The sequence below is a fragment of the Mastigoproctus giganteus genome, chromosome 14 (assembly GCF_048544385.1).
Source record: "Mastigoproctus giganteus isolate SK-2022 chromosome 14, ASM4854438v1, whole genome shotgun sequence".
In the NCBI taxonomy this organism is placed as follows: Eukaryota; Metazoa; Arthropoda; class Arachnida; order Uropygi; family Thelyphonidae; genus Mastigoproctus; species Mastigoproctus giganteus.
The window spans coordinates 120,932,731-121,076,909 of NC_143588.1; the positions used below are offsets into that span (position 1 = coordinate 120,932,731).

Sequence of the window (144,179 nt, forward strand, 5' to 3'; positions counted from 1 at the left end):
TACAGTACTCTAGGTGTGGCCTGACCATCGCCTTATACAATGGAATAATCACCTCCTTATCCCTGCTGGAAAAATTCCTGTATATCATTGACAATACTCCATGAGCTACTCTTGCAGCCCGTCTGCACTGCTCAGAGAACTTCATATCTGCCTGCACAACCACCCCCAAGTCCCTTTCATTCTCTACCACTGTCAGTGTAGTACCACAGAGTTGATACGTTGCTCTGGGGTTGCTGTTTCCCATGTGTAGTACTTTACATTTGTCAATGTTAAACTTCATTTGCCACCTCTCAGCCCATCTGCTCAACCTTTCCAGATCCTGTTGCAGCAGCATAGTGTCAGTAGTGTCCTTGACAACCCTGCCAACCTTTGTATCGTCTGCAAACTTGGACATTAAGCCCGATATACCATCATCAATATCATTTATAAATACAGAAAACAATAATGGACCCAACACTGAGCCCTGAGGGACTCCACTAATAACATCAGTCCACGATGAGCAGTGTCCATTGATTACCACTCTCTGTCTTCTCCCCCTCAACCACCCCTTTATCCATAGCAGCAATTTGCCTCCAATGTCACACTGCTCCAATTTGTGTAGCAGTCTTCCATGTGCAACAGTATCAAAAGCCTTTCTAAGATCCAAGTATATAATATCAAAGTTATTCCCTGCATCCAGTTCTTTTGTGACTGCATCATAGTATCCAATCAAGTTGGTCAGGCAAGACTTCCCCTTAACAAAACCATGCTGTGTCTGAGCTATAACTGAAGTCTTGTCTAAATGATCCTGCAGTGCTTCTTTAACCAGTGCCTCCATTAATTTTCCTGGAACAGAAGTTAAGCTCACAGTTCTATAATTACTTGTGTCAGCCTTTGATCCTCATTTGTGAATTGGGGTCACATTTGCACATTTCCAGTCTATGGGTACCTCCCCTGAGTCCAAGGAAGCTCTCATAATTATGGCTAAGGGTTTGCTTACTTCCTTTGCTGCCTCCTTTAATATAACTGGATAGATCCCATCCACCCTAGGTGCCTTTCTTGTGTTTATCTTCAACAGTTTCTCCTCCACTTTACTCCCAGTTATTTCAAGATTCTGTAGCTTACTGCTAGAGTTGAATACACCTCTGGCATTCCCCTCGCTGAATAACTCCTCATGTGTGAATGGAATTTAATAATTATTGAGGATTGAGGAAGCTCAAAGCTGACTGATGGCAATCTTCCTCTTCCTCAGACTGTACACATTAGGAGACATAAATTCAAACTGAGGAAGGATGGTGATGTAGAGGTAGCCAGTTTGAATAAATTCAAGGACAAATTATTGGAGGGTAGCAGCGATGTGGGAGTGTTTTTGTCTTGATTGATGCATTAGAAGCTTGCTTCCTTTATGGCTGAACAAAAATTCCACATTCTTATTTTTAGATGGTGGATTTTTTCTTGCATTATAATTATTAAATTTATTAATAGTACATCTCTTTTATACCTAACATGTCAGGTAAGGAACAGGTATTTCAGTTCACTATTTAAAGATATATAAAGCTTTGGGTATGCTACTAGTTTGATAAGCTCACTTCTTAAAATATTTATTTATAATAATGATCAAAATGCAACTTCTATCAGAGAATAAAACACACTTTGATTTTATGTTTTATAAACATTTGTGAAAGCAGTGGCATATCCGGATATCATCGTAAGGGGGAGGGATGGCAACCAGGCTTTTGAGTTTTTTTTTTTAGAATGCCACCTGCATTCTCTTTCTTTAATTTCAATTCAAATAATAATTTCAATTCAAATAATAATATATCCAGGCCCTCTTGTAAGGAGCATTCTGGATTTAAGTTCTGCACAAGATAATCTCAGGAAAAATCTCCATCATACAATTGCTGTAGCTGCCCTTTTTCCATATACAGTTACAGCACCTACTAGGCAAAAAACAAACATTTCACACAGAAAAGGCAAAATGAGACCGTGTCATGCACAACATAGCCCTGCAATGCTTATGCTCTTTAACAAAAATGCTGACTGAACCTGGAAGGTGCCCAACTTTCTTTTATTTCTCAAAACTTTTTGTCTGTTTACTGAATTCTGCTTGGAGGATGCCAATACTTAACATGGATTTATTTATTATATACACTTTTAATTTTTTTAATCAAAAATTTGAAAATTTAATATGCTGTATTTACACCTGTAAATGAAACAAAAATTTCACTAATTCTGGTGAAAATAAAAAAAAAACATTGTGCGCATAAAAATTAAACATTATACAATTAGTCTCTTCAATCTTCTAGTTTTTAAAACGTGGAATTTAAAAGAAATGAATGAAAAGGGCACTACACATTCGCATATCGGATATAATTGTATTCTGTTTGCAGTCGTGTTAACGGGAAAAAAATCAGTCACTTTCAGATGTATTATTTTATTTTGTCAGTCAGAACTTAAATAAAATAAAGTTACATTTAGAAATTTTAGATGCAAGAAATACGTTCGTTTCGTATTCGCACAACCCTCCATACCAGCCACGGCCTTTTGTACAGAGGGTCGTGGTGTTTTGAGCAGAACGCCCATTTCGATGATACAGACAGTAATTTGAAACGATTAGGTCGCTTACAAGGTAACATTATCGATTTCTGTATTGGCAAAATGATGCACGAAAGGTTGATAAAATCCTTATTTTATGAAACGTAAATATAAAAGGACATAGAACTCTTTAGTGTTGGGGGGGAAGGAGAGTTATACGGTGTATTTCCCCTTGTTTGCTGTAACCCGTAAATCTGAACATAGAATTAGTGGAACACCAATAAATGATTGTAATATGAATTATATTTCTACCCTCCTGCACATTTCACATCCAGTTGCTGCCCCTCTTAAAATTTTAAGAGCTTAACTAATAGCAGGCAACGTTCGTGGCTACCTCGTTGACAGCGAAACTGTGGCCATTTCTCTGTGATATAGAGAAATACGAGATCCCTCTGGTGTTAAAACTGGAAAGTGCTGTAGAGTGAGCTCGTGGTTACGAACTTTGGATCTTGAAAGCAAAAGTTTTTAATGCCGGACATTTGATTTACGAGCTCGTATTTCGATCTAATTTTACCGCAACTTCATAAAAGCAAATTACCTTTTGAAAGTAAAATTGTTAACAATGAAATATTTTTGGCGTGTGTGTACAATATTTTAATCTATATATTGTACAAATGGGGAATTCATCGGATGCGGCGCATCGGGGGACCCCCAATTCGGAGGGTGATTGCTTGCATTTTCCCCTGGCGTCAACGTTCAAAGGGCGCCTGAAAACCTGAAACTTTCATACACATATGAAGAAAATTTTAATGGGGGAGCCAAATTTCAATTGGCCCTGGATGCCAAATTGTGATGGGCACCCAGGCACCACATATATCCAGGGAACTGTCAAAGTCTCAACATAAATAAACGAGGCCCCTTAACCCCATTTACATCCAGGGCCCCCAAGTACCTTTGCACAGTTGTGCATGGAGTTAAAGGTCAAGGAAGAAAAGGTAACTTTTTTTTTTGCGATAATTTCACTGTGGCTGTGGATACATTATTCAAACTCATTAAAGGGGAGAAAAAAGGGTAAACTACAGCATTACAATCCACTGCAGGATGGAAACCTCAACAATTCATATTGAGGGAAATGGACCACAATCTGCCACTCTGGTCCCCACCGGGTTGGCAGATCGACTGTATTTTGCAGTCAGGGGTTTGAACCTGGTCTACTCAGAGCATGTGCTACTGCGCTGCATCTCTAACCACTGGATAGAAGTGTATTATGGCGGTTTATAAACGGTTTTTAATGTGGCTTTGATTATTATTATTATTAGCTACATGGTGCAAGGAAGCCTGAGGCTTATTCTGCACCAGCAAAAAAAAAAAAAAAAATCCCAAGTTACCATGAAAGAGAGTATCAAAAGTAGAACTGGAATCGCCAAGAAAGAAGAATGATGGTATTGAGTTTATGGTCCATTATTGTTGCCAATAGCAAAATTTGATCCATGATGCTTTTTCTGAATTTTTTTTTTTCTTTAATGAAAATAATAGTAATCAAATATAGGCCACTTGATTTTTTTTTTTTTATCTGAGTGTCTTTCAACGTCTAACCATTCGTTCACATACATCATACAAGTGGTTCCATTTTACTTAAAAACTTCTTTTTTTTGTTGTATTTTAATTAAAAACTAATTGTGCAGTGGTTATTTGGGTTAATTTGATAAAATTCTCACCTGGGCTCCAAAATTACTGAATAACTAGACTTTGAGTAAGAGGGAATTCTGCAGCTATTGTAAGTAAATAATTGCATTAGTTATCTCTTAGTTTAATATTATCAAATTAAAACACATTTCCATTTAAATTAAATTTAAATGGAAATGCCTCAGACCAGAGCAGCAGAACAAAATAGTAAGAGTTCTGTGGCTCTGGGGAGAACTGCAAGGGGCAGTTCCCCTACAGCCGACCGGGCTAGCCGGGTGGGTAAAGTGCCTGCCTGGCAACCCAAAGGTCGCGGGTTCGAATCCCGCCTCGGGCTTGGATCAAAGTACTGCAAAAACCTTGGGAGGTGCATTATGGCCACAGAAGCCGATGCGCCAACAACTACCAAAAAAAAAAAAAAAAAAAAAAAGTTCCCCTACAAATTAAGGCCTTAAAATATGTGCTACTTGTTCAGGGATTGTGGCTCATCTGAAATGTTTTTTTTTTTTTTTTTATGAAAACCCCAAGCACGAGAGGTATTAGAACCTATAGTACTTCGTACAGTGCTTGGGTTGGAGGTTGAGAAGATGAAAAAGATATTTGTTGACAGTAGACTTGAACTTCTGTAAATTTTAATTTTCAGGAAATACGTATGAAGGAAGGAAGGTTGTTACAGAAAACGGCAGTTGAATGAATAAACGAGGAAGATGAAAAGTTGGTTCTGTGAGTTTGAAGTTGGACAGTAAATAGACGTTGGCTGATGGCGGTACATGTTCGGACTGTTTTGAAAGAAAGAGTGAGAATTATAGAAGCCAATTCAGAAGAACGGTGCATATGGAAGTATCTGCAGAAAAAGCATGCAGCAGAAACAGTACGTCTATAAGACAGAGTGGAGAGACTGTTAGAGAGCAGTCATTAATTAACCTAACTGCTCTCTTCTGAATGGAATCTAGAAGCCTGAGACAGGTTTTGGGGGCACTGCCCCAGATGTGGGAACAATATTCCATGGTAGGGCAGATTTGCAATTTGTACAGAGTGAACAGCTGTTTGGAAGAAAACTAACGCCGAGAGCAAAAGAGAAAACCAAGTTTTCTCTTTTGCATGAAAAAGGGTTTCCATTTTCATTGCTCCTCGAAGCAATGAAAATGGGACCCCATCAAACTCACACTGCCCACCTCAATGCCAAAGCTTACGCACACTTAAGACAACACAGTGGCAATCTCAAAGACAGAATGCACTGGTCCCACAGGAGGTAGTTATTATCGGTGATTCTACTGTCAGGGAAATAAGAAGTGTGGTAATAAAGATCCCAGACTTGTACTGTTGCGGTAATGTTCAATTAGTTTGAAAATTACAGAAGTGGCATGTTGTGGTTCATACTTCCTCTAAGAGTGGTGGTATAGTGATTGTCCAGTAGGGTGACACGTTGCAAGTAATGAGTTTCATTAGTAGCATTAAAGTTCCATGTCATGATTTTGAAAGTGAGCAATTAATGAATATCAAATTTTGCTTTCAGCTGGGAAAATCTGCAACAGAAACGTGTGAAATGTTAAAAACTCTTTATGGCGATGAAACATTAAGTTGTATGTGTTTTAATGGTATAAGCGGTTCAGAGATGAACATATTTGCAATGATCGAAGAAGTGGGGGTCTCTGTTAACCTCTTGAAATGGAAACAGTGGAAAAGTTCAGGAAATTATGGCAAGAAATCATTGTTCGACCCAATGACAGCTGACGAGTTGGATATTGATAAGTAGAAGATTTGTTAAATTCTGCATGAAGTTTTAGGGAAAAGGAAGGTTTGTGCAAAATCTGTGGTACCTAACCTCACAGAGGAGCAGAAGCAACAAAGAGTGTCATCATGCAAAAACTTCAACCAGATTTTTGTCAAGACAATCCTAATTTCCTTGACTGTATTGTCACTGGAGATGAGTATTGGGTTTCAGTACCACCCAGAAATGACACATCAGAGCATGCAGTGGACTTCAAAGTCATCACCAAGACCCAAAAAGTTAAGTTTAAGGTTAAAAGTATGTTAAGAAATCTATGATTAAGACAATGCTGATAATATTTTTTGACAAACAGGTATAATTCACAAGGAATTTATGCCTGAAGGGGGGAGTGTCAATGCATTCTAATAAATACAGCCTCTGTAGTCAAGTGATCAGAAGCAGGAGTGCAGCAGTACACGCTCTTTAAGTAGATCAGGGTTCAAGCCCCTGACTGCTAATACGGCCAATCTGCCAACCTACACTGGACCTGCATGGCAGATTATGGTCCATTTCCCTCAGCATGAATTGCCGAAGAGGCTTCCATCCTGCAGTGGGTTGATAATGGCTGCAGTTTGCTTTTTTTTTTTTTTCTACATAATAAATTTAAATTTTCTGTTTATACTCCGGGACGACCAAACGGTCAGAGGAGTTCACAAGATAGACAGAACACAAGAAACAGCACATATTTAGCTGTCATGGGCTTGACCTCCAGTCACTCATGTCATGTGTATTTATGCACCCGTGTGCCTGTCTGACCACTCAGCTATGGCAACCATACAGGTGTGTTTCAAAGATTATTGAAGCACATTTCCAAGGTGAGGCTGGAATTTTGAGAGAAAGGCAGCTGGTTCTTGTATGACAATGTGCCACCCATTCTGCACTTGTGAAAACATTTCTGACAAACCATGGCATCGGGCATAATACTGATCAACCATCCAGACTCCTTTCTCTTTCCACCTTTCATCATTCAGGATGAAATCTCTTTCAGCGTTTTGAGGACATAAAGAAAAACTTAACTGTTCAACTGAACATTTTACAATTAAAAACATATAAATTCAATTTGTATACATTTAAAAATATATACATATATACACAACTGTTTATGATTCAAAACCATTTAAAACCAAAGTAATGCAAATAGGATTTCAAGCAGGCATTTGACTCTGTAAACAGAGAAAATTTAATGAAGCAACTACAAAAAATCCCACTTGATCATGAAAGAATCATGTTTGCAAACAATTTCTACAAAAACACAAGAGCAATAGTAAAATTCAACAACCTCAAAACAGAGAAATTTGAAATAGAGAAAGGAGTCAAGCAAGGATAGTATATAATATTATCAATTAATCAGTAAAATTTATTAATCTTGTTAAACTTCATTGTCAATTAAATTGTGCTTTTTTAACTAAATACATATAACGACTTAGATTTTACAAACGTAACATTATTAATTAATACATAACGAAACTCAGAGATAATACTCGATACTGAAAAAATATATATAGATATATAGTGTTATAACTGCATTGGGATATAAGTTTTGTTTTGTACTGAAATTGAAATTGAATCGAAATCATGACTCAGACCAGAGCAGCAAAGCTAGGTTTTTCTTAGCATATTTTGCCAAGGATTTCTCGTAATCTGCCTTTGCCTGCCTAACTTCCTTTCTGACCTGATTACAGACTAGCTTATATCTGCCATAGACTTCTGAATCGCTTGATAATTTATATGCATCCCATGCATTTTTCTTCTCTGTTACAAGTCTCATTAGTTAATTTGATAACCATTTAGGCCTAAACCTTGAACAATATTTCTTAATAGGTATGAAACTTTTAGTAGCATCCACGATTAATTCCTTGAATGCTTCCCACTTAGAATTTACTGTTGGTAACATCGTCAGTTGATCCCACTGTACAGAATTGTTGAGTAGGTTAGTACAGTGCAGTCTCTCAGATTGCAAGACATTTACATTTTCCACCATGTTGCATTTGCCACATTTCATTTGCGATGTTGCATTTTAAAAGAATTGAATTGCTGAAAGTGAAACTCAGCTAAAACTAAGTGAATTAACAAATATACATTTGAGGTAAGGGAGCAGATCATTACCATGAGTTATAGAAAAGAGGAAGGGCCAATCCAGTGAGGCTATTTTTCCTAAGGCTCCTACTGCCTCCTGACACATCTGGAACCAAATAATTCCGAAGACAGAGATGACAGATGTTTTGAAACTGACAGTATTTGGGTAGTGATCATGATTCTGCTACAGCCAGATAATGCTGGAAAAGTATTTTCCCCATTTATTCTGATGATGTGTATGCAAACCATTCAAACGGTTACAATAAAATCAAACTTCTTATATCTTTGATGGTGAAAAAAAAAATTCAATCAAAAGATCCTTACCATTTGATAGATAAATTATTTTGTAAACCTTTACTTTCAAGAACATGGTTTGTAATAATAATAGTATTTTTTTTTTTTTTTTTTTTGTGCCTGGAGTAACACAAACTGTGTTTAAATCTCACATGAATCTCACTTCTCTATAAACATGCCAGGCATGTTTATAGAGAAGTGACTGTCTTAGGTTGGTCGACTACAGTGGAAAAAAACTAGAATCATCTTAACAAAACTGAAAATGTTGTTTACCAGACAATAAGACACCAATAGCTTTAATGAAATAGGATATTTGGGATAAAATAATAAAGTATTATACAATATTAGGAAGAAATATATTTCTAAATTAATTCCACCTCTTCTAACCAAAATTCCATTAATTGGGTTGGTGATGTCACTCAATAAAAAAAATGAATAGGCAATATTAAAAGTAAACAGAAATTGTGTTATATACAAACACTATTATTAGTATTAGTATTAGTAATGGCTGCATGGTGCAAGAAAGCCTATGGCTTATGCTGCACCAGCCAAAAAAAAAAAAAAAAAAACGAATAAAACAATGATAAAAAATAAATAAAAAATAAATAATAATAATTAATAAAAAAATAATAATAAATAAATAAAAAAAAGGAAATTAAACCTATCATCCTATGCGCTTCCCTTACCCGAAAGTACTATCCAGATGACCTTTGAATTTCCCCAAACTGTCGGCCTCTACCACCCATGAAGGCCACTTATTCCAGTAATTTATAACTCGCTGGCTAAAATAAAACTTCCTGCAGTCCAATCTAAACATTTCTCCCCATAACTTGAATTTATGTCCCCTAGTTCTAGCATCATTTATAATCTTGAAAATTTCGTCCTCATTCATTTTACTGATGCCTCTCAGAGCCTTAAACACCTCAATCAAATCTCCTCTAAGGTGTCTAGTTTCCAAACTCTGCAACCCACATATTCGAAGTCTTTCTTCATAAGGACGCCCTTTTGCCGATCTCACCAGGCGAGTTACCCTTCTTTGCACCCTTTCAAGAAGCTCGATGTCTTTCTTTAGGTGCGGTCTCCATACTTGAACACAGTATTCCAAGTGTGGTCTAACATAAGCCTTATATAATGGGATTATCACGTCCCTATCTCTACTTGCAAAAGTTTGATAGATCATCGATAGGACACTATGGGCCTTCCTTGCAACCTGTTTACAATGCTCAGAGAATTTCATGTCTGACCGTATCGTAACACCCAAGTCCCTTTCCTCCAGTACTGGGTTTAGTTGAACTCCACCAAATGAATAAGTTTTTTTGGGATTACTGTTTCCCAGGTGTAATACCTTACACTTTGTTGGATTAAAGCATAGCTGCCATTTTTCTGACCATTCCTGAAGTCTATCTAGGTCTCTCTGAAGAAGCTCAGCTTGACAGTGATCATTAACTACTCTACCAATTTTAACATCATCTGCAAATTTTGACATCACGCCCTCTATCCCTTCATCAATGTCGTTTATGAAAATTAAAAACAACAGTGGCCCTAATACTGATCCTTGGGGAACCCCACTTCTTACATCAACCCAATCTGAGGAATAGCCATTTATCACAACCCTCTGCCTCCTGCCCTGAAGCCATCCTTCTATCCATCTAAGGATTTTCCCAGTGATTCCAACCTGTTCCAGCTTATAAAGCAACCGCTCATGTGGGACTGAGTCAAAAGCTTTGCTGAAATCTAAATAAACAATATCGAAATTATTCTCTAAATCCAGCTCGTGAGTGACCCTTTCGAAATAGCGAACCAGATTTGTTAAACATGATTTTCCCTTTACAAAACCATGCTGAGTATCCTTGAGAATTTCAGTTCGATCCAAATGATCCTGAATTCCACCCTTGATCATTGCCTCCATGATTTTCCCTACTATTGAAGTCAGACCGACAGGTCTATAATTTCCAACTTCACTTTTAGAGCCACCCTTATGTATGGGAGATACATTTGCACTTTTCCAATCCAAGGGAATCTCTCCAGAGTCTAGTGATGCTCGCATAATTAGCTTCAACGGTTCAATGCACTCGCTTGCCGCCTCCCTTAAGATTATAGGGTATATTCCATCAACTCCAGGAGCCTTACTGGTCTGTAGGTTCGAAAGTTTTTTCATTAAATAATCTTGCGAAATTTCAATATCATTAATTACATATATTTTAACTTCGCTCCCACAGTTTCCCATTGCCACAAAAGGCTTTTCGTTTGTAAATATCGATGCAAAATAACTGTTGAGTTCATCTGCAACGGCAGCTGGTGTATTTATTACTATCCCCTTTCCCTTACATAAAGGTCCGATCTAGTTTGTCCTGCTCTTCTTGGCATTTATATATGTGAAGAATTCTTTATCCCTCCTCTTTGCTCTGTTTGCTAGTGATTTCTCATAAACTGCCTTTGCCTGTCAAACATTTTCTGTGGCTCTATTACACATCACCTTGTAGCTGTTATAGGCTTCAGTACTTTTTATTGCTCTGTAACCTTTCCATGCTACCTTTTTCTGCTCAAGTAATGTGGCAACTTCACTAGCCCAGTAGTTTTCGACCATTTTTTTTTAATGATGGCACCCTTAAGTAATTTATTTTATTTTGTGGCCACCCTACTCAATTTTCTGGCTAATCCGATTCTGTGTGTGTGTGTGTGTGTGTGTGTGTGTGTGTGTGTATATTATATATCAACCCTAGGGGGCTCATATCTGGTGAGTATGGGCTTGGCACACCCTTGGCACACACATGAACTCCTGAGCTGGATATCATCATTCTTCTCTTTCTTGGTAATTCCCTTCTACTTCTCTCTCTCTATCTCTCTGGGTAACTCAGGAGCCCCCCCCCAACTGGTGCAGCAAAAGCCTCAGGCTTCCTTGCACCATATAGCTAATAATAATAATAATATTAATAATACAATACAATACAATTTTATTTATCAAGAGAATTCGTTTACAATAAATGAACTTGTTAAGAAAAGTAAATTTCTTGACAACAAGTTGTAATTCTTCCTTTACAACAGTTTTGTACAAATTTGTTATAATAATAATAATAATAGATGTGCAGAAGTTTGCTTTCCGCCAATGAGTGGTTGATTGTTGTGATTCTAGTTTTGGAAGTGGATAGTTTGAATTTCAAGAAAGAACTAGACAAATTCTTTGAGGGTATGGATGGGTGAAGTCTGTGGGTTTTTTTTTTTTTTTTTTTGTTGATCTCCCATTTTATATCATGTTCAGCAAACTGATATGATCTATTCGATGCCGGCCGGTCCCATATCTGACACATGATAAAGTGGTGGTTACTCATCCATCATTCTCTTACCTGCCAATCCATAACCTTTGCAACAATTGACTGTGTAGCTAATGTTACATCAATAAAAAATTCCCCCAGTATCGTAAAATATATGGCTAATTGCCCTAACTCATTTATGACATATAGTCTATTACTCTCTATTGTACTGTCAAGTAAATCTCCTCATATGTCAGTTTCTGGAATGCCCCACATAAGATTTTGCATTTGTATCTATCACTATAATTACTCGCTGACCCAAGAATGCAACAGGCTTGATCTATATACTGTAAATAGGGCTCGACTTCTTCACTAAATTGACAGTATACTTATTAAATAAATTTTTCCCAATTACTCTTGTTATTTCTACACTACACCATATGTGTAGTGTATAATTCTATAATTTGTGTCACTGCCAAATCTCAATTTTTAACTACAGTGGCAGTACATTGGGTCTGGCCTGAACACTATATTTTGAAGGGAATCCTTTAATGAAGTCCTTACTTACATATGGCTGCTGCGTAATATGGGATATATAAATACATACAGAAAGGACAGCAGGATGGGAGGGTATGCTCTTGTTTAAGGTGCATATTAAATGTGAGATGGTACATCCAGTTGGCCAATGCAATGTTAAGTCAGATTGGTGTGACAAAACTAAGTTAGGAAACTAAGTTAGTTTATTGCTGGGAAAAACTAAGTTAGGAGTGTAGTATAGGCCTAATGACTGTGATGAGTATAACAAACAACTCTACATATTGAAATAGTGGGCCATTAAATCAGAATGTCTTATAATGGAGAATTTAAATTTGTGGATATTAGCATTAGCATTAGTAGAGGCATTTGATGCAAGAAAGCAAGCTTATGCAGCATCAGCCAAAAAAAAAAAAAAAAAAAAAAACCCACTTCCACTTCACCCCTCTGTTCGTTCAAAATACCTCTCCAACTGAGCCTTAAACTTATTTAGGCTATCAACCTCCACCATAAGGGATGGCAGTCTGTTCCACCAACCAACCACCCGCTGGCTAAAGGCAAATTTCCGCACGTCTATCCTACATCTGTCTTTCCTCAATTTGAATTTATGCCCTCTCAGGTGATTTTTCTGAGCTAGAGGAAGAATCCCATCAGCATTGAGCATGCTTAAACCATTCAAGGCTTTATACACCTCTATCAGATCACCTCGCTGGTGCCTAGTCTCCAGACACTGTAATTTGCAAAACTTAAGCCTTTCTTCGTAAGAGCACCCCTTTGTTCCATTCACTAATCTTGTTGCCCTTCTCTGTACTCGTTCCAGCAGCTCTACATCCTTCTTGAAATGAGGCCTCCAGACCTGTATACAGTACTCTAGGTGTGGCCTGACCATTGCCTTATACAATGAAATAATCACCTCCTTATCCCTGCTGGAAAAATTCCTGTATATCATTGACAATACTCCATGAGCTACTCTTGCAGCCCGTCTGCACTGCTCAGAGAACTTCATATCTGCCTGCACAATCACCCCCAAGTCCCTTTTATTCTCTACCACTGTCAGTGTAGTACCACAGAGTTGATACGTTGCTCTGGGGTTGCTTTTTCCCATGTGTAGTACTTTACATTTGTCAATGTTAAACTTCATTTGCCACCTCTCAGCCCATCTGCTCAACCTTTCCAGATCCTGTTGCAGCAGCATAGTGTCAGTAGTGTCCTTGACAACCCTGCCAACCTTTGTATCATCTGCAAACTTGGACATTAAGCTTGATATACCATCATCAATATCATTTATAAATACAGAAAACAATAATGGACCCAACACTGAGCCCTGAGGGACCCACTAATAACATTAGTCCACGATGAGCAGTGTCCATTGATTACCACTCTCTGTCTTCTCCCCCTCAACCACCCCTTTATCCATAGCAGCAATTTGCCTCCAATGTCACACTGCTCCAATTTGTGTAGCAGTCTTCCATGTGCAACAGTATCAAAAGCCTTTCTAAGATCCAAGTATATAATATCAAAGTTATTCCCTGCATCCAGTTCTTTTGTGACTGCATCATAGTATCCAATCAAGTTGGTCAGGCAAGACTTCCCCTTAACAAAACCATGCTGTGTCTGAGCTATAACTGAAGTCTTGTCTAAATGATCCTGCAGTGCTTCTTTAACCAGTGCCTCCATTAATTTTCCTGGAACAGAAGTTAAGCTCAAAGGTCTATAATTACTTGTGTCAGCCTTTGATCCTCCTTTGTGAATTGGGGTCACATTTGCACATTTCCAGTCTATGGGTACCTCCCCTGAGTCCAAGGAAGCTCTCATAATTATGGCTAAGGGTTTGCTTACTTCCTTTGCTGCCTCCTTTAATATAACTGGATAGATCCCATCCACCCCGGGTGCCTTTCTTGTGTTTATCTTCAACAGTTTCTCCTCCACTTTACTCCCAGTTATTTCAAGATTCTGTAGCTTACTGCTAGAGTTGAATACACCTCTGGCATTCCCCTTGCTGAATAACTCCTCATGTGTGAATGTCGATGCAAAATATTCATTTAGTTTGTTAGCTACCTGAGCAGGATCATCAACAGTTGACCCATCAATATCAAGTGGACCAATCTGATTCATCCCCTTCCTTCTAGAGTTTACATAAGTAAAGAACTCTTTGCTGTTTTTCTTTGCATCCCTTTCCAAGGATTTCTCGTAATCTGCCTTCGCCTGCCTAACCTCCTTTGTAACTTGGTTGCATATCAACTTGTATCTATCATAGGCTTCTGTGTCATGTGTTAATTTGTAAGTATCCCATGCATTTTTCTTCTCTGCCATATGCCTCATTAGTTCATCTGACATCCATTTTGGCCTAAACCTTGAACAATATTTCTTAGTTGGTATGTAAAGCCTAGTAGCTTCCAAGATAAGTTCTTTTTGAATGCTTCCCATTTTGAATTTGCTGTTGGTAACATCATCAGTTGGTCCCACTGTATAGAATTTAAATACTGTCTCAGTCCATCGTAGTCGCCTTTACGGAAACAATAACCCTTCCCTTTACCCCTAATGGTAGTTACCTCTTTCAGTAAATCCCACTTCAGCACACTGTGATCACTGCCACCTAGTGATTCATTTATCTGCAGATTCTGAATGCATGAAGAATCACTGCTGATAATCAAATCAAGAGTATTACTCCCTCTAGTTGCCTCCCGAACATGCTGATGTAGAAAACAATCATCCAATAAATCCACAAAAGCCCTGCTAGTGTGTGAGTAACCAGCCCCCAAATTCCAGTCAATATCTGGGAAATTAAAATCTCCCATTATAAGACTCTCTGATTTACTGGCCCACTCTATTTCCCTGTACAGTTCCTTATTATACTCATCAGAGTCATTAGGCCTATAGCACACTCCTACTCTCAATTTTGATCTCCCAATGCTTATGTCACACCAAACTGACTCAACACTGCACTGTCCAGCGATGTCGACTGGCTTCACTTCCTTGGTTTTTATGTGTTTCTTAACTAATAGCATAACCCCTCCCCCCCTTCCACTGTCTATCCTTTCTGTAGACGTTGTACTCCCCAAATTGCATTTCTGCATCCCTTATATCTGTGTGACACCACGTCTCTGATATCCCAACAATATCTGCCTTTGATGTTTTGAGCAATACCTCAAATTCATCAAATTTATTTACTAAACTCCTAGCATTGGTGTACACGCAAGTATACCTGCACCTGTTTCTATTCTTAGCTACCCTAACAGGATTATTCTATTCTTAGCTACCCTAATATTGACTGGAGCTTGTGGGTTGGTGGCTTGCACAATAGTGGGATTTTGTATAATTATTGATAACCGTTTGCTACATCAAAATGTTAGCCAATTAGAGAAAGAAATACTCTTGATCTGAATGAGCAGCAATTCTTCATGCATTGAGAATCTGCAGATAAAAGACTGATCGCTGGGCACAGTCTGCTGATATGGTATTTAGTTAAAGATATAATTACTGTTAGGGGTAACAAAAGTGCCTTTTCTTTTATAAAAGTGACAGTAGTTGTCTCAGATAGTTTTTAAATTCTATACTGTGGGACAACTGATGATGTTACCAGCACAAATTATAATTGAAGCATTTAGGGATGTTATCATAGAAGCTACCAGGCTTTTCATACCAACTAAGAAATACTGTTCAAGGCTTAGACCTAAATGGATGTCAAATGAAATAATGAGACTTATGGAAAAGAAGAAAAATGTGTGGGATGCATACAAGTTTATTAAGTGATACAGAAGCACATGGTAGATATATAAACTAGTCTGCAATCAAGTCACAAAGGAGATTAGGCAAGCTAAGGCAGATTATTAGAAGTCTTTGCCACAAGATGCAAAGAAAAACAGCAAAGACTTCTTTGATAAAGCAGCTTGATCATCTTGATATCAATGGTTTAACTGCTGACGAACCTGCTCAAGTTGCTGACAAAATGAATATGTATTTTGCTCTACATTCACACATGAGGAGTTCTTTAGTTAAGGGGATGCCAAAAGTTTTTCAAACTTTAAGAAGGAGCTAATGATTTTGTGATAACTGAAATGAAACCGGAGGAGGAACTGTTGAAGCTAAATATATAAACAAGGACTGGGAATTATCCAATTATATTAAGGGAAACAGCAAAGTAGGCATACAAACCCTCAGTCACAATTATGATTTGGATTCTGGGGAGGTCCCTGTGGACTGGAGATATGTGAAATTATATCCAATTCACAAAGGGTAACGTGAGTAATTACAGAACTGTTAGCTTAACTTCTGTTCCAGGGAATATAATAGTCACTAGTTAAAGAAGTAATGCAGTACCATCCTGACAGGACCATAGTTATACTGCAGTTCACAGCATAGATTTGTTAATGGGCAAACCAATTTGATTGGATACTATAATGCAGTAACAAAGGAGCTGGATTCAAAAAATCATATACTTGGATTTCAGGAAAGCTTTTGATACTGTTGCACATAAGACTGCTATACAATTGGGAGCTGTGTGGCATTAACGGCAAATTACTCCTGTGGTTTAAGTAATGGTTCAGTGGGAATAGAAGAGAGTTGTTATTAATGGACATTGCTTTTCATGTATTAATGTTTTTGGTAGTGTCCCCAAGGGTTCAGTTCTGCGCCCATTTTATTTTCCATATTTATTAATGAAACTTATGAAGACTTAATATCTAAATCTGTAGATGACACAAAGGTTGGCAGGGTGGTTAATGACAATAGTCAAGGTATGGCACTGCAATAAGATCTAGAAAAATTACTGCAAGGTACTGCATGTGGGTAGCAAAAATCCCAGATTAAATTACCAATTGTGTGGTATTACACTCAGGGTAGTACAAAATTAAAAGAGACTGGGTGTGGGAGGGTAATTTTGCAGTGATATGAAGTTATTATTAGCTATATGGTGCAAGGAAGCCTGAGGCTTATGCTGCACTAGCCAAAAAAAAAACTCCCCAGTTACCCTGAGAGAGAGAGAGAGAGAGAAGTAAAAGGGAATCACCAAGAAAGAGAAGAATGATGATATCCAGCTCGGGACACCCTGGGTGTGCCAATTTCATACTCACCAGATGTGAGCCCCTGGGTTAACAGTGTAGACAGGATGTCAGGGACAGTTCATGGGGTCAGTCACATACAGGAGTTTCCAGAAGGGATAAGGAGGTGATTATCCCATTGTACAAAGCATTGGTTATGCTACATCTCGAGTACAATACTTCATACCCATGTGGAGGCCTCATTTTCAGAAGGATGTGGATCTGTCGAAATGGGTGCAGAGAAGAGCATCAAGATTAATGAGAGAAACAAAAGATCCCCTTACCAGGAAAGGCTTCAGTTCTGCAAACTATAGTGCCTGCAGACCAGGCACCTGCAAGGAGATCTTATTGCGATATTATTATTATTATTAGCTACATGATGCAAGGAAGCCTCCGGCTTATGCGCACCAGTCTAAAAAAAAAAAAAAATCCCTGAGATACCCTGAGAGAGAGAGAGAGAGAGAGAGAGAGAGTCAAAAGTAAAGGGAATCACCAAGAAAGAGAAGAATGATGATATCCAGCTCAGGACTGTAGGTGTGCCAAGCCCATATTCACCAGATGTGAGCTCCTGTGTTTGAAAGCTTTGCATGGATTGAGAAAGCTCAATGCAGATGGTATTCTTGTGCAGACTACACACATTAGAGGGCATAAATTCAGATTGAGGAATTTCAGGGTGTGAATTCACCTTCAGCCGGTGGGTGTTAATCATTGGAACAAACTTCCATCTGTTATTGTGGAAGTGTATTCAGTTTGAATAAATTTAAGGAAGAATTAGGCAGACTGTTAGACAGGTAATGTGGGATTTTTTTTTTTTTTTTTATCTGTAAAAGCTTTCTTTATTGCATCTTTTGCCACTACTAATTATAATAATTTTATGCATTTCGAATGTCAGAGTATTGAATTATAATTATCTTCAAATGAACATAAATGATAATTTAATTCCTTCTGAACAACACAGTGTAAGTTGTTACTTACTATTAATGCTTAATCTAGTGCCTGTGAAATGCTTTGTAATAGTTACATCAAAAGTTAATTTTTTTAAAATTACTGTTAATAAACAAAAGGGAAAGGAGCTTCTCTTTTTTGTCTTCAATCTGCTTTTATGTAATCTAGCTGTAAAATTATTTTGTCAGGAAATTGCACCTAGCAGTGATCACAGTCTGCTGAAAGCAGTTCATGACTGTGTGTGTATTTGTGTGTGTGTTTTTAGATATTTAGAGTCTACAGTTTAATTTTTTTTATGTATATATTACAGAGAGGAAGAATTTTAAGGGATCACGAATCCAAGAACGACCTGCCAAGATATACTCATAAAAGATGTTATAGTTCATTAAAATGTCTCAGGGCATGTTACTGCAAGTAAAATTAGCTTTTTCCTTGCTTATTTATATTTATATATTGATTCAGTTCTGGAAGACATGCATCAAGATTTCTCTGAAAACAAAGCTTAAGGGACAAGTTTTTATATTTGTGTAAATGAACAAGTTTCTTAAAGAACTATTACGTGTGCTTTTACTCATTTTGCATTCTTATAAAAGATGTATATAATGGATAAATCTAATAATGATAATGCAATTTCATTTACAGAAACAGCATATCATCCTATAAAAAGTGAAAACCTTTCTTCTGAAAACTGTGGTAATACACCCTTCATAGTCATTCCACCCGACACTGAGTCAGTGCCTGAAAATTGCTCAAAACTTGAAACTGCCATGGAATCTTTCAAATGTAGATATTGTGGCAAGATGTTTTCAGAATGGTCACAACTTAAAATGCACAAAGTGACTCATCGTAATGAACCTTTGATTTGTGAAATATGCCAGAGGTCTTTTTCACAATTATCTAGTCTTGAGAGACACAGAGGAATTCACACTAATGAGAAAACATTTATATGCAAAATATGTGAAAAAAGATTTTCACAGTTAAGATATCTAACAAAACATATGAGGATTCACACTGATGAAAAAGACTATATCTGTGAAGTATGTGGTAAAGCATTTAAGGAGATATCTGATCTTAAAAGGCACATAAAAACTCACAGCACTGAGAAACCTTTTCTGTGCAAAGTATGCAACAGAGCATTTTCACAATTAAGATACCTCAATAGTCATATAAGACTTCATCACAATACTTGTAAAGTAGGCAGCAAGGTACATTCAAAGTCAGCTCCTCATGCGTCTTTCAGTTGTCCAACTAGTGATAAAGCTTTTATTTGTGAAGTGTGTGGTCGAGCATTTTTATATCCCTCAACTCTTAAATATCACATCAGAATGCACGAGCGACCGTGTCAGTGCACAATATGCGGAAAGGGGTTTTCACAATCTGCAAGTCTCAAGTGTCATATGAGAATTCACACTAATGAAAAACCTTTTATTTGTGAAATATGTGGCAAGGCATTTACTTCCTCAACAGGTCTTAATAATCACATAAGAATTCACACCAATGAAAAACCTTATATTTGTGAAATTTGTTGTAAATCATTTACAGAATCAGGTCACCTTAAAAGACATGTAAGAGTTCATACTAATGAGAAACCTTTTATCTGTGAAATATGTGGTAAAACATTTACACAGTTAGGAAATCTTAAAATGCACCTAAGAACTCATGCCAGAGAAAAGCATCTTACATGAAATATACTTGCCAAAGCACTTTGAAAACCAGATGTCAAAATGCATATGAAAATCCATATCAGGTATATAATTCTACACATGGCAGTTGAGTTTCACTTTCCGAAGCAGCATGTTTGTCAGAATCATTCAAATTCTTTCACTAATATGTTTAATGATAATCAAACTTGAAGTATATCTTTCATTGCATTTTGCTTTCTTTGGTATTCCATAAGAATTGCTTTCCATAAGAATCTGTTTCAAATAAATATGTTTAGAAGTCTGTTCCTGCTGTGAAAATATAAATTAGTGCAGATGTTCTCAAACTTTGTGAGCCCCACCCAAAAAAGTAAACCTAATGATTTCATTAGGAGTAGTATAGAAAGTGTGGTTCTGGGACAGCGTACATTTTTACAAATGTCAAAAAAAAAATCACCTCTCTTTTAAAACACCCCTTTTTAAAATTATTAATTTTCCTAAATAAAATTACAAAAATTTTTAAAATTATTTATATTTTTTAAGAAAATAATGTAGATTTAAGCAAAAAATGACTAAAAAAGTCTTATAATAAATTTATTTCTTTTTAATATTTTCTGCTTCAAAACCAATTATGAGCTTTATTTTTTCCTGCTTTTTCCATACCTTTTATAAATTAGTTTCAGTTTTATTTTATTGTAATCTTCAGTATTTTTGTGTTATTTTTTAGTTGATTCTGTCTGGTAAAAATGCTTTAAATTCATTTATGTGAACAATTACATATCTCCTTTTCAGTTTTTATTATTTCAAATTTTTTAATTGGGATAAGGTTATGATCTAAGTCTTGTAATTTTTTGAATGGATCGGAACTGCCCAATGTTTTGCAGTAGTTTTATTAGTTCCATTTATAAAAACACTATTTTTTCAAATAACTTTTCAATTATTTGAAAAAATTGTGGCTTTATAAATGGAAATAAATTCTGTGGGAAATGCGACCAAGAAAAAAATCAAAGTGAATTTTACATATCTTACCCATATTGTAGAGATTGCAATAAAGCATCTTAAAAATAATATTATAAATCTAAAACATCACTCAAAAACAAAGAAGTTATTTAATGTGAAAGTGAAGTGTAAAAAAATGATTTGGAGAAACACAGAAATCCATATTTACATGTAAGAAGTGTTATGTAAATTAAAGAGAAAAGATATGTAAAAAAGAAAAACTATTTCACAATTTCAAAAATATTCAAGAGTTGAAAGATATCATATGATATGTTTTTTTTTATGTGAACCCCAAACACGAGAGGTATTAGAACCTATAGTACTTAGTACCATGCTTGGGTTGGAGGTTGAGAAGACAAAAGAAGATTTGTTGACATTGGACTTGAACTTCTGTAGATTGTAATTTTCAGGAAATACATATGAAGGAAGGTTGTTCCAAAAAAACGGCAGGTGAATGAAAAAATGAGGAAGATGAAATGTTGGTTCTGTGGGTTTGAATTTGGACAGTAAATGGATTTTGGCTGGTGGCAGCACGTGTTCGGACTGTTTTGAAAGAGAGAGCGGGAATTATAGAAGCCAATTCAGAAGAACAGTGCCCATGGAAGTATCTGTAGAAGAGGCATGCAGCAGAAACAGTACGTCTATGAGAAAGCGAGTGGAGAGACTCTGTTAGAGATGAATCATTAATTAACCTAACTTCCCTCTTCTGAATGGAATCAAGAAGCCTGAGAGAGGTTTTTGGGGGCACCACCCCAGATGTGGGAACAATATTCCATGGCAGGGCGGATTTGTGATTTATACAGAGTGAGCAGCTGTTTGGAAGAAAAGTAACGCTGAGAGCGAAAGAGAAAATCAAGTTTTTTAGATGCAGAGGAAGCAATATTTGTAATGTGCTTGTGCCAAGGGAGATTAGAAGTCAGGGTAATCCCCAAAAGAGATAAATCATTTTGCTTGAAATCGGAGTGTCACTAAAGATAAGCATAGGAGCAGAAGAATCCTTTTTGCGAGATATAAGACAAGACTGAGTTTTAGAAGGGTTCAAATCAACTAAGTTGTCTTTGCCCCACTGGAGAATTACCTGAAGATCGGCATTTAAGGAATTGGTAGCAGATTTTCGAGAAGTTGAAGCTGATTGAGCAGGACAAGGTTTCTCAAAATGGAAAGTGGAATGCAGTGTGCTATCATCGGCAAAACTATGGATAGGATTTCCAGTCAATGGAAGAACATCATTAATATACAAGAGGAAAAGAGTGGGGGAAAGAACTGAACCTTGGGGGACACTGGCATTAGTGGAGAAGTTAGAAGACAGAGAGCTATCTACCATAACCCTCAGTGAGCGATCAGAGAGAAAACTGGATAACCAATTACTAAAAACAGTTGGCAAACCATAAGATGGAAGCTTGTTTAGAAGACCTTTATGCCAAACACAATCAAAAGCCTTTGAAATGTCAAGAGCAACTACTTGTGTTTCACTGAACCTTTCCATTGAATTAGTCCATAAATGGATAACATAAGCCAGAATATCACCAGAGGATCGACACTGATGGAATCCATACTGGCAATCATTGATCAGACGGAAGGTTTCTAGGTAATTGAAGAGTTGGCGGTTAATTGATTTCTCCATTACTTTAGAAAGAGTAGAAGTAATTGCAATGGGACGATAATTGGATGGGAGGGATTTGTCACCCTTTTTAGGAACTGGCTGGATATGAGCAAATTTCCAAGCAGAAGGAAAAATACCTTTGGAATAAGAAAGTGAAAAAAAGGCAGCAAAGAATAGGAGTAAGTTCAGGAACACAGGTTTTGAGAACAAGTGGAGAAATACCATCAGGACCTGGAGCTTGCTTAGCATCCAGATTCATCAAAATCCTTCTGATATCCTTTTGACGGAAGACCACAGGAGGCATTGAAAGGAGCGTATTGGGAATGGTAGGAGATGTTTTACCAAGATCATTAATACATGAGCTGGAAGAAAAATGGGATGCTAGCAGGTCAGCTTTATCCTTGGCTGAATTGACAACAGAACCATCTGGTTTGGACAGAGGTGGGAGCAGAGATGGGCAAAAGTTGCAGTCAATAGCTTTGGCAAGAGACCAGAATGCTCAACTACCATTAGGGCAAGAAGCAAGTTTTCTATTCTTAGCCTGTTCATACTCTAGTTTGGACTGATTAATAAATGCTTTACAATTGTTGCGAGCCATTCTTCTCTTGAACAGCCTTAGCACATTTATTGGAAAACCAAGGTTTAGATAAAAGACGAGATTTTAAAGTGGAGTGTGGGATAAAGGATTCCATTCCTGCAAGAATAATTTCACTGACACGATCTGAGCAAACTTTGACATCAGAAGTTTTGAAACAGTAATCTGACCAAGGAAAAGAAATCTCGCAGGTCATCGCATTTTGCATTCTTGTAATGCCAAACAACACGAGGTTGGGAATAGCCATGAGATAAAGGTTCCATTGGAGAAGACACAATCACCAAGTTGTGATCTGAAGGGTTGTTTGTGAGAAAAAGATCAAGCGTATTGGCTGTATGATTAGGATTGTCCGCTATTCTTGTAGGTAAATGAACAATCTGTGCTAGGTCATTAGTAATTGCAAAAGCTTGAGCATCTCGATCTGCTGGGTCGGTGTGACTAGAAAACAGATGCCAGCTGGAGTTGTGAACATTAAAATCACCAAGGAAAATTACCTCACTGTTAGGAAAGTTGGATTGGAGAAAGTCACAAAGAGCTCCAAGTGATTAGTGGAGTTGGGAGAACGGTAGAGACAACAGATGAATTTGACACAATGAGGTATAGAGATTTTAAGCCAGAGAAGATCAAAGAGAGGAGATTCCAAATTTCCAAGTCTCTTACAGGGAATATCAGAACAGACATATGCACAAGTACCACCTTTGAGGTGAAAAGAATCATACAGCGAATAATTTGGGCATCTGAGATGAGCAGTAGTTGAATCAACCGATAACTGAGATTCTGTCAGAAAAAGTACATGGGGTTTGGCAGACTGCAAGTGGAAATGGACATCGTTTAGATTAGAATTGAGACCACATATATTTGTGAAATGAATTAGGAAGTGCTTGGGAGGTTTAGTTCTTTTCGCAGATAAGCTTGTTCTATTAGTTTGACAATTCATGGTGTATTCAATAGTTAGAAAAAGTGGGTGGGACATGCTGTATGAAGTAATGAAATTTTTGGATATGACATACACATGGTAAGAATATACGTAAAAGAATGTGGAAAAAAGTATCTCATTAACAAATATAATCTTGTCATAGATTGTGAATGTGCAATAAAAGTTTGTAAATTAAGTATGTATAACCCTGGTCAAAACGTAAAATCTTATGAAAAGAAAAATACCCATGCTTGACTGATTTTTCAAAATAAATAAATTTTCTGTTTATACTCCGGCACAACAACCAAGCCAGTAGAGTTTACAATAAATCGTCAATACAAATATGTATCATATTTAGTAGTCACGGGCTTGAACCCCGGTCCCCTCAAGGAACGCATGCTCTGCACTCTTGCTCCTGACCACTGGGCTACGCTGCTGAACACGAAAACCACATTAAAATTTGTTAATTGGCTCTTGTTTTCAAATTACAGTTGGGATCTCATATTAGCAAGTGACTCTACATCACGGGTCACCAAACTTTTTTCACGACTGGCCAGATAACCGAGAGATTGACGAGCGCAGGCCGTATAATCATTTTGATCAATATGTACAATTCAGTAAATACAACAAAAATGAAGACAACGAATATATTTATTTACCAATACACAAAATATGCAAAAATAAAGAATATATAGAAAAATAAAGATAACAAATATATTTATTTATCAAAAACTTATCAAGGAAGGCGACATTAGGAATAAGATAAGCAGAAAAGATTAATGTGATTTATGGAACTGGCGTTTAGCTTTTAAAATATCATCAGTGTTTGCTTTTGAATTGCTACAACCAACCAAGAGAATTGCCTTTAAATGTTCATCACACAGCCTTGTTCGATATGCGGACTTTACATATTTCAGTTTTGAAAATGCTTGCTCACAGACATAAGTTGTACCGAACACTGATGCCATACCAGAGGCAAATTTCTTTAATTTTGAAAACTCGTTATCAGATAAGCAGCGATAAAATTCTACAAAATTTCCTTCTCTGTGTTTCTCTTTCAATAGGTCATTTGCTTTTAAATCAATGATCTCTAACTGTAGTTCGACTGACACGTCATCAACGTTACAATGAAACGGATTTTGAAACAAAAGAATATCACTCTCAATTCTGTCAAGGTCTGAAAATTTTTCCAAAAAATGCTTTTTTAAGTCATTAATAATTTTCTTTGGAAACTCGAGATTGATATCATCTCCGATTTCAGCAAGAAATTCTTTGAAACACTGAAAATGAGAGAAATCTCCTCTTTCTAGTTGTGCTTCAAAAAGTAATAGCTTTCTTTGAAATCCTTTAATGATTCGGTAAAGGTCACAGATAAATTGTCCTTGCCTTGAAGTTTTAAATTCAATTCATTCATGTGAGATGTTCATCATCATCATCATCAGCCATTTTCAATCCACTGCAGGATGAAGGCCTCTCCAGCAACTTTCCAGTTCCTTCTGTTTTGAGCACTGGCCATCCATTTACTACTCAAAAACTCATGAATTTCATCTATACATCTCCGCCTTTGTCTTCCAGGTTTTCTTCTAGCTCCTCTTGGGTACCATTCTGTTATTTTCTTAGTCCATCTGTCATCATGTCTTCGAGCTATGTGTCCTGCCCAAGACCATTTTAGTTCTTTAGTTTTGATAAGAATGTCCTTTACTTGAGTTTGCTGCCTAATCCATGTGTTTCTCTTCTTATCTAACAGTCTGATTCCCAATATAATTCGTTCCATTCTTCGCTGTGTAGTTCTTAGCTTCTCTTCCATTCTTTTGGTGAGTGCCCAAGTTTCACTTCCATAAGTCATGGTGGGGAGTATACATTGATTCATTATTTTACGTTTCAGACAAACTGGGATATTGCTCTTCAGTATGTGACTATATTTCCTGAATGCTATCCATCCAAAATTTATTCTTCTCTTGACTTCCAGCCATTTATCATTATTACAGCTAATAACTTGTCCCAGATAAGTATATGACTCCACCTTTTCAATTACTGCTCCTTCAATCATTATTTCCCTTTCCATGGCATACTTGTTCATCATTACTTTTGTTTTAGCCATATTCATCTTTAGTCCAAAATCCTTACTAACTGTGCATAACTGATTAAGATTTTCCTCTAATTCTTTGGGATCGTGGCTTATGACCACAATGTCATCTGCAAATCGTAAATGGTTTAGGTACGCTCCGTTCACATTGACTCCTTTCTGCGACCAGTCTAATCTTCTGAAAGCTTCCTCAAGGGCAGCAGTAAACAGCTTCGGAGATATTGTGTCTCCTTGTCGAACTCCTTTCTCGATTTTAAATTTGCTACTGTCTTTGTCTAGTCTAATAAAGGATGTAGCATTCTCATATATTTTCTTCAAAATCATAATATATGGAGTATCTATGCCTTGTCTTTCCAGTGCCCGAAACATTGCCTTATGCTGTATGGAGTCAAATGCCTTTTCATAATCCACAAATGCCAGGCATAATGGTGTTTTATATTCATTTGCTTTCTCCATTAGCTGTGATATTACGTGAAGGTGATCCATAGTTGAGAATCCTGTCCTAAAGCCAGCTTGCTCTTTCGGTTGAGTCTCATCAAGTATTCTTTCTAATCTGTTAGTAATGACCCTTGTGAACAACTTGTAGATATGGGATAACAAGCTAATTGGTCAGTAATTTCCAATTTCTGATTTATCTCCTTTCTTATGCAGCAAAACTATGATTGCATTATTCCACTGCTTAGGCATCACACCTTTTCTAATGCACTTTGTGAAGAGCCTTGCCAGTTTTTGTGTTATGTCTCTTCCTCCCAATTTTAACAACTCTACAGTAACTTCATCTTCCCCCGGGGCTTTCCGATTCTTCATTTTCTTCAATGCATGTTCTACCTCATCAGGAAGAATATTGGGTATGTCGTATGTGTTGCTACTTTGCAATCCATCTTCCCCACTGTTGGTATCATTCCCTCGCTCCTTGTATAATTCTCTATAGTAGTCTTCTGCTATTTGAATTATGCCTTTTCTGCTGTTTATAAGTACACCATCGCTATTCTTCAGTTTCAGTATCATTTGTCTTTCTGTATTACTGCTCATGGCTGCTGATTTAAATCCTTTGTTTTCCCTTAATGCTTGTTCTACTTTTCTTGTGTTAAATCTTCTTATGTCCTCTCTGTTTTTGTGTTATGTCTCTTCCTCCCAATTTTAACAACTCTACAGTAACTTCATCTTCCCCCGGGGCTTTCCGATTCTTCATTTTCTTCAATGCATGTTCTACCTCATCAGGAAGAATATTGGGTATGTCGTATGTGTTGCTACTTTGCAATCCATCTTCCCCACTGTTGGTATCATTCCCTCGCTCCTTGTATAATTCTCTATAGTAGTCTTCTGCTATTTGAATTATGCCTTTTCTGCTGTTTATAAGTACACCATCGCTATTCTTCAGTTTCAGTATCATTTGTCTTTCTGTATTACTGCTCATGGCTGCTGATTTAAATCCTTTGTTTTCCCTTAATGCTTGTTCTACTTTTCTTGTGTTAAATCTTCTTATGTCCTCTCTGAGTCTCTTTCTAATGGCCAAAAATGATAATAAACCAAAAATGACAATTTTGATAGCCAGGTAAGATCTGATAGAAGTGTATCAGCCCTATCCTTTTTGGTGAGGAAAATATCTATTTCTTTTCATAGCTTATAAACAAAACAAGACTTTACCACAGCTAAGCCACCTCACTGCTGTGTGATAAGGTAAGTCACAAAATTCAGAGTTAATTTCCTCAAGAAAAGCCTGGAACTGGCGGTGATTAAGTGCATGGCCCTGAATAAAGTTCACTGCAGAGATGACTGGTTTCAGTACGCAAGAAATATCTAAGTCTTTGCCACATAGTGCTTGTTGATGTATAATGCAGTGTATAAACAAAGCACCTGGAAGTTGAAGATCTTCTAACTTAGTTCTAATCTTCCCTACGAGACCCTTCCTAACACCAGCCATGTTTTTACTTCCATCAACTGTGACACATCGAAGCTGATTCCACTGAAGGTTATAGCTTTCCAAAGTTTTTTTTTCTGCACTTCCACGAAAATATCTTCTCCAGTTGTTGTTCCATGCATGCTGCAAACGGATGCCAACTCTTCTGTGACCTGAAAGTCCAAATTAACACCACGAATGAATGTGAGAAGTTGTGACGTGCTCGAGAGATCAGTAGACTCATTCAGCGCTAGAGAATACCACAAGAATTGTCTAACTTTTTTGCTTATCTGCAGTACTATATTTTCTCCACGTTCTTCTATTGGATGAGTCTACTGATCTCTCGAGCACATCACAACTTCTCATATTCATTCGTGGTGTTAATTTGGACTTTCAAGTCACAGAAGAGTTGGCATCTGTTTGCAGCATGCACGGAACAACAACTGGAGAAGATATTTTCGTGGAAGTGCAGAAAACTTTGGAAAGCTATAACCTTCAGTGGAATCAGCTTTGATGTGTTTATGGAGGTAAAAACATGGCTGGTGTTCTTCTATAATTTGCGGTGCTTTGAAGTATAACCATCTGGACGAGTCCAGAGTAAAAATCACAACGCGATCTTGTTGTTGCGAGTCCATTCTCTACATCCTTGAATGGGTCTTGAGAACATGAGATTTTGTCCTAAACTAAACCACTAGCTGATCATATAAAACCCAGGTTTCCTGGAATACCAATATTAGTGTCTAAACTTGCCCGGAGACTTTATTGTACACATTGAAAGTTAGTGTATGAGTTGATAGTCGTAATCGTTATGTGATGAAGGTTTTTCTAGCAAGCACGCTATAACAGGAAGACTTGTGGAACAAAAATCAATATTTTGTGAAAAATAACCTTTTTGAACAAATGTTGAATAAGCTGTTCTTGCTCACAATTATTGCATTCAGCAGGGTCATTATTTGGCGAAACACGAACAGTCACCGTGTGTGGTTCGAGCCCGTGCCTACCAAATACGAGGATGCGGCAAGGTCAGGGAATGACCACCACGTATCCCTGGAGCAATATGGCCTTAGTTGCTAATGCTCCTAAAAACCAAATAACAACAACATCACCGTATCTGATGCACTTTCTTGTCCATTATTATCATTAAGCACAAATTTTCCTCTCTCCTTAAAATTTTCACCATTTGAACCGGAACTAGGCGAAGAAGAAGGTGCAATTACTTGTTCATCATTTTCATTTTTCATAATAGAGCTCTCGGATGTCGATGTCGAAGAAATGCTACTAGCATCATTAGCTTTTAATTCAAGAAATCCTAAATTGCTAAAGATGTTTGCCCCTTCACTCCTCTTTTTTTCTTTTCTTGTTGTACTTTCCTCTTTTCTGCTCCACTTGGGTACTGCCACTTCATAGTTAAACAGTAAAGGGTAAAATAAGTAAATTTAAAAAAATGTTTATGAGATTTAGTTTTGAGTTTTCCAAAAAAAATGTTTATTACTTACGTTTGCTCTTTAACCTGATTGTTTATAATTTTTTTTTACAATTTTACAAATTTTTTTTTTACTTGCACTGCACTCAAATAATGAAAACGTGAAAAGTCACACTAAAAGTTATTTTTGAAACAAACACCTCACTCTTACACGATTCAATAACAAATGAAGTTAAGGAGCAACCGGGCGAAACTTCCTATTTCGGCAATTTATCAGTTTTCGTGACCTCGAAGCTGTCAACAGCGCCGTGCGCCGACATTGATAATGCGGTTTAATTTAAAGTGTAGATAGACCGCACGGTTCAAAATACGTATTAAAACGTAATAATTGTTTTGAAAAAATTTTCGCTTAAAATAATCAAGATTTTTATGATGTTTACTGAAAACATTAATCTATTTTAGAACACTATAGAAAAATGCCTTCGCTTGGGAGCCCCTAGGCACGTGCCTCATTGCCTTAATGGGTAATCTTACCCCTGCACTACCTGTTTATCAAAACTCAACATGTGGTTGAATTAAAAGGGATGTTTTATGCCTTCCGCAGTGCCTACGATGTGGAGGGAGCCAACTAATCACGTCACATACTGTTACTTCTGTATGATGCCTCCTGTTAGAAAAGTGATGACAATGAAGAAAAAGTGGACAGTGATAAACCAAAATATACCATGTGCAATTCATCCCATGCCTCAGATGAAGTACTACTTATTTCTGAACCACCTGACCATTTTTCTGTACACTCTGATGAAGATGAAGACACCGATGAACATCAACTTGATATACACGAAGAAGTACAGCAGCCCTCTACATCAAGGGATCCACGATTTTGTCTAAACCTTTATCCTTCTGAACCACATAAGATCACAGAAAGTGAGCTTAATGACCTCATCAGAGATCTCGAACTGTTAAGAATAAGGCAGAGCTTTTGGCCTCGAGTCTACAACAGTAGAATCTCTATGATAAATTCTGTCTGTCAAACAGGTGAACTTGCCGTTTGTAAGGATCTTGATGGTCTAACGGCAGCAAAGAACATGAGGTGCATTTCTGAATAATGGTGACTATTTATAGACTTTTTTAAGGTTAGCCTCAAGGCTGTGTTATTACACAATGGAAATATGCTGAGTTCAATATCTCTTGCGTATGCCGTCCACAAAAAAGAAACATATGCAAAATGGAGAAGATACTCTTATGTGTGCACTATTAGAACTATCAGTGGCAGATATGTGGTGATTTAAAGTTAATCACCACTTCATTAGGACTACAAAAGGGTTACACTAAGTATTGTTGCTTTCTCTGTGAGTGGGATAGTCTTGCCAAGGATATGCACTACGAGAAGAGGAGTTGACTTCAACGAAAATCATTAACACTTGGAATGAAGAATGTAGCATTTTAACTCCGGTAGATCCAAATAAAGTTTTGCTTCCACCACCCACATCAAACTGGGACTCATGAAAAATTGCATGAAGGCTTTGGAAGTGAATGGTCCTGCATTCACATACTTACAAGAGAAATTCTCAAGACTTAAACAGAGAAGATTAAAGCAGGTGTTTTCATTGGTCCACAAATAGGGCAACTTTTCAAAGACAAACAGTTTGAATTTTTTCTTAGTGATAGCGAAAAATCAGTGTGGAAAGCCTTTCGAAATGTTTCGACTGGTTTTCTAGAAGATGTTAAAGCCGGCAAGTACAGGCAGCTTGTGGAAGATCTCATTGCTTCTTACAAAAAACTGGGTGCAACATGTCATTGAAGATGCCTTTCTTGCACTCACAACTCGATTTCTTCCCATCAAACTGTGGTGCCATCAGCGATTAACACAGTGAGTGCTTCCATCAAGGCATTGCAGTGACGGAACAAAGATACAAAAGCAAATGGAGTGCTGCCATGCTAGCCGATTATTGTTGGATGGTGAAAAGGGATGCTCCCAAAGCTGAATACAAGCGAAAGGCATAAAGGTCCCATGTTTGATACAGGTATGTTTGTAGCCATATCTGAATTATATTCATGTTTTAGACAAGCAGTGTATAGATGGGTGATATGTGCTTGGAAATTTAGCCTGTTATCTAATATCAAGCCCAGAAATCTGATGCTGTGTACTAGTCGTACTGGACTATTGTTTAGCTGTAGTTCAAGTTGGGTGGGGGGGGGGGGAGAGCACATCACTTACAAAAGTAAGTGGTGGTAGATTTCTCTTCTGCTAGTTGATATCCATTACATGAGGTTCAATTCTGTTTATGGTAAGCTTTAGTTGACATTCAATGAAGATCGTGCTTTTCAACTGGCAGGGGATGGTGAGTTCATCCACATACATGTAAACCTCAACAGCTCTGGGGTTATCTTGGGTCATGTTGTTGACTTAAATTGTGAATAATGTTGTACTGAGTGTATATTCCTGTGGTACCCCTTCTTCCTGAATATGGGATGTAAACAGTATGTCAGGTAGTGTCAAATATCTTTTTGATATCTAAGTTGACTACGACTAGATGTTGTTTCACGACAAAGACACTGCAAATATTTGATTCAGCTCTGATGAGTATGTGCAGAGTGGATCTGTTCTTATGAAAACCATACTGATGATTTGATAAAAGATTCTCCAATTCTGAGCCTCATATGTACATTCTCTCAAAAATTTTTCCCTTGTAGCTTGTAAGAGATATTGGTCTATAATTTTGAATCAAAGAAGGGTCTTTGCCTGATTTTAGTATGGAAAGCTTACTTAAATGTTTATCATCACTGACCATGAAGATATAAACATTTTCTGAGTAGGTCCGGTTATAGAAAATTAGTAGAGTACATAAGTCATCTTCAAGTAATTATTTTAGCCTAATGTAGTAGCATTAGCATTAGTAGAGGCATTTGATGCAAGAAAGCAAGCTTATGCAGCATCAGCCAAAAAAAAAATAATAAATAAAATAATAAATAAATAAATAAATAAAAAATAACTACTTCCACTTCATCCCTCTGTTTGTTCGAAAATACCTGTCCAGCTGAGCCTTAAACTTATTTAGGCTATCAACTTCCACGACTAGGGATGGAAGTCTGTTCCACCAACCAACCATCCGCTGGCTAAAGGCAAATTTCCTCACGTCTTTCCTCAGTTTGAATTTATGCCCTCTCAGGTGATTATTCTGAACAAGAGGAAGAATTCCATCAGCATTGAGCATGCTCAAACCATTCAAGGCTTTATACACCTCTATCAGATCACCTCGCTGGTGCCTAGTCTCCTGACACTGTAATTTGCAAAACTTAAGCCTTTCTTCGTAAGAGCACCCCTTTGTTCCATTCACTAATCTTGTTGCCCTTCTCTGTACTCGTTCCAGCAGCTCTACATCCTTCTTGAAATGAGTCCTCCAGACCTGTATACAGTACTCTAGGTGTGGCCTGACCATTGCCTTATACAAGGGAATAATCACCTCCTTATCCCTACTGGAAAAATTCCTGTATATCATTGACAATACACCATGAGCTACTCTTGCAGCCCATCTGCACTGCTCAGAAAACTTCATATCTGCCTGCACAGCCACCCCCAGGTCCCTTTCATTCTCTACCACTGTCAGTGTAGTACCACAGAGTTGATACGTTGCTCTGGGGTTGCTGTTTCCCATATGTAGTACTTTACATTTGTCAATGTTAAACTTCATTTGCCACCTCTCAGCCCATCTGCTCAACCTTTCCAGATCCTGTTGCAGCAGCATAGTGTCAGTAGTGTCCTTGACAACCCTGCCAACCTTCGTATTGTCTGCAAACTTGGACATTAAGCTTGATATACCATCATCAATATCATTTATAAATACAGAAAACAATAATGGATCGAATACTGAACCCTGAGGGACTCCACTAATAACATTAGTCCACGATGAGCAGTGTCCATCGATTACCACTCTCTGTCTTCTCCTCCTCAACCACCCCTTTATCCATAGCAGCAATTTGCCTCCAATGTCACACTGCTCTAATTTGTGTAGCAGTCTTCCATGTGCAACAGTATCAAAAGCCTTTCTAAGATCCAAGTATATAATATCAAAGTTATTCCCTGCATCCAGTTCTTTTGTGACTGCATCATAGTATCCAATCAAATTGGTCAGGCAAGACTTCCCCTTAACAAAACCATGCTGTGTCCGAGCTATAACTGAAGTCTTGTCTAGATGATCCTGCAGTGCTTCTTTAACCAGTGCCTCCATTAATTTTCCTGGAACAGAAGTTAAAATCACAGGTCTATAGTTACTTGTGTCAGCCTTTGATCCTCCTTTGTGAATTGGGGTCTCATTTGCACATCTCCAGTCCATGGGTACTTCCCCTGAGTCCAAGGAAGCTCTCATAATTATGGCTAAGGGTTTGCTTACTTCCTTTGCTGCCTCCTTTAATATAACTGGATAGATCCCATCCACCCTAGGTGCCTTTCTTGTGTTTATCTTCAACAATTTCTCCTCCACTTTACTCTCAGTTATTACAAGATTCTCTAGCTTACTGCCAGATTTGAATACACCTCTGGGATTCCCCTCGCTGAATAACTCCTCATGTGTGAATGTCGATGCAAAATATTCATTTAGTTTGTTAGCAACCTGAGCAGGATCATCAACAGTTGACCCATCGATATCAAGTGGACCAATCTGATTCATCCCCTTCCTTCTAGAGTTTACATAAGTAAAGAACTCTTTGCTGTTTTTCTTTGCATCCCTTGCCAAGGATTTCTCGTAATCTGCCTTCACCTGCCTAACCTCCTTTGTAACTTGGTTACAGATCAACTTGTATCTATCATAGGCTTCTGTGTGACGTGTTAATTTGTATGTATTCCATGCATTTTTCTTCTATGCCATATGTCTCATTAGTTCATCTGACATCCATTTAGGTCTAATCCTTGAATAATATTTCTTAGTTGGTATGTAAAGCCTAGTAGCTTCCAAGATAAGTTCTTTGAATGCTTCCCATTTTGAATTTGCTGTTGGTAACATCATCAGTTGGTCCCACTGTATAGAATTTAAATACTGTCTCAGTCCATCGTAGTCGCCTTTACGAAAGCAATAAGTAGTGGATATCATCTGGGCCAGCAGCACTATTTGGCGATTTATTTAAAGATTCCTTGCGCCTCCGTAGCCAGGTGGGAAGGAGCAGCAGTGCGTAGCACACGCTTCTATATTAGACCGGGGTTCGAGCCCGTCACCACCAAATACGGAGGATGCGGAAAGGTCAGGGAATGACCACCGCATATCCCGGAGCAATATGGCCTTAGTTGCTAATGCTCCTAAAAACCAAATAACAACAACATAAAGATTCCTTAAGGTCTGTTAAATTAAATGGTTGGTTTTATGCAAGAGAGAGGTGAGGAGAAGTTAATTTTGGGGTATTTTACTTCAGCTTTGATGCACTCAAAGGAGACAGAGTATGAAGTGGAAGCAGATATTTTAGAGAATGATTCTGCTAATGCATTAGCGATGTCTTTAGGTGAAGACAAATCTTTCCCATTCGAGCAGAGTATTGGAGAGGATGATTGAAAGAATTTTCCATTTACCACTTGTATTCTTCTCCAGATGAACTGTGCATTGTTGTCTTTGGTTATAGTTGAGCCAAATGCAATCCAGGACTCACATTTCACTTTTCAACTAATCTGCCTTGCTTTGGGTTTAAGTCTTTTATATTCAGTTAGATTACTGATGATAGGAAACTTGTGGAAGTTGTTTCAAGTTCCGGTTTACTCGCATTTGGCATCAGAGATCAGTATTCCACCGCTGACCGGGCTAGCCGGGTGGGTAAAGTGCCTGCCTGGCAACCCAAAGGTTGCGGATTCGATTCCCGCCTCGGGCTTGGATCAGAGTACTGCAAAAACCTTGGGAAGTGCAGAAGTCTATGGCCACAGAAGCCTATGCGCCAACAACTACCAAAAAAAAAAAAAAAGTATTCCACCAGTTGTTATGGTGGGAACACTTGTGAGGTCATGATTTCAAAATGGAATCTTTAGCTGCAGTTAGTATCTGATTGGTAATGTATGTAGTTAAATTGTTAATTCCATTTATTAGCTATTGATCAGGATTCCATACAATATACTGAGGCAACAAATACAAAAAACAGGCTAGTGGTTACAGGTTTGTCTAGAGGCATCCTAGACAAAGTGAAGGGCCAGCGTGGCTGTGCTGAGATGTAGCCCCTATACTGATATGAAATACACAGAAGTTACCAGCTTGCCCCGGGACAACTATAGGAACAGTTATAGGGGCTTACAGTACAAATGATAGATATAAATTAATAACACAACAGTTACAATTAAGTACATATTATCATTACTGATGCAAACAATGTAGTTGATGAGAATAATGGCAGAATTAATGGCAGAAGTGACTGCACAAAACTTCAGAACGTCTGGGTTAGAACAGAGACAGGATGCAACATGCTCATTCCTTTAGTTTGGTTAAGATTTTCCACAGAGCAATACACTTCGTTGTTTAGCTGAAGGAGAGCCTTCGGAGATCATCTGTCTGTTTGCAAGCCAGCAGGGTATGATGCAGCAAGTTTGTCTACATGAATGTTAGGCTTGACAGTAGCACGTGCCACTGCATGATTAGGCTTAGTGGTTTACGGATAACCATTACTTAAATTCGAACACAGTGCTTACATAATTTCATCAAAAACTTACAGGGATATAAAAGCCATCATGAGTGCACACTTGGATATATTGAATTCTAACATAAATTTCATAGCTACAAGAAAACTGAAGTAAATAGGGCGATGGGACAGACACATAAGAAAAGGCAGCCACGACAAACTAGTGCCACATAGTGCTGTGGGTTGTTGTTGAACATAACTTAATGGGTTGGTATTGAACATAATTCCTGTCTAATTGAATCTGGGTGGAGTAGCTGTTCCAGTTTCCCTTGTTTAATTTCCAGGTGAATCATTGCTGGAGAATTGGAGTTACCCATGTTTGTAATGAACAAATGATTGAAAAGTGATCACTGTTTAGAGGATCATTTATCACTGATCATGTCATACTTGGAAAAATTGATGGTGAGCAGATTTATAAGTCTATTGCAGAAGTAGACCCTGTAGGTGTGGTTTTAAATCTTTTTTTAATAACGGCAACCCTAAGTAATTTATTTTATTTTGTGGCACCCCTACTCAATTTTAGCATTAGTAGAGGCATACAATGCAAGAAAGCAAGCTTATGCAGCATCAGCCAAAAAAAAACCCCTCCATTCGTTCTAAATGCCTGTCCAGCTCAGCCTTAAATTTATTTAGGCTATTAGCTTCCACAACAAAAGATGGAAGTCTGTTCCACCAATCAACTACCCGCTGGCTAAAGGCAAATTTCCGCACATCTATTCTACAACTATCTTTCCTCAATTTGAAACTATGCCCCCCCCCCTCAGGTTCTCAGTCTGAGCAAGAGGAAGAATCCCATCAGCATTGAGCATGCTCAACATTCAAGGCCTCATACATCTCAATCAGATCACCTCGCAGGTGCCTATTCTTCAGACGCTGAAATTTGCAGAACTTAAATCTTTCTTGGCACCCCTTTGTTCCCCTCACCAATCTTGTTGTCCTTTATACTCATTCTAGCAACTCTACATCCTTCCTAAAATGAGGCCTCCAGACACGTACACAGTACGCTAGGTGTGACCTGACCATTGCCTTGTATAACGGGATAATCACCTCCCTGTCCCTGCTAGCAAAATTCCAATATATATTATTGACAAGACTCCGTGATCTGCCCTGGCAGCCCACCTGCACTGCTCAGCAAACTTCATATTTGACTGCACAATTACCCCCATGTCTTTTACAGTTTCTACTTCCCTGAGTGTAGCACCACACAGTTCATACGTTTCTCTTCGGTTATTGCTACCCATATGCAGTACTTTGCATTTAGTATTAGTATTAGTAACGGCCGCATGGTGCAAGAAAGCCTATGGCTTATGCTGCACCAGCCAAAAAAAAAAAAAAAAAAATCCGAACAAAACAAAAAAAAATAAATAAATAAAATAAATAACTAAATAATAATAATTAATAAATAAAAAAAATAAAATAAAAAATAATAAAAAGGAAATTAAACCTATCATCCTATGCGCTTCCCTTACCCGAAAGTACTATCCAGATGACCTTTGAATTTCCTCAAACTGTCGGCCTCTACCACCCATGAAGGCAACTTATTCCAGTAATTTATAACTCGCTGGCTAAAATAAAACTTCCTGCAGTCCAATCTAAACATTTCCCCCCGTAACTTGAATTTATGTCCCCTAGTTCTAGCATCATTTATAAACTTGAAAATTTCGTCCTCATTCATTTTACTGATGCCTCTCAGAGCCTTAAACACCTCAATCAAATCTCCTCTAAGGTGTCTAGTTTCCAAACTCTGCAACCCACATATTCGAAGTCTTTCTTCATAAGGACGCCCTTCTGCCGCCGATCTCACCAGGCGAGTTACCCTTCTTTGCACCCTTTCAAGAAGCTCGATGTCTTTCTTTAGGTGCGATCTCCATACTTGAACACAGTATTCCAAGTGTGGTCTAACATAAGCCTTATATAATGGGATTATCACATCCCTATCTCTACTTGCAAAAGTTCGATAGATCATCGATAGGACACTATGGGCCTTCCTTGCAACCTGTTTACAATGCTCAGAGAATTTCATGTCTGACCGTATCGTAACACCCAAGTCCCTTTCCTCCAGTACCGGGTTTAGTTGAACTCCACCAAATGAATAAGTTATTTTGGTATTACTGTTTCCCAGGTGTAATACCTTACACTTTGTTGCTTTAAAGCATAGCTGCCATTTTTCCTTGTTTGGCGATGGTCGATCTTTGAGGAGGTACTGAGTGCAGGTATTCTGGTCTGTATTTAAAGCAGTGTTGGATGATGATGTCTGGGATTGTTTCTTTGAAGATTTTTTGTAAAAAGTAGCCGACAGCAATTGGTCTGAGGTCTTTTACAGATTTAGGGTTTTTTATTTTGGGGATAGGTTTTACATAAAACCTTTTCCACAGCTTTGGGAAATCCTCTTCATTCATTATTCTCTGGAATATATCAATAATGTAACAGCTACAGATTTTAATCATAAATAGTGGGAATTTATCTGGCCCAATTGTTGCTTTATTTGGGAGGCTGTTGATTGCTCTTTTTAAGTTTTCCCTGCTAATACTGATTTCCTTCAATTCTTCATTGTTAGTCATGAACTGGTTAATGTTAATAGTTTCCTTAATCTTCATGGTTACGTCTTGCATCCTGTTAATGTTTGCTTTGCTGTTAATTTGATTTTCCTTGAGAGGTGTTCCAAACATGATTTCAGTCCATTCCTCAAAGGACTTCTCTGTCATTTTATGTATGACACCCTTTTTTAGTTTTGCTTTAGTGATATCAAGGTGTGCCTGTTTCTTAACCTTCGTGAAATGTGCTCTTTCATGTTTGTACTGGATGTGATCCTCTGAATGCCCAGTTCTTTTCCATTTTCTATACAATTTTTGTTTATTTTTGAAAATTACTTTTAATTTTGGGCTGAACCAAGGATTTGCCCTCTCTGACACTTTTCTTTAATGCTCCTTGAGCTATGTTCCAGAGTGATTGCAAGAGTGCTGATGAGGCATCATCAGTGTCCCAAAGGTATAGGTTTTGCGAGTTGTATTTCATCAGGTGTGTTAGAATGATGTCATTTTTAATATATTTTGTTGAGAAGATTATATTTGTCTCAATTTTTAAATGCAGTTGATAATCTGATGCAGATTTCATGTTGTTTTCCTTCAACATTATCTCTGGAGTGTTGTAGTAAATCAAGCCCAAGCACTGAGATCCTCTTGTTGCTGGTGTTTTCACTTGGTTCATATTTAAAGCTTGCATTGTATCGTCCAACTCACTTGTCGGTATTCGAGCTCAGATTTTAGGTATTTAGGTAAGCCATGTACGAAGCTCATCCATATTTTCTTTAGTGTGCTCTGGTGGTAGGTATATTAAGCCTAGCTGAAATCTTGTTGCCGTACCAAATGTGGCAATGATAGCCTCAATTTTCCGATTGTGCCGTGTTCATTGAATACCATGAATCCATTCTTGAACAGCATTATTACCCCTCCTCCTCCTCCTCGTTTCTTTTCTCTTCCATTTGCAATGCAATTATAACCGGAGGAGGGTGCCGAGGTACCTGTTATTTTGGAGCCATGCTTCTACTAAGCATATACAGTCATTCTCCAAATTAAGTAATAAGCTTTGTAGAGTGTGCAGTTTATTCAATATGCTTCTTACATTTTGCAGGAAAATAATAATCTGATTAGATTCTTTTATCTTAGTTAAGTTTGATTGCTGTTGGGCTATTCAGAAGTTCGCTGCTGCATTGTCCCTACTTATGGGCTTCCTAACCCTCTGTATGGCTTCACTGTTTACTGGTCAGGAGATTATGAAAGAGGTGGATGCCTTGTTCGGATTTGCTTAACCTCTGCGTCTATCCCTATTCCTTTGTCACATTTTTTTGATACGATATGGACTCATTTGCAGGTTAAGTCTTGATATAAATATTTTTCCTCTGGTTTGTACAGAGGTTATGTTGAATCTATCTGCTAGTCTCTGACTGTGTTCTGATGTACATTTCAGCGCAGTCTCAGTTCTGTTGTGCTCATCATTGCTTCCCGTTGTTTTTTGAAGCTTGCAGTCCACGAGATTGTTATCTAAAGTGATTTATTGTGTCTGGAAGGGCATCCATGGGTCAGATTCACTTGTCGTGTTTTGCTGAAGTGGTCTCAGGGGAGGGCCGCAATCTGCACAAACGTAGGTTGTCTAGTATGACCTACAAATAGGGGCTCACATGTGGTGAGTATGGGCTTGGCACACCCAGAGTCCTAAGCTGGATATCATCATTCTTCTCTTTCTTGATGATTCCTCTCTCTCTCTCTCTCTCTCTCTCTTTCTCTCTCTCTCTCTCTCTCTCTCTCAGGGTAACTTGAATTTTTTTTGGCTGGTGCAGCATAAGCTTCAGGCTTCCTTGCACCATATGGCTAATAATAATACAATTTTACAATCAATTTTATTTTATCAAGAGAATTTGTTTACAATAAATGAACTTTTTAAGAAAAGCAAATTTCTTGACAACAAGTTGTAATTCTTCATTTACAACAGTTTTTTTCATACAATTTGTTATCTTACAGAAAAGACAATGATGTCACTACACATAGTACATTCCACACTGCAAACAGAGATAGTAATTTTCTGCATATCTATTCTAATCTACTGTATCATTGTGTATCAAAAATTTTCTTATTAGGAATTTTAATTTGGAGATAGGATAACTTCTCCTGAACTTGAAATCAACACTAACCAACATGCTGTTTATTATATTCATTGTATGCCTATTTCCAAATCTATTTAGTACCCTAGGGTATGGCAACACAGTTGCTTTTGGGTTCCTTAAATTAAGTGAGACATTCCTTTGTAGATTAGATTCTTCAAAAATAGTGTTAAGATTTTTCAAGAATAGATTTAACTTCAGTTTTTGAACTAGATATAGTATTTTATATTTCAACAAGAATTGCTTTCTCTTATTCTGGTCATTCCAAGAGTTTATCCCCATTAAAAGTTTCAAAATCCTGTTAATTAAGCTGTTTATTACTGTTATTTCTGTTATATTTGCTCCTGCCCATACATTTACTAAATAATTGAGTTGTGAGTCCACTAATGCATAATATAAGATTACTTTTGTTCTTAGATTTAATTTATTCTTAATGTAGTAAAAAAAGTACACATAAAATCTCATTTTCTTGTACAAATTTGTTATATGCATTGCCCAGCTTAGACTGTAGTCAATCCATAACCCAAGGTAACAGTGATTTGAAACTTCATCCACAGTTAAACATTTGCAGTTCTGGAAATTCTGATCATGTAGGCATTCATGTTTATGTAATTTAATAGACGGATGTATGTCCACGGTTTGATGAGGTTTTTTACCAAGAATTTTGTTTTTTCAAAGCTAAGTGCTAATTTATTATCATGCAACCAATTTTGTAAATGTATTACTTCCTGCTGTAAGTCTTTTGCCATTTTTGTCAGGTTCTTTCCTATTGTATATAAGATTATATCATCTGCATAGATTTTTATAAAGGAGTTCTTTATTACTTCGAATATGTCATTTATATAGATGTTGAACATGATTGGCCCTGCATGTGTACCCTGAGGTATTCCCCTCTTTACATTATATGATTTTCCCTTTGTATTTTCTACTTCAACTGTTATTTTTCTTTTTGTTAAATAAGATGCTAAGAGTCGATTGATTCTTCTCCTTATTCCATATTTCAGTAATTTCTGTTTCAATATTGGGATATCAATTAAGTCATATGCTTTGGTCAAATTTATAAATAAAATCATTATGAGGTTATTGTTGTTTAAATGTAAGTTAAAAGAGGCTACTAAATTCTCTAATAAAGTCTGTGTGCTCTTGCCCTTCTGATATGAGAATAGTGAGTTGTTTAACAGTTCATATTGAAGTAAATATTTGCTTATATGAGAAAATATATAATTTTCTATTATCTTATTTATAACGGACTGTATTGTTATTGGTCTATAATTGTTAAAGTCATCAGGCGGTCCCTTTTTATATATAGGAATTATCTTAAACGAAAGTAAGTTTGTAGGATAGCTTCCCAACTCTAACATCTGTGCTATAAGCTCCACCAAGAGAACAGTGAACTGTTTTTTATTCCTCTTTATTTCAGTTACTGTAATACAGTCCAGTCCATAAGATTTCTTGTTCTTCAACTGTTCTATAATTTTAAGGATCTCAGTGTATTGTGGAGTTAAGACTACACAAGAGTTCACTATCTGAGGAAGGCTATCTTGTTGAGTAAAGGGATGTTGGCAATTGTGTATATCATATCTGTTGAGATCTAATACAGCTTTGGCAAACCTATTTGCAGCCTCATATTGTTTGTTTGTACCAGAAGCTGCTCAATAGTGTTTTAATTTGATTTCCCCTCGATTTTTTCTTCCTTGTACTTAGCAGGTTATTTATAATGTTCCATTTATCCTTTTGAGTTATCTCCTTATCCATAAAAAATTGATTGTAATAAGTGTTTTTTTGTTCTCTTATTATACCTATCAATTTTATTTCTGAGTGTTTTATAATTGTGATAATGTTCTGTCTTTGATGGACAATTTCTATACTGCCTGAAGTATTTGTCCCTTTGTACCATTAATTCTTGTATTTCGTTAATCATCCAAGGTTTCTTAGGCTTAATCCTGCTACTCCTGGAATTTATGTTGCAAGCTGAGTGATTTACTTTACTCTCCTCATTAAATCTTGAATTGTTTATCATTTGTATTATCTTATTTGAAAAGACATTTACATCTGTTGTGTACGATGCTTGCTCTTGTATTAACATGTTTTCTATGTTCTGTTTCAGTTTACCTGTTGATAAATAATTTTTCTTTGTAATTTTTGTTAATTTTATATCTACACATGGATGTTGTTTTGAATACTTATCTACTATTAGTATACATGTTCTGTGATCTGAAAGTTGATTTAATAATATGTAAGAATTAGTATACTTTAACTTTATATTTGTTATAAGGTGATCTAAGCAAGAGCTTGCTGTTCTATCTCCTCTATCCTTTGTTGCCTAGTTATTCCAAATAAGGTATGTTCAAATCCATAATTGTTTAAGATTGCAGAGTATCTATTTGAGTATCACATTATCAGTTTCATCGGTTAGTAAATTAATATTAAAATCTCCTACTAGTATGGTCTTATCAGTCTGTATGTCATCCCATTGCAAAATTATGTTATCTAATTCTATTAGGAAATATAATTTTAAAATCTAATCTAATAGAATTAATCTAATTCTATTATCTAATTCTTCTAATAATTTGACACAGCAGTTTTCATAAGACTGAGTCAAGTAGTAAGCCTGTATTGCCTTAAAGTATGTTCTATAGTATATTATTATTCCTCCACCTCTTCTCAACTCTCTCAACATATAGACCTTGTCATAACCTTGTATGTTATAATTAGAAATTTCTTCACTTTTTATGTTCACCTCTGTTATATAATCTTTCATTGCATTTATATACAGTAATACCCAGAAGTTACGTGATAGGTGGGTCCGACGAAAATCGCTTAAGTCGAATTTGCGTAAGTCGGGGTACAACTTTGCATATAAGTACATATAAATTTTGTTTAATTGGGACCAAGGACTAATAAAAACACTAGTTTAGAAGAAAAATATTTAATAAAATTGCAGTTATTTATACATATTAATACAAAATATGTATTAAAAAAATAAATGAGTTACGTAAAAAAGTTATTTCGATGTCGACGGCTTCATAAAATCTAACAAATTCGTCTGACGACACAGCGCCTTCTTTTTTTCATGCAGAATTTCTTCGTAGCAAGCTAATAATTTTTTTATTCCTTGCTTTGTAGCTATAATGCATTCTTCATTGGAGTCTATGTGTTCTAAAATTTTTAAGCCCTTTTCAATTGAGCTGAGACCTTCTGTCAAACTTGCAATTGTCATGTGCTTTTCTGGTGGAACTGGGTCTGAAGTGTCGGATACTTCAGTGATGTTTTGCTCACGCATCTCTGTGAGCTCATTCATTGTCAGCTCCTGACTATGTGAATCCAACAGCTCGTTGACATCATCACCATTGACTTCCAAATCTAATTGCCTGGCAAGGTTAACAACTTCTTTCGCATGAGCGACATGATCAGTTTCTGGCGTTGTTTTCGTCTCATTTTTTAAAAAAAAATGGACAAAGTTTCTTCCGGACACCATTCAATGTTTTTTTGTGAATTTCATCCCAAGATTCTTCAATGATTCTTACGGCAACTAAAACATTGAATTGTTTCCAAAAGTCTTTAACAGATATCTCACTATTTTGTCTCATAGTTTCATTCAGACGTGCAAACGAACACCTCGTGTAGTAAGTCTTGAATGTTTTGATGACTCCCTGGTCCATCGGTTGAAGCAAGCTGGTTGTGTTTGGAGACAAAAACACAACTTTCACATGTGGGTTAAAATTAATTAGGGTGGCAGGAGGGTAACCGGGTGCATTGTCAATAAGAAGCATCACTTTAAATGGAATCTGTTTAGACTTGCAATAACGTTCGACTTCAGGTATTAAGTGGTGACCAAACCAGTCCTCAAAAATGGAAGCTGTCACCCAAGCTTTATGATTTGACTTCCAAATCATCGGTAAGCTAATTTTAGATATACACCAAGCGAAAAAATCAAGAACTGCATAACTCCAAGTTTGCCTAAGTCGGGGTATTACTGTATTGCAAGAAATTAAACCAGTTTTTTCTTAATGACCTAATATTTACAGCTACCAGAAAGAACTGATTTTTATCAATTATAAGATTTTGAATATTTGAATTATCTAAAAAATGTAAAGATGAGTTGAAAATCTGTGATTCCTCAAAAAGCATAAATGAAGTCTTAACTTAGGTCTAGATTTCAGGAAATTTCAATTTTTCACAATATAAGGGTCTGTTTTATATACTGTAGATCCTTTGAACTCAAGATTCTTATGGCTCTCGAAGATTCATTCTTCTTCACATAAATTCTTCCATGTTTTAACCATAGAAATTTGTAACTGTGCATTTTTACTAATTGTTTTGTTTACCAAAACAATTGCTTGACGTGAGTTGCTAAATGGTCATTTTTGTAGATTGGAATATTACTGTTGTTCTGAAATACATCATTTGCTGTCAGTCGGATCTCCTTTGCCTTTCTCATCCATTTTTCCTTTACCGCGTGGTTTGAAAATTTTACAATTAGTGTAGGCTTGTTGTTTTTTCTTATTGTTAGGTATGTAATTGTGTTCTACTTCTTTATTGTGCTGTAGCTTCAATGCAAGTCCTGGTTGCTGTATAACAAGCTGTAGATCTTGGGCCGCTAGTCCAGTTAATCCCACTATTTCTACATTATTTGCTAGTAATTGCTTTCTATCGAGTCAATCCTTATGTTAAGTAGGTTGGAATTTTCCTCATTTTGTTTGAATGAAGCTTCCAGATCCACAATTCTTTTGCTGATTGCAGCATTGAAGTCCTGCAGTTTACTTATGCTTTTTTGTATCTTGTCAAAGGAATCTGAGACAAATGAGATAGATTTCTTGATATCGTCTACTTCTGTCTTCAGGTCTTCCATTTGCTTCTTTATTGGTAATATTTCTATTAGCAAATCCAGCAAATGGATTTTATTGGATAATTTCCTTAGTACGTCCTCTATATTTAGGGTGTTCACCTGCAGTTGTGTAATTTTTTTTTTTTTTTAACAATTCCCACTATTATAAGGCCGTGGTAGCCAAAAAGGGCAGCCGCAAACGAACATCATAACAGCTAATCACTTGACACCGGTGTCAAGTCACGCGCTGGTGGATCCTCCAGCACGTGTGGGTCCCCTGCAGTGCGTGGACCGCGAGAATCTTTAAGTCGGAGGCCAAGAGCCCCATCCAGGAGAGGAACGAGGCAGACAGCGGACTCCAGACACCACGGAAGGAGATGGTGATTGATGATACAGTTGGACATGTAGACTTGTACTTCTTTTGGACAGCTTGAAGGAGACTAGAATTGGAGACATAATAGTGGATCTTGCTTCGATGACTCACGTCGAGAGGGTACCCATGTCCCACGACTTGGGCGTCCAGTATGATGACTGCAGCATCTTTGTGACAGATAAGATCCGGTTTGCGCAACCCTTCTGAAGTATCATAACGGGGGCTCTAGAGTGACTTCCCAGCCTTTCTTTTCCAGTCGGTCTTTTACAATGTTGACCACCGCATCGTGTCGTTTGACTCGCACTCCGTGTGTGTGGTGGCAACGCTGGGCTACGTGGGCGAGAGATTCTATGGCAGCACAGCCACCCCGGCAATTTCGAGAGCCTGAACGGCCGCGGGTGGTCCTCGACAGAGTCGGAAGGGCATTCAACCGTGTGTGAATCAGATCTAAAAACTCAAACCCTGAGAGCAGGCATGTTCCATCACTTATCCATCTGTGTTGGGAACGGACTTTGTCAGACCCAAGGAAAGCCGCACCATCAACTGAAGAGTAAAGAAGAGAAGACCATCTGTTTCTGAGGCAGTTTTTGGAATTACGAAAGATAGGACCATCCTTAAGGAGAGATGAGGCTTTGTTGAGTTCTGCTTTGATACTAGGCACGGTCAGGAGAGAGCTGATAATTGGAAATTTGGATTTAGAGAATCTTTGGAGATGAAGCTTCTTGTAGAGTGGGATGCACAAGTGGAGCGAAGGTAAACCTAAGCCCCCGTCCACTACGTCTGCATGAAAGAAGGTCATAGGGACATCATGAGGAAGGCGAAGCCAGGAATGGATGGCGGACTGGACTTGAACATCAAACCGATTTAATGTTGCAGCAGTGATTCTCCCAAGAGTAAGATGATGGTAAAATCTTGGGAGGAGGTAGGACTTCAAAATGAAGAACCTCTGCTGCGGTTTGAGAGGTGCCCTCTTCAAACAATCAAGGTAGAGTTGGAGAGTGCTACCAGGTGTACACTGCCCGTCCGGTGTGAAGTGTATTCCTAAGTAATGCCAAAGAGTTGTGACTGGGAGCTCGGAACCTGAGATGGAGAATTTAGAGTGAACGACCTTGATTTTCTTATCTTTGCCAGAAGGGATAAGAGATAGGGTCCAGGATTTAGAGAAGTTGATATGGAGACCTTTAGAGGAGAAGAAGTTGTCAGCCTGATGGAGGAGGTGAGAGAGACCAGTGGAGCTGGAAACGACCAGGAGAAGATCATCTGCAAAGGCAAGCCCATTGAACTGGAGACCTTGGAGCTTGAAACCGATGTGAGAAGGGAGATTTTGTAGGAGACCGTCAAGAACAGCATTAAACAGAAAGGGTGACAGAGGGTCACCTTGACGCACACCTCGTGAAGGAAAGAGGCGGAACGAGTGGCCACCAAACCACAGGTCAGTGAAGGCAGAAGCCTGTAAGAATTGCATATAGTTAAGAAGGATGGAGGGAAACCTTTGGATCTGAGAGCCTGAGTGATAGCTGGAAAGGAAACCACATCAAAGGCTTTTTGGAGGTCCAAAGAAGCCAAAAAAAAGAGGTTGAGAAAGGCGGCACGATTTGAAGGCCCTCTGCCTAAAGTCGAAGGCGAGGATGGTCTGTATCTGGTGAGCCAGAAGCTTGTGGAAAGTCCTAAGAACGACGGACGCTACAGTGATCGGCCTGTAGTCAACCGGAGAGGTCGGGGAGTCCTTCTTGGGGATGAGAATAGTATATACCCCAAGCAGCGTGTTAGGGAGGCGATCGAGCCAGAGTAGCAGGTGTAGCAGGTCAATCCAGACATCCAGAGGACTAAGTCTTCATTTACTACTGTTGTTGAATGCAGCAAATCGTGAAATTCTTCCGCCGAGTAGGAAATTTCACTTCTTTCTTCCCTCTCTTCTTTCCTGCACAATATACACCTCCACTGCTGTTTTTTTTGTTTCGCTATCCCCTTATAGGTTGCTTCTTTCAATGAGCATCGATAATGATACCCATTGTTGCAACCATGACATACCACCTCTAGTACGTGCAACGGAAGGTTGCACTTTCTGCATATATTATGATTCATGTTCGCAAATCTTTGGATTAGTCAACACAGGACATTTCAGATAATGCACTCGCACTAAATAAACAACAAAAGAAAGGATTAAACAACTTGCAAATTTTTCCGATTTACTCTAAGAGTGTTAATACTGTAGACATGCTTACACTTAACCCTCTATTGGGAATAATAATAATAATAATATTTCTGTCATTGATGTGTTCTTCAGGTAGTAATGGGTTGATAGGGAGAGAGGACAAGCTTTGGTGGGGTCTTTTGTTGACTCTAGCCTAGGTGAGAAGTTTTTCTCAGTGGAGATTCTGATTCCTGACAGTCTTAGTCACTCTGGTATCTCATCACCCTCATTTTGGAAGTTATTATTCCTATCATTCCTTATTTTTCCCATCCATATCACTCTGCAATTTAATTATCTGTGTATGCCATTCTGTCCTTATATCATCATGATTATTTTCTGATCTATTTTCCTGTTTCTTTCTAGGTAATAATGCATTGTGTTTGTCATTTCTTCTATTTATTAATTGTATTTAGTTTTTCTTCTAATAATTTTTTTATTCTTAATGATTTTAATATTTTGCTCTCTTAATTCATTGTTCTCCTCTTGGATCTCACAAAAGTCCCTGTACATCAGAGAGAGGAGTTCTGTTAATTGGTATTCATGATGACTTTATCCAGTTCCCTTGCATTCCGAACTTTCTGCATCAATCTGTACTATTAGGTCTGAATTTTTCTCACAGTCTTGGATTCCCATCTCAAGTCTGCGACATTAGCAGTCATGTAGACATGCATCACACCTAAGGATCTCTGTTATTGAGTCAGTAATAATATTATTTTGCTCTCCAGATATCCCAGAGAAGATCCCTTGAGAAAAGGCCGTGGGCTCTTGATCACTGCCATCATTGCCAGACTCCCCTTTGCTAGACATCTTCCTTAGATGTCTTATTTCCTGGTTCAGGCCTTATTTTCTCTCTCTCTCTCATTTACACAATGAAATTTTTTCTTTTTAGATGTATCAACTGAGGAACAACATCGCCCAGTAACTGCCTTACTTGTTTGTTTACTTTTTTGGCATAAACTACATATTTGTTCAGTTACTTTGATCCCAGTTTTTCCATTCTTTGTAGCCAGACATGTGTTGTCTTTTGCTTTTAAAGTGTTCATTCCTTGAGGGGAGCAGCAGATAATGAGCTACTGAAACTTTTAGACTCTTTTTGCCCAGCTGCACATTTAGTGTTATCTATTAAGGGGAGAGGCAGCAGGGGGTATGACCTTGTAGTGATTTAGTGTTGACTGTTTCCTCGGTAGGCAAACACGTTGCATTTAAACTGTACTGGAAAATATTCAATCAGATATTTGCTGTTTTAATCTTTTAAAAATAAGATTTACCCGATTACTTAGGACTTCTACTGGTACTTGTTTCAGTAGCTGGAGAAGAGGGCTACCCACCGATACTAAATGTACTTAGTTTACGACCCTTAATCTTTACTAAATTAAGCTAAAAAGCAGAGCACAAAACTCAGATCTTTACTGACTTCCACCGCCTAGTGCCACCTCTGTTGACTTGTGTAAAGTGCTTTGGATACTTATCCAGCCTGAGAGACAAGCTGAAGATCTGAAGTGTGATGGGTTTTAGAGAAGTGAGTCTTTTTCCAAAATAAGGCAGGTATGTCATCTGGACCTGTGGTGTAGTTATTTTTCATGCTTTTTAATTCTGACTTTAGAACATCATCTGTAATAAAGAGGTGGATGAGGATATCATCTTTAACTGGTGTGAAGTCAGGGAATGAGGCAGGTCTCAATTTATTATTGGTTTGAATTCTGAAAACTGTTTGGCAAACCCTGAGCAATGCTGAATTTGTCAGATAAGAGAATTCCCTCTGAATTAGGGATATGTAACTTACTACTGGTTTTATTCTTGTGCTTCATGAAGTTCCAGAATGGTTTAATATCTCTGTGAGTAAGTAGACTATCCCGAACTGACTCTACATGCTTATTGTAAGATTTTAATATGAGCGTTTTCACATCTTTGTATAGTTGGCTGAGTATGGACTGTCACCTGATTGCTTATACTTGTTCTATAGAATTCTTTAGATTTAATTTTATGTATTAATTTTGTGTTATACCAGTGTGGGTAGGTCGTGCATGCCTTCATATGAGATTGGGGAACAATGTCGGATATAACTGAATGGACACAGTTGATCAGGTTATTGGTGAGCACATCTATGTCTTCACCAACAACAAAAGAGCTAATTAATTTTTAATGTCACTAACCACTGACTCAAAACTGCATATATAACTTTTATTTACAATAAAACATACTATAAAATAAAATAAAAATCTTCAAAACTGCATTATGCTATAATTAAAACAAAACCAAAATAAAATAAAATAAAAAAGTGTATAAAATCACTGATTAAAAATTTTAAATCTAAATTTAAAGGTTGAAATCACTTAAAACCACTATACAATAGCTTTCAGCAGCAATAGCTGCCTTCATCAGCTGAGATGGTTACGGGTTATCCACAATATATATACAGTGAAACTTCTCCTAATGGACACCTCTCGTTAACGGACATCTCTCTACAACGGACATTTTCAAATTCCCCAACTCACCTCCATTAGTTTTAACGTGTTTGCAGCTTCTGTCTAGTGGATATTCTCTGTAATGGACGCGGACAGGCAATCTGCACTGTTTCGTTTAGATTAGCACTTAATTTGATCTCCCCATAACGGACAGCGGGCGAGCTCACGGCCCTTTTTCTAGGAACGTTTCTTCCACGTATTGCCGCAATCGTGTGTTTATTTTCTATTTCCAATTCTCTGAATTTTATCAAGGTTTACATCGCGGTTCTAAACCCTTTTTCAAGAATTTTAAGGCACATGTAAAACTTCTGATGAATTCGGTGTGTGCAGGGGGGGAATATGGTCGGCCTTTCATCTTTTCAGTTTCAGTTTTCAGTTTTGTTCAGTGTCGTGTGAAGTGCACAGTCTTCTCGTAAACATTTAACTTTAAAAGATAAAGTCGAACTCATTAATGCGTATGATCGGCAAAAAAATAGTGTTCGCAATCTCGCTGCAAAATTCAAAATCGGGAAGACGCAGGTAAGCGACATCCTAAAGAAAAAAAATGAACTGCTCAAACAATTTTGGCAACACGGAAATGATCAGGTTCAAAAATCATTCCCGAAAATTGTTGGACTTCACATTTGTTGGACTAAAAAGGCCTATTATTAGGGAAAAGGCTTTGGAGGTTGCGAAATCTATGGGAGTAAATGAGTTCAAAGCTTCTGTGGGATGGCTAGACAAGTTCAAAACGCGGCATAAAATTTCTTGGAAAACCGTAAGTGGTGAAGGTGGATCTGTTGATACTGGGGTTGTAACAGAGTGGACCGTCAAATTGGAAGATTTATGTCGTGATTTTGAAGCTAAGGATATTTACAACTGTGACAAAACAGGGTTGTTTTTTAAAGCTCTTCCTGAAAAAACAATGAGTCTTAAAAACGAAAAGTGCCAGGGCGGAAAAATTTCTAAGGAACGCTTGACTGTACTATTGTGTACAAATATGCTGGGAGACTTTGAACAACTTCTTGTTATAGGAAACCCACAAAATCCTTGTCGTTTCAAGGGCATAAAGTTGAATCTTTTGTATGTTGACTGGAAGTCTAATAAAAAAGCGTGGATGACACGAGATATCATGAGCGAATGGATAAGTCACTTTAACCAAAACATGATTCGTCAAAACAGAAAAATTAGTCTTTTCATGGATAATGCTGCATCTCACCTGCACATTGAATTGCCCAACATTCAAATCGTTTTTCTGCCACCAAACACATCTGCAGAGTGTCAGCCCTTGGATCAAGGGATAATAAAAAATTTTAAACTTCACTACAGAAAACGTGTTTTAAGACCTCATTGCAAATATGAATGATGTAACATGTGCGAGTGACCTTGCAAAGAAAATCAGCATCCTAGATGCGATTCAATGGATTTCCTTTTCAGTAAACGCAATTAGAAAACAAACTGTCGTGAACTGTTTTGTAAAGTCTGGCTTCTCAAACGCAAAAATTGAAGTTGTGAACGGCAATGTGGAGCACCAAGAAGAACAAGAACTTCAACATCTATTGATAATGTACGATATTTCCGCTACAAGTGACCCTGGCTGCAAAGATATAGACTCAAACCTCACTACAGAAGATGGTGCTCTAGATATCAACGACATTATCATCGATATTTTTCAAGAAGTTCCTCATGAGGATGAAAAAATGGAAGGAGGTCATTCTGTCGAAGAACATATGAACATATTAACGATGAACCACCGATGAAAATAGAAGAAGCGCTCATACAAATCAATCATTTAAAAATGTTTTTCGCTGCTGAAGAAGATACCGAAGGACTTTCGATGGTTTCTTCACTCCAAACAAATGTTGAAAACAAAATTATCAGCCAGAAGAAGGTGCAGAAGAAAATAAGTGATTACTGTATGTATTTTTCATGCTTTTTAGAGATAAAGTCATAATATGCATAGCACAATTGTATGTATATTATTTACAAAAATATTGTGCAAAATCTGTATATAATTTAATTTAATTTTACATTAAACATTTAACGATTTTTCTTTATCTCTTGTGTATGTAATTGTATATTATTTACAAAAATATTGTTCAAAATCTGTATATATTTTAATTTAATTTTACATTAAACGTTTAACGATTTTTCTTTCTTTCTTTTTTTTTTTTTCTCCCTCAGACTTCTTGTTAGCGGACACTTCTCTCTAACGGACACATTTTCGTTCCCCATGGCTGTCAGGCGCCTCCGTAGCCAGGTGGGAAGGAGCACCAGTGTGTAGCACACGCTTCTTGATTAGACCGGGGTTCGAGCCCGTCACCACCAAATATGGAGGATGCAGAAAGGTCAGGGAATGACCACCGCACATCCCCGGAGCAATATGGCCTTAGTTGCTAATGCTCCTAAAAAAAAAACCAAAAAAACCAAACCATGGCTGTCCGTTAAAGGGAAGTTTCACTGTATATATATACCTACATTATATCCCAGCAGGTCCGCGACATCCACTACAACACACGAGCACTACTAACTTCCCATACATTGGAACAGGAAATGACTCGGGTACTCATCGTTATAAATTGCTCTTCCCTCCCTAAAAAGTGGATGAATGCAGCAGCCCTTATCCCCATTAATACTATAGGGTCTGGACGAACATATCATGTAAGCTCTCTAGCCACTTCCTGTTCCAGAAACCACTAGCTCTGTCGACAACCAACTCTCCTTTAGCTGAAATATCATGCCCCGTTTCCCAAGCATGTTCGGCTATGGCTGAACTTCCATAATCAGTCATATTGATGGCTCTATCATGTTCACCTAAGCGATTGCGCAATCTATGCTTTGTTTCTCCCATATTCCGGGCATTCAATCTCATATGTGACCCCGCTAACGTCACTGGTATCAATGGAATCTTTAACCATGATCATCACCATGTGAAGTCTCCGACCAGGAAGCTGCACACAGCACATCTGATATGAGTGTAAAATACATGCAATGGGTTCGGAGATATCCGGATAGTAAGGAAAGTATGCGGTAGCCCTAGGCATAAAAACATCCCTGTGCCCACTATTCGTATCCTTTTGACAACATCAATAACACTCTGAGGGTAGCCACACATCTTGAGATGAGCCATAACCCATCTAATCTCGTCATCCCTCTCCTCAGAGGAGGAACAATGTGACCCCCCCACCCTTCTTATGGCCACCAGCCTGAGCTGATTTAAAGTGCGTGTACTGGCCCCTACACTTAGGTTTTCTATAAACCTTAGCTCTCAAACATTGGCCTACACATCAAGAAAAGGAAGGGCAGCCTCTGAGGTAAACTGAATATAGGGTGAACCGTCATTCAGCCACCTGAACACTTCATTATCCCGACCCTTCTGTATTATCGTAAAAGTGTCATCGACATATCTTCTACACCCGAACAAGGTGTGGAAGAGTGCTCACCATCATCCTACCCTCAAACTCCTCCATAGCCAGGTTTGCTATAACTGCACTAATGGGCGAATCCATGGCCACTCCGCGGACCTGCTGATACATAATATTTCTAGAACAACATAGTGGTACTAGACATACATAAACTAATTCCTTTACAAAGATCTTCACAACTCAACACTGTCCTATCTTTCAAAGTATCATCTGTTCCCAAAGCTACCTGCATACAATCCAAACCATGTTCAATGGGTATATGGGTGAACAAGGAAATGTCAAAAGACACCATAATTTCCCCCTCTTCTATCTCCTGAGTTTGAACAAACCATACAAAATCACTACTATTCTTAATAATAAAGTCCGAATGTCCCACTATGAGGGTATATAAGCTCCGCCAAAAACCTGGATAGAGCATGTGTCGGATTGCCTACAAAAGATACAATGTGCCCCTTAAAGGCACCCCCGCCTTATGGACTTTTGGTAGCCCATAAAACCTAGGTAAATGACAGCCCAACGCACGCAACTTCCAGGCTACTTCCTCGGATATTTTTCCAGCTTTCTGCCAACCTTGCACCAACTTATTAACTTGCCGTTCCAGCCCGACTAAGGGGTTCTTTTGAACAACCTTACAGCTGATCCCATCATTGAGCAAATTAAGAGCCCTTTCCTGATCATCCTCCTTGTTCAAAAGCACTGTAGATCTACCCTTATCTGCAGGTAGCACCACAATACTACCATCCTGCTTCACCTAACACCTTTTTTTGTCCCACCGTTAAATTGGGAGTAGCTATACGTGCCTGGCCTAGAACACACAATGTCTTGAATTGGACTTCATTAGCTGTCATCTCAGGCAGACCGGCTACTGCCCTCTATATCCATAGCTGTATCTGCAGTGGTGGCCTACAGGGGATCAAACTAAACTTAGTTTTTTTTTTTTTTTTTTTTTATGTGAACCCCAAACACGAGAGGTATTAGGACCTATAGTACTTAGTACCGTGCTTGGGTTTGAGGTTAAGAAGACGAAAGAAGATATTTGTTGACATTGGACTTGAACTTCTGTAGATTGTAATTTTCAGGAAATACGTATGAAGGAAGGTTGTTCCAGAAAACGGCAGTTGAATGAATAAACGAGGAAGATGAAAAGTTGGTTCTGTGGGTTTGAAGTTGGACAGTAAATGGATGTTGGCTGGTGGCGGCACGTGTTCGGACTGTTTTGAAAGACAGAGCAGGAATTATAGAAGCCAATTCAGAAGAACAGTGCCCATGGAAGTATCTGTAGAAGAGGCATGCAGCAGAAACAGTGCGTCTATGAGAAAGCGGGTGGAGAGACTCTGTTAGAGATGAATCATTAATTAACCTAACTGCCCTCTTCTGAATGGAATCAAGAAGCCGGAGAGAGGTTTTGGGGGCACCACCCCAGATATGGGAACAATATTCCATGGCAGGGCGAATTTGCGATTTATACAGAGTGAGCAGCTGTTTGGAAGAAAAGTAACGCCGAGAGCGAAAGAGAAAACCAAGTTTTTTAGATGCAGAGGAAGCAATATTTGTAATGTGCTTGTGCCAAGAGAGATTAGAAGTCAGGGTAATCCCCAAAAGAGATATATCATTTTGCCTAGAAATCGGAGTGTCACTAAAGATAAGCATAGGAGTAGAAGAATCCTTTTTGCGAGATATAAGACAAGACTGAGTTTTAGAAGGGTTGAAATCAACTAAGTTGTCTTTGTCCCACTGGAGAAATCAACTAAGTTGTCTTTGCCCCACTGGAGGCTGAAGATCGGCATTTAAGGAATTGGTAGCAGATTTTCGAGAAGTTGAAGCTGATTGAGCAGGACAAGGTTTCTCAAAATGGAAAGTTGAATGCAATGTGCTATCATCAGCAAAACTATGGATAGGATTTCCAGTCAATGGAAGAAGGTCATTGATATACAAGAGGAAAAGAGTGGGGGAAAGAACTGAACCTTGGGGGACACCGGCATTAGTAGAGAAGTTAGAAGACAGAGAGCCATCTACCATCACCCTCAGTGAGCGATCAGAGAGAAAACTGGATAACCAATTACTAAAAACACTTGGCAAACCATAAGATGGAAGTTTGTTTAGAAGACCTTTATGCCAAACACGATCAAAAGCCTTTGAGATGTCAAGAGCAACTACTTGTGTTTCACCGAACCTTTCCATTGAATTAGTCCATAAATGGGTAACATAAGCCAGAATATCTCCAGTGGATCGACACCGACGGAATCCATACTGGTGATCGTTGATCAGACGGAAGGTTTCTAGGTAGTTTAAGAGTTGGCGGTTAATTGATTTCTCCATTACTTTAGAAAGAGTAGAAGTAATTGCAATGGGACGATAATTGGATGGGAGGGATTTGTCACCCTTTTTAGGAACTGGCTGGATATGAGCAAATTTCCAAGCAGAAGGAAAAACGCCTTTGGAATAAGAAAGTGAAAAAAGGCGGCAAAGAATAGGAGTAAGTTCAGGAGCACAGGTTTTGAGAACAAGTGGAGAAATACCATCAGGACCTGGAGCTTTCTTAGCATCAAGATTCATCAAAATCCTTCTGATATCCTTTTGACGGAAGACCACAGGAGGCATTGAATGGAGCGTGTTGGGAATGGTGGGAGGTGTTTTACCAAGATCATTAATACATGAGCTGGAAGAAAAATGGGATGCTAGAAGGTCAGCTTTATCCTTGGCTGAAGTGGCAACAGAACCATCTGGTTTGGACAGAGGTGGGAGTAAAGATGGGCAAAAGTTGCGACCAATAGCTTTGGCAAGAGACCAGAATGCTCGGCTACCATTAGGGCAAGAAGCAAGTTTTCTACTCTTAGCCTGTTCAAACTCTAGTTTGGACTGGTTAATAACTGCTTTACAACTGTTGCGAGCTTTGGTGTAGGCAGAAAATGAAACTGAAGAATTAGAAACAAGCCAATTACGATATGCAACATTCTTCTCTTGGACAGCATTAGCACATTTATTGGAAAACCAAGGTTTAGATAAAGGACGAGATTTTAAAGTGGAGTGTGGGATAAAGGATTCCATTCCTGCAAGAATAATTTCACTGACACGATCTGAGCAAACGTTGACATCAGAAGTTTTGAAACAGTAATCCGACCAAGGAAAAGAAGAAAAGAAGTCTCGCAGGTCATCCCATTTTGCATTCTTGTAATGCCAAACAACACGTGGTTGGGAATAGCCATGAGATAAAGGTTCCATTGGAGAAGAGACAATCACCAAGTTGTGATCTGAAGTGCCTAAAGGACCTCTCACTTCGACCGTGTACTTAGAAGGGTTGTTTGTGAGAAAAAGATCAAGCGTATTGGCTGTATGATTAGGATTGTCCGGTATTCTTGTAGGTAAATGAACAATCTGTGCTAGGTCATTAGTAATTGCAAAAGCCTCAGCATCTCGACCTGCTGGGTCGGTGTGACTAGAAAACGGAAGCCAGCTGGAGTTGTGAACATTAAAATCACCAAGGAAAATTACTTCGCTGTTATGAAAGTTGGACTGGAGAAAGTCAAGTTGCAAAGAGAGGAAGTCAAAGAGCTCCAAGTGATTAGTAGAGTTGGGAGAACGGTAGAGACAACAGATGAATTTGACACAATGAGGTAGAGAGATTTTAAGCCAGAGAAGATCAAAGAGAGGAGATTCCAAATTGCCAAGTCTCTGACAGGGAATATCAGAACGGACATATGCACAAGTACCACCTTTGAGGCGAAAGGAATCATACAGCGAATAATTTGGGCATCTGAGATGAGCAGTAGATGAATCAACCGATAACTGAGATTCTGTCAGAAAAAGTACATGGGGTTTGGCAGACTGCAAGTGGAAATGGACATCGTTGAGATTAGAATTGAGACCACGTATATTTGTGAAATGAATTAGGAAGTCCTTGAATTAGTTGAATGAATGAATTGAATTGAATGAATTAGTTCCTAAATTCAATACTTCTTTCTGTTCATTCGTAAATAAATTATGAATAAACTCACCCCGAGTAGACACGCCTCCTCTCTCTCTCCCATGGCTTCTTCTCTTAGTTTGTTAAATTTATTGACTTGGCTTTGCCTGTATTCATTCGTAGTTCAGGCAGCTCTGTCCAGCGCCAATCCAGACATGTGTCCAATGCATCAATTCCAAACACTCACTCAAACAGCTGGAAACCAACTCCTTACACCTCCTAGTACACATCAAATCTTTCTATAGTTTGCCAATCCAAATTCCTAATACCTTCCTCTGATATACCCCTTTAGCCCATACTAACTGGCCATCTCAAAATGGTAGTTTCACCCGAAAACCATACGGTACCAAACCAGTAGCTTTACACCAGTGTGCAAACCTTAGATGTTGCCTCTGTCTAGCTTCAGTAGTATATAGTTTCAGAAATTGTCGGATCTCCTGTAGCACAGAATGACTGTAAACCATAAAAAATTCATTAAAGAGGCCTCAGGACTCAGGAAGTCAATAGTTCATTTTTAATGTCACTAACCACTGACTCAAAACTGCATATATAATTATATATGCAGTTTTGACTCAAATATATGCACTGACTCAAAACTGCATATATAATTATATATGCAGTTTTGAGTCAGTGGTTACGGCTTTAACGAGATTAGCGATTAACGTTAGTGGTTAACGAGATTAGACGGGTTACGGCTGATCAGCTGTTGCTGATCAGCCGTAACCCGTCTAATCTCGTTATCCCTCTCCTCAGAGCATACATACCTACATATATATTTCTACATATTTCCCTGCTGGGATATATGTAGGTATATATATATATTGTGGATAACCCATAACCATCTCAGCTGATGAGGTGCCTCCGTAGCCAGTTGGGCAGGAGCAGCAGTGCGTAGCATATGCTTCTTGATTAGACCGGGGTTCGAGCCTGTGACCACCAAATACGGAGGATGCGGAAAGGTCAGGGAATGACCACCACATATCCCCGAAGCAATATGGCCATAGTTGCTAATGCTCCTAAAAACCAAATAGCAACAACATCTCAGCTGATGAAGGCAGCTGTTGCTGCCAAAAGCTATTGTATAGTGGTTTTAAGTGATTTCAACCTTTAAATTTAAAATTTTTTAAATTTTTAATCAGTGATTTTATATTATTGTAATATACACTTTTATTTTATTTTACTTTATGTCGGTTTTGTTTTAATTATAGTACTGTATAATGCAGTTTTGAAGATAGATTTTTATTTTATTTTATAGTATGTTTTATTGTAAATAAAGTTATATATGCAGTTTTGAGTCAGTGGTTAGTGAAATTAAAAATGAATTATTGAATTCCTGACTCCTGAGGCCTCTTTAATGAATCAAAGAGATGCTTGTCCATATTGCTGAGAGCTAGGTTGGGCAGAGGCCAGTCAGCCATTCTGAAATTGAACCCTGGAGAATGGGAGCTGCATTTGAAGTTAAGTTATGAGAAGACACAGTGATGTCAAAAGTGATTGGTGAATGATCTGAGTGGAATATAGGACTGTCTTTGTGAACCTCTGTCTGAGCAGAGGAGAATATAAGATTAAGATAGGCATTTTCTCTGGTTGGAAATTTGCAAACTTGTTCAAGACCATAACTGTGAAGTATATTGAAGAGAGTCCTCATCTGCAGTGTTGGAGAAGATGATCCTAGATGACAGCTAAAGTCTCCCAGAATCATTACTATGTCAGCAGATTGAATAAGCAGGAGGATAGATTCCAGCAAGTTTTCTAAATATTGAAGGTTATTATTAGTTAAGGAAGGTGGAAAATAAAGTAATCGTATTAAAATTTTTAAGTTTCCAAGGTGGAGAAAGCAGTATAGTGATTCAGTATGTGTGAAATTATTATATATTTCCCATCTATAATCTCCCGGTCATCAATATATGCAGAGTGCTACGTTTCATGAGCAGGTATATGTCATAAATATGTAAGCCCTGGATTGCCCTAAAGTGGTTTAGTTTCGTAGCCGAGTGGGCAGGAGCGGGAGTGCAGTAGCACACGCTCTTTGAGTAGACCGGGGATCAAGCCCCTGACTGCTGAATACGGTCGATCTGCCAACCCGCACTGGACCAGCGTGGCAGATTATGGTCCATTTCCCTCAGCATGAATTGTTGAGGAGGCTTCCACCCTGCAGTGGGTTGATAATGGCTGCACTTTACTTTACTTTTACCTGCAGTTCTGAAGGTAAATACTAAACAAGCAAGATCTGGAGACTCTGTGATGAGAGGCGAGCGTAGTATAGCATTAGCATTAGTAGAGGCATTTGATGCAAGAAAGCAAGCTTATGCAGCATCAGCCAAAAAAAAAAAAAAAACCCACTTCCACTTCACCCCTCTGTTCGTTCAAAATACCTGTCCAGCTGAGCCTTAAACTTATTTAGGCTATCAACCTCCACCACAAGGGATGGCAGTCTGTTCCACCAACCAACCACCCGCTGGCTAAAGGCAAATTTCCGCACGTCTATCCTACATCTGTCTTTCCTCAATTTTAATTTATGCCCTCTCAGGTGATTTTTCTGAGCTAGAGGAAGAATCCCATCAGCATTGAGCATGCTTAAACCATTCAAGGCTTTATACACCTCTATCAGATCACCTCGCTGGTGCCTAGTCTCCAGACACTGTAATTTGCAAAACTTAAGCCTTTCTTCGTAAGAGCACCCCTTTGTTCCATTCACTAATCTTGTTGCCCTTCTCTGTACTCGTTCCAGCAGCTCTACATCCTTCTTGAAATGAGGCCTCCAGACCTGTACACAGTACTCTAGGTGTGGCCTGACCATTGCCTTATACAATGGAATAATCACCTCCTTATCCCTGCTGGAAAAATTCCTGTATATCATTGACAATACTCCATGAGCTACTCTTGCAGCCCGTCTGCACTGCTCAGAGAACTTCATATCTGCCTGCACAGCCACCCCCAAGTCCCTTTCATTCTCTACCACTGTCAGTGTAGTACCACAGAGTTGATACGTTGCTCTGGGGTTGCTGTTTCCCATGTGTAGTACTTTACATTTGTCAATGTTAAACTTCATTTGCCACCTCTCAGCCCATCTGCTCAACCTTTCCAGATCCTGTTGCAGCAGCATAGTGTCAGTAGTGTCCTTGACAACCCTGCCAACCTTTGTATCATCTGCAAACTTGGACATTAAGCTTGATATACCATCATCAATATCATTTATAAATACAGAAAACAATAATGGACCCAACACTGAGCCCTGAGGGACTCCACTAATAACGTTAGTCCACGATGAGCAGTGTCCATTGATTACCACTCTCTGTCTTCTCCCCCTCAACCACCCCCTTATCCATAGCAGCAATTTGCCTCCAATGTCACACTGCTCCAATTTGTGTAGCAGTCTTCCATGTGCAACAGTATCAAAAGCCTTTCTAAAATCCAAGTATATAATATCAAAGTTATTCCCTGCATCCAGTTCTTTTGTGACTGCATCATAGTATCCAATCAAGTTGGTCAGGCAAGACTTCCCCTTAACAAAACCATGCTGTGTCTGAGCTATAACTGAAGTCTTGTCTAAATGATCCTGCAGTGCTTCTTTAACCAGTGCCTCCATTAATTTTCCTGGAACAGAAGTTAAGCTCACAGGTCTATAATTACTTGTGTCAGCCTTTGATCCTCCTTTGTGAATTGGGGTCACATTTGCACATTTCCAGTCTATGGGTACCTCCCCTGAGTCCAAGGAAGCTCTCATAATTATGGCTAAGGGTTTGCTTACTTCCTTTGCTGCCTCCTTTAATATAACTGGATAGATCCCATCCACCCCGGGTGCCTTTCTTGTGTTTATCTTCAACAGTTTCTCCTCCACTTTACTCCCAGTTATTTCAAGATTCTGTAGCTTACTGCTAGAGTTGAATACACCTCTGGCATTCCCCTCGCTGAATAACTCCTCATGTGTGAATGTCGATGCAAAATATTCATTTAGTTTGTTAGCTATCTGAGCAGGATCATCAACAGTTGACCCATCAATATCAAGTGGACCAATCTGATTCATCCCCTTCCTTCTAGAGTTTACATAAGTAAAGAACTCTTTGCTGTTTTTCTTTGCATCCCTTGCCAAGGATTTCTCGTAATCTGCCTTCGCCTGCCTAACCTCCTTTGTAACTTGGTTGCATATCAACTTGTATCTATCATAGGCTTCTGTGTCATGTGTTAATTTATATGTATCCCATGCATTTTTCTTCTCTGCCATATGCCTCATTAGTTCATCTGACATCCATTTTGGCCTAAACCTTGAACAATATTTCTTAGTTGGTATGTAAAGCCTAGTAGCTTCCAAGATAAGTTCTTTGAATGCTTCCCATTTTGAATTTGCTGTTGGTAACATCATCAGTTGGTCCCACTGTATAGAATTTAAATACTGTCTCAGTCCATCGTAGTCGCCTTTACGGAAGCAATAACCCTTCCCTTTACCCCTAATGGTAGTTACCTCTTTCAGTAAATCCCACTTCAGCACACTGTGATCACTGCCACCTAGTGGTTCATTTATCTGCAGATTCTTAATGCATGAAGAATCACTGCTGATAATCAAATCAAGAGTATTACTCCCTCTAGTTGCCTCCCGAACATGCTGATGTAGAAAACAATCATCCAATAAATCCACAAAAGCCCTGCTAGTGTGTGAGTAACCAGCCCCCAAATTCCAGTCAATATCTGGGAAATTAAAATCTCCCATTATAAGACTCTCTGATTTACTGGCCCACTCTATTTCCCTGTACAGTTCCTTATTATACTCATCAGAGTCATTAGGCCTATAGCACACTCCTACTCTCAATTTTGATCTCCCAATGCTTATGTCACACCAAACTGACTGAACACTGCACTGTCCAGCGATGTCGACTGGCTTCGCTTCCTTGGTTTTTATGTGTTTCTTAACTAATAGCATAACCCCTCCCCCCTTCCTATCCTGTCTATCCTTTCTGTAGACGTTGTACTCCCCAAATTGCAGTTCTGCATCACTTATATCTGTGTGACACCACGTCTCTGATATCCCAACAATATCTGCCTTTGATGTTTTGAGCAATACCTCAAATTCATCAAATTTATTTACTAAACTCCTAGCATTGGTGTACACGCAAGTATACCTGCACCTGTTTCTATTCTTAGCTACCCTAACACAACCCATGTGTTTACTTGTACCGCAATGGCTCCCAGCAGTCTCTGAAATACCATGCATCTTGTTTTTCAGGCTTCTGCTCATTCTAATAGAAGCAGTGCAAGAATCTCTTTCACCTCTGCCAGTGGCTACTGTCAATCTATTGGTCTTTGTCTCCCCCCAAGCTAGCAGTTTTCCGACCCACCTAACACTGCCTCGATAGCATCAGCAATATAGATAGCAGAGGTACTAATTGCTGTGCATTTGGAGAAGAGACTTTGGATTCCCTTGGCGGTCTGTCTTTCAGTTGTTTGACTAGAGCTCCTGATAAGAACAAGCTTAGATTCAGCACTTTTTCATTTGTGATGGAAGGCTGTTGTTGTTGTTGTTGTGATGGAGTTTAATGACACATAAGCTGTCGGGGCCATATTATGTCTTTCTAATGGTTAATAGTGAAATACTGACTTCCTTTAAAATAGCTGTTATATTTTATGATATATTCCTAAGCAGTTTAGACTAGTAAACAGTTCTGTTTTATTAGGATCATCTCCAAGTATCTGCAATAATGTTAGTGATGACTGTTCATTAGCAGATGATTTAAAGGTGTTTGAACAGATATTTAGAAACTGGGGGCAGTCTTCTAACAAATGGTGAACAGTCAGTTGTACATGACATGACATGATGTGCATTGGAAAGCACTCTTTTTATTTATTTCGTATGGCAAAATGAGGATACATTTATAGCAGACAATATTGAAAAAATATAAATTACAATAAGCCTAAAAACAATATTTACAGATCCAGTAGCACTGTGTAAATTAAAATGTAATGTCCAGTTTATTCAGCCAATTAATAGCATCATCAGTAGCACTGTGTAAATCTTGGATGGGTCCTTCAAATCTCCTCTTTGGGCACTCCGTGACGACATGCTGGATAGTCTGAGTCACATTGTCACAGTCACAGAATGGATTTTCAGTTTTTCCCCACTTGTGCAACCAGAACTTGCATCTTCCGTGATTTGTTTGAATTCTATTCAGGGATGTCCATTCCTTTCTTGGTAAGTTGAAACCAGGTACAGCTCTATATGGATCATTGACTAAACCCAGGTGGTAGGGGTTTGAAGTGTCCCATTCTTCATTCCAGGTCTGATCAGCATTAAAATGTGACTTAATAAGTTTCTCACCTAGCTTCCATGGAGGGTTCCTGGATTTCAATCTCTCTGGCTTCTGGGGTTTGCAGTCCTGATGTATGGGCAGTTGAGTATTTCTGTGACATTTTTGCCATTCTTTCAGCAAAGCTGTTTCTCTTCTTATATGAGGGGGATGGATGTCAGATAATACTGGTAACCATTTTAAAGGTGTCGATTTAATGGTGCCTGATATTGTTCTCATTGTGTCATTCAGTTGGGTGTCAACTTTTACAATGTGTGCGCTGTTAAGCCATACGGGACAACAATATTCTGCAACTGGGTAGACTAAGGTAAGGGCTGATGTTTGTAGCACCGTTGCTTTTGCTCCCCAGCCTGTTCCACTGAGTCTGTGCAAGATGTTATTCCTAGTTTTTATCTTTGCTGCAATATTACAAAGGTGTTGTTTGTACGTCAGTGTCCGGTCCATTGTGATTCCCAGATATTTTGGGCAAGGGTTATATTTCAGTCGTTGGCCTTTATATTCCACTTGAGGCATATAATTAGCCCTTTGATTATCCAGATGAAAGCAGCTAACTTCGGTTTTATTTAAGTTAGGTTTAAGTCGCCATGTATGAAAATATTTATTCAAGTTATGAAGATCCTTTGTGAGTACAATTAGCATTAGCATTAGTAGAGGCATTTGATGCAAGAAAGCAAGCTTATGCAGCATCAGACAAAAAAAAAAAAAAAAACCCACTTCCACTTCACCTCTCTGTTCGTTCAAAATACCTGTCCAGCTGAGCCTTAAACTTATTTAGGCTATCAACCTCCACCACAAGGGATGGAAGTCTGTTCCACCAACCAACCACTCGCTGACTAAAGGCAAATTTCCGCACGTCTATCCTACATCTGTCTTTCCTCAATTTCGGCTGTTTTGAAGACTGGGCAGTCAGAGCTATGTCATTTGCATACATGAATTTCCTAGAAGCAGTTGCTGGAAGATCTGCAGTATAGATATTGAATAATAATGGGGAAAGAACTGATCCCTGTGGTAAACCATCATTTAATATATAGGGCTTGCTCACTCTGCCATTTAAATGTACTTCAAACACTCTGTTGCATAGCATATTGTTAAGTAGAATCGCGAGGGTCTTGCAAGGAATAATCTTCAAAAATTTCAGAATCATTCCTTGTTGCCATACTGTGTCATAAGCTGATGTCAAGTCCACAAAGACTGCAATGGTCTTCTTCTTATCTTGAAATCCATTCTCGATGTGGCTAGTAAGTGCCAGTAGCTGATCACAGCAGCTTCGGCTTGGTCGAAATCCGGCTTGTTCAATTGGTATGTGTTGGAAGATTGTAGTTGCGATTCTATTGTAAACCATTCTTTCAATTAATTTTTAGCATATATTTAAAAGTGCAATTGGTCGATAATCTTCAGGGCTAGCTCCACTTTTCCCAGGCTTTAGAATGGCAACTATTTTGGTTCTCTTGAACAAGAACGGGAACCTACCATTCCGCAAGATGTCATTAAAGAATTTAACTAGCCAGTCCAGATCTCTTGGACCGCAGTGTTTCAGGAACTCTGGATATATTCCGTCCACTCTGGCTGCCTTGCCTGGTTTTGTTTCCTTCAGGGCTGTTGAGATCTCTGCGACTGTAAATTCTCCTGAGAATTGGGAGGTTGGTTCAGCCAAGGATAGTCTGGTTCTTAGCTCCTTGTTGAGTTTTTTGACTTCATCTTTATTGATATCGGTTGGTCTCTTGGATAGGCTGACAATTCTATTGGCTACATTTCCTGGGGTTACTTCTGAGCTCTTATTAATACGTTTGGGAGTACTGCTTTCGAGTTTCCTCAGAAATGTCCATGCTTTTCTACTTGAGTGTTGGAAATTCATGCTTGCTGTCATTATGTTCCATTTCTCTTTCCTAGCAGAATCTAAGCAATGCAATAGTTCATCGGCAATTTCTGTTCTATTGCTAAGTTGGTATTCTTCATATAACTCATCACATCTTCTGTTCCAGCGAGGAATGTATTCTTTCCTAAATCCTCTAGGAATATGCTTCTTTGCTATGGAGCATGTTAAACCAACAAATTGCTTATAATTGTAGATTTTTGGTGGAATCCATTGAATATTGTAATCCATCTCATTAATGAAGACTTCCCAGTGAGCTTTTCCAAAATTTCAGCGGGGTACAGACTTTGATTTTATTATTGGAACTTCAGTACCAATTTTTACAAGGATTGGTCTGTGCTGACTACGAGGAAAATTATTCAAAACTTTCCTGCTACACTGCAAAGGTCTTCCACGCTCGTCTCTTGAAAAAAAACAGAGGTCTGGGTTGGTGTCTTTATTCCATCTGCCTGAATGAAAGGAACCTTTCTCTTTTGCTTCATACATTAAGAAAATGTCCTCGGCTTTGGACCAGTCTATCACACCAAGGCATTAGTGTCAGCATAGCCCCAGGTAGTACTCCTACTGTTGAAATCTCCCATGATGACTGATGGATGTTGCACATTCTGAATAGCTTCTTTACACCAAGGTCAAGATAGTGGTTTATAAATATTTACTATTTCCAGACCTGCCACCTTAACCCTGGTAATGAAGATGTCATTAGCCGCAGCAAGGCTGTATCCTGGTAATATACATCTAGAGTAAAGTTGGTTTTGATCTTCACAATGTGTTTCTTGTAACAACACGACATCTACATGATGGTCGTTAAGCACTTTTAAAAGATAGTCGCTTTTTGATCGGCAATATTAAGTTGAAGGATATTCAGAGAGTGTCCTATATTCTTTGTTGTTGTTTGGTTCTGAAAGGAACCATTTCGATTAGGATAATATTCCATTTCTAAGTGTTGATATAGTGTATCCTCTAATTGCTGGGATATCCAAAAGCAGAGCTCTAGGTCCATCAGCCAACGCCAGGAAAGCACTCTAATTCATTAATAGATACAGATGAGTGAGGCGAGTATGCCCAATCCTTAGCCTTGCCAGAATTATTTCTTCTTGCTTACTTTTCCGGAAGCCGGAGAGCCATAGCTTTGGGTCTGGTTTTATTTGGTAAAGTTTGTTTCCTGGATAACCTCTCCTGATTAGTGACCAGCTATTGTAACATGCTTTACACATAATGTTTGTAATCGGTAATTGGAGGTTGAAAAGTCTGTGAAATGGTAGAGTCTGGTTGTTTGACTGCAAGATCTCTCATTTCCTGCTATCCCAGAACTGTGAAGTTCTGGGATAGCAGGAAATTTCTTTCATTACAAGCAATTAACTTAGAATGAATATGCTTTATTACAGGGTGAGAGGGGTTGGTATTACTACTTATAGCAGAGACAGCACTGAGTGAGTCAGTGTATATTAAAGCAGGCACAATTAAAAGTTCAGTAATGTGATCCAGAGCTAAGTTTATGGCATAGAGCTCAGCAGTGAAGATACTGCATTCTACTGGCAATGAGACAGAAGTGGTGAATGAGAGGAAGATTGCAGTAGCATCTACTTGTGTTTCAGTTTTTGATCCATCTGTATAGATCTTACAGGCCTGTCAGTTAGAAAGAGATAAGTTTCATGCATTGTGTGATATTGGAGGGAGACAAGGTGTTCTTTCCCCCTATTGGAAATAGTCATCATAAATTGTAAGAATATTTGTCCAAGGTGGATCTGATGGTGTCATATCCTGAAAGATATTGCCAATTTCTATATTCCATGATTGAGTCGGTTCTTTAAGTCTAAATGGAACAGACCTGTTTTTATTTGGTTTACTATTGTAAAATAACTCCCATTCAGTATTTATTATACAGACATCTCCAGTTAGGGCAGTGGTTTTCAACCGGGGTGCCAAGTAATTTGGGTTTAAGTTACTTAAACTTATTATTATTTTTTAATTTATATGTTTATTTCATTATAAAAAGGTGTACAGTATCTTTTAAATTTTATGGTGACATATAATTGATGCTTATTTAGTACCTCTGTATAAAGAATAAAATTATATACTGTATAATTTGTATTATGAAATGTAATTTTTATAATTATATTATTGTAAAAAATAGCATATAACATATTTTTTTTAATATTATATATATATATACACAGAGAGAATTGGATCTAACAGGCAGAAAATTGAGTAGGAGTGCCGCAAAATAAAATAAATTACTTAGGGGTGCCCTTATTAAAAAAGGTTGAAAACCACTGGGTTAGGGTGAGAAGGAAGACTGCGGATTTTTGCAGCATACAGCAGAAGTAATGTTTTTCTGTGGAGATGTAATGGAGGTTTGTGGGCTTTGATGTAAAGACTGAACTGGGGAGGTTCTGAAAGCCCCTAGAGAAATTTCTGAGCACTGCTGTATGGTGTTTAACCGCTCTAAAGTACTTTTCCTCAGAGAGTCATATACTGGAGAACCATGGTCCAAGCAGGACGTGATGAGAGCTCTATAAAGATGGATCAAGGTATCAGCGTCTCATGACACAGATGATACACCAGAAAATATTCAACTTCTTCAAACAGATGGTTCAAAGATAGACCACATATGCTTGAAAGTTTAGTTTCCTATCTAGCACCCACTAGGCCAAGAAAATAGACAGTGCAAGCAAGGGGAATTGAAACGTTATTGATCTTTAGCTCGGGATCAGGATGAAGTGACTGTAATTTGTAGAAGTGAGTAGTGGTGGATTTCTGCTCAGCAAGATGGTATCCGTTACGTAAGGTCCAGGATTCTATTCTGGCAAGAGCAATTTGTAACTGTCTTTCAACGGTATTCATACTTTGTGATTGGCAGGATATGGTGAGGTCATCTGCATACATGTATATTTGAGTAGTTTTTGGGAGATTTCAATATATTGTTGACCAAAATCGCAAATAGGGTAGCACTCAATATGGAACCTTGTGGGACACCCTCTTCTTGAATGCAAGATGCTGACAGTATGTTTCGATATCGGACTTGAAAGGTGCGAAATTTTAAAAAGTTCTGAATTATTTGAGGAAGGTAGCCTCTCAACCCCAACTGATGCATATCTTTAATAATACCATGATGCCATGTGGTACTGAACACTTTCTGAATATCTAGGTTGACCATCACTAGATGCTGTTTCATGACGAAGGCATTTTGTATGTTGGATTCAATTTTTACAAGTAAATCTAGGGTAGACCTGTTTTTATGGAAGCCATGTTGGTGATCCGAAAGAAGATTTTGGAAGTCTAGAATCCAGGTGAGCTTCTAATGCACCATCCTTTCAAATATTTTGCCCAAACAGCTTGTTAATGATATCGGTCAGTAATTATGTACTAGAATGGGATCTTTGCCTGGTTTTGGTATAGCACAAATATAGGAATGCTGCCATGAGAGAGGATATATATTTTCTGAAAATATATAGTTATAGGAGTAATAATATGCCAAGATCGGCTTCACATAGATGCTTTAGCATACTGTAGTGAATGCAGTCTGGTCCTGCTGCACTATTTGATGATTTTCTCAAGGACTCTTTGAGCTCAGCAAGAGTAAACGGTTGGTTATACGGAAGTGAGAGACTATTTGAAAAATTCAATTTTTGGCATTCTTGATTAGTTTTAATGTGTTGAAAGGAGGTCACATAAGAGGATGAGGTGGAAATATTATAAAAAGGCTCTGCTAATGCATTTGCTATATCAGTAGGGAGGACAGGTCTTGCCTATTCCTTTGTATTATTGGAGATTGCAGTGGTAGAAATTTCCCATTGAGAGCTTTTATTTTTTTCCAGGATAATTCCAGTGTCAGTATTTTTGTTAATAGATGAGGTGAAGTTAATCCAGGATTCATGTTTTGCTTTTTTCCTAAGTTGTCTAGCTCTGGCTCTACGTTTTTTTGTAAACAGTTAGGTTGCCAGTAGTTGGGAACTTACAAAAGTGGTTCCAAGCTCAGGTTTTTATAACATTTCTCTTTGGATCATTCTTTCACCATTGATTTTGGTGTACATGCGCTGGTTGGATTTTGGAATCGAAGTTTCTGCTGCAGATAATATATGGCTGATAATGTGGTCAGTTACGTCTTCAATATGTTGTTGCTGTACATATTGGTTGTACAGATGGATAAGTCTATGGCTGACGTACCTGTAGGAAGTTAAACATGAGTTGGAGACCCAGTGTTTAATATACAGTACAATGCTATTTTGAACATTGTAATATTAAATATACTTTCATGTTAAGTAGTGTAATTACAATTACACTATTCAGTATGAAAGTACTTCCAACAAAAAATACCACTTCACAGCAGAATGAAAAGCACTCCTATCACTCAAAAATAGTAGTTCACATGCATTAGCATTAGTAGAGGCATATGATGCAAGAAAGCGAGCTTATGCAGCATCAGCCAAAAAAAAAAAAAAAACCAACTCCCATTTCACCTCTCCATTTGTTCGAAATGTCCAGCTGAGCCTTAAATTTATTTAGGCTGTCAACTTCCACAACAAGGGATGGAAGTCTATTCCACCAACCAACTACCTGCTGGCTAAAGGCAAATTTCTGCACATCTATCCTACATCTGTCTTTCCTCAATTTGAATTTATGTCCTCTCAGGTGAGAGGACATAAATTCTACTGAGCAAGAGGAAGAATCCCATCGGCATTGAGCATGCTCAAACCATTCAAGGCTTTATGCACCTCTATCAGATCACCTCGCCGGTGCCTAGTCTCCAGACACCGCAGTATCCAAAACTTCAGCTTTTCTTTGTAAGAGCAACCCTTTGTTCCATTCACTAATCTTGTTGCCCTTCTCTGTACTCGTTCCAGCAGCTCTACATCCTTCTTGAAATGAGGCTTCCAGACCTGTATACAAGGTGTGGCCTGACCATTGCCTTACACAAGGGAATAATCATCTCCTTATCCCTGCTAGAAAAATTCCTGTATATCATTGACAAGACACCATGAGCTACTCTTGCAGCCCGTCTGCACTGCTCAGAGAACTTCATATCTGCCTGCACTGTTACCACCAGGTCCTTTTCATTCTCTACCACTGTCAGTGTAGTACCACAGAGTAGATACGTTGCTCTGGGGTTACTGTTTCCCATATGTAGTACTTTACATTTGTCAATGTTAAACTTCATTTGCCACCTCTCAGCTCATCTGCTCAACCTTTCCAGATCCTGTTGCAGCAGCATAGCATCAGTAGTGTCCTTAACAACCCTGCCAACCTTTGTATTGCCTGAAAACTTGGACATTAAACTTGGACATCATCAATATCATTTATAAATACAGAAAAGAATAATGGACTTAACACTAAACCATTAATTAAACCACTAATGCTTACTGACAAAGCATATGTGGGGCTTTCTATAAATGATACAATAGGTCTGAGTGGGACTTCTGTCTTATGAGTTTTTGGAAGTCCATTAAACCTAGAAAACATAGAAAATGCAAATGCTATAAAAACTGCTGATTACAATAAGTCTGCTGTGGGCGAACATTTTTGGGAGAAGCAGCATCAAATCTCCCCAGAGGATGCGGTTATTGTGGATCGAGCGCATGGGTTCTGGAACCATAAATGGCTCGAGAGTCTACGAATCTGTTCATCCGACCACAATATTATGAATAGGGACAGAGGTATGCGTATGCATCCTCTGTTTGAAACTATCGTCCTAAGTACGGATGAACGGTTTTGCTTGACACATTCCCGAGCTGTTTCCGCTTCCAGTTCAGACCATGCGCCAACTGAACCACATGTATAAGTACCGTGAGCCTGTTATATAAGGACGTGCTGCAGGAAGTTTTGTTACTACTGAGGAAGGAAGCCAAAGCTTCCGAAAGCTCCAGATTTTTAACATTTTTATCGCTTTTAATCCGGTTTATTTTAGTGTATTTTATCGCAAGGATTTCATCATAGTTTTAATGTTTTTTACAATGTACATAATTTAATTTAATATAATAAATATAATATTTATTTTATTTTATTTGTAAATATTTTAGTTACAGTAAAATACTTATATTTTCATGGTTGGTGTATGAGTCTATTTATTGCTAAAATATAACTGAAGTCTTGTCTAGGTGATCCTGCAGTGCTTCTTTAACCAGTGCCTCCATTAATTTTCCTGGAACAGAAGTGAAACTCACAGGTCTATAATTGTGTCAGCCTTTGATCCTCCTTTGTGAATTGGGGTCACATTTGCACGTCTCCAGTCTATGGGTACCTCCCCTGAGTCCAAGGAAGCTCTCATAATTATGGCTAAGGGTTTTCTTACTTCCTTTGCTGTTGGCGCCTCCATAGCCAGGTGGGCAGGAGCAGCAGTGCGTAACACGCGCTTCTTGATTAGACCGGGGTTCGAGCCTGTGCCCACCAAATATGGAGGATGCGGAAAGGTCAGGGAATGACCACCGCATATCCCCCTGGAGTAATATGGCCTTAGCTGCTAATGCTCCTAAAAAACAAACAAACCGCTTTCCTTTGCTGCCTCCTTTAATATAACTGGATAGATCCCATCCACCCCGGGTGCCTTTTTTTTTTTTTTTATGTTTATCCTCAACAATTTCTCCTCCACTTTCCTCTCAGTTATTACGAAATCATCTAGCTCACTGCCAGAGTTTACTTCACCTCTGGCATTCCCCTTCCCGAATAACTCCTCATGTGTGAATGTCGATGCAAAATATTCATTTAGTTTGTTAGCTACCTGAGCAAGATCATCAACAGTTGAACCATCGATATCAAATGTACCAATCTGATTCATCCTCTTCCTTCTAGAGTTTACATAAGTAAAGAACTCCTTGCTGTTTTTCTTTGCATCCTTTGCCAAAGATTTCCATTAATCTGCCTTTTCCTGCCTAACTTCATTTACAACTTGATTACAGACCAACTTATATCTATCATAGGCTTTTGTGTCACCTGTTAATTTATATGTATGAGATGCATTTTTCTTCTCTGCCACATGTCTAATTAGTTCATCTGACATCCATTTAGACCTAAATCTTGAACAGTATTTCTTAGTTGGTATGAAAAGCCTAGTAGCTTCCAAGATTATTTCTTTGAATGCTTCCCATTTTGAATTTGCTGTTGGTAACGTCATCAGTTGGTCCCACTGTATAGAATTTAAATACTGTCTCAGACCATCGTAGTCGCCGTTACGAAAGCAAAAACCCTTCCCTTTACCCCTCTTGGTAGTTACCTCTTTGAGTAAATCCCACTTCAGCACACTGTGATCACTGCCACCTAGTGGTTCCTTTATCTACAGATTCATGATGCATGAAAAATCACTACTGATAATCAGACCAAGAGTATTCCTCCCTCTAGTTGCCTCCCGAACATGCTGATGTAGAAAACAATCATCCAATAAATCCACAAAAGCCTTGCTAGTGTGTGAGTGACCAGCCCCCAAATTCCAGTCAATATCTGGGAAATTAAAATCTCCCATTATAAGACTCTCTGATTTACTTGCCCACTCTATTTCCCACTCTATTGTACAGTTTCTTATTATACTCATCAGAGTCATTAGGCCTATAGCACACTCCTACTCTCAATGTTGATCTCCCAATGCTTATGTCACACCAAAGTGACTTGCCACTGCATTGTCCAGCGATGTCGACTGGCTTCACTTCCTTGGATTTTATGTGTTTCTTAACTAATAGCATAACCTCTCCTCCCTTCCTATCCTGTCTATCCTTTCTGCACACATTGTACTCCCCAAATTCCAGTTCTGCATTCTTATATCTGTGTAACACCACGTCTCTGATATCCCAACAATATCTGCCTTTGATGTTTTGAACAATATCTCAAATTCATCAAATTTATTTACTGAACTCCTAGCATTGGTGTACACGCAAATATACATGCACCTGTTCCTATTCTTTGCTACCCTAACACAACCCATTTGTTTACTTGTACCGCAATGACTCCCAGCAGTCTCTGAAATATCCTGCATCTTGTTTTCCAGGCTGCTGCTCATTCCAATAGAAGCAGTGCAAGAATCACTTTCACCTCTGCCAGTGGCTACTATTAATCTATTAGTCCTTGTATCCCCCCCAAGCTAGCAGTTTTTCGACCCACCTAACACTGCCTCAATTGCATCAGCAAATATTCTTGCACCCTTTGTATTTAAGTGTATGCCATCCCTGTAGAAGCATTCTCTCCTGTTAACAAGTACAGACAAGGCTGAAAAAAATTCTACCCCTTGAGCCTTGCACAATCTTTCCAGGGCCGAATTGATCGACAAGGCTGTCATCACATACTCCCTCCTATCGTGTCTGGGCAGAATTGCAGACACTTTCGACTTCAACCCTAATTCACTGCTTTTTTCCAACAGTGACTTGTACTTGTTAAGTAATTCTGCAGGTCTCCTACTCTTAATATCATTAGTGCTAACGTGTACAACTGTATCACCTTTTGTGCCCTTAAAAGATGATATCTGCTCTTCAAACGTTCATCAACCTTTGTCCCTGGCAGACATTTCCTGGTCCTGTTCCACCTATCCTTTTACAAATCATGTTCCCCATTTCCCTGACAATAGAGTCACCAACAACATGACTCACATAAGTAGCACTTTACACTCATATAAGACAATGACTGAATGGGGTAGTTACTCTTTTGTATCTTGAAGATAAGGATATTTCTTAATAAGAGGGGAGGTGTATTTTTATCAGCTAAATAGTGTGTGTGAGTGAATGAGTAATAGTAACTTAACTTTTATATGAATTGCTATTAGAATTTTATTTTAGAGAGGGGAGTGATTTAATGTGTGGAATGAATGAACTGAGAGATGGAATTTGAGACTTTTCAGTCATTTTTTGCTTCAACCTAGGTATATTTTCTTAAAAATATATAACTATATTTGTTATATTATCTATATTAGTTATATTTTCTTAAACAATATAACTAATTTTAATTTTTTTTTTTTTGCATAAAAGTGTATGCTGTCCCAGAATCTCCATTTTTTATTCTAATATTTGGGTTAGTTTGCTAAAAAGTAAATATAACACTTACTTTTAGCAATTAAATTTTAGTCTCTATATTAAATTTAACAATGATAGAGCATTACATCTTTGTTAAATAAAACTTTTGCATTGAAAGTAAAAAAAAAAAAAAAATGTAACCCCACTCGCCTTCTCCTCTAAGTTTCTTGTGCATGTAACAACCTTGACCCCCTGAATTAGTAAAGAGGAGTAATAATGTTGGCTCTTGCTGGCATTGTGCATAGTGCAAAACAGCATTGTTTCAGAACAGCTCTTCTGAAACAAGCAAATCAACTAGCTTAAATATTATTTATCATTTATAATGCCTCTAATGGTAGCAGCATTATTAAGATATGTATGATGTTTAAAACTGCTAAAAAAAAATAATAATAATACTTAGAGGTGGTAAAATAAAATAGAGGGGAATAATTAAACTTGCATGAATAATTAACAAAATCCAAATAAGCAGATATTTGAATTGTTTTAACATCTTACATTTAAAATTATTAGTGTGGCAGAAAAACTATGTATGTGTTCAGCTTGAAGCCAAAATATTGTGAACCCTGTTACAGGAGCCTGTACCAGTGACATTCCAAGGAAAAGACCAAGGACAGTGATAAGAATAAACAGCTGTTGCAAACACTCCCTTTTCACTTGAAACAATTTGTGGAGGGGGAGGTAGTCAACTATGGAAGAATCTCAAGTCAGCTTTCAAAGCATGTTAGTAAATATCAATAAAAAAAATGCATTTTTGATAATATTTATGTTAGAATGTATAAATGGCTTAAACTGGTACATCTTATTAGAAAACATAATAAAATGAAACTCACTTAATCTTTTGCTTCAGTGTTCTTTTCTTTAAACATAAATCGAGCCAACAAAATCTGATTTCAGGTAATTAACTTCTAACAAAAAAGTGAGCATAGTTATATTGCCCAACAGCATATGTACCCTACTTCAACTATGATTATCACTTACAGTCAAGCAGAGTGCATCCATGCGTGCATCATATTCTAAGTACCATTTTTCGAAAACTGAAATTCAGAAACGATTTTAATGAAATTAATACAAGTGTACTGATGAGAAATGATAAATCTCAACAGTGGGAAAAGTTTCTCCCACAATTAATTTTTTAAAAACTTTATTTAATCTGTTGGTTAAGTAAAAATTATTGGCACGTTCTGCCAAGGGCAGGTGAATAGCATACACCTCAACAACATCCATTGCTCTCTATCCTCATTCTTTCATTTCCCACATCCCACCATTTCCTCTCAATTTGTGTATCATAGTTATCCTCGCTCTCTCACTGGGCTGTTCTCTTCAATCTTGAAATCCATGTCCATTATCAATCCTCTCACCTCACAACATTATGTCCAGTCCAATTTCTCTTCCAACTTCTGATTATTTCAGTGAAATATCTTTCCTCACTCACCCTTCTCATTTTATTGACCCATTCTTTTTTTTTTTTTTTTTCCATTTGACCTTAGGGGTTCACATCTGGTGAGTATGGGCTTGGCATATCCAGTGTCTTGAGCTGAATATCATCATTCTTTCCTTACTTGGTGATTTCCCTCTACTTCTGACTCTTGTTCTCTCTCAGAAAACAAGAGTCAGAAGGTAACTCAGAAATTTTTTTTTTTTGGCTGGGGCAACAAAAGCCTCAGACTTCCTTGCACCATATGGCTAATAATAATAATAATAATACCCACACCTTAAAACTTTCCATTCTTAGTGTTTGTACCTCCATTCCAGAAAATACCACACGGCACTGTATGAATCTTTTTCTTAAATCAGTTCTCAAATTCCTATACAATATTCTTCCCTGATTCTTTAATCCTTGCTGCTCATTGCTTCTACCGTTGTACACCCTAAATGCCTATACTCATTCACCTGTTTAAATCTCTCTCTTCCTTATTTCAATATTTGTCTTCCACACTCATAATCTTTTGTTTATTCTCATTGCAAACCTATCATATATTAACCAATACATTCAGTTTTCCTCTAGCCTTTAGCCAATTTCTGTAATCCTTCCTTGGTATATGCCAGTGTCACATCAACAAATCTAGCACTCACAGCCTTCCACCCTCCCCCAAATATTCACTCTGCATACCTCTTTCATCCATATTTCTTTATCAAATATCTGTATAATCTCTACATGTATATTAAAGTCAGGAACATGTAACCTTCCTGTACTGCACCTCTTTCTACCTCTATACTTTTAATGTCATCTTTTTCTAACTTTTTTTTTTATTTCCAATATAATCATTTTTCTATTTTTCAAATTCACTCCTATCCTTTTCAATATATTCAATCAGTCCACCAAATCAAAAGCTTTCTCTGAATCTGTGAAACATATATGTCTATTCACTTCCATATATTTGTCATCTTGCCTGTTGTGTCCTTGTTCTCCTCCTCTTTATGTCAAACTGTACTTCCACATTTTCCTCCATCCTGTTTAATATTCTTAGCATTATCTTTGCTGCATGTGGTATCAGACTTATAGTTCTAAAATCTTTACATTTTTTACAAAAACCCCAAATATGGGGTTTTCGTAAAAAATGCATTAGAACCTATAGTACCCTATAGTTCTTATTACTGTGAATAGCTTGTGAAGGCGGAGAAGACAGATGATCCATTTAATTACATGACTTTCCTTCTATTCATATATCATTACTACAGTCATAAAATTTGGTCAAACACCTTATTTGTACATTAATCTACATAATACCATTAATTTCTTTAATCCTCCATTATTTGTCCTTGAGGTTGTCATACTTGGTCCTTGAGGTTGTCACACACATTCTCTCAGATATGCCAGACAAGCTGTACTTGCTACCTGGGAGTCTAAAACGCTGATGGAACTGATATTCGGGTAACACTCAGGTCAAGTGGACCCAATTTTGGCAAAGTCCGGATGGTCTGTGACAGCCAAATCCTCTGCTTGCACCTTCACAATGGTGGGACTGTTAGTAATCCTGGGTATAACCTCCATGCACAAATACATGGTGGGTGACCACCCAGGTGTGAACCAACATAAGCAGGGGTCGAGGTGTGGTGCCCACACTACATGGAGGAATGCCACCCCTCTATGTTACCAGGCAGTACTAGGTGGTAGATGACTCTCATCAACGGTGCAATACCACCACATTGCTTATTGGAGGCTTGGCCGACCAGGCTAGCCGGATGGGTAAAGTGCCTGCCTGGCAACCCAAAGGTCGCGGTTTCGATTCCCGCCTCAGGCTTGGATAAAAGTACTGCAAAAACCTTGGGAGGTACATTATGGCCACAGAAGCCTATGCGCCAACAACTACCAAAAAAAAAAAAAAATTGGAGGCTTGAACTGGTGGAACCACTTCAAGCCTCCTAGAGACTAAACATGGTGGAAGCCATGTTTACTCTCTAGAGCTAAGTTCCGGTCAACCCTTCCCTATCTCTTCCATCATGCAGTATGATGACTTCTGAGGTTATGAAGAACATCGTGGCAAGATCCAATATTCCTTACATTTCGAGGTACAGCTCTAAAACAGTGTTCGCAGGCCGGCCGCTAGTTAGTACACAGGACCGAACCTATTCGTAACTCTCTAGGAGGCTTCCGGATCAGCTAGTGTATAATCTTGCTACCTCTACTCTGCCAGATAGTGACTGGAGGGAGTCCGAGTAGTGTGTATGCGGGGAGCATTGTTGAGGCCACATTATGTCAAGGATCTGGGTATATTCTTACCATGTGTATGCCCTATCCAAAAATTTCATTACTTCATGCAGCATGTCCCACTCACTTTTTCTTACTATTGAATACACCACGAATTGTCAAACTAATAGAGCAAGCTTATCTGTGAAAAGACCTAAACCTCCCAAGCACTTCCTAATTCATTTCACAAACATATGTGGTCTCAATTCTAATCTCAACTATGTCCATTTCCACTTGCAGTCTGCCAAACCTCATGTACTTTTTTTGCACTTCCTAATTCATTTCATAAACATATGTGGTCTCAGTTCTAATCTCAACTATGTCCATTTCCACTTGCAGTCTGCCAAACCTCATGTACTTTTTTTGACAGAATCTCAGTTATCAGTTGGTTCAACTACTCCTCATCTCAGATGCCCAAATTATTCGCTGTATGATTCCTTTCTCCTCAAAAGTGGTACTTGTGCATATGTCCGTTCTGATATTCCCTGTCAGAGACTTGGCAATTTGGAATCTGCTCTCTTTGATCTTCTCTGGCTTAAAATCTCTCTACCTCATTTTGTCAAATTCATCTGTTGTCTCCACCGTTCTCCCAACTCCACTAATCACTTGGAACTCTTTGGCTTCCTCTCTTTGCAACTTGACTTTCTCCATTCCAACTTTCCTAACAGTGAAGTAATTTTCCTTGATGATTTTAATGTTCACAACTCCAGCTGATTTCTGTTTTCTAGTCACACTGACCCTGTTGGTCGAGATACTGAGGCTTTTGCAATTACTAAGGACCTTGCACAGATTGTTCATTTACCTACAAGAATACTTGCCAATCCTAATCATACAGCCAACAGGCTTGATCTTTTTCTCACAAACAACTCTTCTAAATACACGGTCGAAGTGAGAGGTCCCTTTAGGCACTTCAGACAACAACTTGGTGACTGTCTCTTCTCCAATGGAGCCTTTATCTCATGGCTATTCCCGACCTCATGTTGTTTGGCATTACAAGAATGCAAAATGGGATGACCTGCGAGATTTCTTTTCCTATTTTCCTTGGTCAGATTACTGTTTCAAAACTTCTGATGTCAAAGTTTGCTCAGATCGTGTCAGTGAAATTATTCTTACAGGAATGGAATCCTTTATCCCACACTCCACTTTAAAATCTCGTCCTTCATCTAAACCTTGGTTTTCCAATAAATGTGCTAAGGCTGTTCAAGAGAAGAACGTTGCATATCTTAATTGGCTAGTTTATTATTCTTCAATTTCATTTTCTGCCTACACCAGAGCTCGCAACAATTATAAAGCAGTTATTAATCAGTCGAAAATAGAGTTTGAACAGGCTAAGAGTAGAAAACTTGCTTCTTGCTCTACTGGTAGCCGAGCATTCTGGTGTCTTGCCAAAGCTATTGGCCGCAACTTTTGCCCATCTCTGCTGACACCCCTGTCCAAACCAGATGGTTCTGTTGTCACTTGAGCCAAGGATAAAGCTGACCTGCTAGCATCTCATTTTTCTTCCAACTCATGTATTAATGATCTTATAAATCTTGGTAAAACACCTCCCACCATTCCCAACACGCTCCATTCAATGCCTCCTGTGGTCTTCTGTCAAAAGGATTTTGACGAATCTTGATGCTAAGAAAGCTCCATGTCCCGATGGTATTTCTCCACTTGTTCTCAAAACCTGTGCTACTGAACTTACTCCTATTCTTTGCCGCCTTTTTTAACTTTCTTATTCCAAAGGTGTTTTTCCTTCTGCTTGGAAATTTGCCCATATCCAGCCAGTTTCTAAAAAGGGTGACAAATCCCTCCCACCCAATTATCGTCCCATTGCTATTACTTCTACTCTTTCTAAAGTAATGGAGAAATCAATTAACCACCAACTCTTAAACTGCCTAGAAACCTTCCATCTGATCAACGACCACCAGTATGGATTCCGTCAGTGTCAATCCCCTGGTGATATTCTGGCTTATGCTACCCATTTATGGACTAATTCAATGGAAAGGTTCGGTGAAACACAAGTAGTTGCTCTTGACATCTCAAGGACTTTCAATCGTGTTTTGCATAAAGGTCCTCTAAACAAGCTTCCATCTTATGGTTTGCCAACTGTTTTTACTAATTGGTTATCTAGTTTTTTCTCTGATCGCTCACTGAGGGTGATGGTAGATGGCTCTCTGTCTTCTAACTTCTCCACTAATGCCGGTGTCGCCCAAGGTTCAGTTCTTTCCCCCACTCTTTTCCTCTTGTATATTAATGACCGTCTTCCATTGACTGGAAATCCTACCCATAGTTTTGCCGATGATAGCACATTGCACTGCAGGATCATTTAGACAAGACTTCAGTTATGGCTCAGACACAGCATGGTTTTGTTAAGGGGAAGTCTTGCCTGACCAACTTGATTGGATACTATGATGCAGTCACAAAAGAACTGGATGCAGGGAATAACTTTGATATTATATACTTGGATCTTAGAAAGGCTTTTGATACTGTTGCACATGGAAGACTGCTACACAAATTGGAGCAGTGTGACATTGGAGGCAAATTGCTGCTATTGATAAAGGGGTGGTTGAGGGGGAGAAGACAGAGATTGGTAATCAATGGACACTGCTCATCGTGGACTGATGTTATTAGTGGAGTCCCTCAGGGCTCAGTGTTGGGTCCATTATTGTTTTCTGTATTTATAAATGATATTGATGATGGTATATCGGGCTTAATGTCCAAGTTTGCAGACGATACAAAGGTTGGCAGGGTTGTCAAGGACACTTCTGACACTATGCTGCTGCAACAGGATCTGGAAAGGTTGAGCAGATGGGCTGAGAGGTGGCAAATGAAGTTTAACATTGACAAATGTAAAGTACTACACATGGGAAACAGCAACCCCAGAGCAACGTATCAACTCTGTGGTACTACACTGACAGTGGTAGAGAATGAAAGGGACTTGGGGGTGGTTGTGCAGGCAGATATGAAGTTTTCTGAGCAGTGCAGACGGGCTGCAAGAGTAGCTCATGGAGTATTGTCAATGATATACAGGAATTTTTCCAGCAGGGATAAGGAGGTGATTATTCCATTGTATAAGGCAATGGTCAGGCCACACTTAGAGTACTGTATACAGGTCTGGAGGCCTCATTTCAAGAAGGGTGTAGAGCTGCTGGAACGAGTACAGAGAAGGGCAACAAGATTAGTGAATGGAACAAAGGGGTGCTCATACGAAGAAAGGCTTATGTTTTGCAAATTACAGTGTCTGGAGACTAGGCACCAGCGAGGTGATCTGATAGAGGTGTATAAAGCCTTGAATGGTTTAAGCATGCTCAATGCTGATGGGATTCTTCCTCTAGCTCAGAAAAATCACCTGAGAGGGCATAAATTCAAATTGAGGAAAGACAGATGTGTAGGATAGACGTGCGGAAATTTGCCTTTAGCCAGCGGGTGGTTGGTTGATGGAACAGACTTCCATCCCTTGTGGTGGAGGTTGATAGCCTAAATAAGTTTAAGGCTCAGCTGGACAGGTATTTTGAACGAACAGAGGGGTGAAGTGGAAGTGGGTTTTTTTTTTTTTTTTTTGGCTGATGCTGCATAAGCTTGCTTTCTTGCATCAAATGCCTCTACTAATGCTAATGGTAATGCATTCCACTTTACATTTTGAGAAACCTTGCCCTGCTGAATCAGCTTCACCTCGAAAATCTGCTACCAATTCCTTAAATGCCGATCTTCAGGTAATTCTCCAGTGGGGCAAAGACAACTTAGTTGATTTCAACCCTTCTAAAATTCAGTCTTGTCTTATATTTCAAAAAAAGGATTCTTCTGCTCCTATGCTTATCTTTAGTGACACTCCGATTGCTAGGCAAAATGATATATCTCTTTTGGGGATTACCCTGACCTCTAATCTCTCTTGGCAGAAGCACATTACAAATATTGCTTCCTCTGCATCTAAAAAACTTTGTTTTCTCTTTTGCTCTCGGCGTTACTTTTCTTCCAAACAGCTGCTCACTCTGTATAAATCGCAAATCTGCCCTGCCATGGAATATTGTTCCCACATCTGGGGTGGTGCACCCGAAACCTCTCTCAGGCTTCTTGATTCCATTCAGAAGAGGGCAGTTAGGTTAATTAATGATTCATCTCTAACAGAGTCTCTCCACTCGCTGTCTGATACACATACTGTTTCTGCTTCATGCCTCTTCTACAGACACTTCCACGGGCATTGTTCTTCTGAATTGGCTTCTATAATTCCCGCTCTCTCTTTCAAAACAGTCCGAACACATGCCGCCACCAGCCAACATCCATTTACTGTCCAACTTCAAACTCACATAACCAACTTTTCATCTTCCTCGTTTATTCATTCAACTGCCGTTTTCTGGAACAACCTTCCTTCATATGTATTTCCTGAAAATTACAATCTACAAAAGTTCAAGTCCAATATCAACAAATATCTTCTTTCGTCTTCTCAGCCTCCAACCCAAGCACAGTACTAAGTACTATAGGTTCTAATACCTCTCGTGTTTGGGGTTTACATAAAAAAAAAAAAAAAAAAAACTTGTCCCCTAAGTGGAACAAATATGCTTGTGCAGTATTTACTTTAAGGTCACTCATCCCTCAAATTGAAACATAAATGCTCATCCGGCAGATGACATATGAACGGGTAGGTTTTGTCAGCTGCTTGCATTGGCAAAACCAAAGTTCTACAGAATTTATATATCTTATGCTGGTGTCTCATTAGGATTGGTAAAGGCACATCACGCAAGAAAGCAAGCTTATACAGCATCAGCCAAAAAAAAAAAAAAAAAAAAAAAAAAAAGACCCTTCCCATTTCACTGATCCATTCATTCCAAATGTTTGTCTAGTTCTGCCTTGAATTTATTTAAGCTATCAACTACCTCAACAACAGATGGAAGTTTGTTCCAGCAATCAACTATCTGCTGGCTAAAGGCAAACTTCTGCACATCTATTCTACAACTGTCTTTCCTCAGTTTGAATCTATGCCCCTTCAGGTTTGTAATCTGAGCAAGTGGAAGAATCCCACAAGCATTAAGCCTGCTCGATCCAGAAGAGGTGATAGAGGTGTATAAAGCCTTGAATGGTTTAAACATGCTCAATGCTGATGGGATTCTTCCTCTAGCTCAGAAAAATCACCTGAGAGGGCATAAATTCAAATTGAGGAAAGACAGATGTAGGATAGACGTGCGGAAATTTGCCTTTAGCCAGCGGGTGGTTGGTTGGTGGAACAGACTTCCATCCCTTGTGGTGGAGGTTGATAGCCTAAATAAGTTTAAGGCTCAGCTGGACAGGTATTTTGAACGAACAGAGGGGTGAAGTGGAAGTGGGTTTTTTTTTTTTTTTTTGGCTGATGCTGCATAAGCTTGCTTTCTTGCATCAAATGCCTCTACTAATGCTAATGCTAAATGCTAAAATCAGAAGCTGAAATTTTCAGAACTTAAGCCTTTCTTCATAAGAATACCCTTTTGTTCCCTTCACTAGTCTTGTTGCCCTTCTCTGTACTTGTTCTAGCAACTCTACATTCTTCCTAAAATGAGGCTTCCAGACCTGTACCAGTACTCAAGGTGTGGTTTGACCATTGCCTTATACAAGGGAATAATCACCTCCTTACCACTGCGTCGACCGGGCTAGCCGAGTGGGTAAAGTACCTGCCCGGCAACCCAAATGTCGTGGGTTCGATTCCCGCCTCGGTTTTGGATCAAAGTACTGCAAAATACCTTGGGAGGTGCAATATGGCCACAGAAGCCAATGCGCCAACAACTACCAAATCAAAAAAAAAAAAAAAAAAAAAAACCTTACCACTGCTCGCAAAATTCCTGTATATCATTGACAAGACCCCAGGACCTACTCTTGCAGCCTGTCTGCATTGCTCAGAAAACTTCATATCTGACTGCACAATTACCCCAAGGTCTCTTTGATTCTCCACTACCCTGAGTGTAATGTACACCACATGTTTGGTACATTTCTCTGGGGTTACTGTTACCCATATGCAGTATTTTACATTTGTCAATATTAAACTTCAGTTGCCACTTCTCAGCCCATCTACCCAACTTTTCCTCCTGTTGCAGCAGCTCGCTGTCATTACTGTTATTAATAATCCTGCCAACCTTTGTATCATCTGCAAACTTTGACATTAAGCTTGATTTTTTAGTTGGCAAAACCAAAGCTCTACAGGATTTAGATATCTTATACTGGCATCTCATAGACACCATGTAAGAATGGCAGTTAGTATAAGAAAGATATACTTACCTGATATCTGTTAAATGCTAGTCAAAAAATTAATATCTTGTAATTCATAGTATATCAAAATGAAAATAGAAAACAGTATATAATCATTTAGAAAATACTGGTGGAGTATATAATCATTTAGAAAATACAGGTGGAGCATATAATCATTTATAGAATACACAGGCATGTTTGATTTCATTTCCAAATTTAAAAAAAAAAAAATTGAGAGTAGGAGAGTGCTATAGGCCTAATGACTCTGATGAGTATAATAAGGAACTGTACAGGGAAATAGAGTGGGCCAGTAAATCAGAGAGTCTTATAATGGGAGATTTTAATTTCCCAGATATTGACTGGAATTTGGGGGCTGGATACTCACACACTAGCAGGGCTTTTGTGGATTTATTGGATGATTGTTTTCTACATCAGCATGTTCGGGAGACAACTAGAGGGAGTAATACTCTTGATTTGATTATCAGCAGTGATTCTTCATGCATTAAGAATCTGCAGATAAATGAACCACTAGGTGGCAGTGATCACAGTGTGCTGAAGTGGGATTTACTCAAAGAGGTAACTACCATTAGGGGTAAAGGGAAGGGTTATTGCTTCCGTAAAGGCGACTACGATGGACTGAGACAGTATTTAAATTCTATACAGTGGGACCAACTGATGATGTTACCAACAGCAAATTCAAAATGGGAAGCATTCAAAGAACTTATCTTGGAAGCTACTAGGCTTTACATACCAACTAAGAAATATTGTTCAAGGTTTAGGCCAAAATGGATGTCAGATGAACTAATGAGGCATATGGCAGAGAAGAAAAATGCATGGGATACTTACAAATTAACACATGACACAGAAGCCTATGATAGATACAAGTTGATATGCAACCAAGTTACAAAGGAGGTTAGGCAGGCGAAGGCAGATTACGAGAAATCCTTGGCAAGGGATGCAAAGAAAAACAGCAAAGAGTTCTTTACTTATGTAAACTCTAGAAGGAAGGGGATGAATCAGATTGGTCCACTTGATATTGATGGGTCAAGTGTTGATGATCCTGCTCAGGTGGCTAACAAACTAAATGAATATTTTGCATCGACATTCACACATGAGGAGTTATTCAGCGAGGGGAATGCCAGAGGTGTATTCAACTCTAGCAGTAAGTTACAGAATCTTGCAATAACTGGGAGTAAAGTGGAGGAGAAACTGTTGAAGATAAACACAAGAAAGGCACCCGGGGTGGATGGGATCTATCCAGTTATATTAAAGGAGGCAGCAAAGGAAGTAAGCAAACCCTTAGCCATAATTATGAGAGCTTCCTTGGACTCAGGGGAGGTACCCATAGACTGGAAATGTGCAAATGTGACCCCAATTCACAAAGGAGGATCAAAGGCTGACACAAGTAATTATAGACCTGTGAGCTTAACTTCTGTTCCAGGAAAATTAATGGAGGCACTGGTTAAAGACGCACTGCAGGATCATTTAGACAAGACTTCAGTTATAGCTCAGACACAGCATGGTTTTGTTAAGGGGAAGTCTTGCCTGACCAACTTGATTGGATACTATGATGCAGTCACAAAAGAACTGGATGCAGGGAATAACTTTGATATTATATACTTGGATCTTAGAAAGGCTTTTGATACTGTTGCACATGGAAGACTGCTACACAAATTGGAGCAGTGTGACATTGGAGGCAAATTGCTGCTATGGATAAAGGGGTGGTTGAGGGGGAGAAGACAGAGAGTGGTAATCAATGGACACTGCTCATCGTGGACTGATGTTATTAGTGGAGTCCCTCAGGGCTCAGTGTTCGGTCCATTATTGTTTTCTGTATTTATAAATGATATTGATGATGGTATATCGGGATTAATGTCCAAGTTTGCAGACGATACAAAGGTTGGCAGGGTTGTCAAGGACACTACTGACACTATGCTGCTGCAACAGGATCTGGAAAGGTTGAGCAGATGGGCTGAGAGGTGGCAAATGAAGTTTAACATTGACAAATGTAAAGTACTACACATGGGAAACAGCAACCCCAGAGCAACGTATCAACTCTGTGGTACAACACTGACAGTGGTAGAGAATGAAAGGGACTTGGGGGTGGTTGTGCAGGCAGATATGAAGTTCTCTGAGCAGTGCAGACGGGCTGCAAGGGTAGCTCAAGGAGTATTGTCAATGATATACAGGAATTTTTCCAGCAGGGATAAGGAGGTGATTATTCCATTGTATAAGGCGATGGTCAGGCCACACCTAGAGTACTGTATACAGGTCTGGAGGCCTCATTTCAAGAAGGATGTAGAGCTGCTGGAACGAGTACAGAGAAGGGCAACAAGATTAGTGAATGGAACAAAGGGGTGCTCTTACGAAGAAAGGCTTAAGTTTTGCAAATTACAGTGTCTGGAGACTAGGCACCAGCGAGGTGATCTGATAGAGGTGTATAAAGCCTTGAATGGTTTAAGCATGCTCAATGCTGATGGGATTCTTCCTCTAGCTCAGAATAATCACCTGAGAGGGCATAAATTCAAATTGAGGAAAGACAGATGTAGGATAGACGTGCGGAAATTTGTCTTTAGCCAGCGGGTGGTTGGTTGGTGGAACAGACTTCCATCCCTTGTGGTGGAGGTTGATAGCCTAAATAAGTTTAAGGCTCAGCTGGACAGGTATTTTGAACGAACAGAGGGGTGAAGTGGAAGTGGTTTTTTTTTTTTTTTTTTTTTTTTTTGGCTGATGCTGCATAAGCTTGCTTTCTTGCATCAAATGCCTCTACTAATGCTAATGCTAATGTCATCAACTTTTGCCCTTGGCAGACATACTCCGGTCCTATTCCACCAATCTTTTTTACACAATTTATTACCTGTTTCCCTGACAGTGGGGTCACCGACAATAACTATCATTTGAGGGACCAGCACATCCTGCTTACATGATTGCCGCTGCATAGCCTGATGCACAAGAAGGAGCTCTGGCATTGAGTTGGGCAGCTGAGAGCTTGATGGGTCCCTCACTTTAATACCTTTGAGGGCATCTACCCGGCTCTTCAAACTCTCATAGGCACCCATCAGAATGCTTAGTTGGCACCTGATTTCTTGTTGCTCTCTATCACACACAAAGACATTCTCCTTGGCTAGATCATGTCCTGTTCCAAAAAGTACAGTAAACATTTCACAAGCCGCACATTTTTTGAGGCTGTGGAGAACCACCACCCTCCAGCTTCCCCCACACACCCACGGAGCCACAGCACTCCTGCTACTTTGTGCCTGTTGCTTTGCTGCTCTAGTCTGGGACATGATATCCAATAGCATACAGTGAAAATCAATATCTAATAGATTTCTAAATGCAGGGATATGTGCTATGCTACCTAGTTTTATGTTAGCTACTATATACCACGATTAAAAATTATAATTCCCTACCACTCGCTCTCTACTATAATGGTGCAAGATTCACATGAAACAATGGATTTACATATACATGTATTAAATAATAACCTACAAAATCTATCTAAATTAAAAATAACAAGCATAACTAGGTCTGCAAAACTACATACAGTATAAAGTACGATATGATATGACAAGTGAATAAAATGGCAAAAAACATATTTCTTGGATCTCGAATTTCACTGCATTCACTGGTAAAGACAGCACAATCCATGGGTTATATAATGTGTCCAGTAATGCCCACACATTGTCAGATGAATGGTAGCATTGAATGTCCTTTTCCAGTAGGCCCCAAACATGCTTAATTGGGTTGTGATCGGTCAAGTTGGGCAGCCATGGGAGGATGGAGCAATATGCTGGGTCTTGTAGTATGGCACATTCGCTTGTTGATAGTTGCCAGAGTTGAAAGGGGTTTACTTGGTTGGCAAAGATAGAAAGGCAGGGTTCTTCTATCACTGTTAATCAACATCAAGCTGCTGAATAACAGTGATAGAGGAACCACAACTTACCACAAAAAAATCTCCACAAACTGCAAAATCACTGCCTCTAGCCTGCTGAACACCAACAGTGCATTCAGGTACCATGGCATCATATTTCTTTCTCCAGATAGGATTCACCAGACCACATAATAGATTTCCACAAGTTGGTGGTTCACTGTTGGTTCTGATATGCCTATGTTAGGTGCAGTTTCTTGTATTTTACAGTGGGCATGTGATGCTCGTGACAGCCATCTACTACTATAACTCATACAAGCTAATGTTTGCTGCATCGTCTATGTCGATATTGGTTTTACTATTCCTACATTGTAATGGATGGTTAGCTGGTCCACTGTGCTGTGTTATGAGACGAGCCAATGCCTATTGCCAGTGTTGAACATGTGGCCAACCATGTGACCTTTTCTTGATTGTTCGACTGCTATTGAGCCAGTCATGGTAGACTTGGGACACTGTGGAATGAAAGAATTTAACGATGTTGGCTGTTATCACAATACTGGCACCTGCACAATTTTCAGACACTGAAAAATTGAGACCCATGTGTATGAACTGCAATCTTATATCAGCTATTCCTGACTTTGAGACTTCACCAGCATCACCAACCATTCTATTCCTACAGAAGAATGGTGTTGCAAATGCAAAGCCATCTCTGTGTGTGTGTGTGTGAAACTTTAGCTTTTATGACATTATGAAATACTGGAGTGTTCCATTGTCTCAATGGAACACTCCAGTATTTTGTAAACATCCAGTATTTTCTGCCATTTGTCCTTCAGAGCTGTGACTAATTCAGCCATGCTTTCCATATAGTCACCTTTTACCTGATGATCCAATTCTGGGCTGGCCAGAATTGGATCATCAGGGATTCTGGGCTGGCCAGTCAAACTTCTTTATTCTCATCATATCCTCAAACAAGTTGGTCATAACACAAACAGTATAATATGGAGCATTGTCCAGCAGAAATGGGTTTTTTTTTTTTTTTTGCTATGAAAACCCCAAACACGAGAGGTATTAGAATCTATAGTACTTAGTACGTGCTTGGGTTGGAGGTTGAGAAGATGAAAGAAGTTATTTCTGGACATTAGACTTGAACTTCTGTAGACTGTAATTTTCAGGAAAGACATACGACAGTTGAATGACAATAGTGAAATTATAGTAACCTTATAATACCGTGATAAATCTGACTAAAAAATTAATAGCAAATGCTTAGAAAACGGTACTCACCTTGTATAAATCTGCAATAAATTTTTTTGATAGATGGTGGTTAAATTTAGGTTGGAAGAAGCATTAAAAAGAACTAAGGCGGGGAATGGGGTGAAAATATTTTAAACAGATTTTAAAATGAGCGCAAGGAAGCAGAAATGCAGATCTCCAATTCTTGGTTGTCATAAAGAGGTTGAAAGACGTAAATGAAAAAAGAGAGAAGACCGGTGGTGCCAATAGTCATTACGAAGGACTTTCGTGAGAAAACCGTTATCAGTTGGGCAAATGGAAGAGAAGTGAGAGTGTGTTGTATTTAAAGTTTATCTAAACTCCCATGATGCTCTTTTTGACACGTGGGAACTTTAGCCGCGAGAGGTTCCAAGCCGGTGAAAGGTTGAAGGGAAGTTTAGGGTTAATAATGTTGAGATCAGAATGGTGGCGATACCATTGGATGGTGAGGGCTTCATATTAAAGAATTCTGTAGCTCGATCTAAGTTTAATAATAGTGATGGCAGAGTCAACAAGGGGGGTGTGGTTGTGGGTTTGAGCATGGGTTAACTCAGTGCAGGATTGACTTATCTTGAAACTGTTGAAGTGGTAGTATGCACGGGTATTGGAAGTTGTGGAGGAACCGAATTTGGTGGTAGTGCTGCCGATGTAACAGGTGTCGCAGTCCGGTTGGCATTTTATGCGATATATTAAGTTATTGAGATCATTGATGGGATATTTGTGTGTACTGTATCTTTATAAGAATTAAATAGGGAACTAGTTTATTGTAAGTGGAGAAGGTGAGGGGGATGTCGGTATCTTTGAATGTACGACGGAATTGTGCTGCAAGTTCACTATGGTAAGGGAGAACTATGCGAGTATTTGTGTGTTGGATGAGTTGAGGGGGGTAGCTCCTGGCTATGAATTTATCAGTAAGGTATTGAAGTTCATTGTGTAGATCATTTTGTGAAGAAGTCAATTTGATAGCGTTGTAGATTTGGTTGTGTAGGACGGCTTTTTTGGTACTAAGGGGGTGATGTGAAGTGAAATGTAGATATTTACTGGTGTGCGTGTTTTTTCTGAAAATCTTGGTATTTAAATTTGTGTCTGTTGTATAAATAGTGAGATTAAGAAAATTAATCTGGTTGTCCGTTGCGATTTCGAGGGTAAGGTTTAGCCTGTCATGTATTGTATTGAATTTTAAGAAAAGATTGTTTATGGTTGTTCTGTTGCCTATTATTAGGATATCATCGGCGTTGCGGATGTATAATTTTATAACCTTTTCCCTCTGAAATTAAATTATACATCCGCTACGCCGATGATATCCTAATAATAGGCAACAGAATCTTTGGCTGAAGTGACTACAGAACTATCTGGTTTTGGCAGAGATGGGAAAAAGTTGCGGCCAATAGTTTTGGAAAAAGACCAGAATTCTCGAATACCATTAGGACAAGAAGAAGGCTTTCTACTCGTAGCCTGTTCAAAATCCATTTTGGACTGATTAATAACTGCTTTACAATTGTTCCGAGCTTTTGTGTAGGCAGAAAATGAAACTGAAGAATTGGAAACAAGCCAATTACGATTTGCAACATTCTTCTCTTGAACAGTCTTAGCACATTTATTGGAAAACCAAGGTTTAGATAAAGGACGATATTTTAAAGTGGAGCGTAGGATAAAGGATTCCATTCCTACGAGAATAATTTCACTGACACGATCTGCGGAATCATTGACATCACAAGTTTTGAAATAGTAATCAGACCAAGCAAAAAAAGAAAAGAAATTTCGCAGGCCATCCCATTTTGCATTCTTGTAATGCCAAACAAGGTTGGGAATAGCCACGAGGTAAAGGCTCCATTGGAGAAGAGACAATCATCAAGTTGTGATCTGAGGTGCCTAAAGGGCCACTCACTTCGACCGTTTACTTAGAAGGGTTGTTTGGGAGAAAAAGATCAAGCATGTTGGCTGCATAGTTGTCTAGTATTTTTGTAGGTAAATGAACAATCTGTGCAAGGTCATTAGTAATTGCAAAAGCATCAGCATCTCGACCAGCTGGGTCGGTGTGACTAGAAAACGGAATTGTGAACATTAAAATCACCAAGGTAAATTATCTCACTGTTAGGAAAGTTGTACTGGAGAAAGTCTAGTTGCAAAGCGAAGAAGGCAAAGAGCTCCAAGTGTTTAGTGGAGTTGGGAGAACGGTAAAGACAACAGATGAATTTGACACGATGAGGTTGCTAGATTTTAAGCCAGAGAAGATCGAAGAGAGGAGATTCCAAATTATCAAGTCTCTGACAGCGAATATCGGAATGGAGATTTGCACAAGTACCACCTTTGAAGCGAAAGGAATCATACAGCGAATAGTTTGGGCAACTGAGATGAGCAGTAGTTGAATGAACCGATAACTGAGATTCTGTCAGAAAAAGTACATGGGGTTTGGCAGACTGCAAGTGTAAATGGACATCGTTGAGATTAGAATTGAGACCACGTATATTTGTGAAATGGACAAGGAAGTGTCTGCGAGGTTTAGATCTTTTCGCAGATAAGCTTGCTCTATTAGTGTGACAATTCATGTTGTATTCAATAGTAAGAAAAAGTGTGGGGGGGACATGCTGTATGAATTAATAAAATTTTTGGATATGGCGTACACATGGTAAGAATACACCGAGATTGTTGTCATAACGTGGCCTCGACAATGCCCCACACAAACACACTACTCGGACTCTCTCCGGTCACTCTCTGGCAGAGTAGAGGTAGCAAGATTACACACTAGCTGACCCTGAAGCCTCCTAAAGAGTTACCAATGTTATGGGCCCTTCCCAAAAGTTCTGCCACAACATAAGTAATATTAATATCCAGGGTGTCTAGATAGACCTCAGTATTTGTGGTTTTTTCCCGAACAAACAATGGTCCCAGGCCAGACTATAAAAAAATAACAGCCCCAGACTATCATACTACCACTGGCAGGTAGCTTTTTCTGGGTATCCTCGGGGGGGGGGGGGGGCATGTGCTGTAACTCATCACATTACTAAGATTTTTTAAACTATTTGTAAAACAATTAAAATGTTCATTAGAATGACTGTAAAAAACATCCCTTTTCACAAGCACAATATTATGCGCCTGGTACTTTATATATACATTCACACTGATCCTAAAACACAGAACCATACTGATATTCTATTACCAAAATTTTCTCATATCTAATCAAAATGTTTATTTCTACCTTAGAAATGTTGGTAGCTACCCTATTTAAAATTCTAACGAAAATTTTGACAATTTTAGAATTAGCATTATTAGTGGCATATGATGCAGGAAAACTTATACAGCATCAGCCAAAAAAATGGAACAAAATCCCATTTCTCCCCTTCCAACAGTTTCTTTAGTTCTTCCTTGAATTTATTCAGGCTATCTCCTTCCAGAAAATCACGCTGAAGTTTTCCAGCAGTCAACTACCCACTGGTTAAAGGCAAACTTCTGCACAGCTATTCTGCAACCTTCCTAAATTTGAATTCATGCCCCTTCATCAGAGGCAGACTGGCCATAAGACATATCCACTACCAATTCCATAAATGCTGATCTCCAGGTAATTCTTCAGCAGGGCAAAGACAACTTAGTGAATTTCAATCCTTATAAAACTCAGTCCTGTCTTATATACCGCAAAAAGGATTCTTCTAGTCCTATGCTTATCTTCGATGATACTCCGATTTCTAGGCAAGATCTTGGGGTTTATCCCGATTTCTAATCTCTTTTGGCATAAAGCACATTACAAATATTGCTTCCTCTGATTCAAAAAAACTGGGTTTTCTCTTTCGCTCACGGCGTTACTTTTCATCCAAACAGTTGCTTACTCTGTAGAAATTGCAAATCTGGCCTACCATGGGTTATTTTTCCAGTATCTGTGGCGGTGTCCTTAAAACCTATCGCAGGCTTCTAGATTCCATTCAAAAGAGGGCAGTTTGGTTAATTACTGTCTCATCTGTAACACACTTTCCACTCTCTGTCTCATAGATGTTGTTTCTGTTGCATGCCTTTTCAGTAGTTACTTGCAGGGGACTGTTCTCCTGAATTAATTTCTATAATTTCAGCTCTCTCTTTCAAAGCAGTTCGAACACGTGCCGCAACCAGTCAACATCCTTTTACTGTCGAGGTTCAATTCCACAGAACCATCTTTTCTTCTTCCTTATTTATTCATTCAACTTCTAGAACAACCTGCCTTCGTACGTATTTTCTGAAAATTACAATCTACATAAGTTCAAGTCCAATATCAACAAGTACCTTCTTTCTTCTTTTCAACCTTCCACCCATGCATGCTACTAAGTAGTAAAGGTTCTAAAAAAGGACCTATACATAACAATGGTCGTTGAGAATGAAAAAAAAATTAGTATGGAAAACATTTATTTAAAAAATTTTGTTTAGGCATGGGTAATGAGCTTCCATCATTTCTACTACCCAGGTAGTATGCATACATCATTTGATTACATCTCATATTGTGGAGGTATGAGCCGCCGAGGTCATCGGTGAAGACAGGATATTAGAGCTGGAAAAGGAATTAGAAAATGTGAATTGGAATATCATTGGTTTGGCTGAAACAAGAAGAAGAAATGAATCACTTCTAAGTTTATCAAGTGGAAATCTGCTGTACACCAATGGAAACAGTGAAAGGAGTGAAGGTGGAATTGGGTTTCTGGTCCATAAAGATTTTAAAAACAACATTTTGGAATTCAAAAGTACATCACCAAGGGTGTCAAGACTAATACTCAAGATTTCTAAGAGGTACAAGCTAAAGATTATAATGATTTATGCACCAACATCGAGCCATGATGATGAAATGTACACCGAAGAAATGTACACCGAAATTGAGAGTCTTCTAAACGAGCAGAAAACGCACTACACTATTATTATGGGAGACTTCAATGCTAAGGTTGGAAAAAGGCAAAACAGCGCAGAAAGGGGAACTATAGGAAATTTTAGAATTGGTGAAAGAAATGAAAGAGGTGAAAGACTTGTGGAATTTGCAGAATATCAAGGACTGTCAGTAATGAACACTTTTTTCAAGAAAAGGGTGAACAGAAAGTGGACATGGAAGAGTCCAAATGGATTAACTACTAATGAAATCGACTTCATCCTCACTAACAGAAGATGTGAATGATGTTACCGTACTGAATAAGGTAAATGTTGGAAGTGATCACAGAATGGTAAGATGTACACTTGATATAGATGTAGGAAAGGAAAAAACTGACTCGAGTAAATAATACAAAGGTCTTTGAGATAACAGAAGAGGAGAAAAAGCAGTATGTACTGGAACTTAAGAACACGTTTAAGCTTCTGCAGACTGCTCAGGACCAAGATATCGACGAGGAATATTACAACTTTTTGAAAGTGATAAAGCCCAAGAAACCTATAGGGAAAAAGAAATCCAAAGAAGGAAAAATTGGTCAAAAAACACTTGTCATGATGAACCGAAGACGACAAATGAAAAGCAAGAAAAACACTGACAGGGAGAAAATTGAGTATACTGAGTTATGCAAAGCCATTAGAAAGAGACTCAGAGAGAGGACATAAGAATGTTTAACACAAGAAAAGTAGAACAAGCATTCAGGGAAAACAAAGGATTTAAATAAGCAGCCATGAGAAGTAATACAGAAAGACAAATGATACTGAAACTGAAAAATAGCGATGGTGTACTTATAGACAGCAGAGAAGGCATAATTCAAATAGCAGAATACTACTATAGAGAATTATACAAGGAGCAGGGGAATGATGCCAGCAGTGGGGAAGATGGATTGCAAAGTAGCAACACATACGACATACCCGATATTCTTCCTGATGAGGTGGAACATGCATTGAAGAAAATGAAGAATCAGAAAGCCCCGGGGGGAAGATGAAGTGACTGTAGAGTTGTTAAAATTGGGAGGAAGAGACATAACACAAAAACTGGCAAGGCTCTTCACAAAGTGCATTAGAAAAGGTGTGACGCCTAAGCAGTGGAATAATGCAATCATAGTTTTGCTGCATAAGAAAGGAGATAAATCAGAAATTGGAAATTATAGACGAATTAGCTTATTATCCCACATCTACAAGTTGTTCACAAGGGTCATTACTAACAGATTAGAAAGAATACTTGATGAGAATCAACCGAAAGAGCAAGTGGCTCTCTTTAGGACAGGATTCTCAACTATGGATCACCTTCACATAATATCACAGCTAATGGAGAAAGCAAATGAATATAAAACACCATTATGCCTGGCATTTGTGGATTATGAAAAGGCATTTGACTCCATACTGCGTAAGGCAATGTTTCGGGCACTGGAAAGACAAGGCATAGATACTCCATATATTATGATTTTGAAGAAAATATATCAGTGTGCCACCTGCTTTATTAGACTTGACAAAGACAGTAGGAAATTTAAAATTGAGAAAGGAGTTCGACAAGGAGACACAATATCTCCGAAGCTGTTTACTGCTGCCCTTGAGGAAGCTTTTAGAAGATTAGACTGGTTGCAGAAAGGAGTCAATGTGAATGGAGAGTACCTAAACCATTTACGATTTGCAGATGACATTGTGGTCATAAGCCACGATCCCAAAGAATTAGAGGAAAATCTTAATCAGTTATGCACAGTTAGTAAGGATTTTGGACTAAAGATGAATATGGCTAAAACAAAAGTAATGATGAACAAGTATGCCACGGAAAGGGAAATAATGATTGAAGGAGCAGTAATTGAAAAGGTGGAGTCGTATACTTATCTGGGAGAAGTGATTAGCTGTAATAATGATAAATGGCTGGAAGTCAAGAGAAGAATAAATTTTGGATGGATAGCATTCAGGAAATTTAGTCACATACTGAAGAGCAATATCCCAGTTTGTCTGAAACGTAAAATAATGAACCAATGTATACTCCCCACCATGACTTATGGAAGTGAAACTTGGGCACTCACCAAAAGAATGGAAGAGAAGCTGAGAACTACACAGCGAAGAATGGAACGAATCATATTGGGAATCAGACTGTTAGATAAGAAGAGAAACACAGGGATTAGGCAGCAAACTCAAGTAAAGGACATCCTTATCAAAACTAAAGAACTAAAATGGTCTTGGGCAGGACACATAGCTCGAACACATGATGAAAGATGGACTAAGAAAATAACAATAGTATCCAAGAGGAGCTAGAAGAAAACCTGGGAGACAAAGGCGGAGATGGATAGATGAAATTCACGAGTTTGTTGGTAGTAAATGGATGGCCAGTGCTCAAAACAGAAGGAACTGGAAAGTTGCTGGAGAGGCCTTCATCCTGCAGTGGATTGAAAATGGCTGATGATGAAGAGCCGCCGAGGTATTGAACAGCTTTGATGGGTAACTTCATTACTTATCGGAGGTACCACCACCACCACCTAAATGGCACCATTACGAAGCTTGTTGGCTTTCTCATCGGCTTACTCGTTTCCTTACTCATTTTGATCGTGTTTGGCATAAAGGTCTTCTAAATAAGCTTCCTTTGCCAGTTATTCTTTAATAAATAAATAAATATTCATTTATTGCAAATACAGCAAGCCCATCACAGCACATGGCTAAGGGCAGATAATACGATACAAAGCAAATAAAATAAAATAATCGAATACATAGCAGATTTCATATAAACATTCACAATGAATAGGAATTATACTTATAATAATTATTATTACTATTAGCCAGTGCTCAAAATATTACTATTATTAATATTATCAATATTACTATGGCTATTGTATGTGGCGCAAGGAAGCCTGAGGCTTATGCTGCACCAGCCAAAAAAAAAAAAAAAAAAAAATTTCTGAGTTATCCAGAGAGAGAGAGAGAGAGAGAGAGAGAAGCAGAAGGGAATCACAAAGAAAGAGAAGAATGATGATATCCAGCTCAGGACCCTAGGTGTGCCAAGACCATACTCACGAATTGTGAGCCCCTGGGGTAAATAAAAATTTTGCAGAACAGCAAATTTGGTTTTCAGTTGCAGTTACTGGGTTGAAGGCAGGCTGTATTTATTTCTCTTCATTTATTGGATATCTGACTCCTGAGTTGAGTTACCTTTTGTAATCAATGTTGTGATAATATAGGAGGTAAGGAATGCATTGGGAAACATTCTGTCCATTTGAAGTTGGATTTGAATTGTTGGTCTCTTGAATTTTCTCTGTTGGGAGCAGCTATTGTATTAACTAAGTTTGGTGATTCGCATGCAGAAGTAATTAACTTTGCAAGAAGCATAACTTCAGAGTCGTTGATCATCTGTTGAAGAGGGTATGTTTTTAAGTTTTCATAAAGCTGTTGCCTGGCTATTGTATGTGGAAAATAAAGCTTACTATTGAACCATTTAAGTACCCAATATTCTAGGGCAAGGAATTTCTTGACGGTTACTTGAGGAAGACCAGACCAGATTTCGTAAGCATAGGACAGAATGGGAAAGAGAATCTCTGAACGTACTTCACTTCTTTTTTTTTTTTTTTTTTTGTCTTGAATCGCTGCTGTTTCTTTTTTGATTAACCTTTTGCTTTTAGAATTTTTTGAGAAACATATAAATAGTGGGCATTAAAGGAGAGATTTTTATCAAAAATGTGCCCACAAAGACCTTTGGAAAGGTCTTTGTGGGCATAGACATTTAGGATTGGGACATCTGCAATTTTTATTTCTATGTGGTTGGGTTGTTTCTGAAAGGAATAAGTAATTTGAACCGATTTGCTTGCATTTACAGTCACTTTGAGATTAGCATTAGTAGAGGCATATGATGCAAGGAAGCAAGCTTATACAGCATCAGCCACAAAAAAAAAAAAAAAAAAATCCACTCCCATTTCACCCTTCCGTTCGTTCAAAATACCTGTCCAGCTGAGCCTTAAATTTATTTAGGCTATCAACTTCCACAAGGGATGGAAGTCTGTTCCACCAATCAACTACCTGCTGGCTAAAGGAAAATTTCTTCACATCTGTCTTTCCTCAATTTCAATTTATGCCCTCTCAGGTGATTATTCTGAGCAAGAGGAAGAATCCCATCGGCATTGAGCATACTCAAACCATCCAAGGCTTTATACACCTCTATCAGATCACCTCGCTGGTGCCTAGTCTCCAGACACTGTAATTTGCAAAACTTAAGCGTTTCTTCGTAAGAGCAACCCTTTGTTCCATTCATTAACCTTGTTCTCCTTCTCTGTACTCGTTCCAGCAGCTCTACATCCTTCTTGAAATGAGACCTCCAGACCTGTATACAGTACTCAAGGTGTGGCTGACCATTGCCTTACACAAGGGAATAATCACCTCCTTATCCCTGCTAGAAAAATTCCTGTATATCATTGACAAGACACCATGAGCTACTGTTGCAGCCCGTCTGCACTGCTAAGAGAACTTCATATCTGCCTTCCGAATTACCCCTAGGTCCTTTTCATTCTCTACCACTGTCAGTGCAGTACCACAGAGTTGATACGTTGCTGTGGGGTTACTGTTTCCCATATGTAGTACTTTACATTTGCCAATGTTAAGCTTCACCTCTCAGCCCATCTGCTCAACCTTTCCAGATCCTGTTGCATCAGCATAGCGTCAGTAGTGTCCTTAATAACCCTGCCAACCTTTGTATCGTCTGCAAACTTGGACATTAAGCTTGATATATTACGTTAAGCATCAATATCATTTATAAATACAGAAAACAACAATGGACCCAACACTGAACCCTGAGGAACTCCACTAATAACATTAGTCCACGATGAGCAGTGTCAATTGATTACCACACGTTGTCTTCTCCCCCTCAACCATCTCTTTATCCATAGCAGCAATTTGCCTCCAATGCCACACTTCTCCAATTTGTGCAGCAGTCTTCCATGCGCAACAGTATCAAAAGCCTTTCTAAGATCCAAATATATAATATAAAAGTTATTCCCTGCATCCAGTTCTTTTGTGACTGTATCATAGTATCCAATCAAATTGGTCAGACAAGACTTTCCATTAACAAAACCATGCTGCGTCCGAGCTATAACTGAAGTCTTGTCTAGATGATCCTGCAGTGCTTCCTTAACCAGTGCCTCCATTAATTTTCCTGGAACAGAATTTAAACTCACAGGTCTATAATTACTTGTGTCAACCTTTGATCCTCCTTTGTGAATTGGGGTCACATTTGGACATCTGCAGTCTATGGGTATCTCCCCTGAGTTCAAAGAAGCTCTCCTAATTATGGCTAAGGATTTGCTTACTTCCTTTGCTGCCTCCTTTAATATAACTTTTAGATACTGAAGATTTTACAAATCTGTAAATTTGCATCATGGATAACTTACGAATGTAATTGGGTATCCAGTTTTCTCTCTGACCGCTCACTGCGGGTGAGGGTAGACGTCTCTCTGTCTTCTAAATTCTTCACTAATTGTGGTGTTCCCCAAGGTTCAGTTCTTTCTCCTCTTTTCCTCTTCTATATGAATGACCTTCTTCCATTGACTGGAAATCCTGTCCATAGTTTTGCTGAGAATAGCACTTTGCATTCCACCTTCCAGTTTCAGAAACCTTCAAACAGCTTCAACTTCTCGAGTATCCACTACCAAATCCTTAAATGCTGAACTCCAGGTAAGTTTCCATTGGGGCAAAAGACAACTTAGAGAATTTCAATCCTTATAAAACTGAGTCCTATCTTATATATCGCAAAAATAATTCTTCTGCTTATCTTCGATGACACTCCGAATGCTAGGCAAGATCTTGGAGTTCATCCCGACTTCTAATCTCTCTTGGCATAAAGCACATTACAAATATTGCTTCCTCTGATTAAAAAAAAACTGGGTTTTCTCTTTCGCTCACGGCGTTACTTTTCATCCAAACAGTTGCTTTCTCTGTAGAAATCGCAAATCTGGCCTACATTAGTATATTGTTCCCGCACCTGGGACAGTACCCCCAAAACCTCTCTCAGGTTTCTAGATTTCATTCAAAAGAGGGCAGTTAGGTTAATTAACTCATCTCTAACAGAGTCTATCCACTCTGTCTCACAGACTTTGTTTTTCTGCTGCATGCCTTTTCTGTAGGTACTTGCACCGGCACTGTTCTTCTGAATTGGCTTCTATAATTCCCTATCTCTCTCTTTCAAAGCAGTCTGAACACATGCCGAAATCAGTCAACATCCTTTTACTGTCCAAGTTCACACTCATTTTCTTCTTCCTCATTTATTCATTCAACTTCTCTCTTCTGGAATATCCTTCCTTCATACGTTTTTCCTGAAAATTACAATGAACCGAACTTCAAATCTAATGTAACAAGTATCTTCTTTCATCTTTTCAGCCTGCAACCCATGCACGCTACTAAGTACTCTTGGTTCTAAAAAAAAAAAGGACCTATACATAACAATGGTCGTTGAAAATGAAGAAAAATTTAGTATGGAAAACATTTATTTAACATGATATACCGTAAGATTGGAAACTAATTATAAGGAATTGTGGGAGATGTGGTTTCTTTCTTTGGAAATTCTTTACTTTTTATTTAATTTTATTTTACTTTATTGTTTATTATTAGTTATATTTTATAGTTTACAATAATATACCTATATAAATCTAAGCAGACGCCATTACAGAATTTTTTGTGCGAACCCCCAGGGGTTCACGATCCACCGGTTAGGAACCGCTGCTTTATACAATGGGAAAATCACTTTCTTATCCCTTGCCCTTTGGGTAGAAGAGTTGGTAGGATTGTAATCCTCCCCAACGCGGGTGGAAAATACCTTAGTTCGAGTCCTCTCGATGACGGGGGAAGGCGTGGATTTTTTAGGCCTTTTTTCACAAAGTTTGCTTAGCAACTATAATACTGTACTCAGGGGTGGGTAGCATGATTTTTTTTATCCCGGTAGCTCGAGTTTTCATTCAGCCAACAAAACTGACCTCAGAACACGCAATTTACAGCCAATATACAGGGTCCAGTCACATTATTATGATCACCTACCTAGTATCCAGAATATGTGCCTTTTGCAGCATGCACCAGAGCCAGCCACCACGGGAGGGACTCAATAAGTCTGCAGAAGGTTCCTATGTGTATTTGTGACCATGCAGACTGAGTGCACCCCGGAGTTCCTTGGTGGAGGATCCATCCGTCTGATGTATTAATCGAGGTGGTCCCACAGATTTTCAATTGGTTTAAGATCCAAGGAATTTGGTGGCCAAGGGCTTGAACTCTTTATCGTGCTCCTAAAGCCACTCATGGACAAATCTGGCGAAATGGCATGGCCATTGTCTTGCTGATAGATACCATCTCCCTTCGGGAACACGGTCAACATGTAAAGGTGTACCTGATGGGCAACGATCAGTAGGGTAACCATTTGCATTCGGGCTGCCCTCCAGAGGTATCAGCAGACCCAAGCCATGCCATGAAAACATTCCCCAGATCATAATGCCGCCCACCAGCCTGCCTTCTGCCAACAATCGTGTCAGGGTGTCTGTTCTCAGAGGTTTTACTCCTAATACGCCACCGTCCATCCATTCGGAGCAGAAACCGTGACTCATCAGAGAAGGCCAGCCATTGCCGCTTGGCTAGGGTCCAGTGTGAGTATTGCTATGCAAACTGACAGCGATGTTTGCAATGAATGGGCGTTGGCGTGGGTGCACTCACCAAGCCTCTGCTCTGAAGCCAAATGCACAACAGGGTTTGCTGGTGTCGTGTTGGAGACCTTTCTGGTAGCCCCATGGTTCATTTAGCATTAGTAGAGGCATATGATGCAAGAAAGAAAGTTATGATGCAACAGCAAAAAAAAAAAAAAAAAAAAAACACTTCCACTTCACCCCTCCGTTCGAAATACCTGTCCAGCTGAGCCTTAAATTTATTTAGGCTATCAACTTCCACAACAAGGGATGTGGAAGTCTGTTCCACCAATCAACTACCTGCTGGCTAAAGGCAAATTTCCGGACATCTATCCTACATCTGTCTTTCCTCAATTGAATTTATGCCCTCTCAGGTGATTATTCTGAACAAGAGGAAGAATCCCATCAGCACTGAGCATGCTCAAATCATTCAAAGCTTTATACACCTCTATCAGATCACCTCGCCGGTGCCTAGTCTCCAGACACTCTAATTTGTAAAACTTAAGTCTTTCTTCGTAAGCACAACCCTTTGTTCCATTCACTAATCTTGTTGCCCTTCTTTGTACTCGTTTCAGCAGCTCTACATCCTTCTTGAAATGAAGCCTCCAGACCTGTATACAGTACTCAAGGTATGGCCTGACCATTGCATTACACAAGGGAATAATCACCTTATCCCTGCTAGAAAAATTCCTGTATATCATTGACAAGACACAATGAGCTACTCTGGCAGCCCGTCTGCATTGCTCAGAGAACTTCATATTTGTCTGCACAATTACCCCCAGGTCCTTTTCATTCTCTACCACTGTCAGTGTAATACCACAGAGTTGATACTTGCTCTGGGGTTGCTGTTTCCCATATGTAGTACTTTACATTTGTCGATGTTAAACTTCACCTGCCACCTCTAAACCCACCCGCTCAACCTTTCCAAATGCTGTTGCAGCAGCATAGCGTCAGTAGTGTCCTTGACAAACCTGCCAACCTTCGTATCGTGTGTAAGCTTGATATACCATCATCAATATTATTTATAAATACAAAAAACAGTAATGGACCCAACACAGAACCCTGAGGGACTCCACTAATAACATTAGTCCACGATGAGCAGTGTCCATTGATTACCACTCTCCGTCTTCTCCCCCTCAACCACCCCTTTATCCATAGCAGCAATTTGCCTCCAACGCCACACTGCTCCAATTTGTGCAGCACTCTTCCATGTGCAACAGTATCAAAAGCCTTTCTAAGATCCAAGTGTATAATATCAGTCATCCCCTGCATCCAGTTCTTTTGTGACTGCATCATAGTATCCAATCAAATTGGTCAGGCAAGACTTTCCCTTTAAAACCATGCTGTGTCCGAGCTATAACTGAAGTGTTCTCTAGATGATCCTGCAGTGCTTCTTTAATCAGTCCTTCCATTAATTTTCCTGGAACAGAAGTTAAACTCACAGGTGTATAATTACTTGTATCATCCTTTGTGAATTCGAGTCACATTTGCACATCTCCAGTCTATGGGTGCCTCCCCTGAGTCCAAGACTAAGGGTTTGCTTACTTCCTTTGCTGCCTCCTTTAATATAACTGGATTGATCCCATCACCCCCAGGTGCCTTTCTTGTGTTTATCTTCCACAATTTCTCCTCCACTTTACTCTCAGTTATTACAAGATTATCTAGCTTACTGCCAGATTTGAATACAACTCCGGCATTCCCCTCGCTGAACTACTCATGTGTGAATGTCGATGCAAAATATCCATTAATTTGTTAGCCACCTGAGCAGGATCATCAACAGTTGAACCATCGATATCAAATGGACCGAACTGATCCATCCCCTTCCTTCTAGAGTAAACTCTTTGCTATTTTTCTTTGCATCCTTTGCCAAAGATTTCTCGTAATCTGCTTCGCCTGCCTAACCTCCTTTGTAACTTGGTTACAGATCCCCATGCATTTTCTTCTCTGCCATATGTCTCATTAGATCATCTAACATCCATTTCGGCCTAAACCTTGAACAATATTTCTTAGTTGATATGTAAAGCCTAGTAGCTTCCAAGATAAGTTTTGAATTTGCTGCTGGTAACATCATCAGTTGGTCCCACTGTATAGAATTTAAATACTGTCTCAGTCCATCGTAGTCGCCTTTACAAAAGCAAAAACCCTTCCCTTTACCCCTGATGGTAGTTACCTCTTTGAGTAAATTCCACTTCAGCACACATCCTGTTGTTTTTATTTATTCACATTAAAAGACTCCAGGTTCTATAGCCCACATTTTGCAACATTCCTCAGAGCAAAATCCCTTAGCACTCCCAACCAATCTAGCTCCTTGCTGAGATCCTCTGAAGTTAGTTCTGTATTTTTATGCGAGGCCTCCAAATCAGAATACAACATTCCAAATGAGGGTCACCATCATTTTATAAAAAGAAGTAATAACTTTCTTCTCTACTCTAGCAAATGTCCTACACATCATGGATAGATAGTAAAACGAGCCTTCCTGCTTACACAAAGAAAAGTTGACAACTGTTTGTTATAAAACACCTAAATCTTTCTCATCTCGAACCATCTTTACTTACTATTTTTCATGCTATATGCATAACCATCTAAGTCAGTGGTGTTGTGATCACTGTCACCTAGTGGTTCCTTTATCTGCAGTTTCTTAATGCATGAAGAATCACTACTGATAATGATAATCAGATCAAGAGTATTACTCCCTCTAGTTGCCTCCCGAACATGCTGATGCAGAAAACAATTATCCATTAAATCCACAAAAGCCTTGCTAGTGTGTGACCAACCCACAAATTCCAGTCAATATCTGGGAAATTAAAATCCCCCATTGTAAGACTTTCTGATTTATTGGCCCACCCTATTTCCCTGTACAGTTTCTTATTATTCTCATCAGAGTCATTAGGCCTATAGCACACTCCTACTCTCAATTTTGATCTCCCAATGCTTATGTCACACCAAACTGACTCGACACTGCACTGTCCAGCAATGTCGACTGGCTTCACATCCCTCCATTTTGTGTTTCTTAACTAATAGCATAACCCCTCCTCCCTTCCTATCCTTTCTGCACACACTGTACTCCCCAAATTCCAGTTCTGCATTCTACAGTATGCAGAACTGGAATAACAAATAACTATTTGTTATTTCGTTTTATCTGAGTCACACATCTCTGATATCCCAACAATATTTGCCTTTGATGTTTTGTGCAATACCTCAAATATATTTACCAAACTCCTAGCATTGGTGTACACACAAGTATACATGCACCTGTTCTTTTTCTTAGCTACCCTAACACAACCCATGTGTTTACTTGTACTGCAATGACTCCCAGCAGTCTCTGAAATATCCTGCATCTTGTTTTCCAGGCTTCTGCTCATTCCAATAGAAGCAAGAATCACTTTCACCTCTGCCAGTGGCTACTTTTAATCTATTAGTCCTTGTATCCCCCCAAGCTAGTAGTTTTCCGACCCATCTTACACTGCCTCGATAGCATCAGCAAATATTTTTGCACCCTTTCTATTTAAGTGTATTCCATCCTTGTAGATTCATTTGGATGCCCAGTTGAGCAACAGTAGTGCATTGATCAGTCCTGACCAACGGTTTCAGCCGACGTTCACCTCTGGGATCAATGGCACTTGGGGCTCCACAATTGGCACGTCAGGTCATCAAAACTCTCCCATTCATCCAGTTTTGATACACTTGCACCACGAGCATTTCATAAAGTCCACCGTTTCAGAAATGCTGGCCTGATAGCCGAAGGTTATGCATTTTCCAGGTCTGATAGAGCACGGGCTTTGGCCACGACAGAGGGTGTTACTGTGTTTATGGATGCCGAACATCAAGCCTTATATATGTTTGCGGTGTGAACTCGACATGTGCACTGTATAATGAAATATAATTTCGATTATGAAATTATATTTCATAATCCCAAAGGGGTGAAATCTAACAAAGCAACAAAAAGTAAGATTTTGAGATGAGTGTTCAATATAAGTAATTAAAATTTGGGGCACACTATTTATCCATTGCGTTCTTATACTAGCTACGAACAGATTAATATTTTTCAATTTTTATTTTTTGATTTTATTCGATGGATAGAACACAGCATTGTGCAAGTTTGGCCTTCCAAAATTGGTTGTGATTTTCTGAAATGAGACAAACTGCAAATAACAATTCTCAATTTTTGATTATTTTTTTCCACTAATAGAAATTTCAGATTATCACTCTGTTCCATATTTTTCAGTTGTTTTTAACCAATTTAAATTTAATATTGTGAGCGAATTTTCTATTTTGAGTTCTCAATTCTTTGGCATGAGATTTTTTTTAGGTGTATTTGCATATATGCAAAATCACCATTGTTTTCACCACTTCCTTCCAGCTGTCTGGCCATTCGCAGATAAGAACTCGCCACCCACTCTTTGGAACTTCAAGAAATTTCAAAGAGTGGATAGAAAGATTCACTTGATGGGTAAAATACATATGGAAAACAGCAACCCCAGAGCAACGTTTCAACTCTGTGGTACTACACTGACAGTGGTAGAGAATGAAAAGGACCTGGGGGTAATTGTGCAGGCAGATATGAAGTTCTCTGAGCAGTGCAGATGGGCTTCAAGAGTAGTTTATGGTGTCTTGTCAATGATATACAGGAATTTTTCTACCAGGGATGAGGTGATTATTCCCTTGTATAAGGCAATGGTCAGGCCACACCTTTACTGTATACAGGTCTGGAGGCCTCATTTCAAGAAGGATGTAGAGCTGCTGGAACGAGTACAGAGAAGGGCAACGAGATTGCTCAGAATAATCACCTGAGAGGGCATAAATTCAAATTGAGGAGACAGATGTAGGATAGATGTGCGGAAATTTGCATTTAGCCAGCGGGTAGTTGGCTGGTGGAACAGACTTCCATCCCTTGTTGTGGAAATTGATAGCCTAAATATATTTAAGGCTCAGCTGGACAGGGATTTCGAACGAATGGAGGGGTGAAGTGGAATTTTTTTTTTGGCTGATACTGCATTAGCTTGCTTTCTTGCATCATATGCCTCTACTAATGCTAGCTGCTGGATATCTGTTTTGTGGCAAACAGACTTGGGCTGCCATGATTGCAGACATTAAAAAAAAGAACAATTTGCTTATTTTAGGCCTACTGATCTGTATATATTAACTTGGCTACTCTGACTTAGTTAACTTGTATTTTTTTGAGTTTTTCTGTACTTTGTTTGGTAGTTGTTGGTGCATCAGCTTCTGTGGCCATAATGCACCTCCCAAGGTTTTTGCAGTACTTTGATCCAAGCCCGAGGCGGGATTCGAACCCGCAACCTTTAGGTTGCCAGGAAGTTCGGTCGGCATTCTGTACTTTGTCTTCTCCTTATTCTCATGGTGGACAATAGTGGTGAACTATTGCATTACACAGGGCAGCTTCAAGAAGTCTGTGGTTCTCTTTGGACTTGTTTCTTGATGGCTATTTTTAAATTTTGGCATTTACCAACTAAAGGGCATTATTGGTGTACATATTATGTAATTGCATGTCATCTATTTCAGTCCTAAAAAAAAACGTAAGTTTTTTCAGTTGATTTTTGGAGGGAACAGTTTCACAGTACATTGACATTGTTTTCTTTATCTTAGTGGATCTTATTGTAACTGTGTATATTATGAAAAACTTAATTTTCTAATTAATAGAATTTCAGATCCTCAGTGATGGTTTATATATAGTGCTGTTCAAGAGTGGATCTCACCTTTATATTGTTGAAAGGGTTATTCTGCCAACCTAACTGAATTTAATTTCTTATTATTGTATATATAGTACATTGCAATTATGAGACTGGGCTATTTTTGGACAACCTTCATCAGTCAATATCTCTGTAACCACCCCTTCTAAGTCTTATAATTTCACAGCTTTATTACTTCAATTGTGATAATTTTAGTTAATCTCCCACTTGACAGCCCTTTCGGGAATAAACTGTCAAAAATCACATTTTTCTAAAACTCCATTCCACTACTTTTTGGTTTGCTAAGTTGGTCACTTTTAACTCTAGTTTGAATACCTTTATAACCTTGTTTTGTGTTGTGCATACATATGCATCCCCCAAAGACAGCCGCTCCCCTCCCTTGTGACTGTTTAAAAGGAGCTCCTATAAATAAACTATTTGTTATTTCAGGGTCCCTTAGCTTTAAGTCTTGTCAATTATTTAATTCAAATGTTTTCACTTATAATATAGACACAAACTCTGGTGCTATAAATTGACATATCAGATAGGTCAAGATACTGTATGAACTAGTGGTTAATGGATTTCTCCCACTTCTTGGGAGCTGGATCAGGTGTGCAGGTGCATAAGCACTCATGCCTTGAGTGACTGGAGTTCAAGCCCGTGACTGCTGAATACGGTGCTGTTTCTTGTATTCTGTCTATCTTCTAAACTCCTCTGACCGTTTGGTCGTCCCGGTGTATAAACAGAAAATTTATTTTATTATTTATATGAGTGCAAATTTCTAAGCAGAAAGTAAAATACCAGTGGAATAAGAGTATAAAAAGGAAACACAGAACAGAAGTAAGCTTAGAAGATTTTGAGAATAAGTGGACAATAAGAACCTGGAGCTTTCTTGACATCAGCACTGTTCACAATTCCCCTGACCTCCTTTTGATGGAAGGCCACAGGGGAAAAAGTGGAGTGTACTAAGGAGGTAGTTTACCAAGATTGTCAATACAAGAATTAGAAGAAAAGTAGGGTGCCAGTAAGTCAGCTTTATCTTTAGCCAAGGTGGTAGCACAGATGGGCAAGAGGTTGGGAACAGACTGGAATACTCAACTACCATTTGGACAAGAAGCAAGTTTGGACTATTTAAACAATCACCAAAGTTGACCTCCAGCATTTTGTGTATTTTCTTATTTCTTTACTCACAGCTGTCTTTGCAATATCAACATAACAAAATGTCACCTAGGTCACAAGAACTTGTGCCAGGGCTGTTCAAGATAAGAATGTTGCATATTGCAATTGGCTTGTATCCAAATCTCCAGGTTCATTTTCTGCCTACACAAAAGCTCACACCAATTGTAAAGTAGTTATTAAACAATCCAAACTGTACTGTAAACAGACTAAGAGTAAAAAACTTGCTTTTGCCAAAGGTAGTTGAGCATTCCAGTCTTTTCCCAATATCTTCTCAACTTTCCCACCTCAGTTAAAGAAAAAGCTGACTTACTGGCATCCTACTTTTATTCTAATTCTTGTATTGACAATTCTTGGTAAACCACCATTCCTAGTACACTATGGACTGTTTAAACAATAATCGTTGGGTGAACGCCAACATCAATGTCGATGTCCAATGAAACCTTATGGCTGTAAGGTTTTGTGGGGCATTAGCAGTGCTCTTGGTGCACATGCATGTCGAGTGGAACTGGCTCGATCACTTCACTTGCATGTCACAGCTAATTGATTGCAGAATGCTGTTTAAACAGTGTTAACACCAACTTGGGAAAACTGATAGAGAGGTTGCAATCATTACAGAAAGTTTATGAAGATGATGCTTTGAAGAAAACAGCAGTTTATGAGTGGTTTAAACAGTTAAAAACAGACAAGGAACACTGGAAGATAGACACCCTTCAACATTGTGAAAGTGAAAAAACTTGCACAAAATGAGTCACATGACTGACACACACACACAATCCTGACAAAACTTTGGAATGCATTGCGTCTGTGCAAAATTTGTTCCATGCTTGCTGTTAGGCAATCAGACAGACTGCAGGAAAGCCATCTCAGGTGATTTGTTTAAAAAAAAAAAAAAACTTGGCAGGATCCAATCTTCCTAAGAAAAGTGGTCACTGGGAATGAGAGTTAGGAGATTGCCTATGACCCCTAGACCATGGTGGAATCATCCAAATGGTACACAGAAATGTCCCCAGTACAAGACGTCTTGTGTAACAAAATCTATCAAAATCATACTAATAGTTTTTTTTTTCAATGATAAGGACATAGTGCACCACAAATCTGTGACTGGGCAAATAGCCCAGGGTCCTGAGCTGGATATCATCATTCTTCTCTTTCTTGGTGATTCCCTTCTACTTTTGACTCTCTCTCTCTCTCTCTCTCTCTCTCTCTCTCTCTCTCTCAGGGTAACTCGGGAACTTTTTTTTTTCCTGGTGCAGCATAAGCCTCAGGCTTCCTTGCACCATATGGCTATTAATAATAATAATAATAATAATAATAATAATAGGCTGAAGTGGCAACTGAAGTTTAACGTTGACAAATACAAAGTACTGCATATGGGTAGCATAACCTAAGAGAAACTTTCCACTTCCCTGAGTGTAGTACCACACAGGGAAGTGGAAAGTGAAAAAGAGCTAGGGGTAGTTGTGCAGTCAAATATGAAGTTCGCTGAGCAATGCAGATAGTTTGCCAGGGCAGGTCATTCATGGAGTCTTGTCAATGATATATAGGAATTTTGCTAGCAGGGACAGGGAGGTGATTATCTCATTGTACAAGGCAATGGTGAAGCCACACCTAGAGTATTGTATACAGGTCTGGAGGCCTCACTTTAGGAAGGATATAGAGTTGCTAAAACGAGTACGAAGGGCAACAAGATTGGTGAGGGGAACAAAGGAGGTGCTCTTACCAAGAAAGGCTTAAGTTCTGAAAATTGCAGCAACTGGACAGTAGGCACCTGCGAGATGATCTGAATGAGGTGTATAAGGCCTTGAATGAGTTCAGCAAGAACTCATTCAAAGGGGGATTCTTCCTCTTGCTCAGATTAAGAACCTGAGTGGGCATAAATTCAAATTGAGGAAAGGCAGTTGAAGGATAGATGTGCAGAAATTTGCCTTTAGGTAGCAGGTGGTTGATTGGTGGAACAGACTTCCATCTTTTGTTGTGGAAGTTTATAGCCTAAATAAATTTAAGGCTGATCTGGACAGGCATTTGGAATGAATGGAGGGGTGAAATGGTAGGGTTTTTTTTTTTTTTTTGGCTAATGCTGCATAAGCTTGCTTTCTTGCATTGTATACCTCTACTAATACTATTCATGATTTAATTCAGTAGTAAAGAAAAGGTGGGGAAGGACATGTATGAAATAATGAAACTTTTGGATATGGTGTACACACAGCAAGGATACATAGCCAGCTCTCTGACGTGGCCTTGATAATAACCCCTCCCATGCAAGCTACTCGGACTCCTTTCAGTCATTATCTGGCAGAGTACAGAAGCGACATTATACACTAGCTGATATGGATGCCTCCTAGAGTTACCAAATAGGTTCAGTCTAGTGGACTATTTAGTGGCCAGCCAGCAAACACCATTTTAAAGCAATGCTCTCAAAATATAAGAAAGACTGGATTTTGCCATGATGCCTATCATAACTTCAAAAGACATCACTCCTACTGCATTATGAAAAGAGATGAGGATCCAGAGCTGTTCTCTGGAGGCTAAACATGTTTTTACTTCAAGCCTCCAATAAGCAGAGTGGTGGTATAGTTGAATCTTCTACCACCTAGTAAGGGTGACTTGAATGATCTCATTGGAGATCTAGACCTCTCCAAACATAAGCTAAACTTCTCATTTCCAGACTACATTTTTATCCAGAAACACATTTTTAAGGAATGTTGAAGTGGTTTACAACTGAAAACAAAATTCAATTTTGGCAACATTCTTTTCAGTAAATGGTCAGCTTTGCTACTGCCATGATATCAATGGAGTTTGGGGAATTATCACAAGTCCACATTACATATGAACAACACCTCTTCACTAATACCTCACAATAAAGTTTGAAAGCTGTTCTGTTGAATAATGACCACCACAGCCGAGCCATCAGGCATATGAGTACATAAGTACCCATGTTTTGAGTGACAGTGGTTCAAGCCTGTGTGATTACTAAACATGATGCTGTTTCTTGTATTCTATCTTAAGGACTCCTCTGACTGTGCGGTTTTCCCAGAGTATAAACAGATAATTTATTTGACTTAAAGCCATTTATCCCTATTGACTACTCTGTTCATCTAAAGGAGATATACTTAACATGAAGACACTATTCAAAGCAATTCAATACACTCATCAATGGAATACCTGCAGTGATCTTTGGTATGTTATTGGGTATTCAAGGAGGTTTCACAAAATATTGTTTCCTACGCCTGAAACAACCATTCTATTACATCAGATGGGACGGGCTTAAAAGAAGCAGTACATATAAGCTAGGAATGAGCAGTGGTAGTGTGCAGTACATTCCAATAGTGGACCATGAAAATTTTCCTTCTGCTTCTCCACATTAACTTGATCTAATGAAGAGATTTTTTTAAAGTGATGGGTAAGATGAATTCAAGATTTCTTTACTTGAGTGAGAAATTTCCCAAGATCAGTGCTGCAAAAGTGAAAAAATGAGTCTTTATAGGCTTCAAATTAGGGAACATCTGCAGGATGAAATCTTAAAAAAATACTCCAATGTAATAGAACCAAAAGCACAGAAGGCTTTTAAATGGCATTGTGTAAACTTTTGGGTAACCAGAGGTCTCTTGCATACAAAGATGGAGTTGAGAAAGTGCTGAGTGCACATACACATTATGGGATGTCTTATGTCACTGAAACTTCTTCATTTCTTGCATCTAGAATTCTTTCCAAGAACGTTGACGTAATGATTGATAAGTGGGGGAAATGACATTTCCCCAACTTATCAATCATTTCCATCAACTTAAATGTCAAGACATTTAAGTTGATGGAAAGTTGCAACTAAGGTTTCTTCCACAAACACACATTGACTACTGCTGCATGTTGTACTGAGACACTCCAGACAATGCATAAATTGTCTCAGTCTAAAGGAGATCATATGTACAACATTTTTAAATGTATATTTTTTTTACAATAGTATCCTGTTTGTTATTTGGTTTTTAGGAGCATTAGCAACTAAGGCCATATTGCTCCGGGATATGCGGTGGTCATTCCGACCTTTCCGCATTCTCCGTATTTGGTGGTGACGGGCTCGAACCCCGGTCTAATCAAGAAGCTTGTGCTATGTACTGCTGCTCCTTCCCACCTGGCTACGGAGACGCCTATAGTATCCTGTATTATTTTAAGTAAGTGTATAAAACATATTGGGTAAAAGTAATAAAAATGTAATTGTAACCAGTCTCATGTTTTGTAATGAAATTTACTTAATATGTACTGTTATTATCAGGAGTGATATTGTAAAAACTACACAACAGAAAAAAAACTGAGAACATATTCAAAAATCAGCACACAAAATTGGTCTAGAAGTGTATTCATATCTATAAAAAATAAAAACAAAAGTTTCACTTTGTTGACCAGTGCAATTTAATCCACTGATATTTAATCCTCACTGATATAGTAATAATTATATACCAACTTTGATTCAGCACAATGAGGTAGCATGTTTTTTTTTAATCAATACTAAAGTTATTGTATCTGCTGGCTTAGATTGTGTAGAAAATTAAACATTTACAGAACAAATTAAAAAAATAAAATTTGTCTTTAACTGTGAAATTGTATAGAATATGCACCAATAAAACAATAGCAAACAATAAGTTTTTAAATGCAGCTGACTGCATTTGAAGGCAACATTCATTTGTAGACAATATTTTCAGCAATTTTATATTTACACAGACAGTGATGGAAAATAAAGAATTCATTTAGCTATATTATGAATTAATCAAAATTCATTACATTTGAGTAGTAAGAATAAAATTTCAACTAACACAAGATCTGGTTTTTTTTTTGTTCCATATCATGCATATTCAGCTTACAGAGAACTAACTAAACATAAAGAACTAACTGCTGTACAGTAAAATCTCATTAGAACGAACTTTTAAAATCTCATTAGAATGAGGTGCACGAATCATATCATTGTACCAAAGTTTCAGTCTACTGAATATTGCTGAAAATTACTTCAAAAAAAAGCACTACTTTTTCAATTAAATTCTGCTGCACTTTAATATACAGAAGCAGGAATTTTTTTTTTATTTCGCTTAAATATCACAAATTGTATGAAAACAGTAAAACTGCTTTGTTTTGCTAAAAAAGGAATTTCTGTACTTACTCCATAACATGAATTTAGTTCAGTTAAGAATAAAATGGTTGACACTAACCAGAAGGATCATTACAAACGTAGTTCCAATTTTTTTTTTCATTACACATGTAAATCCAAAAGTTGTAGCAGCTTAAGGAGCATCTGAGAGCCTTTGCTAGTAAACAGGATGCATTTGAAAAGAAGGTAGAAAGAGAGAGATCTTGTGAGGTAAAAAGAAAAGTAGGAAGCTTGGTAAAAATAAGTGTCTGAAAGAAAAATTCAGAGAAAATTTGGTAATTGCAATTTTATTACAAAATCAGTGTTAGCAAAGGATATCTCTATTTTATTACGAAATAAATATTTTTAAAAGTTCAACTTTGTGAGAATTGATTGTGTAGTCAAATTCAGTCATAACACTAAAGTCAAGGCTTGCTCAATTTGACTTAGACTGTAAACAATAATAAACATAACACAAACACATAAATGGCCTGAAAGGTGAATACCACAGAACTGAGGTAACCTCAACTTAATTTTCTCTTAAACAAAATGTAAAACTGTAAAGTTGTAAAAAATTTAAAAAGGAGAAAGTTCCTCTAATGTTGAGAAAGGGCAATTGACTGGCAGGGAAAAATAATTTTAAGAAAGTTTAAATGTCATTCAGATTTTAATAAAAAAAAAAACAAAACAAAACTATAAATTAACATTACTGTTAATTTATAGTTTTGAAGAACTGAAATTCTTATTTCAGTTCTTCAAAAACTGAAATTCTTATATGATTTTTAAGATTTTTTAGTTTTGGAAATGATTTGCCACACATTTCATAAATGAAAGGTTTTTCATTGGTGTGAATTCTCAGCCGACTTGCTCCTTTTTAACCAGCTGGGAAATAGTACCATAAATTGCCCTCACCTCATCTTACATATAAACTTTGACACACCAACAAGATCTTTAAGAAACCATCCACTACTAAAACCATCCTACGCATGAACAAATTATGGATACTACAACTACTATAATAGGACTGCAGGATCAATCAACAAAGCAAACTAGGAGATATTTGATACCACTGGACACTTAACTTTTGCAAATTAGTGTCTGGAGACTAGGCACCTGCAAGGTGATCTGATTGAGGTGTATAAAGCCCTGTACAGTTTGAGCATGCTCAATGCTGATGGGATTCTTCCTCTTGCTCAGAATAATCGCATGAGAGGGCATAAATTCAAATTGAGGAAAGACAGTTGTAGGACAGATGTGCGGAAATTTGCCTTTAGCCAGCAAGTGGTTGATTGCTGGAACAAACTTCCATCTGTCATTGTAGAAGTTGATAGCTTAAATAGCTCTAAGGCAGAACTAGACAAACAATTTGGAGCGAGTGGATGGGTAAAATTAGATTTGTTTGTTTTTTGGCTGATGGTATATAAGCTTGCTTTCTTGCATCATGTGCCTTTACTAATGCTAATATTTCAAGAGGCAACTGAAATTGCTAATCACACCTTTTACCTGAACCTTAAAATTGATTTTTCTCTCTGTAGTGTGTGAAGAAATACCAGTGTTCATTTTTTCTCATACCTTTTCATTTCAGTCTGACTGATCCTTCCTTTCATTTTTATTTGTTGGTTTCAATTAACTAATTGTTTTGTCTTCACTTTATGTACATTTACTTCTTTTCCTTGGAAACCAATATTCGTAGTCTGTTTGAAGCTGTGTAATGATGCTTTGTAGCTGCTTAAATAAATAAATCTATTTATTATTATTATTTTTTTTTATGGAATGGTACCGTATGATGCATCACTACATACCACAAGATAGGGGTGTGTGTGTGTGTGTGTGTGTGAGAGAGAGAGAGAGAGAGAGAGAGAGAGAGAGAGAGAGAGAGAGAGAGAGAGAGAGAGAGAGAGAGAGAGAGAGAGAGAGAGAGAGAGAGAGAGAGAGAGAGCATAATCATTTGAAAATGCAAAAAAACACAATAGAGTGTTATACTGAATTATTGTTCCATGTCTTAAAATTAAAATTTTTTTTTTTCCCCAAGTGAATCCTCTCAGAGATGTATTTACAAAATAGGGTACATAGCATTCTATGCAAAGGGAGGGGAGAGGACTTTGAAAACAATTCCTCATACTGAATTTTTTGCTATATCAAATTATTTCTTTCAAATGAGATGGTACTGGTAAATGATACAAGGAAGCAAGCACTATGGGAAGTCAGCCTGCACTTAGAAACACTTTTGTGATAGCAAAATTTTCTTTAACCAGTATTCATTATAATGGAATTTTACTGTACATTGTTAACACTCATCTTCAGATTTCAAGATGCAAGTACAATTTATTAATTAAATAGGGCTCAAAAACCAATACAGCTTCCCAATACAATGTTTATACATTAAGTCAAAAAATTAAAAATAGATGGGATCTCAAACTTAACAGCCAAATGCAAATAAACTATTATAAAGCAGTTTCCATCATGCAAGGTCTGCATTAGCGTAGAATTACTATTCTGTCAGGACCATTTTCTACTCAGTTCTTAATGAGCTGCACTCCAGAAATGGTTATTACACCTAAAACAATAAGTACACAGAGTCACATATTTGAGGAAACTAAGCAGAAATTTCTGGCTGTAAGAATCTTGTATAAATTTTATTGATTGTGAGCCATCCAAAATAAAATTTTACAGAAGCCCCTTCTCTTTCACATGAATTCTTAAGTGCCTTTTAAGGTGACGTGATTCTGTAAACAATTTACCACATATTTCACAAACAAAAGGTTTCTCATTGGAATGAATTCTCATATGACTCTGCAGGTTCCATAAAGTCGAAAACAGCTTGCTACATATTTCACACGTGTAGGGTTTCTCATTTGTATGAACTCTTTCGTGTCTTTTAAGATGACCCCACTCTCTAAATGATGTACCACATATCTTACACGTGAAGGGTTTTTCATTAGTGTGAATTCTTATATGATTTTTAAGATTTTTTAGTTTTGGAAATGACTTTCCACACATTTCACAAATGAAAGGTTTTTCATTGGTGTGAATTCTGAGATGATATTTCAGACTTCCAGATTGTGAAAACCCTCTGCCACATATTTTACACTGATATGGTTTCTCATTGGTATGTATTCTAACGTGACGTTTAAAATTTGATAGAAGTAAAAATACCAGCCCACAGACTTCACAAAGAAAAGATTTTTCTTTAGTTTGACATCTTAAAGTGGTAAGATTATGTGACTGTGAACATGCTCCTCTATCTGTTTCAAAAGAAACAGATTTATGGCAATGCCCTGTATGGTGCCTGAGGTATCTTAACTGTGAAAATGCTTGGTCACATAATTTGCAAACAAATTGTTTTTCAAGTGTGTGATTTCTTAAATGTCTTTTAAAATCTCCTAGCCTTTTAATTGCTTGGCCACATACTTCGCAAATAAAGGGTTTTTCATCAGTGTGAACATTCATATGAATTGTCAGATATCTTAATAGTGAAAATGTTTTTCCACATATTTTGCAAATAAATGGTTTTTTAGCATGAATTTTCACGTGCTTCTCAAGTTCATGTCTGTGTGAAAATGACTTCTGACATATTTCACAAATTATAGGTTCGTTAAGGTGAGTCGCTTCATGAGATTTATACTGCAACCACTCAGAAAATGTCTTATCACAAGATCTACATTTAAAAGGTTCCTGAACAGATTGAAGTTTGTGATCTTCAGGAGCTATCTCAGTGTAAAATGGAATGACCGCAGAGGTCACAATCTGATGATTTTCAGAAGTAAGACTTTCACTTTGTGAAGGACGATATACTGTTTCTGTATATGAACTTGTATTATCATTATTAGATTTATCCATTTTATATACGTGTATCTTCTATTCTTTAGAATAAAAAAATTTCAGTCAATGGCCAATTCTAGCTGCAGCACTGCAAAGCCTTTGTTCACAACAATCAGTGTAATGTGAATTATATTTGACTGCAGAATTCTGTGAAAGCATATATTTGCATTTCTATGTATGTATTGGAAGTTATTCATCTATACAAATGCAATCTATTTCATACTTTTTTTTTTTTTTTTTTTAGGTGTCTGCATGAACATCTATCAAAAAAAAATAATAAATAAAATAAATATAAATATATATATATATTATAAAATAGTCAAGGGTCAGTCATGAAATATACGTACGCTTTACCTGTGCTTATCTCTACCATTAGGCCTAACTTCCATTACTGCTAAATTCAGATTGCTTTGTAGATACTACCACGTGCTAACGTATATTTCATGTAGAAACAAGAGGCCCTACTTTTTGCTCTTTCCTGCGATTTTGATGGTTGACCCCGAATGAAGATGTTGAAATCATAAGTTGTTCAGCATTAAATACTTTTTATTTTTCCTATATCTTTCTGTGCTTTCCGCAGTTTCAATTTCTGTTTAGCAGCTCATTTCCTATTCTGTTCCTCTCAATCAACTAACTTATATATCCATTATGGTTGTTGGGTTCCTGCTACCAAAATATGCGGGGTCCCTAGTCCATAAACCATATTACTATATTTTAATATTCCTCTTCAACCTCTTATAAATATAATTTATATACATATATAAATTATAATGTATATTTTAAATATATTTGTATGCTATTCATTTATTCATATATTTCTTATAATATATATAAAAATCAATAAACATGATGAACATTTCACTTGCAGATATGTCCTGGTCTCCCACCTTATTCAACCAAATCTCAAATTATACTTTTTTTTTTAAATGGTGTTTCTTTGTTTTTACGAAACCTCGAAATTCTTGCTATCTGTCAAAAAATGAAGGGTATCATAAACATATATTGAAAACAAAACGTGATTATAATGATTAGTTATAGCAAATACCAAAATGTAAATAAATAATAATTCAACATACAATAAGGCCTCGACATATATAAGAGATATATTCCAGGACTTCTTAAGTAGAGTTTTACGTAACTCGGGAATGACTAATAAAATTTTGCCACTATATCCAAAATTACAAAACCCAAATAATATCCTCAGAAGAATGAAGAAAAACACTTATTTTTTAATTAATTAGCTTTTTTTTTATATTAGTTTAACTATTTTTATAACTATTATAAATATAATTAGTATAACTATTTATATATATATATCCGATAATTCAAAATAAAAAAAAATAAAACATAAGCCAGTAGTATAGCAAAAACATAACACAGACCGAACGTAAAATAAAATAAACCAACAGGGAGGATGAAGAAGTAAAAATAAACAGTAGCCAAAAGTCCCCTATATAATTTAGCCTTTAAATCCAATATAAAATTTAAAATAATGCCAATTATATGATAATTTAGCGGTACCCCCCCCCCCCCTGTAAGGTACCAGTTCCGAAAAACGTGAAATATCATCAAAAAGGGGTTAAAAGAACTACTAAGAGAAAACAAAATATCATAATAATAGACTGACCATTATGCGCCATATTGACAGAGGATCACGAGGACAATAATGGTCATGGAATCGCTGCATTTAAATATAACTCAGTGATAATAGTGGGTTGATATGCTAAATAAGTAGCGCCTGTGCCGCCATCTATTCTCCTTTTATATAAGCTGGCTAAGCTTACATTATGTCAGTTGTGTGGCTCTGCTCTAGAGTGCTGTCTGTTCTATAATTTATTTCTCGCTGCATAAGGACCACCACCATGCAAATCCTCTGCATTTGTGGATCGATCGGAGGAAGAGGAGTGGGTGGTTTGGTTCTTCGATCTTTTCGCCTTTGCGACAATTTGCAAAGCTTGCAGTTTTCTGATCCTACTAACACTGCCTCGATAGCATCAGCCAATATTCTTGCACCCTTTCTATTTAAGCGTAACCCATCCCTGTAGAAGAAGTCTCTCCTGTTAGCAAGCACAGACCACGCTGAAAAAAAATTCTACCCCAGTTGATGACATATACCCTATAATCTTAAGGGAGGCAGCAAATGAGTGCATTGAACTACTGGGGCTAATTATGAGAGCATCACTGGGCTTAGGAGTGATTCTGTTGGATTGGAAAAGTGCCAACGTATCTCCAATATATAAGAGCGGTTTTAAGAGTGAAGTCGGAAATTACCAGCCGGTTAGTCTAACTTCAGTAGTGGGGAAAATCATGGAGACAATGATTAAGGGTGGAATTCAGAATCATTTTAGATAGAAATGGAATTCTGAAAGATACTCAGCACGGTTCTGTAAAGGGGAAATCATGTTTAATCTGTCAGCTATTTTGACAGGGTCACTCAAGAGCTAGACTTAGGGAATAATTTTTAAACTGTTTATTTGGATTTCAGCAAAGCATCTGACTCAGTCCCACATGAGCAGTTACTTTATAAGCTGGAACAGGTTGGAATCACAGGGAAAATCCTTAGATGGATAGTAGGATGGCAGGAGGCAGAGAGTTGTGTTAAATGGTTATTCCTCAGATTGGGTTGGCATAAGAAGGGGGGTTCCCAAGAATCAGTATTAGGACCACTGTTGTTTTTGATTTTCATAAATGACATCGATGAAGAGATAGAGGGCATGATGTCTAAATTTGCAGATTATGTAAAGATTTGTAGAGTAGTTAATGACCACCGGAAAGCAGAGCTTCTTCAGAGTAACCTAGATCAGATAGACTTCAAGAATGGTCAGAAAAATGGCAGCTATGCTTTAATCCAGCAAAGTGTAAGGTACTGCACCTGGGAAACAGTAACCCCAAAATAACTTATACACTTCGCAGAAAAGGATGCTATAGCAGGCGAGTTTTATCTTTGGCTGAAATGGCAATAGAACCAGCTGGATTTTAAGAGGTGAATACAGAAATGGACAGAGGTGAACTAAAGCCAGTAGTGGAGGAAAGGGACTTGGGTATTAAAATACGGTCAGACATGAAGTTCTCCGAGCATTGTAGACTGCAGGGAAGGCCCATGGTGTCCTATCGATGATTTATTGAACAATTGTGAATAGATATAAGGACGTCATAATCCCATTATATAAGGCTATTGTTAGACCACACTTGGAATATTGTGTTCAAGTATAGAGCATGCACCTAAAGAAAGACATTGCAGTTCTTGAAAGGGCCCAAAGACGGCTAACTCGCCTGGTAAGATCGGCAAAAGGGTGTCCATATGAGGAAATACTTCGAATATGTGGGTTGCAGAGCTTGGAAACTACACACCTTAGAGGAGTTTTGATTGAGGTGTTTAAGGCTCCGAGAGGCATAAGCAAAATAAATAAGGACAAAATTTTCATGGTTATAAATGATTCTAGAACAAGGGACCATAATTTCAAGTTACGGGGGGAGATGTTTAGACTGGATTGCAGGAAGTTTTATTTTAGCCAGTGAGTTATAAATTACTGGAATAAATCACCTACATGGGTGGTAGAGGCTGACAAGTTTGGGGAAATTCAAAGGTCAGCTGGATAAGGAGGGAGGGAGGGAAGGAAGGAAACGTTAGCATTTTAGCATTAGCATTAGTAGAGGCATTTGATGCAAGAAAGCAAGCTTATGCAGCATCAGCCAAAAAAAAAAAAAAAAAAAAACCCACTTCCACTTCACCCCTCTGTTCGTTCAAAATACCTGTCCAGCTGAGCCTTAAACTTATTTAGGCTATCAACCTCCACCACAAGGGATGGAAGTCTGTTCCACCAACCAACCACCCGCTGGCTAAAGGCAAATTTCCGCACGTCTATCCTACATCTGTCTTTCCTCAATTTGAATTTATGCCCTCTCAGGTGATTTTTCTGAGCTAGAGGAAGAATCCCATCAGCATTGAGCATGCTTAAACCATTCAAGGCTTTATACACCTCTATCAGATCACCTCGCTGGTGCCTAGTCTCCAGACACTGTAATTTGCAAAACTTAAGCCTTTCTTCGTAAGAGCACCCCTTTGTTCCATTCACTAATCTTGTTGCCCTTCTCTGTACTCGTTCCAGCAGCTCTACATCCTTCTTGAAATGAGGCCTCCAGACCTGTATACAGTACTCTAGGTGTGGCCTGACCATCGCCTTATACAATGGAATAATCACCTCCTTATCCCTGCTGGAAAAATTCCTGTATATCATTGACAATACTCCATGAGCTACTCTTGCAGCCCTTCTGCACTGCTCAGAGAACTTCATATCTGCCTGCACAACCACCCCCAAGTCCCTTTCATTCTCTACCACTGTCAGTGTAGTACCACAGAGTTGATACGTTGCTCTGGGGTTGCTGTTTCCCATGTGTAGTACTTTACATTTATCAATGTTAAACTTCATTTGCCACCTCTCAGCCCATCTGCTCAACCTTTCCAGATCCTGTTGCAGCAGCATAGTGTCAGTAGTGTCCTTGACAACCCTGCCAACCTTTGTATCGTCTGCAAACTTGGACATTAAGCCCGATATACCATCATCAATATCATTTATAAATACAGAAAACAATAATGGACCCAACACTGAGCCCTGAGGGACTCCACTAATAACATCAGTCCACGATGAGCAGTGTCCATTGATTACCACTCTCTGTCTTCTCCCCCTCAACCACCCCTTTATCCATAGCAGCAATTTGCCTCCAATGTCACACTGCTCCAATTTGTGTAGCAGTCTTCCATGTGCAACAGTATCAAAAGCCTTTCTAAAATCCAAGTATATAATATCAAAGTTATTCCCTGCATCCAGTTCTTTTGTGACTGCATCATAGTATCCAATCAAGTTGGTCAGGCAAGACTTCCCCTTAACAAAACCATGCTGTGTCTGAGCTATAACTGAAGTCTTGTCTAAATGATCCTGCAGTGCTTCTTTAACCAGTGCCTCCATTAATTTTCCTGGAACAGAAGTTAAGCTCACAGGTCTATAATTACTTGTGTCAGCCTTTGATCCTCCTTTGTGAATTGGGGTCACATTTGCACATTTCCAGTCTATGGGTACCTCCCCTGAGTCCAAGGAAGCTCTCATAATTATGGCTAAGGGTTTGCTTACTTCCTTTGCTGCCTCCTTTAATATAACTGGATAGAACCCATCCACCCCGGGTGCCTTTCTTGTGTTTATCTTCAACAGTTTCTCCTCCACTTTACTCCCAGTTATTTCAAGATTCTGTAGCTTACTGCTAGAGTTACGTATCGGCTGTCTATTTCTTTTTCTCTTATTATTTTATTTTATTTATTTTTGTAATTTTATTTTATTTATTTATTTTTAGCTGGTGCAGCATAAGCCATAGGCTTCCTTGCTCCACATGGTCATTGTGAATACTAAGGGCCTTTGAAAGCTTAAGTTTCACCAAACATTTGAATGAATTTATCCATAGATGGATAACATAGGCAAATATATCTCCAATAGATCGAAACTAAAGAAAACCATACTGGTAATTACTGATCAGATGAAGGTTTCTAGATAGTTTAAGATTTGGGGGTTAATAGATTTCTTCATTACTTCAGAAAGAGTAGAAGTGCTATGGGATTGATCACCCTTTTCAAGAAATGGCTGGACATGAGCAAATTTCCAAGCAGAGAGAAAGCACCTGTGGAATAATGTATATTATGTAGGATGGTACCTGAACGTCAGCTCAACTCCAGCAACATGTGAAATAAGAAAGTGAAAAAAGGGTGACACAGAAGTTCAGGAGCACAGGTTTTCAGAACAAGTGGAGAAATACCTTCAGGGCCCACTACTTTCTTGGCATCAAGACTGTTCAAAATTCTACTGACATGTTTTTGATGGAAGACTAGAGGAATTGAATCGATTGTACTCTGAATGGTAGGAGGTAGTTTACCAAGATCATCAATACACAAGTCATAAGAAAAGTAGGATGCTAGCAGGCGAGTTTTATCTTTGGCTGAAATGGTAATAGAACCAGCTGGATTTTAAGAGGTGAGTACAGAAATGGGCAAAAGTGGCCAATTGCTTTGGCAAGAGACCAGAATGCTCAACTACCATTTGGACAAGAAGCAAGTTTTCTACTCTTAGCCTGTTCGAAATCTAGTTTGGACTAATTAATAACTGCTATACAATTGTTGTGAGCTTTAGTGTAGGCAGAAAATGAACCAGGAGATTTTGATACGAGCCAATTGCAATAAATAACATTATCTTGAACAGCCTTAGCACATTTATTGGAAACAAAGGTTTAGATAAAGGACTAGATTTTAAGGTGGTGTGTGGAATCAAGGTTTTCATCCTTACAAAATAATTTCACTATCGTGATCTGAACAAATGTTAATATCAGAAGATTTGAAACAGTAATCTGACCAAAGTAAAGAACTCTCACAGTTCATCCCATTTTGTATTCCTATAATGCCAAACAACATGAGTTAGAGAATGGCTCCATTGGAGAAGATAGTGAAGGCCATCGCCAAGTTGTGATCTGCTGTACCTAGAAATCAGCTGGAGTTGTGAACATTAAAATCACCAAGGAAAATTACCTACTAACAGGAAAGTTGGAATGGAGAAATTCAAGTTTCAAAGAGAGGAAGTCAAAGAGTTGCAAGTAGTGGAGTAGGGAAAACAATGGAGGCAACAGATGAATTTGACAAAATGTGGTAGAGATTTTAAGCCAGAGAAGATCAAAAAGAGATTCCAAATTACTAAATTTCTGACAGAATATCACCTTTGAAGCAAAAGGAATCATACAGCAAATAATTAGGACAACTGAGATGGGCAGTGGTTGAATCAATTGATAGATTCTCTCAGAAAAAGTACGTGGGATTTGTCAGACTAAGTGGAAATGGATATTATTAAGACTGAGACCATGGATATTTGTGAAATGAACGAAGTGTTTGGGAGGTTTAGATCTTTTTGCAGGTAAGTTTGGTCTAATTAGTTTGACTATTCATTGCATATTCAGTAGTAAGAAAAGGTGGAGAGGACATGTATTAAGTATTGATATTGGATATGGTGTACACACAGCAAGAAAACACCCAACTGTTTGACTTAACATGGTCTCAAAAATGCACCCCCCCCCAAGCATACACACTACTCAGACTTCCCTTCAGTCACCATCTTGCAGAGTAGAGGCAGCAAGATTATATACTAGTTGATCTGGAAGCATCCTAGAGAGTTACTAATTAGTTCAGTCCAGTGGACTAAACCAACTGGTGGCTTGCCTGTGATCATTTTAGAGCCATATCCTAGAAATGTAATCAAGACCGGATCTTGCCATGATGTCCATCACAACCTCAAAAGACATCAATCATACTCCATGATGGAAAAGGTGTGGAGGTTGCCGGAGCTTTGCTCTGGATACTTAACATGGGTTCCCCACTTATGCTTCCAATAAGCAAAGTGGTGGTAACACAGCGGTGCAACATTTTACCATGCGGTGTGGGTGCCACACTTTGACAGCTGCTTATGTTGGTTCGCACCTGGCTTTCTGAACAGGCATCTCCTTTGGGTGTCATTTGTCTAGCTTTTCATGCTAATACAAAATAAATTCAACTGAACAAGTTTTCACAGCAATTTTGTCCAATTTCTAGAAGTTAGACTCATCGCAAGTGTGTTTATCCTAAAGTTTGTTCTCGCCAAATTTCCTTTGGAGTACATACTGACTGCCAATTGATGACTATACACATACAGCATAGGCTTGTCAGTTGGAACAACAACTTCATATACTGTCACATCTGATGTATCAATGGTGTTTTACAGTACTAGTTATTAAAATTATTATGCTTAAAGTGTTTTATTATATTATTTATTGTGTGCCCATATTAAAATATACTAAAATAATTAGCACTGTACCGAAATGTTATATATATATACAGCAATACCTCGCTTAGCATGGCTTCAAACAGCACGGTTTCACTATAACATGGTTTTCAATTAAGTTTAAGTCAAAAATTTACTGTTCATATTAAAACTCATTCAATAGCCTAGATATGTACTCTACATATATGTTGTATTGTTGTAGCCTAGGAACGCATACATATATGCTGCAGTGCCAACTCTATTGTCTCACATGCACATGTGCCAGTAGCTTCCCTCGGGCAGTCACTAGCAAAGTGCAACAGTGTTCAGTATTCTTAATTCCATCCTGACAAGATGACATGATAGCTTTTCATTTCACAATTTATTTTTTACTCCTTTAAATATGATCGAAAATATATTTGCATCTTTGCTAGAAATCGCTGCCAACAACATGCATTCTGTTTGGCAGCATGTTTTGTCCCATTTGGCAAATTATTTCACTGGTTTTGAATTAAGAATTCAGACAATTGCCAAAGACATTGTGAAGATCGGAAAAGACTTGTGATTTTAAACTTTTTGACACTGTCAATGTATGTGACTGCATCGACTCATGCAAATGACAGATGATGCAACTCTCCTTGAAATTGATGAGCAAACTGCATATGAAGAACAGGAAAACAATTCTGAAGTGGATAACACTGAAATGGCACCAAAAAAAATTTTCAACAGAAGAATTGGAGAAAGTTTTTCGGGGGTAGGGGGGTTGACATGGCCTGCAGCGATTATGAATGGAGATCTGGATGTTGAACGCAGCATCAAGATACGGCAAATTTTACAAGATGGGTTTTGATGCTACAAAAATGCTTCTTTTTCTCGGTGTACAAGTTTTTGACTGCAACTATGCCGAGAAAAAGAAGAGATGACTTCACCAGACTTTATTATTGAAATACTATAAAGTGTTTAAGGGCAAAGGTACGAGGTAAAATGACTGTAGGTTAGTGCAAATGCATCGTTTTAACATAGCTATCTAATTTAATGAGATATAACCAAAACGATGCCAATTTAATTAATTAAATTGGCATCGTTTTGGTTATATCTCATATTGTGACTGCCTTCGCAATGAGTTTCCATGGTATTGTACTACCTCAAGTAAATAACACTTCACCAGTGGAGAAGACTATTGTTATTTATTCTCGGCAGATACCATCACCCAGACGGCACCGTTTCAAAGCACATTGGCTTCTCTTCGGTGGGTGGGCAGGTATCCTGTGTTGCAATAGTGACAACCCAGTTATGAAGTATAAGGCATCTCTCATATTGTGAAGTCACTGTACCCCCATAACCAAACGATGCCAATTTAATTAATTAATTAATAGCCATTATACTTTAACATAGCTATCTACTTTGGTAGATAGCTATGTTAAAATGATGCATTTGCACTAACCTACATGTTACTGAAATACCTAAATAAACAATAAAGCTTTTTTCTCATCTCTAATGATGTTACCTTTTATTAATAAGATTTTTGCAATATTTTTAATTTCAAATTGTTTTAATTGGCTATCAACCGCAAATTGTTTATAGATTTATTATAATTTGTTTATAGACTGTTTCTCTAGTACACATTCAATTAAAACCCATTATAATTATACCTCAATCAGCACAGTTTCACATAACATGGAACAGTTTCGGTACCAATTATCAGTGCTATGCGAGGTATTGCTGTATATATATATATATATATAATAAAAAAAAAAAGGGTCAATATTATGCATATTGTTCATAGTGCAGATATGATATTAAAGTATTAAATAAAAAAAGGGTAACCTTATTAAATCCTGTAATTGAAAAACAAATCAAATCAAAGAAATATATCAATTTTGTATAACATAGACCTGTTTTTTCTAAATATATATTTACAAAACATTTTTCAATTTTTTTTTGTTTTTTATAATTATATATACGTACTCAAAATCCATATTTCATTCTAAAAACTTAATATCATCCTTTAAGCATTTTAATATGTGGTAACCCTAATACATACCCAAAGCTGGATCTGAAATGCTGATGGCATGGATATTTGACACTTCTCGATGCTATTTTCCTCCTGCAGCTTTCGTAATTAATGTTGTGAACAGCCAAGCTTGTCAAACTTATTGGAGGCAAGTTATTGTCAGATGTATTGGTGCCTTTGTCCCATACTTATATTCCACACACAATGAACCTGTAATATTTTTGTACTTTTAATACAATTTCAGAATGCACTGCTTTTTTTGATTGATTACTCTCCTACTGAATGGATCACTAGTTTCTGCAACACCTTATTAAAAAAACATAATTGTTTATATTGGCTTTAAAACAAACAGCTTTTTTTTGTTCAAATTAGCCATTGTCTACAAAATATGGTTATTTATTGTTTATACATAACTGATTTGAAATAAGTCCGATATATTTAGCATTCACTATGATTTTCAAATTTCCTCAATAGCTATGGGCTTTTGTATCTGCCTGATGGATAATTTTCTTAATTTCCAATACTTCATGCTATTCTTTCTGTAAATTGTGGCCTTTAAACATCAAATCCTATTTTTCTATAGCACTGCAAATTCAGCTTATCCTTGTAGTTTTTTTTTTTTTTTTTTTTTTTTTGTCCTAATAAATAACATTTAACAAATTAATTTAAAAAAAAAATGCTTCACGGTACCCCCATAAATCATTTTCAGGTTAGAGATTTTGGAAAGATGGTAACACTTAGCCCATTGGTTCGATCCTGGAAACACTTGGATAAAATGACAATTTTTCCAGTAGCAAACACCCCGCTGGTTCAATTTTAATGAAATCTGGGATGGCTTGACAAATATTTTAAATGTTCCAAACAAAATTTCATTAAAATTTACTCCCTGGAAGTCCCTATGTTACAGATGGATGGACACAGTGTACAGTGTTAATTGTAATGCAGCTCTGGTGGATCCACCAGCTCTGCACCAGGCAATGTGATGAATACAAAACTCTGTAAAGGCCAGATTTATGTAGGTTAGTGAGTGTATATGAAGTATTAGTGTGAGGTTGTGTTATACATCTGGCCTCTTAGACTAGAGGCCTGTGTTTTCACACAAAACACCTCTAGTTTACCAACCAGTACCACGAGGAGGCAGGCCGGGCAGTAGGAGGTCTAAAGCATTGGCAGGGCGAACCCTGAGGTAGCCAAAGCTACAAAAAAGGGAAAGCTCAGTTAAAAAAAAAAAAAAAAAAAACAGGTTGAAGGTGATAGAAGACAGGAAGCGGAAGGAGGTTAAATTGGTAGGGTGAAAGAGGTAGGGGCAGTAGTAAAGCCACCCGCCTAATTGAAAGGAAGAACAGAAGAGTCCCCTAGGGGTAAATCCCATCCTGCGCCAGGGATAGGAGTTTACAGGTAGCGGTAAGATTACCCACCAGGCATAGTGGAAGTCAGAGAACAACGGTGGTAGGAGTGAAAGTAGATAGGGATCCCTATGTTGGAGTGCTGTGTTTGCTGCTCATTTTAACACCAGTCAGGGATGTCTTGCTGAACAGTGTCAGCATCCCACATCCAATGGATAAATAGCTATGGCATGGTGTCTGCTTAGATGGGTGGGGGGGGCTATATGGCCATCTGCCCATCTTCTTATCCAGTTCACAAAGGAGGATCAAAGGGCGACACAAGTAATTATAGACCTGTCAGCTTAACTTCTGTTCCTGGAAAATTAATGGAGGCACTGGTTAAAGAAGCACTGCAAGATCATCTAGACAAGACTTCAGTTATAGCTCGGACAAGACTTCAGTTATAACTCTTCTTGCCTGACCAATTTGATTGGATACTATGATGCAGTCACAAAAGAGCTAGATGCAGGGAAGAACTTTGATATTATATACTTGGATCTTAGAAAGGCTTTTGATACTGTTGCACATGGAAGACTGCTGCACAAATTGGAGCAATGTGGCATTGGAGGCAAATTGCTGCTATGGATAAAGGGGTGGTTGAGGGGGAGAAGACAGAGAGTGGTAATCAATGGACACTGCTCATTGTGGACTAATATTATTAGTGGAGTCCCTCAGGGTTCAGTATTGGGTCCATTATTGTTTTCTGTATTTATAAATGATATTGATGATGGTATATCAAGCTTAATGTCCAAGTTTGCAGACGATACGAAGGTTGGTAGGGTTGTCAAGGACACTACTGACACTATGCTACTGCAACAGGATCTGGAAAGGTTGAGCAGATGGGCTGAGAGGTGGCAAATGAAGTTTAACATTGACAAATGTAAAGTACTACATATGGGAAACAGCAACCCCAGAGCAACGTATCAATTCTGTGGTACTACACTGACAGTGGTAGAGAATGAAAGGGACCTGGGGGTGGTTGTGCAGGCAGATATGAAGTTTTCTGAGCAGTGCAGACGGGCTACAAGAGTAGCTCATGGTGTATTGTCAATGATATATAGGAATTTTTCTAGCAGGGATAAGGAGGTGATTATTCCCTTGTATAAGGCAATGGTCAGGCCACACCAAGAGTAGTGTATACAGGTCTGGAGGCCTCATTTCAAGAAGGATATAGAGATGCTGGAACGAGTACAGAGAAGGGCAACAAGATTAGTGAATGGAACAAAGGGGTGCTCTTACAAAGAAAGGCTTAAGTTTTGCAAATGTCTGGGGACTAGGCACCAGCGAGGTGATCTGATAGAGGTGTATAAAGCCTTGAATGGTTTGAGCATGCTCAATGCTGATGGGATTCTTCCTCTTGCTCAGAATAATCACCTGAGAGGGCATAAATTCAAATTGAGAAAAGACAGATGTAGGATAGACATGAGGAAATTTGCCTTTAGCCACCGGGCGGTTGGTTGGTGGAATAGACTTCCATCCCTTGTCGTGGAAGTTGATAGCCTAAATAAGTTTAAGACTCAGCTGGACAGGTATTTCGAACGAACAGAGGGGTGAAGTGGAAGTGGTTATTTTTTATTTATTTATTATTATTATTATTTTTTTTTTTTTGGCTGATGCTGCATAAGCTTGCTTTCTTGCATCAAATGCCTCTACTAATGCTAATGCTCATTCACACTGCTTCCATTCTGTTTTGTACTTTTTTCCTTACATTTTCTACTATTTTATATTCATTTTTCCATACATTTTCTACTGTTATATATATATATTTTTTTTCTTACATTTTCTATTAAGTTATATATATATATTTTTTTTTTTTTTGTTACATGCATTCATCTTCTTTATGACACTGTGGGGAATGCAATGGTGTTATTATAAATATGTTAGTTTACAGAGTAGAATAAAGTCTAAGTACAACTAAGTGAGGGTTAGTATTTCCAGCAATAACAGGAATTAACTTTGTTCTTTCACACCCATGCCTCCATTCATTTTTACTGATATTCAGCTCAGTTATCTCCCTTCTCTCTTCACTGCTACCCCGTCTCCTCAACTTGCCACCAGGACTGTATCCCAACTGTTCAGTTGGGATGCAGTCCTGGTGGCAAGTTTGCATGTCAGGGAGGTTGTTGTTGTTGTTATTTTGGTTTTTAGGAGCATTAGCAACTAAGGCCATATTGCTCCGGTGCAGTGGTCATTCCCTGACCTTTCCGCATCCTCCGTATTTGGTGGTGACGGGCTTGAACCCCGGTCTAATCAAGAAGCGTGTGCTACGCACTGCTGCTCCTTCCCACCTGGCAACGAAGGTGCCGCCTGGGAGGTAGCAGTGGGTATGTTGGTGTTGTTAAGCTAGGACCAATTTGTTAGTATACATATTCTGAGTTTACATAATAATGTGTATTTACATACTTTCCATTACATTCATACCGTCAATCACTCCCATTTACCATAACACTCATTCACACTCTCTCTCTCTCTCTCTCTTGCTCCTTTACTGGGTCACTCACGAAAACTAACATTTATTCCCTCTTACCACAACTCCTATTTCGCTCTATCATTCAGTACCCAGTCAGTATTCATTCACTCAATCTCTCACACTATTTCCTTCATTCATTTCATTCATCCTGCATTGCATCCTCTTGCTACTTGCTTACTAATATTTTTTCCTCCACTAGGGTAGGGTAAACCTGGGGAGGGTGGCAGTCAATCTGATTTAGCCAAATTTGGGTATGTCAGCCAGGGAGCTGATGCAGCTACCCTGTCAATTTAAAATATCATCTAGGCATGGTGGGAGATATGGGCACTTTGGCTACGGTTGTTGTAGGGGGGTCTTAGGAGCATCAGCAACTAAGGGCATATTGCTCTGCATATACTGTCTGTAAATTGTTGCGTGTGTTCTATGGTTGATTTTCTGTTTGCCAGAGACCAACTAATTCAAGCACATGAAAAAGGTCGGTAAAAATTCCTCACATCATCGACGGGACTCGAACTCAAGTTTTTTCCTACCTGGTGTGAGGAGGATGGTGATTCTACCAACTCTGCTACCCACGAAGGCTTTGGATTGTTGCTTTGCTGTGGGAGCTATAAGGCCCATCTCTGGATATTTATATGGATTTCAAATACTTTTTGTGTAAAGCTTGTGAAAGCTTTATAGTTATTTTCTTCTATTATAAATAAACGTTCTTGTCTCCTGGGTAGGGGACCAATTTCTGCTATTAATTGGATTCGCTGTATATCATAAAATATACATTCATAGAGACTGTGTGTGTGCTCAGTCTTCACTTTTGCCACTGGTACAGTTAGGGTCACCAGTCAGCCCTAAAGAAGTTAATTCAACCTTTAGGAAGCCGTGACCTGTCAATATACGTGTTCTAAAAAGTCCAGGGGGATAGTACTTTGGTGGTTTTGGGTTAACCATTGCCACCTGTGGCAGAAACCTTTTGGTAACCAGACCTCTGGTTTCCTACTCCCAATTTGTTTGCCATAGCTCATGGAGCTTTGTGACAATTTTCTTTCTTTCCGTCTTAATGGTGTTAACTATGTCAAGGGCCATCCCCAGAAATTCTGTGAGTATGCCTTTCTTCTTAAATCTGTAGTACAAGCCTCTTTTGGCTATTTCAAAGTAAAGTGGGAAAGAGGCAGCAAGCAGGCAGCAAGCACTTGCCATGTACTCACATTGCTACATGCTCTGGTGATAGCAAGAAGCATTGCTATCACCAGAGCATGTAGCACTGGTGATAGCAAGAAGCATTGTTCTTTGAATTGTCTCAAATTCATTCCTGTTTCTGACTATGGCTGTGCAGGTAAAGCATGCACCAGCTCCACAGATTGTAACACTGCATGGTATGTGATTGGATCAGATGGATGGACTGGATTCGGGGAAAAGGCTTATCCCCCTTTCCACGAATACCTAGTCAGGTGTGTTCATCTGACTCTTCGGGGGGGGGGGGGACTGCAGTACCGTAAAAAGGAAAGGCTTATCCCCTTTTGGTGTGTTCATCTGGTTCTTCTGGTGGGGGGGGGAAGAGATTTGCACTGGTTGCAGGCTAAGGGGACCAAAATTGCAAAAATGGGGGAGGGAACTCTTGATTCAGACAAGACTTCCTTCCTGTTGTATTTTTATTCTATGTTAATTGTTGCTTCCTGTCCCTGAACTCTAGGATCAACCCTTGGTCTGGTAACCCTAAGCAATTGTTTACTTCTACAAATTTTACACAACTTGTCCAGTTAACCATTTGGCTGTAGCAATTCCTATGAACTTTCATCTCAGTAATTCTCAAAATGACAAAAGTCAGCAATAAACTAACTTCATTCTAGTTCATAACAAAAGTGGCAGTTCCAGGATTTTCTAAAGAGGAGGGCCAAGTAGTGTTCCCATTAAGCTTCAATCATCATATATCATTAAAAAAAAAAAAAAAAAATCATCATTCTGATAGCTTCTTCAGCCCCTACTTGGGACCACCCATGCAGAATAATAAATGATTTAAAAAGAAATGAGAAATATTTTTTAAATCATTTATTATTTTAAATACAACAATTTCAATGTTTATCCTTTAAAAGTACTCTCAAGCCGTGCATGTGCAGCACATTCATTCACAATTTCCAGGATCTAAAACAGCAGCGGAAGTCCTCAGAAGACACAGCATTTAATTTTTGCATTGTGTTCTGAATGTCTGTAAATCATTTTCCTTTGAGGCGGATCTTGTCTAGAACACAAAAAAAAGTCACATGCCGCCAGATCTGACTAATAAGGCAGGTGCTCCAATATTGTGATCATGTTTTTCATTATAAACTCTCTCACTGAGAGGAATGACAGTGCATGTTGCAAAAACCATTTGTCTGGACATAACTGGGATGTTTCTTGAATTTTTTCAGTCTTCGTAAAATCTCAATGTACAGTGTCTGATTAAAAGTCTGATTTGGTGGGCAATATCATGATGAACAAAAACATGACAATCAAAGAAAGTGACAAGCATCAACTTGATTTTTGATTGAGACATCCTTGCTTTCTTTAAATAGTGCGAAGAGGATGTTTGCCACTGCATAAGCTTTGATGCATGTTTTGTGGATCTTATTGAAAACCTTAGGATTCGTTTCCTGTTATCACTGAATTTTTTAACTAAAAACTTCCACGTTTCTGCTTCTGATCATCTGTCTGGAAGCACAGAACCATTCGCACGCACACCTTTCTCATGCCTAGCCCAAGAAAGGCTTAAGTTCTGCAAATTGCAGCGGCTGGAGACTAGGCACCTGCAAGGTTGTTGTTGTTTATTTGGTTTTTAGGAGCATTAGCAACTAAGGCCATACTGCTCCGGGATATGTGGTGGTCATTCCCTGACCTTTCCGCATCCTCCGTATTTGGTGGTGACGGGCTGGAACCCCGGTCTAATCAAGAAGCTTGTGCTACGCACAGCTGCTCCTTCCCACCTGGCTACGGAGGTGCCACCTTCGAGGTGATCTGACTGAGGTGTATAAGGCCTTGAATGGGTTGAGCATGCTGAATTTGTTATGGGATTCTTCTGCTTGCTCTGATTACGAACCTGAGGAAAGACAGTTGTAGAATAGATGTGCGGAAATTTGCCTTAAGCTAACAGGTGGTTAATTGCTGGAACAAACTCTTCCATCTGTCATGCTGGAAGTTTATGGATTAAATAAATTCAAGGAGGAACTGGACAAACTTTTAGGGGGAATGAATGAATGAATGAATGTGTGAAATTGGGGGTTTTTTTGTTTTTTTTTTTGCTGATGCTTTTTTTTTTTTGCTACATAAGCCCATACACTTGCTTTCTTGCATCACATGCCTCCATTACTACTGCAGTCAAAATTGTTCTTACTGCTTATTTGTCAATGTGTTCATCATCATCACCAGCCATTTTCAATCCACTGCAGGATGAAGGCCTCTCCAGCAACTTTCCAGTTCCTTGTTTTTAGCACTGGCCATCCATTTACTACCCACAAACTCGTGAATTTCAGCTATTCATCTCGGCCTTTGTCTCCCAGGTTTTCTTCTAGCTCTTCTTGGATACCATTCTGTTATTTTCTTAGTCCATCTGTCATCATGTCTTCGAGCTATGTGTCCTGCCCAGGACCATTTTAGTTCTTTAGTTTTGATAAGAATGTCCTTTACTTGAGTTTGTTGCCTAATCCATGTGTTTCTCTTCTTATCTAACAGTCTGATTCCCAATATGATTCGTTGCATTCTTCGCTGTGTAGTTCTTAGCTTCTCTTCCATTCTTTTGGTGAGTGCCCAAGTTTCACTTCCATAAGTCATGGTGGGGAGTATACATTGGTTCATTATTTTACATTTCAGACAAACTGGGATATTGCTCTTCAGTATGTGACTATATTTCCTGAATGCTATCCATCCAAAATTTATTCTTCTCTTGACTTCCAGCCATTTATCATTATTACAGCTAATGACTTGTCCCAGATAAGTATATGACTCCACCTTTTCAATTACTGCTCCTTCAATCATTATTTCCCTTTCTGTGGCATACTTGTTCATCATTACTTTTGTTTTAGCCATATTCATCATTAGTCCAAAATCCTTACTAGCTGTGCATAACTGATTAAGATTTTCCTCTAATTCGTTGGGATCGTGGCTAATGACCACAATGTCATCTGCAAATCGTAAATGGTTTAGGTACTCGCCGTTCATATTGACTCCTTTCTGCGACCAGTCTAATCTTCTGAAAGCTTCCTCAAGGGCAGCAGTAAACAGCTTCAGAGATATTGTGTCTCCTTGTCGAACTCCTTTCTCAATTTTAAATTTCCTACTGTCTTTGTCTCGTCTAATAAAGGAGATAGCACTCTCATATATTTTCTTCAAAATCATAATATATGGGGTATCAATGCCTTGTCTTTCCAGTGCCCGAAACATTGCCTTATGCTGTATGGAGTCAAATGCCTTTTCATTAGCATTAGTAGAGGCATTTGATGCAAGAAAGCAAGCTTATGCAGCATCAGCCAAAAAAAAAAAAAAAAAAAAAACCCACTTCCACTTCACCCCTCTGTTCGTTCAAAATACCTGTCCAGCTGAGCCTTAAACTTATTTAGGCTATCAACCTCCACGACAAGGGATGGAAGTCTGTTCCACCAACCACCCGCTGGCTAAAGGCAAATTTCCGCACGTCTATCCTACATCTGTCTTTCCTCAATTTGAATTTATGCCCTCTCAGGTGATTTTTCTGAGCTAGAGGAAGAATCCCATCAGCATTGAGCATGCTTAAACCATTCAAGGCTTTATACACCTCTATCAGATCACCTCGCTGGTGCCTAGTCTCCAGACACTGTAATTTGCAAAACTTAAGCCTTTCTTCGTAAGAGCACCAATTTTGTTCCATTCACTAATCTTGTTGCCCTTCTCTGTACTCGTTCCAGCAGCTCTACATCCTTCTTGAAATAAGGCCTCCAGACCTGTATACAGTACTCCAGGTGTGGCCTGACCATTGCCTTATACAAGGGAATAACCACCTCCTTATCCCTGCTGGAAAAATTCCTGTATATCATTGACAATACTCCATGAGCTACTCTTGCAGCCCGTCTGCATTGCTCAGAGAACTTCATATCTGCCTGCACAACCACCCCCAAGTCCCTTTCATTCTCTACCACTGTCAGTGTAGTACCACAGAGTTGATACGTTGCTCTGGGGTTGCTGTTTCCCATGTGTAGTACTTTACATTTGTCAATGTTAAACTTCATTTGCCACCACTCAGCCCATCTGCTCAACCTTTCCAGATCCTGTTGATCGTAATCCACAAATGCCAGGCATAATGGTGTTTTATATTCATTTGCTTTCTCCATTAGCTGTGATATTACATGAAGGTGATCCATAGTTGAGAATCCTGTCCTAAAGCCAGCTTGGTCTTTCGGTTGATTCTCATCAAGTATTCTTTCTAATCTGTTAGTAATGATCCTTGTGAACAACTTGTAGATGTGGGATAGCAAGCTAATTGGTCTATAATTTCCAATTTCTGATTTATCTCCTTTCTTATGCAGAAAAACTATGATTGCATTATTCCACTGCTTAGGTGTGACACCTTTTCTAATGCACTTTGTGAAGAGCCTTGCCAGTTTTTGTGTTATGTCTCTTCCTCCCAATTTTAACAACTCTACAGTAACTTCATCTTCCCCCGGGGCTTTCTGATTCTTCATTTTCTTCAATGCATGTTCTACCTCATCAGGAAGAATATTGGGTATGTCGTATGTGTTGCTACTTTGCAATCCATCTTCCCCACTGCTGGCATCATTCCTCTGCTCCTTGTATCATTCTCTATAGTAGTCTTCTGCTATTTGAATTATGCCTTCTCTGCTGTTTATAAGTACACCATTGCTATTCTTCAGTTTCAGTATCATTTGTCTTTCTGTATTACTGCTCATGGCTGCTGATTTAATTCCTTTGTTTTCCCTTAATGCTTGATCTACTTTTCTTGTGCTAAATCTTCTTATGTCCTCTCTGAGTCTCTTTCTAATGGCTTTGCATAACTCAGTATACTCAATTTTCTCCCTGACAGTGTTTTTCTTGCTTTTCATTTGTCGTCTTCGGTTCATCATGACTAATTTTTTCTTCTTTGGATTTCTTTTTCCCCTATAGGTTTCTTGGGCTTTATCACTTTCAAAAAGCTGTAATATTCCTCGTCGATATCTTGGTCCTGAGCAGTCTGCAGAAGCTCAAACTTGTTCTTAAGTTCCAGTACATACTGCTTTTTCTCCTCTTCTGTTATCTCAAAGACCTTTGTATTATTTACTCGAGTCAGTTTTTTCCTTTTCTTTCCTACATCTATATCAAGTGTACATCTTACCATTCTGTGATCACTTCCAACATTTACCTTATTTAGGACAGTAACATCATTCACAATATATCTTCTGTTAGTGAGGATGAAGTCGATTTCATTAGTAGTTAATCCATTTGGACTCTTCCATGTCCACTTTCTGTTCACCCTTTTCTTGAAAAAAAAGTGTTCATTACTGACAATCCTTGAGATTCTGCAAATTCCACAAGTCTTTCACCTCTTTCATTTCTTTCACCAATTCCAAAATTTCCTATTGTTCCCCTTTCTGCGCTATTTTGTCTTTTTCCAACCTTAGCATTGAAGTCTCCCATATTAATAGTGTAGTGGGTTTTCTGCTCATCTAGAAGACTCTCAATTTCGGTGTACATTTCTTCAACCTCTTCATCATCATGGCTCGATGTTGGTGCATAAATCATTATAATCTTTAGCTCGTAATTTGGAAATCTTGAGTATTAGTCTTGACACTCTTGGTGATGTACTTTTGAATTCCAAAATGTTGTTTTTAAAATTTTTATGGATCAGAAACCCAACTCCACCCTCACTTCTTTCACTGTTTCCATTGGTGTACAGCAGATTTCCACTTGTAAACTTATAAGTGATTCGTTTCTTCTTCTTGTTTCAGCCAAACCGATGATATTCCAATTCACATTTTCCAATTCCTTTTCCAGCTCTAATATCCTGTCTTCACTGATGAGTGTTCTTACGTTATAACAGGCCAAGTCAATGTGTTACTACTCTGCAATTAGTTGAATGCTCATAATCTGTTCTTGCCGCACGATCTTTCAAATTTTTTCAACTTTCTCGTCTGTCACGGACAGACGACTGTCTCTGAACTGTTCATGCATCACTCATTGTTTCAGACGTGGGAAATCATAAGTGGCACCTGACCCTAACACTATGCATACTATGACCTCATTTTTTTTTGCCGAACAGTAAAAATACTGATTTACTTTAAAGAGGTACAGTTACAGAGATACAGGAATGTCTGCCAGAGGGCAAAGGTTGATGACGTTGTAGAGCAGATATCATCTTTTAAGGGCACAAAGTGTGATATTGTTGTACATGTTGGCACTAATGTTATTAAGAGTAGGAGACGGGTAGAATTGCTTCACAAGTACAAGTCAATGCTGAAAAAAAAAAAACAGCTGTGAGTTATGGTTGAATTTCAAAGTGTCTGCAATTCACGATAGGAGGGAGTATACGATGAGAGCCTTGTCGATCAATTCGGCCATGGAGAGATGGTGCAAGGCTCAAGGGGCAGAATTTTTCTCAGCCTGGTGTGTGCTTCTTAACAGGAGAGACTGCTTCTACAGAGATGGGATACACTTAAATAGAAAGGGTGCAAGAATATTTGCTGATGCTATCAAGGCAGGGTTAGGTATTAGGTGGGTTGGGGGCTTAGAGGGGAACAGGTATCCTGTGTGTTATCAGACACTCAGCCTAAAACACTGATGGATCCAATATCTCTCTATTACAGAAGATTTAGGAGAAGTCCGGTTGGCCTGCCTCCCTAAAATCCACTCATGCACACCTTCTCGATGGTAAGCCCTGTTACGTCACTTAGGTGGCAACGAACGTGTAGAGTGGTTCTCTTCAAGGTGCCTGGTCAGCATGAAGAGGAAAAGACCAACCCCTCCAGCAATATGAAAGCACGACGAAACAAATGGCCCTCAGTCCCCAGCAGCTTTCACTCTCCCTCTTACGGCAGCGAGAGGATTAGAGTGGAAGCAGAGGGTGCTAAGAATCTCTGGGTACGACCAGGCTGCCACGCACGGAAACTGAACTTGGCCTGTTATAACGTAAGAACACTCATCGGTGAAGACAGGATATTAGAGCTGGAAAAGGAATTAGAAAATGTGAATTGGAATATCATCGGTTTGGCTGAAACAAGAAGAAGAAATGAATCACTTATAAGTTTATTAAGTGGAAATCTGCTGTACACCAATGGAAACAGTGAAAGGAGTGAAGGTGGAATTGGGTTTCTGGTCCATAAAGATTTTAAAAACAACATTTTGGAATTCCAAAGTACATCACCAAGGGTGTCAAGACTAATACTCAAGATTTCTAAGAGATACAAGCTAAAGATTATAATGATTTATGCACCAACATCGAGCCATGATGATGAAGAGGTTGAAGAAATGTACACTGAAATTGAGAGTCTTCTAGATGAGCAGAAAACCCACTACACTATTATTATGGGAGACTTCAATGCTAAGGTTGGAAAAAGACAAAACAGCACAGAAAGGGGAACTATAGGAAATTTTGGAATTGGTGAAAGAAATGAAAGAGGTGAAAGACTTGTGGAATTTGCAGAATCTCAAGGACTGTCAGTAATGAACACTTTTTTCAAGAAAAGGGTGAACAGAAAGTGGACATGGAAGAGTCCAAATGGATTAACTACTAATGAAATCGACTTCATCCTCACTAACAGAAGATATATTGTGAATGATGTTACTGTCCTGAATAAGGTAAATGTTGGAAGTGATCACAGAATGGTAAGATGTACACTTGATATAGATGTAGGAAAGGAAAGGAAAAAACTGACTCGAGTAAATAATACAAAGGTCTTTAAAATAACAGAGGAGGAGAAAAAGCAGTATGTACTGGAACTTAAGAACAAGTTTGAGCTTCTGCAGACAGCTGAGGACCAAGATATCGACGAGGAATATTACAACTTTTTGAAAGTGATAAAGCCCAAGAAACCTTTAGGGAAAAAGAAATCCAAAGAAGAAAAAATTAGTCAAGAAACACTTGTCATGATGAACCGAAGACGACAAATGAAAAGCAAGAAAAACACTGACAGGGAGAAAATTGAGTATACTGAGTTATGCAAAGCCATTAGAAAGAGACTCAGAGAGGACATAAGAAGATTTAACACAAGAAAAGTAGAACAAGCATTAAGGGAAAACAAAGGATTTAAATCAGCAGCCATGAACAGTAATACAGAAAGACAAATAATACTGAAACTGAAGAATAGCGATGGTGTACTTATAAACAGCAGAGAAGGCATAATTCAAATAGCAGAAGACTACTATAGAGAATTATACAAGGAGCAGGGGAATGATGCCAGCAGTGGGGAAGATGGATTGCAAAGTAGCAACACATACGACATACCCAATATTCTTCCTGATGAGGTAGAGCATGCATTGAAGAAAATGAAGAATCAGAAAGCCCCGGGGGAAGATGAAGTTACTGTAGAGTTGTTAAAATTGGGAGGAAGAGACATAACACAAAAACTGGCAAGGCTCTTCACAAAGTGCATTAGAAAAGGTGTGACGCCTAAGCAGTGGAATAATGCAATCATAGTTTTGCTGCATAAGAAAGGAGATAAATCAGAAATTGGAAATTATAGACCAATTAGCTTGTTATCCCACATCTACAAGTTGTTCACAAGGGTCATTACTAACAGATTAGAAAGAATACTGGATGAGAATCAACCGAAAGAGCAAGCTGGCTTTAGGACAGGATTCTCAACTATGGATCACCTTCATGTAATATCACAGCTAATGGAGAAAGCAAATGAATATAAAACACCATTATGCCTGGCATTTGTGGATTATGAAAAGGCATTTGACTCCATACAGCATAAGGCAATGTTTCGGGCACTGGAAAGACAAGGCATTGATACCCCATATATTATGATTTTGAAGAAAATATACGAGAGTGCTACCTCCTTTATTAGACTAGACAAAGACAGTAGGAAATTTAAAATTGAGAAAGGAGTTCGACAAGGAGACACAATATCTCCGAAGCTATTTACTGCTGCCCTTGAGGAAGCTTTCAGAAGATTAGACTGGTCGCAGAAAGGAGTCAATGTGAATGGAGAGTACCTAAACCATTTACGATTTGCAGATGACATTGTGGTCATAAGCCATGATCCCAAAGAATTAGAGGAAAATCTTAATCAGTTATGCACAGCTAGTAAGGATTTTGGACTCAAGATGAATATGGCTAAAACAAAAGTAATGATGACCAAGTATGCCACAGAAAGGGAAATAATGATTGAAGGAGCAGTAATTGAAAAGGTGGAGTCATATACTTATCTGGGACAAGTTATTAGCTGTAATAATGATAAATGGCTGGAAGTCAAGAGAAGAATAAATTTTGGATGGATAGCATTCAGGAAATATAGTCACATACTGAAGAGCAATATCCCAGTTTGTCTGAAACGTAAAATAATGGACCAATGTATACTCCCCATCATGACTTATGGAAGTGAAACTTGGGCACTCACCATAAGAATGGAAGAGAAGCTGAGAACTACACAGCGAAGAATGGAACGAATCATATTGGGAATCAGACTGTTAGATAAGAAGAGAAACACATGGATTAGGCAACAAACTCAAGTAAAGGACATTCTTATCAAAACTAAAGAACTAAAATGGTCTTGGGCAGGACACATAGCTCGAAGACATGATGACAGATGGACTAAGAAAATGACAGAATGGTATCCAAGAGGAGCTAGAAGAAAACCTGGAAGACAAAGGCGGAGATGGATAGATGAAATTCATGAGTTTGTGGGTAGTAAATGGATGTCCAGTGCTCAAAACAGAAGGAACTGGAAAGTTGCTGGAGAGGCCTTCATCCTGCAGTGGATTGAAAATGGCTGATGATGATGATGATGATGATGGGTTGGAAAAATGCTAGCTTGGAGGGATACACGGACAAACAGAATAACAGTAGCCACTGGCAGAGGTGAAAGTGATTCTTGCACTGCTTCTATTGAAATGCAATTGAGCAGCAGCCTGGAAAGCAAGGCAATGAGAATTTCCAGGACTGCTGGGAATCATTGTGCAACAAGTAAATACATGGGCTGTGTTAGGGTAACAGAGTAGAAACAGGTACATGTATACTTGTATATACACCAATGCTAGGAGTATGGTTAATAAATTTGATGAGCTTGAAGTGCTAGTCATGACATCAAAGGCAGATATTGTTGGGATATCAGATTACAAATTCCAATTCTGCACTGCTTATGTCACACAGCATAAGCAGTGCAGAATTGGAATTTGGGGAGTACAATGTGCACAGAAAGGATACACAGGACAGGAAGGGAGGAGAGGTGATTGCTGTTAGTTAAGAAACAAAATCTAAGGAAGTGACCCAATTGATGATGGTGGACAATGCAATGTTGAGTCTGTTTGGTGTGACATATCCATCACATATGCTGACGATGTCAAGCTCCTTACTAAAATATCGCCATCCAACTCGGCAGCCGAAATCACTCAGCAAATCACTAGCAAACTGCAGGACATGGCTGACTACCTCAATACCTTCAACCTCCAAATCAACCCCCTAAAATCAGCACAAATAACTTACTCTCTAAAGGGCAGCCCAACAACGTTGGAGCCTGTGCTTAACAGCTCCTCAGTTCCAAGTGTTCAAACACACAAAGATCTGGGGGTCGTTTTCGACTCCAAACTATCTTTCAACGATCACATAAACCTCATACAGTCGAGGTTCAATTCACTACGCTGGGTCGCCAAACAACAGCTGCTCCACACCACCGACCCACAACTGGTAAAAAGATACATCGTATCAATCCTTTACCCGACAATACTGTATGCTTCAGAGATATGGGCCTCGGCTGCCGAATCCAACATCAAAAGAATATTCTCTGCCGAATTCTGGCTTCTAAAATGGGCCAACAGCAAACTCCACCTTCCCCCAGCTCTCAGATCAACGCAGTTAGCAGAAGCTCTTCAACTACGCAGGCTCCGGTCCTACATCGCAGAAAGAAGGCTGCTGTTCACCATCAAGATGGCCACCGGTAAAATTACAGAGCCGAACTTCTGGGATCACTGCTCTTTGCGCATTCCTCCCCCTTATCTCCGGTCTTCAGCACAGCTGCTAGCAAACCTTAACCGG

General features: G+C 38.5%; 2 long non-coding RNA genes across 3 annotated transcripts in view; one reads left to right on the forward strand and one right to left on the reverse strand.

Moving 5' to 3' along the window:
- Positions 1-2,518: 2,518 nt before the first annotated feature.
- LOC150075693 (uncharacterized) lies at positions 2,519-75,734 on the forward strand. Its single transcript, XR_016547888.1, has 3 exons — positions 2,519-2,608; positions 18,418-18,517; positions 75,534-75,734. It is a non-coding gene; the product is annotated as an uncharacterized LOC150075693 (long non-coding RNA).
- A 43,430-nt stretch (positions 75,735-119,164) lies between these two features.
- The window catches only part of LOC150075694 (uncharacterized), a 28,183-nt gene continuing 3,168 nt past the window's right edge, over positions 119,165-144,179 (reverse strand). For both annotated transcript variants that reach the window (XR_016547928.1, XR_016547929.1), the window contains exons 2-3: positions 128,171-128,350; positions 119,165-119,272 (exon numbers count right to left, since the gene is read on the reverse strand). This is a non-coding gene — a long non-coding RNA (uncharacterized LOC150075694). The remainder of the gene's footprint in view (positions 119,273-128,170; positions 128,351-144,179) is intronic.